The sequence below is a fragment of the Canis lupus genome, chromosome 19 (assembly GCF_003254725.2).
Source record: "Canis lupus dingo isolate Sandy chromosome 19, ASM325472v2, whole genome shotgun sequence".
Taxonomy (NCBI): Eukaryota; Metazoa; Chordata; class Mammalia; order Carnivora; family Canidae; genus Canis; species Canis lupus.
Window position 1 is genome coordinate 22308099 of NC_064261.1, and position 144179 is coordinate 22452277.

The 144179-nt window shown below is 38.2% G+C and overlaps 1 long non-coding RNA gene across 1 annotated transcript; it reads right to left on the minus strand.

Moving 5' to 3' along the window:
- Positions 1 to 8051: 8051 nt before the first annotated feature.
- Positions 8052 to 80180, minus strand: LOC112652442 (uncharacterized). The gene is made up of 4 exons (XR_003131461.3): positions 80102 to 80180; positions 59306 to 59378; positions 17571 to 17880; positions 8052 to 8404 (listed from the first exon to the last, which is right to left on the minus strand). It is a non-coding gene; the product is annotated as an uncharacterized LOC112652442 (long non-coding RNA).
- Between the last annotated feature and the right edge of the window lie 63999 nt (positions 80181 to 144179).

Genomic DNA, 144179 nt, shown 5'->3' on the forward strand with positions numbered 1-144179 from the left:
TGCAGGCTCTCCCACCCACATGCCATGTTGGCATGGCAGCCTTCTGTCACATTCATCAAACTCTGTCCTGACAACTTTGGACATATAATGGGGCAAAGCTTGGCCTGATAAAAGGAACTCTCACCCTGCCTCTAGACACGTCTGGTATCAAACCCAGTTTCAGCCCAAATAAATCATTCTCTATCAATAACATAATCTTTCAAACCTTACTTTCTTTACCAGCTAAATAGGGATAATAAGATGAATGGATAAGGTTATTTTGATTATTAAGTGAAATAATATGTGTTTAATGGGTACAATGCCCAATAAAGTTCAATACCCCTTCTTCTCTCCTCTGAACTAAGTATGGGAGTCAACTCCACTTTGCCTTATAACTCTAACCATTGGTGGCAGCTGTCCTACTGCTTGTTTTTGAAGGATCCTCAGGCTGCATATGGATCCTTCAAGGAAAGAATGCACATTTGTAGGGTCAAGGGCAGATGCAGGATGCCTTTTCTGATATTTACTCAACATTCCTACATAAGACCATTCATTGAAGGCAGAGATCAGGGTTTATTTAACTGTGCACCTTACTACTGAGCAAATTGTAGTGACTTCTATTGGTTGAATCCTTGAGTAAGTGAATAATGTTTCAATGGATGAGTTGATAGACAGATGAGCAGATGATGAATAAATGAATTAATTCTTTTTTTCTATTTCTTTTTTTTAATCAATTAAATTTTTATTGGTGTTCAATTTACCAACATACAGAATAATGCCCAGTGCTCATCCTGTCAAGTGCCTACCTCAGTGCCCTTCACCCATTCACCACATTCCACGCCCTCCTCCCCTTCCACCACCCCTAGTTCATTTCCCAGAGTTAGGAGTCTTTATGTTCTGTCTCCCTTTCTGATATTACCCAAACATTTCTTCTGTCATCCCTTATATTCCCTTTCACTATTATTTATATTCCCCAAATAAATGAGAACATATAATGTTTGTCCTTCTCTGATTGACTTACTTCACTCAGCATAATACCCTCCAGTTCCATCCACGTTGAAGCAAATGGTGGGTATTTGTCGTTTCTAATGGCTGAGTAATATTCCATTGTATACATAGACCACATCTTCTTTATCCATTCATCTTTCGATGGACACCGAGGCTCCTTCCACAGTTTGGCTATTCTGGATATTACTGCTATAAACATCGGGGTGCAGGTGTCCCGGCGTTTCCTTGCATCTGTATCTTTGGGGTAAATCCCCAACAGTGCAATTGCTGGGTCGTAGGACAGGTCTATTTTTAACTCTTTGAGGAACCTCCACACAGTTTTCCAGAGTGGCTGCACCAGTTCATAATCCCACCAACAGTGTAAGAGGGTTCCCTTTTCTCCACATCCTCTCCAACATTTGTGGTTTCCTGCCTTGTTAATTTTCCCCATTCTCACTGGTGTGAGGTGGTATCTCATTGTGGTTTTGATTTATATTTCCCTGATGGCAAGGGATGCGGAGCATTTTCTCATGTGCATGTTGGCCATGTCTATACCTTCCTCTGTGAGGTTTCTCTTCATGTCTTCTGCCCATTTCATGATTGGATTGTTTGTTTCTTTGGTGTTGAGTTTAATAAGTTCATTATAGATCTTGGAAACTAGCCCTTTATATGATGCGTCATTTGCAAATATCTTCTCCCATTCTGTAGGTTGTCTTTTAGTTTTGTTGACTGTATCCTTTGCTGTGCAAAAGCTTCTTATATTGATGAAGTCCCAGTAGTTCATTTTTGCTTTTGTTTCTTTTGCCTTCGTGGATGTATCTTGCAAGAAGTTACTATGGCTGAGTTCAAAAAGGGCGTTGCCTGTGTTTTCCTCTAGGATTTTGATGGAATCTTGTCTCACATTGAGATCTTTCATCCATTTTGAGTTTATCTTTGTGTCTGGTGCAAGAGAGTGGTCTAGTTTCATTCTTCTGCATGTGGATGTCCAATTTTTGCCAGCACCATCTACTGAAGAGCCTCTCTTTCTTCCAGTGGAGAGTCTTTCCTCCTTTATTGAATATTAGTTGACCATAAAGTTCAGGGTCCACTTCTGCGTTCTCTATTCTGTTCCAGTGATCTATGTGTCTGTTTTTGTGCCAGTACCACACTGTCTTGATGACCACAGCTTTGTAGTACAACCTGAAATCTGGCATTGTGATGCCCCCAGATATGGTTTCTTTGTTAAAATTCCCCTGGCTATTTGGGGTCTTTTCTGATTCCACACAAATCTTAAAACAATTTGTTCTAACTCTCTGAAGAAAGTCCATGGTATTTTGATAGGGATTGCATTAAATGTGTAAATTGCCCTGGATAACATTGACATTTTCACAATATTAATTCTGCCAATCCATGAGCATATAATATTTTTCCATCTCTTTGTGTCTTCTTCAATTTCTTTCAGAAGTGTTCTATAGTTTTTAGGGTATAGATCCTTTACCTCTTTGGGGAGGTTTATTCCTAGGTATCTTATGCTTTTGGGTGCAATTGTAAATGGGATTGACTCCTTAATTTCTCTTTTCAGTCTCATTGTTAGTGTACAGAAATGCCATTGATTTCTGGGCATTGATTTTTTATCCTGCCATGCTACCAAACTGCTGTTTGAGTTCTAGCAATCTTGGGGTGGAGGCTTTCGGATTTTGTATGTAGAGTATCATGTCATCAGTGAAGAGGGAGAGTTTGACTTCTTCTTTGCCAATTTGAATGCCTTTAATGTCTTTTTGTTGTCTGATTGCTGAGGCTAGGACTTCCAGTATTATGTTGAATAGCAGTGGGGAGTGGACATCCCTGTCTTGTTTGTGATCTTAGAGGAAAGACTCCCAGTGCTTCCCCATTGAGAATGATATTTGCTGTGGGCTTTTCGTAGATGGCTTTCAGATGTTGAGGAAAGTTCCCTCTATCCCTACACTCTGAAGAGTTTTGATCAGGAATGGATGCTGTATTTTGTCAAATGCTTTCTCTGCATCTAATGAGAGGATCATATGGTCCTTGGTTTTTCTCTTGCTGATATGATGAATCACACTGATTGTTTTACGAGTGTCGAACCAGCCTTGCATCCCGGGGATAAATCCTACTTGGTCATGGTGAATAATTTTCTTAATGTATTGTTGGATCCTATTGGCTAGTATCTTGTTGAGAAGTTGAGCATCCATGTTCATCAGGGATATTGGTCTGCAATTCTCCTTTTTGGTGGGGTTTGTCTGGTTTTGGAATTAAGGTGATGCTGGCCTCATGGAACGAATTTGGAAGTACTCCATCTCTTTCTATCTTTCAGAACAGCTTTAGTAGAATAGGTATGATTTCTTCTTTAAACGTTTGATAGAATTCCCCTGGGAAGCCATCTGGCCCTGGACTCTTGTGTCTTGGGAGGTTTTTGATGACTGCTTCAATTTCCTCCCTGGTTATTGGCCTGTTCAGGTTTTCTATTTCTTCCTGTTCCAGTTTTGGTAGTTTGTGGCTTTCCAGGAATGCGTCCATTTCTTCTAGATTGCCTAATTTATTGGTGTATAGCTGTTCATAATATGTTTTTAAAATCGTTTGTATTTCCTTGGTGTTGGTAGTGATCTCTCCTTTCTCATTCATGATTTCACTAATTTGAGTCTTCTCTCTCTTCTTTATAATAAGGCTGGCTAATGGTTTATCTATCTTATTAATTCTTTCAAGGAACCAACTCCTGGTTCTGTTGATCTGTTCCACATTTCTTCTGGTCTCGTTTTCGTTAAGTTCTGCTCGAATCTTTATTAACTCTCTTCTTCTGCTGGGTGTAGGATCTATTTGCTGTTTTTTCTCTAGCTCCTTTATGTGTAAGGTTAGCTTTTGTATTTGAGTTCTTTCCAGTTTTTGATTTGATGTTTGTATTGTGATGTATTTCCCCCTTAGGACTGCTTTTCCTTTATCCCAAAGATTTTGAATGGTTGTATCTTCATTCTCATTAATTCCCATGAAACTTTTAAATTCTTCCTTAATTTCCTGGTTGACCCTTTCATCTTTTAGCTGGATGGTCCTTAACCTCCACGCGTTTGAGGGCCTTCCAAACTTCTTGTTGTGATTTAGTTCTAATTTCAAGGCATTATGGTTTGAGAATATGCAGGGGACAATCCCAACCTTTTGGTATCGGTTCAGACCTGATTTGTAACCCAGTATGTGGCCTATTCTGGAGAAAGTTCCACGTGCATTTGAGAAGAATGTTTATTTAGTTGTGTTTGGATGTAAATTTCTGTAGATATCTGTGAAATCCATCTGGTCCAGTATATCATTTAAAGCTCTCGTTTCTTTGGAGATGTTGTGCTTAGATCTATCGAGTATAGAAAGAGCTAGATTGAAGTCACCAAGTATAAGTGTATTATTATCTAAGTATTTCTTCACTTTGGTTATTAATTGATTTATATATTTGGCAGCTCCCATATTCAGGACATATATATTGAGGATTGTTAAGTCCTCTTCTTGGATAGATCCTTTAAGTATGATATAGTGTCCCTGTTCATCTCTCACTACAGTCTTCGGGGTAAATTTTAGTTTATCTGATATAAGGATGGCTACCCCTGCTTTCTTTTGAGGACAATTTGAATGGTAAATGGTTTTCCAACCTTTTATTTTCAGGCTGTAGGTGTCCTTCTGTCTAAAATGAGTCTCTTGTAGACAGCAAATAGATGGGACCTGCTTTTTTATCCAGTTGAAAACCCTGCGCCTTTTGATGGGGTCATTAAACCCGTTCACGTTCAGAGTTAGTATTTAAAGGTATGAGTTTAGTGTCATCAGGATATCTATTCAGTCCCTGGTTTTGTGGATTGTTCCACTGAACTTCTTCTTAAAGGGGAATTTTAAGAGTCCCCCTTAAAATTTCTTCAGAGCTGGTTTGGAGGCCAGTTCCTGCCTGTCTTGGAACTTGTTTATCTCTCCTTCCATTTTGAATTAGAGCCTTGCTGGATAAAGTATTGTTGGTTGCATGTTCTTCTCATTAGGACCCTGAATATATCCTGCCAGCCCTTTCTGGCCCGCCAGGTCTCTGTGGAGAGGTCTGCTACCCTAATTCTCCTCCCCATAAAAGTCAGGGATTTCTTGTCTCTTGCTGCTTTAAGGATCTTCTCTTTATCTTTGGAATTTGGAAGCTTAACTATTAAATGTTGAGGTGTTGAACGGTTTTTATTGATTTTAGGGGGGGAATCTCTCTATCTCCTGGATCTGAATGCCTTTTTCCCTTCTCAGATTAGGAAAGTTTTCAGCTATGATTTGGTCAAATACATATTCTGGCCCTCTGTCCCTTTCGGTGCCCTTGGGAACCCCAATGAAACGTAGGTTTTTCTTCCTCAGGCTGTCGTTTATTTCCCTTAATCTATCTTCATGGTCTTTTAATTGTTTGTCTCTTTTTTCCTCAGTTTCCCTCTTTGCCATCAACTTGTCTTCTATCTCACTCACTCGTTCTTCCACCTCCTTAACCCTCGTCGTTAGGACTTCTAGATTGGATTGCATCTCATTCAATTGATTTTTAATTTATGCCTGATTGGATCTAAATTCTGCAGTCATGAAGTCTCTTGTTTCCTTTATGCTTTTTTCTAGAGCCAGCAGTAGCTGTATAATATTGCTTCTGAATTGGCTTTCTGACATTGAATTGTAATCCAAATTTTGTAACTCTGTGGGAGAGAGGACTGTTTCTGATTCTTTCTTTTGAGGTGAGGTTTTCCTTCTAGTCATTTTGCTCAGTGCAGAGTGGCCAGAAAGAAGTTCTATTGGGAAAAGGAGAAAAAGAGAGGAGAGAAAGAAGGAAAGAAAAGAGAAAAAGAAAAAAGGAAGAAAAAAAGGAAAAAAGAAAAGAAAAAGGGAAAGAAATAGAAAGAAAGGAAAAAAGGGGGGAAGCAAATAAATCAAAAAGCAAAAACAAAACAAAACAAAACAAAAACCACGGGGGAGTATCTTCTGATTCTGTATACTTAAGTCCCTTGACTTCCTTTTGGAACTTGTCCATCTAGTTGGTCTTCTGGGGGAAGGGCCTGTTGTGCTGATTTTCAGGTGTTAGCACTTGGGGGAGCTGCTCTGCCCCTGCCTGGTCCAGGGCTCAATGAGTGATGTTTATCCTGTTTATCTGGTGAGGCCACTGTGAGGCTCAGTGGGGGTTGTTTACCCCGTGAGGCCCCAGGAGGAACAACCGCAGTGGCGGGGCCAGCTCTGAAGCCCTGGAGTCAGCTCCCGCAGTAACCACGGAGCTCTCCGTCTGCAGGGCCTGGAGGCTCCGGGGTGGGGCCGCTGATCTGCTCAGCTCGGGGCAGGAGCGTCCTCGCTGATCTGGGCCCTCCCGGCCTCTGCCTGTCCCGGGGGAGGCCGGATCCTGGACTGTGTCCCCGCGCCCTGTGCTCCGGCGCCTGAGCTGTTGGATTCGCTCCCGCCCCGCAGCCCCCTCCGCGGAGCCGCCCCCGAGCCCCCCCAAGCTGCTCCCGCCCCGCAGCCCCCTCCGCGGAGCCGCCCCCGAGCCCCCCGAGCTGCTCCGGGTCCCCCGTGCGCGCTGCAGCCCTTAGGGAGCTCGGCGCACTCTCCCGGGGCGCAGGTGCCTGTTAGTGTCCCCGGGAGCCCGAGGGCATCCCCGCCCTCCTGGGTCCTGCTCCACCTCCCTGGAGCCCCTTTTCCCCCCGGGAAGTTCGGTGCAGCTCCTGCTTCTCCGGGACGGGTATCTCCTGTCCTGGGGACACTCGCCCCGGCCTCAGCCCGGCTCCTCGCGGGCCCCTCCCCCTTGGAGGCCTTTTGTTTCTTTATTTCTTTTTCCCCGTCTTCCTACCTTGATAGAAGCGCAAACTCTTCTCACTGTAGCATTCCAGGTGTTCTCTCTTTAAATCTCAGGCCGAATTTGTAGATTTTCAGGATGATTTGCAGGTTTTCTAGGTAATTTGGTGGGGACAGGTGTTTTGGAGACCCTACTCTTCTGCCATCTTGCCCCTCCTCCCTAAATGAATTAATTCTAATGCATGCTGTTATTTCTTCCTGCCTATCTCTGACACTTGGAATTTTTTGCTCTATTATGATCCAGATTCTCCTAAAGAAACTCTTCACTGGCACCCTGGGTTCTGTCTGTCCAGGCAATGACAGCTCAGGGCCTTATTTCTAGGGCCAATGGACACTCATCAAAGATGGCATTTGGACAGAATAATCCTGATATTGATGATGACTAGTGGAATTATTTCTTCAACTCTATCATGTTCCTGCTTCATGTAGACTTTTTACCTCAGTGATCTGCATGTAAGAGGAAAATGATCAAATACTTCATTATTAGAGTTATTTGTCTACCCTAGCTGGACCAGCACAAGAATGTGAATTTGACTTAAATAACATTGGCTCCATGGCTTCTAACTCTAATCTCAGCCAGTTTGGTGGTTATCAGATGTACGTGTGAGGCTTGTGAAAAGGAAGTTTTCCTTGCCCCCATCTATGACGATTTTGATTCTCAGAATCTTTTTTTCAATAAACTCCCGAGTGACTGATGACCAGCACCAGGACCTGCTCTATTTGTATCTACCAGTACCAAAACACTAATTCCAGGATATGAGAAGCTTCCTCCATATACATGGGGGCCTAATTGGAAGTCCACAAGCAAATATCTTAGGATAGCATGAAGGGGCAGGACAATTCCTGGGTTTGGCCATTCTTGGCAAGCATATTCCACTAGCTAGCAATTCCTACACTCTTACCCCTCAAGTCGGTTTAAGCCTGGTTGCTTTACTGTGCCTTACTCTGGTCCTCACCTGTGGCATTTAGCCTGTGTTAGGGGGATAAATTGCTCATACCTGAGACTCTGTATCTATATGCTAATTTTCTCCTACACAAGAGAACCAGTTTCCTGCATTTTCCTTCAATATGGATATATATCTTTTGATGAATTTTTCCCTTGGGACTTACTATCTTTTCTGCCTGCACACACCTTAGAGACCTACAATGGCAGAAACACACCCACAGAGAGAATATTTTTACAAGCCCTGGGGCAGTAGCCATAATAAATTACTTTGTCTTCTATCATAGTTCAATATGAGCACTATTCTCAGGACTGTAATTTTATCTTCCTTTATTTGGCTAGACAGTAATAGGGCCCCATTTGGTATGTGCCTGGGGTGAAGCACATTTAATACCCCAAAGGAGATAGCAATGTGTCCAGGCAAAGATCACCAGGTCCCAGGGTTTGGAGATGCAAACAAGCTACTAACTTTGATAAGTGACATGGGCCAGAGCTAGGTCAGAAAATGGGTACAGTACATGGAAACTTGCAAATTAGTAGAAACTAGGAAAAACATAGCTACAGAGATCTTGGCTGCATGATTGGAGAGGGAGTGAACTTCATATGATGAATGCAGATGAAGCCCTGGCATGGAGATCCATTGTGAATTGGTGATGGTGGCAAGATCAAAGTAGGGGCCTGGAGGTTCTAGAATGGGATAAAACATCAAGGTGAGTTATGTCAGCTACAGGCTGGAGTATTTTAAACTGTTGTGGACCTACACAAATCATGGTAGGGGCAACTTCAGCAAAGCTTGAAAAGTGTACACCTAAGGGTAGGCAAGCAGGACAAGGGGAGTATGGGATGATCTAAGTCTTCAGGACGACTTTCTTGGACAAGTTTCTTGAAGCATGAAACTGGGCCTGGAGTGCTGGGCAGCATTCCACCAAAGAAGCAGGATGAAGAATATTAATACAAAACCCAGAGTGAGCCATTCCTGATTTATTCCTTTTGGTATCAGCATATCATATCTTTGCTTATATATTTCTTTTGACTTATTCCTGTCAGCTATAAGTAGCATGTAGTTGAGTCTTAATTCCAATACCCACTTCTGCCTTTTAATTGGGGTACATGGACACCCCCATTTAATGTGATTGCTGATTTGTTTAGCTTTAAATCTAGCATGCTGCATTGTTTTTATTTTTGCCACATCTATTTTTATTTTCTATTTTTGTTTTTGACTCACTTTTCCTTCTTTTTCTGCTTTCTTTTGGATTTAATATTTTTGTGATTCCATATTATCTTGCTTTTTGGCTCATCAGCTATATATAATTCCTTATTCTGTTCTTTAACAGTTGTTTTAGGGATTATAGTATAAATCTTCACTCCATCATGGTCTACCATTAAGTAATATTGTAACATTTCATGTGTGGTAACCAAGAGTGCATCTTGATTCCTCTCACCTGGACTTTGTGCTACTTTTGTGATGCATTTTACTTTTACATATATCGCTTACCCCAAAATGCATGGATATTATTTTTATTTTAACAGTTATCTTTTAAAGAGATTTAAAAAGCAGGAAAAGAATCTCATACTTTTACTCATGTAGTTACTACTTCCAGTGTTCTTAATCTTTGTGTAGAGAGTTATGCGCTTTTCTAGTATGTTTCCCTTCTACCCGAAAGGCTTATCTGAACATTTCCTATGTAGTAGCTACTGCTAATGGATACTTTTTGGCTGCATGTATCTGAAAAAGTTTTTATTTTATGTTAATTTTTACAAGATATCTTTGCTAAGCACTTAATTATTTAAAGATACATCTTCTTTTAGAACAAACAATCCTAAAACTTATATGGGACCACAAAAGACCCCGAAGTGTCAAAGCAATCTTGAAAAAGAAAAGTAAAGCTAGACTTCAAGTTATATCACAAAGCTGTAGTGAACGAGATCATATGGTACTGACACAGTAACAGACACACAGAACAATGGAACAGAAGACTCAGAAATGAATCCATAACTATATGGTCAACTAATCTTTGATAAAGCAGGAGACAATATCCATTGAGGGAAAAAAGACATTTTCTTCAACAAATGGTGTTGGAAATGCTGGAAAACAACGTTCAAGAGAATGAACTTGGACCACTTTTTTATACCATATATAAAAATAAATTAAAAATGGATGAAAGACCAAAATGTGAAATAGGAAATCATCAAAATCCTAGAGAAGAACAAGCCAGTAACCTCTTTGACATCAGCCATAGCAACTTCTTACTAGATACGTCTCCTGGGGCAAGGGAAACAAAAGAAAAAAACAAACTATTGGAACTACATCAAGAAAAAAAGCTTCTGTACAGAGAAGGAAAAAATACACTAAAAGGCAACCTATGGAGTGGGAGGAGATATTTGCAAATGACATGTCTCACAAAGAGTATCCAAAATCTATACAAAACTTAACAAACTCAACACCCAAAACCCACAAATAATCCAGTTAAAAAATAAGCAGAATACATGAATAGACATCATTCTTCCAAAGAATAAATACATATGGCTAACAGACACATAGAAATCATTGATAAGGGAAATACAAATCAAATTGAAACTATAATGAGATATCATCTCACACCAATCAGAATTGCTAAAATTAACAACACAGGAATCAACAGGTGTTGGCAAGAATGCAGAGAAAGGAGGATCCTCTCATACTCTTGGTGGTAATGCAAACTGGTGCAGCCACTCTGGAAAATAGTATGGAGATTTCCTCAAAAAGTTAAAAATAGAACTACTCCATGATTCAGAAATTATATTACTAGTTCTTTACACAAAAAATATTAAAACACTGATTTGAAGGAATACATGCATTATCAACAATAGTCAAACTATGAAAAGAGCCTAAATGTTCACTGTCTGATAAACAGATAAATGGATAAAGAAGATGTGATATATAAATAAAATGGATTATTACTCTGTCTTTAAAAAGAATGAAATCTTGCCACTGGCAAAGAGATAGATGGAGTTACTAAGTGAAATAAGTCACAGAAAGACAAATATCATGATTTCACTCATGTGGAATTTAATAAAGCAGATGAGTGTGGGGGGAAGATAAAGGCAAAGCAGAAAATAGATTAATAACTATAGAGAACAAAGTTAAAGTTTCTGGAGGGGAGATAGGTGGAAGATGGGTTAAATAGGAGATGCGAATTAAGGAGGACATTTGTGACGAGCACTGGGTGTTGTATGTAAGTCATAAATCACTATATTGTACATCTAAAACTAATATTACTGTACATTAACTAACTGGAGTTTAAATAAAAACATGAAAAAGAAAAAAGATAAAGACCTGTCTTCTTGATTGCATAACTCTCAATGAGGAATCTACTGCTAACCTTAGTATTTTTTTTCTCTGCTGATAAGGTGTCTTTCCCCACCCCCCACCACCAGTTGCTGTTTTTCATTGCTGGTTATAAGGAATCAAATTATGATGTGCCTTCGTGCAGTTTAGTTTTCATGTTCTTGGGGTTTATTGATCTTGGATATAAGGGTTGAAATAGTTTATCGAATTTGGAAAAATTTCAACCATTCTCCCTTTAAATATGTATCCCTTCCTTTTTCCAATCACACATTACATACCTTTTCTCTTTCAGTGACTTCAATTCCACATATATTAGGGAGCTTGAAGCTGTCTCCCAGATTACTGACATCTTTTATATTCTTTTTTTTTAGATTTATTTATTTTTATTTTTTTCAAGATCTATTTTATTTTTATTTTTTTAATAAATTTATTTTTTATTGGTGTTCAATTTACCAACATACAGAATAACACACGGTGCTCATCTTTTATATTCTTAAATTTTGTTTCAATTTGCAGTTTCTAGTATTATTTCTCCATGTTCAACAATCTTTTTTTCTTTCATATTTAATGCTATTAATCTCATTCAGTCAATTTTTCATTTTAAACACTGTAGTTTTTTTTTATTTATTTTTTACTGGTGTTCAATTTACTAGCATACAGAATAACCCCCAATGCCCGTCACCCATTCACTCCCACCCCCCGCCCTCCTCCCCTTCTACCACCCCTCGTTCGTTTCCCAGAGTTAGCAGTCTTTACGTCCTGTCTCCCTTTCTGATATTTCCCACACATTTCTTCTCCCTTCCCTTATATTCCCTTTCACTATTATTTATATTCCCCAAATGAATGAGAACATATAATGTTTGTCCTTCTCCGACTGACTTACTTCACTCAGCATAATACCCTCCAGTTGCATCCACGTTGAAGCAAATGGTGGGTATTTGTCATTTCTAATAGCTGAGTAATATTCCATTGTATACATAAACCACATCTTCTGTATCCATTCATCTTTCGTTGGACATCGAGGCTCCTTCCACAGTTTGGGTATCGTGGCCATTGCTGCTATAAACATCGGGGTGCAGGTGTCCCGGCGTTTCATTGCATTTGTATCTTTAGGGTAAATCCCCAGCAGTGCAATTGCTGGGTCATAGGGTAGGCATATTTTTAACTGTAGTTTTTAAACTAGAAATTTCTAGAAATTTAATTTAGGTATTTGTAATATCTTCCATATCTATACTTAACCTTCTTACCATATGAAATACAATTATGATAACTGCTTGGTAAACTTGTCTGTTAATTCTGATATCTGTATTAGTTCTAGGTCAGTTTTGCTTCATTAATTTTTTTGTCACTATTATAGGTTTGTATTTACTTGATTGTTTATATACTGGGAAATTTTTTATTGGATACCAGATATTACAGATTTAACTTTTTTGGATTCTAAAAACGTGAAAATTATTAGTGTTCCTGTCACTGTTGCTGTTCGTGTGTGTGTGTGTAAGTTACTTGAAAACAGTTTGATCTTTTCTACTCTGTTTTTTTTTATAAATTTATTTTTTATTGGTGTTCAATTTGCTAACATATAGACTAACACCCAGTGCTCATCCCATCAAGTGCCCCCCTCAGTGCCCATCTACTCTGTTTTTAAGAGTTGTCAGAACTGGAGCAGTGCTGTCTAGGGCTAAGACACCACCTTTTTGAGTGCTTACTCACTGACCGATGAATTATGATTTCTAATTTGGCCAGTGGGAACATACATTACTCCTTAGGTGGTTGCTGGTACTATGTCCTCTCATCTTTGTGTTTCTTTCACTGTTCTTGACTAGTTTCCTCACATGAAAATGTGGATCAGCATCCTTCTGAATAATCAAGCAATCAGGAACACATACCTATCGTTATATCTTTCTATGACACACTGCCCCATGAACTCCAGCTGCTTGGTCCCCCTGGACTCACAGAAATATCACCTCATCTTAGGGAGATTTCTCCACTCCATCTCCCTTCCTCCTTTCTCCCCCACACCTGGAAACTCTTTCAAGGCAATAAACTAGAACGATTGTAGGGCTTATCTCATTTGTTTTGCATTTGCCATGGATTCCTGTCCTCTTTTGCTTAGTGTCTTAGGTCTTGAACATTACTTTGTATATTTGGTCCATTTGTTGCTGTTGTTTTTCATGGAAGGATAAAACTGGCCCCTGTTACTCTTCTTGGCTTGAGGCAGAAGTCCCAAAGTGCCACTTCTACATTGCAATTTGTATATGTTTATGTGCCAATAGAACATAACTTCAGCTAACCTCCCATATGAAGTTTATGTTCTTTTTTTTTTTAAGTTTATGTTCTATATCCAAGTAACAGCGGGAATTATCATTCATTTGGCATCTACTGTGTGATAGGCACTGGTGTATTATTTCTAATTCTTATGGTTGACTCTGTGATGTAAATGTTGTCCTCACTTAAGAAAACAGATCCTAACAAGTTGAATAGTGTCTTTGTTTTAGGAGTTGAGAGGTGGTTTACCTCAGGTATGTAAGCTTGAAACCAGGTCTTCTTTCCTATCTTAGTTTGCCTAAGTTGTGAGGAAACAGTTTTCTAGATACTCTGCACCCTGTGACATACTGCATCAAATTTAAATCAAATTTCCATAGTCTCCAAGTGAATGCCAAGACAGAGTCCAGGGTCATCAAGGAAGACATGGCTGCACATATCCTCTATATGGACTGGAGCATTCTTCTCCCCTCTAGCCTGAAACAACAGGAGCTACACAGGTGAGGAGGAGAAACACAGGTGCTTCTCTACACAGGGATGCTCAGTAAGGTCTTTGATGCAGATACTAGCCTCCATGGTCCCCTGATGGGTCTGGCTCTGTCAGACAAAAGTCAGCTGCCCTCAATGGCCAGTGCATGCCACACTCCATGGGCTGAGCTAGCAAGGACCAATTAACTTCTACCATAGAATGGGGCATGGAAACTTAACAGGCCTCTGGGATGACTATATTCAGGGAAAATCTCTTCCCCTCATCTTGGTTTTTCTGTGAGTTGATTGCCTACAAGGACACTGACAGATGTTCCAGACAATTTCTGATGACTGCAGACAGCCCCACCTCAATAGAAGAGCCATAGGACCTGGGTAGAGAGGGCTCACCTTCTGGGGCAGAATTTCCCATCTGCATGTAATGAGATAAGAGTGCCTTTCCTGCTCAATGGTCATGAAGTTTAATGCAGTGTTTACCCCACTCTTTCATTTTTTTCTACAAATAGTGAGTCTTACGGCTTTTTTTAAGCCCTGTGAACACAGAGGAAAAAATAAGGCTGTGTCTCTGATCTGTGGAAGCTCACAGCTGAATGAGGTAGGTAATCAAGAAATCTACTAAATACTGCAATGTAGTCTGAGCTACATTGTGTGTGGTGGGTTTCAAGCAGCATATAATGAACAAAGGAGCCCAAAGAAGAGTATAGTCATTCAGGGATAACTGTCGGAGGCTGCCACCAGGATGTGACACTTGAGCTGACCATGGAAGGAGTTGGAATTAGCATGATGAAAAAACTGAGGCAGAAGTATTAGGGTAATGTAAAGCCCAGAGGTCCCCCAAAGCTGTGGCATGTGCATGTATAGGAGCCTCTTTTCCCTCCTTTCCTTCCTTCCTTCCTTCCTTCCTTCCTTCCTTCCTTCCTTCCTTCCTTCCTTCCTTCCACCATCATCATCATCATCATCATCATCTTAGCAGTAGTAGCATCTTCATCTTCCTCTCTTGATGTAGGACAAAGCTGCAGATTCCTCAACTGAGAGCAATATAGTTAATTCAAAATAGAACACACAATCTGCCATAGCTATTGTATCACCAGAGCTTGCTTACCAGCTGTTCCTATGGAGTTCCAGCCACTATTGATTTTATTATGTGCCTTTCATTATAAGATTTTTGTTCTTTTGACTCACAATTAAGATATTTATAGGCAGAGGGGCCTGATAAATCATCTCTTTCCCCTTCCTCTTTGCAGCAAGCTATCCCATAACATCCTTGCCAGACTGTCACACAGTCTCAGCTTGAGTCCCTCCCCAGCAAAGATGGGACTTGCTGTTTCATTGAACCATCTCTTGGTGAAAAAAATTGCCTTGAGGAACTACAATTCATTTGTCCTAGTTCTGTCTGTTGGGATCATAAAGGATATTTTGCTTTTTTTTTTCTGTATGACAATCTGGGAGACATCAACAGGACTTTGTCCAACAGCAATTTATCAAATGTCAACAACTCTCCAGGTGCTCTGCTGGGTGTGACAGGCATCCCCATAGAAAGCACTGAGTAGTAAGTGGAAGGCTGATCTTAATTATTTAGGGATTGCTAACTTTTCTGTTAAATCACTAGGCAGACACTGTGGTATCCCGGTCACACGCCTCAGAGCCTCATTGAATTCAGACACAGCTGTAGTAAATGGCTCCCTGGGAGCTCAAACTCACTTCCTGAATTATACTGCCTTCACTTTGTATCCAGAGTCTTCTCAAGATTTAGGGGCTCTCTGGAAGGGTGAGAAGTGAGTCCAAAGGAGGGGGCTACTAACACTGAGGGTTACATTCACTCAATGGGAACCAGGCCAGTGGTTTTAGTGCTTTTTGTCTTGGCTTCCAAAGTGGTGGATTCCAGAAAGCATTCTGTATGCTTCTCAGGGCTTCCAATAAAATCATTCCTGCAGCCCTTAGCAGCCACCTCACTAATAGCCTCATATCCTCTCTCCTCATGCATTCTCTCTTCCTGAGGCCACCTTCCAAACCAAGCCTAACCAAATCTTTGGCTCTACTTCCAGGGAACCTATCAAATTAAATAAGGCAGGGGATATAGAACCACAGAATTTCCACACTCTACCCCCATCAAGCCCTATCTCCATATGCACCTGCCTTCAGGCCAGCTCAGATCAGCCCTCATCATGAGTATCTTCTGGATTCCAAAGTACATAGTGTTTTCTCTTCCCCTCAGAATCCAGAAGCACTTATGGTCAACAACCTTACTGAAAGTATCTCATATAGGGTCTCATCACCAGTAGTTGTCACATCCTTCAATATTATTCTTGTGCTAGTTATGATTTTTATACATCTATACTTTGCACACACTTGAAAAAAATATTTATCAACAATGTTGCCATAAGGGACTTCAGTGCCTTCATCTGGAAATAAGGTGGTAAAAATTACCTGCTAGGACTGTTACATGAGCCACACACATCTATAGCTGCTTAATATGCTCAGCTCAATGTCTGGCAATCCTTAGCAGTCCTTTCCCACCTATTTACTTCCTCTTTTCATATTTGAGGCTTTGAATTATGTCTGCCAGTATATTGCCAAGAGTATTCCTCAGCGAAGTGTATAATTACAGCAACTTCTTCATCATTTTCAGAAGCTAAAAGAAGAGCTATGGAAAAGGAGGAAACAAGGATATAAAAGTGTTTGAAGTTGGAGGCTGCCTATCAAAAGTCCTCTGGGGTTCTCAAATCTTTGCCAGATTATCTTAAATTTTAAATTCAATTTAAATTTAAATTAGCCAACATATAGTACATCATTAGTTTCAGATGTAGTGTTCAATAATTTATCAGTTACCTATAACACTCAATGCTCATCACATCACATGGCCTCCTTAATACCTATCACCCAATTACCTCATCCCCCTACGAACATCCCCTCCACCAACCCTCAGTTTGTTTTCTGTAGTTAAGAAGGGAAGGGAGAAGAAATGGGTAGGAAATATCAAAAAGGGAGACAGAACATAAAGACTCCTAACTCTGGGAAACGAACTAGGGGTGGTGGAAGGGGAGGAGCGCGGGGGGTGGGGGTGACTGGGTGAGGGGCACTGAGGGGGCACTTGACGGGATGAGCACTGGGTGTTATTCTGTATATTGGCAAATTGAACACCAGTAAAAAATAAATTTATTATTAAAAAATAATGAAAATAAATTAAAAAGCTTAAAAAATAAAATAAATAAAATAATAAAATAAATAAAATAAAATAATAAAATAAAATAAAATAAAATAAAATAAAATAAAATAAAATAAAGAGTTCATGGTTTTTCTCCCTCTCTGATGACTTCCCATTCAGTTTTCCCTTCTGATCCTTTGTGCTGTTTCTTATATTCCCTTCTGATCCTCTGGGCTGTTTCTTATATTCCACATATGAGTGAAACCATAAAATAATTGTCTTTCTCTGACTTATTTCACTCAGCATAAGACCCTCCAGTTCTAGGTACTTTCAAATTAAAAGCAGAACATTTCTGTTTTCATCTGTTAAGTAGTAATAAAAATAAGTATTATTAAATATTAAAAATTTCACAATGTCCATGAAGATGACAGTTTCTACACTTTATAAATGAAGAATTGAGGCTCAGAGAGGCTAAGTCACTTGCTCACGCCAACAGTCTCTTGGTCTACTTGTTTTTAAAGCCTGTCTTTCCTCCATGCTGCATGTCTCTTGGGAGATCACTAAGATCCAGAACTGGCCTTTTCACCTTGTGTATTTATTGCAGACCATGGCATCATGGAATCGACACTTACCAGAGAACTTCTGGCACTCCTTTTTTCCATGCCAAGTGTAGTAGCATTTGGTTTGGCTAATTTGGGAAGCTGACCATCTATGTTCCAGCGTTATGGACTGCATCACTGATGGGTGCCTCTGAGCTGGGTTCTCAGCTCAGCTTCGTGGGCTCTACTCCATAAAAGGAGGCCCTAGCAGATCTGTGCTTTCATTTGAAGTGTGGGATGAAGCACTCTGGAAGTGATTGCAGTGGGCTGGCTTTTGATGCAGAAGTTCTCCCTGGCAGGTTATTTATAGAGTGGGTGGAGTGGAGACATGACAAATGTAAACCTAAAATAAAAATAGTTTCAGATTCACATAAATGAAGTAGTTAATCAAAGCAGAGAGTGACAACATGTCCACAAGTTTCCTCTGCCTCATGGTGTATATATGTGAGTGTGATTGGGGGGTTGGTATTCACTTTCCTGGTAAAACAGGAGAGGATCTGATAGCACTACAGGCTGCACATCCGTTGTGAAATGCAGCTATGTGATTTAACTTCTTTGTGATCTTAGAAGAGCTGGGACTAACAAGCAGGGACTATGCTTCACTCTGGCATGGAGACCTTTCTGCACTTGTTCCTTGTTCTCATCACTAGCTACTTCAATACAGTTCACTTCCGCTCCTCCCCCCCCCCCAAAAAAAGAAAACATTTTGAGCAATTATTATAGGCTAATCTGACAAATAAGAAAAGTTTCTCTCCACGTGGATATTAGAGGAGCAAGGGGTGGGGAGTGGTAAAAAGACCACTGACCACCGCAAATAAGAGCTTTCAGAGAACTTCAGTTCACCTGGGCATCGCAGGTTTCACAGGAGAGCTGGCATGGAGAGTATGCTCGGAAGGATGGGTGTGATTTCAAGTCAAAGACAATGAAAAAAAATAGACATTTCACTCTGTGTTCTGGATTAAGGTTACAGCAAATGTTTAGAGATATAAAGGTTTAAGGCATTCAGCAACAGGGATGGTTTAGGTATGACTACAAGCTAAGTCCAGATTCACCAATTTTAGTAAGAATCATCTAAGATGCTGCTGTCATTACAGGGCTCAGGCTCCTTTACCATATATTCTGATCCAGACCAGGAGTCAGTCATAAATCTGTATTTCTAAAAAAAATCCCCAGTGGGCAGTACATGGTGAAAGGAATTGCACTTTAAAAAGAGTGAAAAATGAAGTAAGATGAAGGCGAATGGAGGGTGGGGCCAGGTTGTGAACCTTAGTGAACATCAGGAGGTGTTTTGACTCTATTAACTATGTAATTGGAAAATCACTGATTTTTTTAGAACTAGATAGAATTGTCTTAGATAGAAGGTAAGAAGAACCCTAAACTGAGCTTGGCTATCGAGGTGGGGGAGGGGAAGGAAGGTAAGAATGCTGGGAAAAGAACCAAGGTTGAAATAAAAATACTTTAGCTCTGGACTCCCAAGATCTCAGGTCAAGTCTACCAGTAACCATGTAGCTTTGAGCTGGTATGCAGCTCCTGATTCCCAAGAACCTCAGCAGTTAAGTGAATATTGTACAGACAGATATGTGTCATTTCCTATATTCCTCTCTATAGTGCAGAGAATTTCAAATGTGTGGCTCTTGGCTGATGGCAGAAACAGATATATCCCCAGCCTATCCTCTAGAAACTGAGTGTGGGTATGTGACCCAGGCTTGGCTCTGCCAGTGCTCTCACCTGGGTCTTTGAAGGTTGCAGGAATGATGCAAGTTTGGAAGAGCCAAAACATTCCTCATGGCAACCATGATGTGAAGAATCTATCAGAGCCTGTGGCATGGACATCAGAGTATCACTGGAGGTTTGCAAAATTCACCAGTGTTGGCATCAAATGTCCAGGCAGGCTTCTATTCAGAGTTGTAACCTAAGTTTGTTCACTGTTTTCTAGCCCACCTAATTTTCTGCTTCTTTTGGAAGCCTGGTTCTCCATCTTTCCCGGTGACTTTGTGAGGAGCTATCTAACAGCCTTTCTTTTCTTCTTAATCTGTACAGACATTTACTGTTGCTTGTTACAACTAATTTCTACTAATGCAGAATATGAATGAGACAAATGTATTATTCATGAAGTTATTTTATAAACTCTGGACTATTTTCTGTAGGCTAAAGAAATATTAAGCTTCTGAATCTGAACATTCAGAATAATAGTGATTTATTTTTAAAAGGAAGTTTGGAAGAATTTCTGGAGAGTTTGACAAAATTTGTTTCAGAAGGTTGGGAGTAGGAAGTACCACTGGGACAACCATTCAGACAGACGGAAAAATTGGCGTATTAATCAGGGTTGAGTAAATTTGCTGTAATAACAAATAAACTTCAATGTCATGGTGCAACAAAATTTAATTTCTTTCCCATAGTAACAGGGGAAAATAAAGCATGGAAAATACTGGACTGTGTGCCTTCAAGGACGTGAAGAATAATGCTCCACTCCTTTACATGGACTGCACATACTGACCTACTCCCAAAGGGTACAGCATGGAAATGAAGGGAAAATGATGGAAACCTGAGAGACACCACCTCAACCAGGTGACCAAGGCCAACATCAACAGTTATGAGCGATGCTAATAGCAAGTATTCTTGTTATGGTGTGATGAAAATGCCATCCTATCCGCTTCCCCAGACATAGTATACTACTCCATCATGAGAAAATCATCAGATAAATCCTAATTGAGGTACTCTTTACAAAATATGTAACTTGTACCTCTCAAACTATCAAGATTATTGAAAACTAAAGGAAAGTCTGAGAAACTGTCAGAGCCACAGGAATCTGAGGAAACATGACTAAATCTAACATTTTATCCTGGATGAATTCCTGAAGCAGAAAAAAGGACATTAGGTAAAAACTAAGAAAATCTGAATAAACTACGGGCTTTACTTAATAATAATGTGTCAATATTGATTTATTAACTGTGACAAAGGTACCATACTAATGAATGATGTTAAGAATAGGGGAAACTAGATATGAAGTATACGGGAACTCTCCGTACTAGTTTCACAAATGTTTATAAATCTAAAACTATTTAATTTTTAAAGTTTATTTTTTAAAATTTGGATTTTAAATACTTTGGCCCAATAGTGAACTCTGTCACTTTTGCTCACATTACTTTGCCCAGAACTAGTCACATGGTTCCATCTAACCACTACAGGGCTGGAAGTGTCTCTCTGTGAACTCAGGAGGGAGTGAAGACTGGGGAAGGGATGAGCACTGCAGGTAGGTGAGGAATAGTTCAATGTAGAAGAGCTACCTACAAAAAGGCAATGGTGTGTTGGTGTTCTCTCCAAGGAGAGAGTATGGAGGTGCATAAATGAGAATGTAGGAGCAATCTTTGGGGGATGATTGCTGAAGATCAGCCAGTGGAGGGATGTGCAAAGAGGTGAGTCAAGAAGGTAAAGAAGAAATGAGGACCCATTTACATGGAATGAAAGTAAGTAGGTTAAGGACAGAGGAGAGGACATGACACATATTAACAAACAGGAACTGGAGGGTATCATGCTGAGTGAAGTAAGTCAATTGGAGAAGGACAATCATCATATGATTTCACTCATATGGGGAATATAAGAGATAGTGAAAGGGATTATGAGGGAAAGGAGGGAAAATTGGTGAGAAAAATTAGAGAGGGTGACAAAACATGAGAGACTTCTAACTCTGGGAAAGATACAAAGTAGTGGAAGGGGCAGTGGGCAGGGGGATGGGGTAACTGTGTGTCAGGCAATAAGGAGGGCACTTGACAGGATGAGTACTGGGTGTTATACTATACTATATGTTGGCAAATTGAACTTCAAAAAAAAAATAAAAAAAAAAATAAAAAAAAAAAACAGAAAGCCAGAGTCCCCTTTGGGAAGTATTTCAGTGAGTAGGAGTGTATATGGGAGGAAAAGGAGTGGAGTATGTAAGTATAGATAGACATTTCAACAAATAGTAATAAGGGGAAAGAAGAATGAAAATACAGTAGCCAAAGGTGAAAAGACATCAAAATAAGAGTATCTTGTGCCTAAAATTTTTAAAAAGGAAACTTAGCAAAAAACAAAAACAAACAAAAAAAAAAACACGATTTTTTTTCGATTTAGAATGACATTTGCATTCTTGATCTTGCCTCTACTAACTTCCTTCTAAATGATAGTTCAAGAACAGGAATGATACAGAAACTACAACACTATTAAGCTGGGTGGCTCAGAGGCTTAGCGCCACCTTCAGTCCCGGGTGTGGTCTTGGAGACCCGGGATTGAGTCCCACGTCAAGCTCCCTGCGTGAAATGGAGCCTGCTTCTCCCTCTGCCTGTGTCTGTGCGCCCCCCACCTCTATCTGTGTCTCTCATGAATAAATAAATAAAGTAAAATAAATAAAATAAAATAAAAACTACAACACTGAAAATCAGTCCTTTCTTTCACCTCATCCCCAGTGAGAGTCTTTTTTTTAATAATAAACTTATTTTTTATTGGTGTTCAATTTGCCAACATACAGAATAACACCCAGTGCTCATCCCGTCAAGTGCCCCCCTCAGAACCTGTCACCCATTCACCCCCACCCCCGCCCTCCTCCCATTCCACCACCCCTAGTTCGTTTCCCAGAGTTAGGAGTCTTCATGTTCTGTCTCCCTTTCTGATATTTCCCACACATTTCTTCTCCCTTCCCTTCTATTCCCTTTCACTATTATTTATATTCCCCAAATGAATGAATCTATTAGGGACTCTAGATGTGGACTATAGACTTGGGCAAGGGTGGGACTCTGGGGCATTGCATCCTAGGAGGTAGAGTCTCTATATCTGGGGCCGGGAGGAGGGGCAAGAGGGCGGAAGAGTAGGGTCCCCAAGTCACCTGTCCCCACCAAATTACCTAGATAACCTTCAAATCATCCTGAAAACCTACGAATTCGGCCAGAGATTTAAAGAGAGACCAGCTGGAATGCTACAGTGAGAAGAGTTCGCGCTTCTATCGAGGTAGGAAGACGGGGAAAAAGAAATAAAGAAACAAAAGGCCTCCAAGGGGGAGGGGCCCCGCGAGGAGCCAGGCTGAGGCCGGGGCGAGTGTCCCCAGGACAGGAGAGCCCCGTCCCGGAGGAGCAGGAGCTGCACCAACCTTCCCGGGCGGAAAGGGGCTCCAGGGAGGTGGAGCAGGACCCAGGAGGGCGGGGATGCCCTCGGGCTCCCGGGGACACTAACAGGCACCTGCGCCCCGGGAGAGTGCGCCGAGCTCCCTAAGGGCTGCAGCGTGCCCGGCGGACCCGGAGCAGCTCGGAGGGGCTCGGGGACGGCTCCGCGGAGGGGGCTGCGGGGCGGGAGCAGCTCGGGGGGCTCGGGGGCGGCTCCGCGGAGGGGGCTGCGGGGCGGGAGCAGCTCGGGGGGCTCGGGGGCGGCTCCGCGGAGGGGGCTGCGGGGCAGGAGCGAATCCAACAGCGCAGGCCCCGGAGCACAGGGCACCGGGACACAGCCCAGGATCCGGCCTCCCCCGGGACAGGCAGAGGCCGGGAGGGCCCAGGACCGCAAGGACGCTCCTGCCCCGGAGCTGAGCAGATCAGCGGCCCCGCCCCGGCGCCTCCAGGCCCTGCAGACGGAGAGCTCCGGAGCTACTGCGGGAGCTGACTCCAGGGCTCCAGAGCTGGCCCCGCCACTGCGGTTGTTCCTCCTGGGGCCTCATGGGGTGAACAACCCCCACTGAGCCCTGCACCAGGCAGGGGCAGAGCAGCTCCCCCAAGTGCTAACACCTGAAAACCAGCACAACAGGCCCCTCCCCCAGAAGACCAGCAGGACGGACAAGTTCCAGGGGAAGTCAAGGGACTTAAATTATACAGAATCAGAGGATACTCCCCCGTGTTTGTTTGTTTGTTTTTTGCTTTTTGGTTTCTGTTTGCTTCCCCCACCTTTTTTTTTCTTTTGTTTCTTTTTCTTTCTCTTTTTCTTTTCTTTTTTTTCTTTTTTCTTCCTTTTTTCTTTTTTCTTTTTCTCTTTTCTTTCCTTCTTTCTCTCCTCTCTTTTTCTCCTTTTCCCAATACAACTTCTTTCTGGCCACTCTGCACTGAGCAAAATGACTAGAAGGAAAACCTCACCTCAAAAGAAAGAATAAGAAACAGTCCTCTCTCCCACAGAGTTAGAAAATTTGGATTACAATTCAATCTCAGAAAGCCAATTCAGAAGCACTATTATACAGCTACTGGTGGCTCTAGAAAAAATCATAAAGGACTCCAGAGACTTCATATCTGGGGGCCATAGGTTTGGCTATAAGCAGTGCAAATATTTTACATTTTCCGTGAGTTTAGGGAAGCAACACATAGAAATAAGGAAAGGTTGCATTTACATCTAGAAGAAAGGCTCCATATGACTGTCTTCTGGAAACTAGAAATCATACTGATAATCGTGTGCATAAATTTTCCTCCACCCCCAGCTCTGAGAAACTGAGTACTAGCAACAAAGAAAGGAGAGCAGGTACTTTCTGAGTTTAACACTACAATATTTAAAGTGGAAAATAGATTGGATGAGATTAACAGCATTAAATATGGCACACACACACAAAGATTATTGAAAATGAAGAGTTAGTACTATAAATTGCAAAATGAAACAGAAACAAAATAAAAAAAGTCAGTGAACTAAGGAACAGTTTCAAGCAACCTAATATACAGAGCATTGGAGCCAACAAAAGAGAGAAGGTGTGTGTTGTGTGATGTCTGATATGTGATGGGACGAAGGGAAGAAAAAAATATTTGGAGGGATAATGGCTCAAAAACTTCCAAATTTAATGAAATCTATAAACTCACAGATCCAAGATCAATAAACCTGAAGAGCATGAAAAATAAGCTATATGAAGGTATATCCTAAAATGAGTCACTCTGAGAAATAGAAAGTTTAGACACTATCATTTGGTGTCCTCAACAGAGTGCAAGCAAATAGCTTCTTTAAAAATGTAGCCAGAAGATAAGTAGCCAGGAGAAGCTGAATAGGAAAGGAAAGAAGAGGGGATCCCTGGGTGGCTCAGTGGTCTAGCGCCTGCCTTCGGCCCAGGGTGTGATCCTGGAGTCCCGAGATCGAGTCCCATGTCAGGCTCCCTGCATGGAGCCTGCTTCTCCCTCTGCTTGTGTCTCTACTTATCTCTCTCTCTCTGTCTGTCTCTCATGAATAAATAAATAAATAAAATATTTTAAAAAAAGAAAGGAAAGAAGAGAGTTATCTGGAAGAATTCAAGGAAGTTAAGCATTGAATAGTAGAATTAAAAGATGCATTGGGGGCAGAAAAGTGCATAATTGACATTATGAAAAATTAAAATAAGTCAAGAACAAAGATGAAAGTAATTTCCGGAAATAGAGGAAGAGACAGATTAAAGATGCCACAGATGCCAGAAGCTGAGGACTAAAAAAGGAGACTTAGCCTTAGAAATGTGTAGTTCATAGAAATAACAGAAGGTATAAACAGGGACATGACTCATTAAAATGTCTTTTCTAGCTTAAAAAAATTTCTAGTTAAATGGCCCGTATTCAATAAAGAGGGGTAGCAATGAGGATGAAGATGCTGGGCAGAGGTCTCCAAATTGTGGCATTGGAGTTTGGACCAGGCCTGGCAAAGGTTGAGATGGGGTTGAGATCTTGGGGTCGAGATGGGGTTGAGATCTTGGGGTTGAGATGGGGCTGAGATCTTGGGGTTGAGATGTCTAAGCAGAGGGGACAGGTAGTGCTGCACTATATGGTGGCAAAAAGCCAGCAGAACAAACTAATTCTTATGTTGACATAAGTCAGAGAAAGTGAGTTGTCAGGGAGGGCAGGAAAGGAAGTCAGAAAAGCCATCAGAAGCCAAAGTGCATGGCATCCTACCAGATGCAGAGAGGAATATGGATTCGATTCTAAATGCCATGGGAATAATCGCAAGTTTATAAATAGGTAACAAAGTAATTTATATTTTAATGAGACCCACTTGTCTAATATTCAAGAATGAGCTGTAGGGGAGCCAGAGCAGACAAATCAAATGAGATGCATTTTTGAATTGCAATTATGAGGGTAAAAAATTTTATGAGCATCCAGAGATTAACAGTCACAACTACATTCAAATTCAATCAGCCTTAGGCCTCTTCTCTGAAACATAAAATGCAGGTGAAAACAGAGAAACTCAAGAGTAGTTTTGGGGCCACAACTTTATAGAAGCTGGCCGTTCAGTATCCTCTCTCTCCCCTTCCAGCTGCAGTGCCCAGCTTCCAGGCCACTTGTTCTGTACTATGATGGGATCTTGTATGTTTTGTGCTCTATTTGTATCTGGCTCATCTTCCCAAACAGAATGGAGATGGACACTACGTCCCCACCATGTTCTCTCACTCAGAGCTCCTAATAAAGCACTCTGCAATTATTGGGACAATCAGGCTTTTTATGAGGGTTCCATTTTGTGACTGATTGAGATAATGAGGGATCACAGGATCTGGGAAGACATGCTGCAGGAAGTGGAATAAAGGTTGGATTTTGCTATTGAAATAATAATAATAATTAATAATAATAATTCATCAATGGATATCATTAATTCAGCCCCTGCTCTATGTTTGTCTCTTAAACTATGGTATCAAGAGATATTCGAGGTATTGAAATCCCCATATTTACAAAAGAGAAACTGGGAATTAAAAAGGCAAACTAACTTCTCCCAAGAATTGAGAATGCAGGTTGACCATAGTTTATCTGATTCCAAAGCCTCTTTTGCAGATGGTCTGAAGGGAGAGGAGGAGGGCTATGGTGTGTGGAAGCACCATTGGCTGATGTGTGGCATCAAGAGAGCAAAGGATGAAGGGGAACTTTTCAATTTGTGAGTTGTGAATTCTATGCTAGACTTAAGAGCTCACTTTGGAAAAGTATGGTTTGAAGCAGCCTGATGAGTATTTCACTATTAGCACTGCCCAGACCACTTAGGTTGAGGCTGCAAGAGGCCATCAACAATTAACTGCATGCATAAATTTACTCTAATTTACTAGTATTAGAAATGAAAAATTTCCTTTTTTTTCTGCTTATATACATCTTTTTTTCAAAGTAAATAAATGTAACTTTTTCTCTCTGCTAAATAACATTTGTAATGGTTTGCTTCTCTCAACATTGCACAGAGGCTTCTGTTCCCTACAAATTTATACTTTTCCCACTGAGATGATCAACCCCTGACCAATCAGATAATAGCCCCAGGCAAGCAAGCTGCTCTTATCATCAGAGGGAAGAATGATACAAATAAACTGTCAATGCCCTTGTATGCAAAGCTATGATTCTGAACTTGAAATAGCACAAAGATGTGTGGGAGAGAATCCCCATTGACCTTTGGGGAGAAACAGAAAAAAAGCCTTTGTTTTTGTTTAAATCCTGCTCTAGGGGCACCTGTGTGGGTCAGTGGTTGAGCATCTGCCTTTGTCTCAGGTAGTGATCCCAGAGATCCCGGATTGAGTCCCACATCAGGGTCCCAGTGAGGAGCCTGCTTCTCCCTCTGCCTATAAATAAATAAATAAAATCTTAAAAAAAATCCTGCCCTAGACTTGTCTGTGCTATATCCTGCCCTTGCAGAAGCAGCTCTTGGTCCATACCCCAAGGAGATCTCCCCTGGCCAGCTCCATTCCACAGGATCACATGGAGGTCCTGTTAAGAAGAGTGATTATATTTGTGTGCATTCCCATGTTACTTACCTACTCTAACAGAGCTCTCTTCATGGAGTTAGCTATGAAATATACTGGCACCCAGAAGCACACAGGCTTGAAGCAAATTTTGAGGCAGAAATGGAGATGGGGAGACCAAAGTGCTTGCATGGGAAAATCCAGTGATTCTCAGCAGATATATCACAAGAAGTACAGTCTTTATCCAGGGAGAGAAACTCTAAAATAGTGGGATGTCAAGGTAGGGGTTTTCTGAATGTAATCTAAATTAAAATCTTTTAGAGTGTCAGATTTTCAATAAGTAGAAGCTTTTCCTCTTCTTTGGAGATTCTGCTGGCAGCAATGGTACATTTCCAGATGTTAAAGAAGTCATTAACTAAGGAATTTGGCATAATGCAAAAAAAAAAAAGTATAAATTGTGCCCTCTAGTTTTGTGCATTTCATAACTCATGCAATTTTATCCAGTGGCCTGGAAGATTCATAACAAGACTTGGATTTGCCTCAGGAAATGACACAAAGGAAGAACATCAGGTTGTACAACTTGAGGATATGTTAATTGTCAATAAATGCAGTAATATTTTTACATAAATTAACAAAATGCAAAATAAAACTTAGTATGTCCAAATATTAATATTAATAATGAATAGTACTTCAAAATTTTTACACACATCTATGCAGAATCAAGACAGGAAAATATAAATCAAATGAAACCAGGAGTACCTGGAAAATAGAGTTCCTAATATTTAATTTTCTTCCTTATACTTTTTCAGTATTTTCCAATGTTTACAAGTACCAGACCTCCTTTTAATAATCACAATAATAAATGTAATCAGTAAATAGTCTATCAACTGGTTAAAAAAGACAGACAAAGCAAATTAGTAAATCTTATATTGAAAAATATAGTTATTAAAATATTAATGGATAAAATAGCATCTAATTTGGACACGTTAAATAAATTATGGGAGATTCATTAGAACACTTGTGAGAAAGATAAGAAAATTAAAGAACATGAAGGATATATCAAGATCTTCCAGTATATACCTAATAGGAATATCAGAAATGGGACAATGTAGAAAGGTAAAGCAACAATATTCAAAGCTGAATAAAACATGACTCCTTGGACAAGAAATTTGTGATTAACTCTTAAAATATTGATAAAAATTATAATATTATAGACAGATCAGAGTAAAAGTCATCACATAAAGTTGAAAGAGAAAAAAATAGCAGAAGAGAAAGGGAGGGTGTGGTTCAAGATAGCAGTGCAGGAAGATATTGAACTCATTCCCTCCCATGAACATATTTACAAATTTAAAGCTTCATCTGGAAAAATTCCTACTAAAAATAAATAAAAACTAGCCAAACAGCTTTCTCTATAATAAGAGATTGAAGGACCATTTTGAGATGGGTAGGAGAGGCAGAGATGAGGTCTTACCAAAAACCCACACTATTGTGCTGTCATACAACATATAGGAACTTCATAGGCCCCTTAGGCTCTCCCTTAAGAGTGAAGGTTTTGTGCCCATGTGAGGCACTCCAACCTTTGGGATAGGCAAAAGAGAGTAATGGCCTTCAAAATATCTGGCTTTAGAAACCAATGCAGTTTACATCCAGGAGACCCAGGGACTGTGGGGATCTAAGATACTCCTTTTAAGACACCTGTGAATGAACAAAATTAGTAAAATTAAATATAAGTACAATAATTATTTAAGGGATACACAAACTAAAATGAGGTAAATATGACAAAAAGTAATATACAGGGAGGAGAGTAAAAGTGTAGTTTTTAGGATGTATTCAAATTTAAGTTGTGACTAACTTAAAGTAATTTGATATATAGAAAGACTGTTTTATGTGGGCTTCATGGAAAAACAAAGTAAAAGCCTAGGATAGATACACGAAAGATAATGAGAAAGGAATCTACACATAACAAATAAAAAATATTAAACCACAAGGAAGAGAGCAAGAGAAGAGAATAATAAAGAGGAACTACAAAAACATTCGGAAAACAATGAACAAAATGTCAATATATTTATGCTTACCAAAAATTACTTTAAGTGTAAATGAGCTAAATTCTATAATAAAAAAATAGCTAAACAGATAAAAAAAACACACAAAAAAAATAAGACTCATCTATATGTTGCCTACAAGAGACTCACTTCACTTTCAAAAATACAGACTGAATGTGATGGGATGGGAAAAGATTTTCCATGCAAATGAAAATGAAAAGAAAGCTGAGGTAGCTATATTCATATCAGGCAAAATAGACTTTATCACAAAGACTGTTATAAAAGATAGACACACATAATTATAAATGAGTAATCCAAGAAAAGAATATACCATTTATAAATATTTACACACTTGGGAAGCCTGGGTGGCTCTGGAGTTGAGTGTCTGCCTTCCGCTTAGGGTATGATCCCAGGATCCAAGATTGAGTCTGCATCAGGCTCCTTGTGGGGAGCCTGCTTCTCCCCCTGCCTATGTTTCTGCCTCTTTCTCTCTGTGTCTCTCATGAATAAATACAAAAATATTTTTAAAAGAATATTTACACACTCAACAAAGGAGCACCTAAATATATAAAGTAAATATTAACAGACCTAGAGACAGAAATTAACAGCAATACAATAATAGTAGGGGACTCTAACATCTCACTTACATCAATTGATAGATTATTCAGACAGAAAATTAATAGAGAAATAGCGGTCTTGACACATTAGATCAGGTGGACTTAATAGATATATTCAGAACATTCCATCCAAAAGCATCAGAATACACATTCTTTTCAAGTGGGCATGGAGCATTCACCTGGATAGATGATATGTTAGGCCACAAAAAAAAGTCTCAGTAAATTTAAGAAGATTGAAATTATATCAAGCATTTTTTCCAACCATCATGGCATGAAATTAGAAATCAATTATAGGAAGAAAGTGAAAAAACCACAAATATATGGAGATTAAACAGCATGCTACCAAACAAGTAGGTCAATGAAGAAATCAAAGGGAAAATCAAAAAAATAGCTTGAGACAAAAGAAAATGGAAATACCAAAATCTATGGAATACAGCAAAATCAATTATAAGAAGGAAGTTCATGGCAATACAAGCCTACCTCAGAAAAAAAGGAAAATCTCAAATAAACAACCAAACTTTACACCTAGGAGAACTATAAAAGAACAAATAGCCCAAAATTAATAGAAGGAAGAAAATAATAAAAATCTTAGTGGAAATAAATGAAAAATAGACTAAAAAGAAAATATCAAATTAAACTAAGAGCTTGTTGCTTGAAAGGATAACAATATTGATAAACATTTAGTGAGACTAAAAAGGAAAAAAGAAGACTCAAGTAAAATAAGAACATACAACTGATACTACATAAATACAAAAGATAACAGATTATTATGAAAAGTAAAACACCTACAAAGTAGACAAAAAAAGAATAGATAAATTCCTAAAACATACAACCGCCCATGACTGAGTTAGGGATAAATAGAAAAACTGAGTAGAGCATTACTAGTAAGAAAATTGAATCAGTAATCAAAACTATCCCAATAGGGCAGCATGGGTGGCTCAGCAGTTTGTCACCACCGTCAGCCCAGGGCCTGCTCCTGGAGAACCGGGACCAAGTCCTGCATCGGGCTTCCTGCATGGAGCCTGCTTCTTCCGCTGCCTGTGTCTCTGCCTCTCTCTCGCTCTCTCTCTCCCCCAATCTGTGTCCCTCTTGAATAAATAAATAAATAAATAAATAAATAAATAAATAAATAAAATCTTTTTAAAAAATCTCAATAAATAAAACTCTAGGACTAAATGGCTTAACTTGTTTACTGGTGCATTCTACCCAACATTCAAAGACGATTTGAGAATTCGGCCTGAGATTTAAAGAGAGAACAGCTGGAATGCTGCAGTGAGAAGAGTTCGCACTTTTATCAAGGTAGGAAGACGGGGAAAAAGAAATAAAGAAACAAAAGACATCCAAGGGGGAGGGGCCTGCGAGGAGCTGGGCTGAGGCCGGGGCGAGCGTCCCCAGGACAGAGAAGCAGGAGCTGCACCAACCTTCCCAGGCGGAAAGGCCTCGCAGGGAGTTAGAGCAGGACCCACGAGGGCGGGGGTGCCCTCGGGCTCCCGGGGACACTAACAGACACCTGCGCCCCCGGGGGAGTGCGCCGAGCTCCCTAAGGGCTGCAGTGCGGGCAGCTGGACCAGGAGCAGCTCCGGGGCTCGGTTGGCAGCTCCGGAGGGGGCTGCGGGGCGGGAGCGCAAATCCAACAGCGCAGGCCCCGGACCAATGGGCGCCGCGACACAGCCCAGGATCCGGCCTCCCCCTGGGACAGGCAGAGGCTGGGAGGGCCCAGGACAGCAAGGACGCTCCTGCCCCAAGCTGAGCAGATCAGCCACCCCGCCCTGAAGCCTCCAGGCCCTGCAGAGAGAGAGCTCTGTAGTTACTGCGGGAGCTGACTCCAGAGCTCCAGAGCTGGCCGCAGCCACTGCGGTTGTTCCTCCTGGGGCCGGCCTCACAGGGTAAACAACCCCCACTGAGCCTCACAGTGGCCTCACAAGATAAACAGGGTAAACATCACTCACTGAGCCCTGCACCAGGCAGGGGGCAGAGCAGCTCCCCCAAGTGCTAACACCTGAAAATCAGCACAACAGGCCCCTCCCCCAGAAGACCAGCTACACGGACACGGGAAAAACAAATTATTGACCAAGCATCACAGGAAAGTTCCAGGGGAAGTCAAGGGACTTACAGTATACAGAAAGAGAGGATACTCCCCCTGTTATTTTATTTTTTTTATTTTTTATTTTTTATTTTTTGCATTTTGATTTGTTTGCTTCCCCCACCCCTTTTTTTCCTTTCTTTCTTTTTCTTCTCATTTCTTCTCCTTTTTTTCTTTTTTTCCTTCTCTCTTTTTTCTTTTTCTCTTTTCTTTCCTTCTTTCTCTCCTCTCTTTTTCTCCTTTTTCCAGTGCAACTTGTTTTTGGCCACTCTGCACTGAGCAAAATGACTAGAAGGAAAACCTCACTTCAAAAGAATCAGGAACAGTCCTCTCTCCCACACAGTTACAAAATCTGGATTACAATTCAATGTCAGAAAGCCAATTCAGAAGCACAATTATACAGCTACTGGTGGATCTAGAAAAAAGCATAAAGGACTCAAGAGACTTCATAACTGCAGAATTTAGATCTAATCAGGCAGAAATTAAAAATCAATTGAATGAGATGCAATCCAAACTAGAAGTCCTAACGACGAGGGTTAACGAGGTGGAAGAACGAGTGAGTGACATAGAAGACAAGTTGATGGCAAAGAGGGAAACTGAGGGAAAAAGAGACAAACAATTAAAAAACCATGAGGATAGATTAAGGGAAATAAAAGACTGGATGAGAAAGAAAAACCTACATTTAATTGGGGTTCCCGAGGGCACCGAAAGGGACAGAGGGCCAGAATATGTATTTGAACAAATCATAGCAAAAACTTTCCTAATCTGGGAAGTGAAACAGGCATTCAGATCCAGGAAATAGAGAGATTCCCCCCTAAAATCAATAAAAACCGTTCAATATTTCAACATTTAATAGTGAAACTTTCAAATTGCAAAGATAAAGAGAAAATCCTTAAAGCAGCAAGGGACAAGAAATCCCTGAGTTTTATGGGGAGAAGTATTAGGGTAACAGCAGACCTCTCCACAGAGACCTGACAGGCCAGAATGGGTTGGCAGGATATATTCAGGGTCTTAAATGAGAAAAACATGCAACCAAGAATACTTTATCCAGCAAGGCTCTCATTCAGAATGGAAGGAGAGATAAAGAGCTTCCAAGACAAGCAGGAACTGAAAGAATAAGTGACCTACAAACCAGCTCTGCAAGAAATTTTAAGGGGGACTCCTAAAATTCTCCTTTAAGAAGTCCAATGGAACAATCCACAAAACCAGGGACTGAATAGATATCATGATGACACTAAACTCATATCTTTCTATAGTAACTCTGAACGTGAATGGGCTTAATGTCCCCATCAAAAGGCGCAGGGTGTCACACTGGATAAAAAAGCAGGACCCATCTATTTGCTGTCTACAAGAGACTCATTTTAGACGGAAGGACACCAAGAGCCTGAAAATAAAAGTTTGGAGAACCATTTACCATTCAAATGGCCCTGAAAGAAAGCAGGGGTAGCAATCCTTATATCAGATAAACTAAAATTTACCCTGAAGACTGTAGTGAGAGATGAAGAGGGGCCCTATATCATACTTAAAGGATTTATCCAAGAAGAGACTTAACAGTCTTCAATATATATGCCCCGAATGTGGGAGCTGCCAAATATGTCAATTAATAACCAAAGTTAAGCCATACTTAGATAATAATACACTTATACTTGGTGACTTCAATCTAGCACTTTCTACACGTGATAGGTCTTCTAAGCACAACATCTCCAAAGAAACAAGAGCTTTAAATGATAAACTGGACCAGATGGATTTCACAGATATCTACAGAACTTTATATCCAAACTCAACTGAATACACATTCTTATCAAGTGCACATGAACTTTCTCCAGAATAGACCACATACTGGGTCACAAATCGGGTCTGAACTGATACCAAAAGATTGGGATCGTCCCCTGCATATTCTCAGACCATAATGCCTTGAAATTAGAACTAAATCACAATAAGAAGCATGGAAGGATTTCAAACACGTGGAGGTTAATGACCATCCTGCTAAAAGATGAAAGGGTCAACCAGGAAATTAAGGAAGAATTAAAATATTCATGGAAACTAATGAGAATGAAGATACAACCATACAGAATCTTTGGGATACAGCAAAAGCAGTCCTGAGGGGGAAATCCATCGCAATACAAGCATCCATCCAAAAACTGGAAAGAACTCAAATACGAAAGCTAACCTTACACATAAAGGAGCTAGAGAAAAAACAGCAAATAGATCCTACACCCAGCAGAAGAAGAGTTAATAAAGATTCGAGCAGAGCTCAATGGAATTGAGACCAGAAGAACTGTGGAACAGATCAACAAACCAGGAGTTTGTTCTTTGAAAAAATTAATAAGATAGATAAGCCAGCCTTATTAAAAAGAAGATAGAGAAGACTCAAATTAGTAAAATCATGAATGAGAAAGGAGAGATCACTACCAACACCAAGGATATACAAACTATTTTAAAAACATATTATGAACAGCTATACCCCAATAAATTAGGCAATCTAGAAGAAATGGACGCATTTCTGGAAAGCCACAAATTACTAAAACTAGATCAGGAAAAAATAGAAAACCTGAACAGGCCAATAACCAGGGAGGAAATTGAAGCAGTCATCAAAAACCTCCCAAGACACAAAAATCCAGGGCCAGATGGCTTCCCTGGGGAATTCTATCAAATATTTAAAGAAGAAACCATACCTATTCTATTAAAGCTGTTTGGAAAGACAGAAAGATATTGAGTACTTCCAAATTCCTTCTATGAGGCCAGCATCACCTTAATTCCAAAACCAGACAAAGACCCCACCAAAAAGGAGAATTATAGATCAATATCCCTGATCAAAATGGATGCAAAAATTCTCAACAAGATAATAGCCAATAGGATCGAACAGTACATTAAAAAAATTATTCACCATGACCAAGTAAGATTTATCCCCGGGACACAAGGCTGGTTCAACACTTGTAAAACAATCAGTGTGATTCACCATATCAGCATCTCAAGAACCATATGATCCTCTCATTAGATGCAGAGAAAGCATTTGACAAAATACAGCATCCATTCCTTTTTTGTTTTTAATTTTTATTTATTTATTTATGATAGTCACAAAGAGAGAGAGGCAGAGACACAGGCAGAGGGAGAAGCAGACTCCATGCACTGGGAGCCCGATGTGGGATTTGATCCCGGGTCTCCAGGATCGCGCCCTGGGCCAAAGGCAGGCGCTAAACCGCTGCGCCACCCAGGGATCCCTACAGCATCCATTCCTGATCAAAACTCTTCAGAGTGTAAGGATAGAGGGAACATTCCTCAACATCTTAAAAGCCATCTACGAAAAACCCACAGCAAATATCATTATCAATGGGGAAGCACTGGGAGCCTTTCCCTTAAGATCAGGAACAAGACAGGGATGTCCACTCTCACCACTGCCATTCAACATAATACTAGAATTCCTCGCCTCAGCAATCAGACAACAAAAAGACATTAAAGGCATTCAAATTGGCAAAGAAGAAGTGAGACTCGCCCTCTTCACCGATGACATGATACTCTACATACAAAATCCAAAAGACTCCACCCCAAGATTGCTAGAACTCATACAGCAATGTGGAAGTGTGGCAGGATACAAAATCAATGCCCAGAAATCAGTGGCATTCTATAAACTCACAATGAAATTGAAGAAAGAGAAATTAAGGAGTCAATCCCATTTACAATTGCACCCCAAAGCATAAGATACCTAGGAATGAACCTAACTAAAGAGGTAAATGATCTATACCCTAAAAACTATAGAACACTTCTGAAAGAAATTGAGGAAGACACAAAGAGATGAAAAAATATTCCATGCTCATGGATTGGCAGAATTAATATTGTGAAAATGTCAATGCTACCCAGGGCAATTTACACATTCAAAGCAATACCTATCAATATACCACGGACTTTCTTCAGAGAGTTAGAACAAATTCTTTTAAGATTTGTGTGGAATCAGAAAAGACCTCGAATAGTCAGGGGAATTTTAAAAAAGAAAACGATAGCTGGGGGTATCACAATGCCAGATTTCAGGTTGTACTACAAAGCTGTGGTCATCAAGTACCACCAGTGTGGTACTGGCACAAAAACAGACACATAGATCAATAGAAGAGAATAGAGAATCCAGAAGTGGACCCTCAACTTTATGGTCAAATAATAATCGATAAAGGAGGAAAGACTATCCACTGGAAGAAAGACAGTCTCTTCAGTAAATGGTGCTGGAAAAATTGGACATCCACATGTAGAAGAATGAAACTGGACCACTCTCTTGCACAAAGATACACAAAGATAAACTCAAAATGGATGAAAGATCTAAATGTGAGACAAGATTCCACCAAAATCCTAGAGGAGAACCCAGGCAACACCCTTTTTGAACTCGGCCACAGTAACTTCTTGCAAGATACATCCACGAAGGCAAAAGAAACAAACGCAAAAATGAACTATTGGGACTTCATCAAGATAAGAAGCTTTTGCGCAGCAAAGGATACAGTCAACAGAACTAAAAGACAACCTACAGAATGGGAGAAGATATTTGCAAATGACGTATCAGATAAAGGCTAGTTTCCAAGATCTATAAAGAACTTCTTAAACTCAACAGCAAAGAAACAAACAATCCAATCATGAAATGGTTAAAAGACATGAAGAGAAATCTCACAGAGGAAGACATAGACATGGCCAACATGCACATGAGGAAATGCTCTGCATCACCTGCAACCAGGGAAATACAAATCAAAACCACAATGAGATACCACCTCACACCAGTGAGAATGGGGAAAATTAACAAGGCAGGAAACCACAAATGTTTGAGACGATGAGGAGAAAGGGGAACCCTCCTGCACTGTTGGTGGGAATGTGAACTGGTGCAGCCACTCTGGAAACTGTGTGGAGGTTCCTCAAACAGTTAAAAATAGACCTGCCCTATGACCCAGCAATTGCACTGTTGGGGATTTACTCCAATGATGCAGATACAATGAAACGCAGGGATACCTGCACCCGATGTTTCTAGCAGCAATGTCCACAGTAGCCAAACTGTGGAAGGAGCCTCAGTGTCCATCGAAAGATGAATGGATAAAGAAGTTGTGGTCTATGTATACAATGGAATATTACTCAGCCATTAGAAATGACAAATACCCACCATTTGCTTAGATGTGGATGGAACTGGAGGGTATTATGCTGAATGAAATGAGTCAATCGGAGAAGGACAAACGTTATATGGTCTCATTTATTTAGGGAATATATATAATGAGAGCGAATAGAAGGGAAGGGAGAAGAAATGGGTAAGAAATATCAGAAAGGGAGACAGAACATGAAGACTCCTAACTCTCGAAACGAACTAGTGGTGGTTGAAGGAGAGGAGGGCAGGGGGTGAGGGTGAATGTGTGATGGGCACTGAGGGGGGCATTTGACGGGATGAGCACTGGGTGTTATTCTGTATATTTGCAAATTGAACACCAATAAAATATAAATTTATTATAAAAAAAGACGATTTGATACTGATCTCTCTCAAATTCTTAAAAAAAAAAAAAAAGAAACTCATGGGCCAAGATTTCTGACAAACATCCAACGTTCAAAAAGGATTTAATACTGATATCTTTCAAATTAATTCAAAAAAAGAAACTCACAGGCCAATATTTGTGATAAACATACATGCAAACTCTTCTACAAAATATTTGGAAACCAAATTTAACAATGCTTTAAAAGGATCCTTTATAATGATCATGTAGGACTTATTCCAGAGATGCAAGGATGGCTCAGTATCTGCAATTCAATCCTATGATTCACATCAATAAAACTAACAGAATTAACATTTTTGGAAAATCTCTAAAATCTAATTATCTTATTATCACTGAGATAACAGAAGATACCTTATCTCTAAAATCTAATCTGAAATTAATAGAAACCAGGGATTATTTAATGAATTAAAGGGCAACATAGAGCATAGTGGCACTTTTGCCCACCTATCATCCCCCATTCTTTCGTTCTAGTTACTGTGAGGATTGTGCAACACATCCCTACTGTGAATCACTAGTTCCAGGGAGCTAAAATGGACCATGTTTTTAAAATACTATGGTTGTGCACTTTGAATTGTCTTTTACTTTTCTGATGGAGTGGCACAGAGTGTGGCCTTCATTTTGCCCACTGCCCTTAGGATAGAGTGAATTTCTAGGTACTGTTTTTTGAATGGTTTAAATATACACACACTATGTCTCCCTGGGACATAGGATGGTGGATAGCATGAGCAGCATACAAACCCAAAAGGACTTGAACAAGGAAGCCAATGAGAAGGTTTACTGGGAGAATAAAGATTCACAAGGCCTATCACACAAACAAAGAGTGCAATGCCTATGCACAGGACTAGACACATGCTTGGAAAAGATATTAAAGACCTCATGCTTACACTTGGCAGATCTATTGACTCCATGTGAGTGGGAATCAATAGCTCATGAAAATTCATTGGAGGCTTGGCTTATGATTAAAGTAGTACCCAGCTCATATCCAAGCTTTAAAGACTGAGGGAATATTGTTTGTTTGTTTGTTTGTTTGTTTGTTTTTTCTATTGTTGACTTCAGCCATTTAAGGAGACCATTGTTATGTCATTGGCTGATCACTGAGATAACAGAAGATACCTTATTGACCGGATGGGATATGGCCAATATAAAGAATATATTCTTTGGAAAAATCACTGAACAGATGGATAATTGTAGCAATAAAAAAAACACCACAATAGCAAACTCTGGGAAAGGGGAAGAATTTAATTTCCAGAATTGGCACATTATATTCAACAATACCAACAACAACAAATTTATGAGAAATACAAAGAATCAGAGTATGGACCATTTACATAAAAAAAAACTTTGAGGAAGTCCAGAAACTGGACCTATTAGATTCAGACTCTAAATCACATAAAAATAAAACAATTACATAAAAATTCTGGAGCCCCTCAAAAAGAACGAAAAAAATAAATGAAGTGAAAATTTGACTAGAGTAGTTCAATAGTAGATTTGAGCTGGCAGAATAACCAGCAAACTTGAAGATAAGACTATTGAAATTATGAAATCTTAGAAGATAGAAAAATAATCAAAAGCAAGTAGAGCCTGAGGACCTATGGAAAACCGTCAAATATACTAATACAAAAATTATAGGAATTACAAATGGAGAGAAGAGAGAGAAAGAGGAAGAAAGAATCCTTGAAAAAATAATGTGTAAATATTTTCAAAGATCCATGAAAACATAAATCTATAAATCAAATATCTCAACAAACTCTAAGATGCTCTTAAATAGATTCACACCAGGATTCTCGGCAAGATAGCGAAAGAGTAGGGTCCCCAAGTCACCTGTCCCTACCAACTTACCTAAGTAACTTTCAAATAATCCTGAAAACCTACGAATTCAGCCTGAGACTTAAAGAGAGAACAGCTGGAATGCTACAGTGAGAAGAGTTTGCGCTTCTATCAAGGTAGGAAGATGGCAGGATCCCTGGGTGGCGCAGCGGTTTGGCGCCTGCCTTTGGCCCAGGGCGTGATCCTGGAGACCCGGGATCGAATCCCACATCGGGCTCCTGGTGCATGGAGCCTGCTTCTCCCTCTGCCTGTGTCTCTGCCTCTCTCTCTCTCTCTCTGTGTGTGTGACTATCATAAATAAATAAAAATTTTAAAAAAAGGTAGGAAGATGGGAAAAAATAATAAAGAAATAAAAAAGCATCCAAGGGGGAGGGTCCCCACGAGGAGCAGGCAAAGGTGGGGCGAGTGCCTCCAGGACAGGAAAGCCCAGTCCTGGAGAAGCAGGAGCTTCACCAGTCTTCCCGAAGGGAAAGGCGCTTGCTCTCAGGGAGTTGGAGCAGGATCCCAGGAGGGCCAGGGATGCCCTCAGGCTCCCAGGGACACTAACAGAGCACCTGTGCCTCAGGGAAGAGCATGCCACATATGAGGGGGCCAAGCTCCCTAAAGGCCTGGAGCGTGCACGGCTGGCAGGGCCCCAGGAGCAGCTCAGCAGTGGCTCCACGTGGGGGGGTGGGGAGGCAGGGGCTGCACGCCATAGGAGTGGGATTCCAGCGGTGCAGGCCCCTGAGCCCCGGGTGCCAGGGGACAGCCCAAGATCCGGCGCTCCCCACGGGACAGATAGAGGCCGGGAGGATACAGAACAGCAAGGACGCTCCTGCCGCCAGTGGGCCCCGAGCTGAGCAGATAAGCAGGCCCCTCCCCCGGAGCATCCAGGCCCCTGGGGAATGAGAGCTCTGGTAGTTACTGCAGGGGCTGACTCTAAGGCTGGATAGCTGGCCGGGGCCACTTTTGTTGTTCCTCCTGGTGTCACCTTGTACCTGGGACTGAGCAGGGGCCTCACAGGATAAACAAATCCCACTGAGCCATCACTTGGCAGGGGGCTGGGCAGCTCCCCCAGGTGCACACAATAGAGAATCAGCACAGCAGGCCCCTCCCCCAGAAGACCAGCTAGAAGGATGGGGAAAAGCAAGTTATTGGCCAAACAGCACTGGAAAGTTTCAGGGGAAGTCGAGGGATTTACAGTATATAGAATCAGAAGATACTCCTCCTTGTTTTTTGTTTTCTGTTTACTTCCCACCCTCGTTCTTTCTTTTTTTTTCTTTTTTTTTTTTTTTTTTTACTTTTTTTCTCTCTTTTTCTCCTTTTTCCAGTACAACTTGTTATTGGCCATTCTGCACTGAGCAAAATGACTAGAAGGAAAAACTCATCTTAAAAGAATCAGAAAGAGTCCTTACTCCCACAGAGTTACAAAATTTGTATTACAATCCAATTTCAGAGAGCCAACTCAGAAGCACAAATATAAAGCTACTGGTGGCTCTAGAACAAAACATAAAGGATTCAAGAGACTTCATAACTGCAGAATTTAGATCTAATCAGGCCGAAATTAAAAAATAAATTGAATGAGATGCAATCCAAACAGGAGATCCTAATGATGAGGGTTAATGAGGTAGAAGAACGGGTGAGTGACATAGAAGACAAGTTGATGGCAAGGAGGGAAACTGAGGAAAAAAGAACAATTAAAAGATCATGAGGATAGATAAAGGGAAATAAGTGACAGCCTCAGAAGGAAAAATCTATCTTTAATTGGGGTTCCTGTGGGCACTGAAAGGGACAGAGGTCCAGAATATGTATTGAACAAATCCCAGCTGAAAACTCTCCTAATGTGGGAAGGGAAACAGGCATTCAGATCCAGGAGATAGAGAGATTTCCCCCTAAAATCAATAAAAACTTCTCAACACCTCGACATTTAATAGTGAAGCTTGCAAATTCCAAAGATAAAGAGAAAATCCTTAGAGCAGCAAGAGACAAGAAATCTCTAACTTTATGGGGAGAAATATCAGATTAACAGCAGACCCCTCCACAGAGACCTGGCAGGCAAGAAAGGGTTGGCAGGATATATTCAAGGCCCTAAATGAGAAGAACATGCAGCCAAGAAAACTTCATCCAGCAAGGCTCTCATTCAGAATAGAAGGAGAGATAGAGAGCTTCCAAGATAGGCAGAAACTGAAAGAATATGTGACCACCAAGCCAGCTCTGCAAGAAATACTAAGGGGGACTCTGTAAAAGAAAGAGGAAGTCCAAGGAAAAAATCCGCAAAAACAGGGACTGAATAGGTAGTATGTTGACACTAAATTCATATCTTTCAATAGTAACTCTGAACGTGAATGGGCTTAATGACCCCATCAAAAGGCGCAGGGTTTCAGGTTGGATAATAAAGCAGGACCCATCTATTTGCTGTCTACAACAGACTCATTTTGGACATAAGGACACCTAGAGCCTGAAAATAAAAGGTTGGAGAACCATGTACCATTCAAATGGTCCTCAAAAGAAAGCAGGGGTAGCCATACTTATATCAGATAAATTAAAGTTTATCCCAAAGACTGTAGTAAGAGATGAAGAGGGACACTATATCATACTTAAAGGATCTATCCAACAAGAGGACTTAACAATCATCAATATCTATGCCCCCAATGTGGGAGCTGCCAAATATATCAATCAATTAATAATCAAAGTTAAGACATACTTAGATAATACACTTATACTTGGTGACTTGAATGTAGTGCTTTCTACAATCAATAGGTCTTCTAAGCACCACATCTCCAAAGAAACAAGAACTGTAAATGATACACTGGACCAGATGGATTTCACAGATATTTACAGAACTTTACATCCAAACGCAACTGAATACACATTCTCCTCAGGTGCACTTGGAAGTTTCTCCAGAATACACCATATACTGGGTCACAAATCAGGTCTAAACTGATACCAAAAGATTGGGATTATCCCCTGCATATTCTCAGACCATAATGCTTTGAAATTAGAACTAAATCACAAGAAGAAGTTTGGAAGGATTTTCAAACACGTGGAGGTTAATGACCATCCTGCTAAAGGATGAAAGGGTCAACCAGCAAATTAAAAGATTCATGGAAACTAATGAGAATGAAGATACAACCCTTCAAAATCTTTGGGATGCAGCAAAAGCAGTCCTGAGGGGGAAATACATAGCAATATAAGCTTCCCTCAAAAAACTGGAAAGAACTCAAATACAAAAGCTCACCTTAAACCTAAAGGAGCTGGAGAAAAAAACTGCAAATAGAACCTACACCCAGCAGAAGAAGAGAGTTAATAAAGATTCGAGCAGAACTCAATGAAATAGAGACCAGAAGAATTGTGGAACAGATTAACAAAACCAGGAGTTGTGTCTTGAAAAGAATTAATAAGATAGATAAACTATTATCTAGCTTTATTAAAAAGAAGAGAGACAAGATTCAAATTAATAAAATCATGAATGAGAAAGGAGAGATCACCACCACTACCAAGGAAATAGAAATGATTTTAAAAACTTATAATGAGCAGCTTTATGCCAATAAATTAGGCAATTTAGAAGAAATGGACACATTTCTGGAAAACCAAAAATTACCAAAACTAGAACAGGAAGAAATAGAAAACCTGAACAGGCTGATAACCAGGGATGAAATTGAAGCAGTGATCAAAAACCTCCCAAGACACAAAATTCCAGGGCCAGATGGCTTCCCAGGGGAATTCTTTCAAACGTTTAAGGAAGAAACCGTACCTATTATGCTAAAGCTGTTCATAAAGATCGAAAGAGATGGAGTACATCGAAACTCGTTCTATAAAGTCAGCATCACCTTAATTCCAAAACCAGACAAAGACCCCACCAGAAAGGAGATTTATAGACTAATATACCTGATGAACAACAAGATACTAGCCAAAAGGATCCAACAATACATTAAGAAGATTATTCACCATGACCAAGTGGGATTTATCCCTGGGATATAAGGCTGGTTCAACACTCAAAAGCAATCAATGTTACTGATCATATCAGCAAGAGAAAACCCAAGAACCATATGATTTTCTCAATAGATGCAGAGAAAGCATTTGACAAAATACAGCATCCATTCCTGATCAAAACTCTTCAGAGTGTAGGGATAGATGGAATATTCCTCAACACCTTAAAAGCCATCTACGAAAAACCCACAGCAAATGTCATTCTCAGTGGGGAAACACTGGGAGCCTTTCCCCTAAGATCAGGAATAGGATAGGGTTGTCCACTCTCACCACTGGTATTCAAGATAGTACTAGAAGTCCTAGCCTCAGCAATCAGGCAACAAAAAGAAATAAAATGCATTCACATTGGCAAAGAAGTCAAACTCTCCCTCTTACCAGATGACATGATACTGTACTTAGAAAACCCAAAAGACTCCACCCCAAGATTGCTAGAACTCATACAGCAATTCAGCAATGTGACAGAATAAAAAACACCCAGAAATCAGTGGCATTTCTATACAATAACTGTGAGACTGACGAAAGAGAAAAGAGTCAACCCCATTTACTATTGCACCCAAAAGCATAAGATACTTAGGAATAAACCTAACCAAAGAGGTAAAGGATCTATACCCTAAAAACTACAGAACACTTCTGAAAGAAATTGAGGAAGACACAAAGAGATGGAAAAATAGTCCATGCTCATGGATTGCAAGAATTAATATTGTGAAAATGTCAATGCTATTCAGGGCAATTTACATGTTCAGTGCAATCCCTATCAAAATACCATGGACTTTCTTCAGAGAGTTGGAACAAATCATCATAAGATTTCTGTGGGATCCGAAAAGACCCCGAATAGCCAGGGGAATATTAAAAAAGGAAACCATAGCTGGGGGCATCACAATGCCAGATTTCTGGTTGTAATACAAAGCTGTAGTCATCAAGACAGTGTGGTACTGGCACAAAAACAGACGCATAGATCAGTAGAACAGAACTGATTATCCAGAAGTGGACCCTCAACTTTATGGTCAACTAATATTCAACAAAGCAGGAAAGACAATCCACTGGAAAAAAGACAGTCTCTTCAAAAATAGTGCTGGGAAAATTGGACATCCACATGCAGAAGAATTAATCTAGACCATTCTCCTACACCATACACAAAGATAAACTCAAAAGGGATGAAAGATCTTAATGTGAGACAAGATTCCATCAAAATCCTAGAGGAGAACACAGGCAACACCCCTTTTGAACTTGGCCACGGTAACTTCTTGCAAGATACATCATTGAAGGGAAGAGAAACAAAAGCAAAAATGAATTATTGGGACTTCATCAAGATAAGAAACTTCTGCATAGCAAAAGAAACAGTCAACAAAACTAAAAGACAACCTACAGATTGGGAGAACATATTTGCCAATGACCTATCAGATAAAGGACTAGTATCCATGATCTTGATCTATAAACAACTTATTAAACAAAACAGCAAAGAAACAAACAATCCAATCATGAAATGGAGAAAACAGGTGAACAGAAATCTCACAGTGGAAGTCATAGCACAACATAGCCAACCAGCACATGAGAAAATGCTCTGCATCACTGGCCATCAGGGAAATACAAATCAAAACCACAATGAGATACTACCTCCACCAGTGAGATCGGGGAAAATTAACAAGGTAGGAAATAACAAATGTTGGAGAGGATGTGGAGAAAGGGGAACCCTCTTGCACTGTTGGTGGGAATGTGAACTGGTGCAGCCACTCTGGAAAACTGTGTGGAGGTTCCTCAAAGAGTTAAAAATAGACCTGCCCTACGATCCAGCAATTGCACTGCTGGGGATTTACCCCAAACATACAGATGCAGTGAAATTCTGGGACACCTGTACCCTGGTGTTTATAGCAGCAATGTCCACAATAGCCAAACTGTGGAAGGAGCCTCGGTGTCCATCGAAAGATGAATGGATAAAGAAGATGTAAACAATGGAATATTACTCAGCCATTAGAAATGACAAATACCCACCATTTGCTTCGACGTGGGTGGAACTGGAGGTTATTATGCTGATTGAAATAAGTCAATCGGAGAAGGACAAACATTATATGGTCTCATTCATTTGGGGAATATAAAATATAGTGAAAGGGAATAATGGGGAAAGGAGAGAAAATGAGTGGGAAATATCAGAGAGGGAGACAGAAAATGAGAGATTTCTAACTCTGGGAAACTAACAAGGGTTGTGGAAAGGGAGGTTGGTGGCGGTGGCGGTGACTGGGTGACAGGCACTGAGCGGAGCACATGGCGGGATGAGCACTGGGTGTTATGCTATATGTTGGCAAATTGAACTCCAATAAAAATAAATTTTAAAAAATAGATTCACACCAAAAGCATTATAATCAAACTGTCAGATAACAGGGACAAGAAAACAGCAGGAGAAAAGCAACTTTTTGTGTACAACGTATCCGTAAAAAGATTCACAGCTGATTTCTCAATAAAACCAATGAAGCTAGAAGCAAATCAGGTGATATGTTTAAAATGCTGAGGTCGATGCAAGGGAAGATTGTGGTGTAGGAGGACTCTGAGCTCACTCCATCCCATGATTATAACTAGATATCATCTGCATCCAAGTAAATAGAGAACAATCCAAAGACTGGCAGAACACTCTACAGCGAAATATAGAGAAGAAGCTGCATCTCAAAGTTAAAGGGTGTCTAAAGGTATGAATAAAAAAACAGTAAAAAGCAGTGAAAGAACTCACAAAATTAAAGGATAATTAATATGACAACATGTATCTAAAACATGGGAGGAGAGGAGTAAAGAATGAGTTCAAATTTAAATAACCATCATCTCAATATGGATGACTATGGAGAAGAGGTCATATACAAACCTAATGGTAACCATATTTCAAAAACCACTAAAAAAAACATGAAAATAATAAAGAGAAAAAATAATCTATCACTAAAGAAAATCAGTAAATGATGAAAGAGAGAATGACAAGAAAGGATCAGAGAAAATCATCAGAACAATCAATACAAACAATAAAATGACAATAAATATATATGTGAATAATTACCTTGAATATAAATGGAAAGCTCAAATCAAAAGACATAGGGCATCAGAATGGAAAACAAACAAGCCCCGTGTATGTGCAGCCTACACGAGATTCATTTAGGACCTAAAGACACATGCAGATTAAAAGTTAGGGGATGGAGAAAGATCTATCAATCACATAAATAGATGTCAAAACAAAGGTAGGGTAACAATACTTATATAAGACAACATAGAATTTAAAATAAAGACTACAACAAGAGATGAAGGATTCTATATCATAATAAAAGGGACAATTCAACAAGACGATATAACAATTGCAAATATAGGAGCATTCAAATACATAAAACAGTTAATAACAAACATAAAGGAACTAATAAATAATAATACAATAATAGTAAGGAACTTTGACACCCTATGTACATCAATGGAGAGATCATCCGAACAGAAAATCAACATGGAAACAATGGCTCTAAATAACACAGTGGAACAGATGGATTTAACAGATATTTTCAAAATATTTCATCCTAAAACAGCAGAATACATATTCTTTTCATGTTCACATGGAATATTCTCCAGAATATATCACATTTTAGCCCAAAAAACAAGCCTCAATAAATTCAAGAAGATCAAAGTCATACCATGCATCTTTTTTAGCCACAATGCTATGAAATTACAATTCAACCACAAGAAAAAATCCACAAATACATGAAAATCAAATAGCATTCAAGTAAAAAAAGAATGGTTCAACCAGAAAATAAAAGAAGTAAGCAATAATGGAAACAAATGAAATGAAAACACAAAGGTCCAAAACGTTTGGGATGCAGCAGAAGGGGTTCTAAGATGGAAATTTACAGTAATACTTTGAGAAGAAAAAAATAACCTCAAATAGACAACCTAGCTTTATACCTAAAGGAACCAGGTAAAGAACAATAGAGAAGCCTAAAACCAGAAGAAAGAAGGAAATAATGAAAATCGGTACAGGAATAAATGATATGGAAACTAAAAAGACAACAGAACACATCAGTAAAACCAGGATCCAGTTCTTTGAAATAATCTATAAAATTGATAAGCCTGTAGCCAGACATCAAGAAAGAGAAAGGACTCATAAATAATAAATCACAAAAATAGAGGGAAAATAATAACCAACACCATAGAAATACAAACAATTATAAGAGAATATTTTAAAAACTATATATCAAAAAACTGGACAACCTAGAAGGAATGGATAAAGTCCTAGAAACTACCAAAACTAAAATAGGAAGAAATAGAAAATGTGAACAAACTGATAACCAGAAAAGGAATTGACTCAATAATAAACAAAGAAATAAACAAAATAGTTCCCCAACAAACAATAGTCCAGGGCCAGATGGCTTCACAGGTGAATTCTGCCAAAATTTTATTTTTTTTAATTTTATTTATTGGAACACCTGGGTGGCTCAGTGGTCGAGTGTCTGCCTTCGTCTCAGCACGTGATCCTGGAGTCCTGGAATTGAGTCCTACTTTGGGCTCCCTGCATGGTGTCTGCTTCTCCCTTTGCCTATTTCTCTGCCTCTCTCCCCTCTCTCTCATGAATAAATAAATAAAGCATTTTTTTAAAAAATATTATTTTTATTTATTTATTTAGAGAGTTCAAGTTGAAGTGGGGCACAGAGGGAGAGAGAATCCCAAGTAAACTCTGTGATGAGCATGGAGCCCAGTGCAGGGCTCAATCTCAGGACACCAAGATCATGACCTGAGCCAAAATCAAGAGTCGGATGCTTGACTGACTGAGCCACTCAGATACCCCTCTATCAAAAATTTAAAGAAGGGTTAATATACAGTCTTCACAAACTATTTCAAAAAATAGGAAAGGAAGAAAATTTTTCAAATTTATTCTGAGGCCAGAATTATTTAATACCAAAGCAGATAAAGACACCACAGAAGAAAAGAGAACTACAGACAAATATTCTTGTTGAACATAGATTCAAAAATCTTGAACAAAATACCAGCAAACAGAACTCAACAATACATTAAAAAAAAATCATACACTTCGATCAAGTGGGATTTATTCTCTGGTTTCGAGGGTGGTTCAGTATTTCCAAATCAATCAAGATGATATATCACATCAATAAGGGAAAGAACCATATGATAATTTCAATAGACACAAAAAAAGCATTTAACAAAGCACAACATCTATTCATGATAAAAGCCTTTGACAATGTAGGCTTAAAAGGAGCATAATTCAATAGTAAAGATCATAAATGAAAAATAGCAAATACCATCCTCAATGGGGAAAAACTGATAGCTTTCCCCTTAGGTCAGGGACAAAACAAGGAAACTCACTCTCATAACTTTTATTGAACACAGTATTGGAAATCCTAGCCACAGTAATAAGAGAACAAAAGGAAATGAAGGCACCCAAACCAGTAAGGAAGAAGCAAAACTTTCAATATCCACAGATGACATGATACTATGTATAGAAAACCCTAAAAATACCACTAAAAAACTGCTAGTACTAATAAAGGAATTCAGTAATGTCACAGGATACAAAATCAATGTACCAAAATATGTTGCATTTATATGCACTAAAAGTGAAGCAACAGAAAGAGAAATTAAGAAAATAACCCATTTACAATTACCTCAAAAAAACAAAAAACCATAAGATATCTAGGAATAAACCTATCCAAAGAGGCAAAGGACTTGTAGTTTGAAAACTATAAAAGAAACTAATAGAAGAAATTGAAGAGGAAACAAAGGAATGGGAAAATATTCCATGCTAATGGATTGGAAGAACAAATGTTAAAATGTCTATACTACCCATAGCAATCTACACATTCAATGCAATCCCTGTCCAAATACCATCAGCATTTTTCACAGAAATAGAACAAATAATTCCAAAATATGTATGGAACCACAAAAGACCTTGAATAGCCAAAGCAATATTGAAAAAGAAAAATAAAGCTGGAAGCACCATAATTCTGGCCTTCAGATTATATTACAAAACCACAGTGATCAAAACAGTATGAGACTGGAACAAAAATAGACACATAGATCAATAGAAAAGAACAGAAAACCCAGGGCAGCCTGGGTGGCTCAGCAGTTTAGCACTGCCTTTGGCCCAGGGCCTGATCCTGGAGATCCAGGATCGAGTCCCACGTCAGGCTCCCTGCATGGAGCCTGCTTCTCCCTCTGCCTGTGTCTGCCTCTCTCTCTCTCTCTCTCTCTCTCTCTCAAATAAATAAATGGAATCTTTGAAAAAAAAAAAAAGAATAGAAAACCCAGAAATGAAGCCACAACTAGATGGTCAATTAATCTTCAACAAAGCAGTAATAAATATCCAATGGGAAAAGGAAAGTCTCTTTAACAAACAGTATTGGGGAAAATAGATAGCAATGTGCTAAAAAGTATGAAATTGAACCACTTTACTACACCATACACAAAAATAAATTCAACATGGTCTAAATACCTAAATATGAGACCTGAAACCACCAAAATCATAGAAAAGAACATAGACTGTATCTTCTTCAACAATGGCCAGAGCAATTTTTTTTCTAGATCTGTCTCCTGAGGCAAGGGAAATAAAAGCAAAAATAAACTATTGGGATTACATCAAAATAAAAATATTCTGCACAGCAAAGGAAACAATCAGCAAAACTAAAAGGCAACATACTGAATGGGAGAAGATATTAGCAAATGACATATTTAGTAAAGGGTAGGTATCCAAAATATATGAAAAACTTACACAACTCAGCATCCAAAAAACAAAAATAAAATAATAACACAACTAAAAATGAGCAGAAGAAATGAACAAGCACTTCTCCAAAGAAGAATACAGATGGCCAGCAGACATAAGAAAAGATGCTCAACATCATTCATCATCAGGGAAATGCAAACCAAAACTACAATGAGATATCACCTCACACCTGTCAAAAAGCCTATAACCAGGGATCCCTGGGTGGCGCAGCGGTTTAGCGCCTGCCTTTGGCCCAGGGCGCGATCCTGGAGACCCGGGATCGAATCCCACGTCAGGCTCCCGGTGCATGGAGCCTGCTTCTCCCTCTGCCTGTGTCTCTGCCTCTCTCTCTCTCTCTCTCTGTGTGTGTGTGACTATCGTAAATAAATAAAAATTTAAAAAAAAAAGCCTATAACCAACAACACAAGAAACAACAGGTGTTGGTTAGGATGTGGAGAAAAAGGAACTTTCATGTACTGTTGGTAAGAATGCAAACTGGTGCAGCCATTGTGGGAAACAGTATAGAAGTTCCTCAAAAAGTTAAAAATAGAGCTACCCTATCATCCAACAATTGTACTCATGGGTAGTTTTGCAAAGAATATAAAAACAGTAATTCAGAGGGATATTTGAATCTCTATGTTTATAGCAGCATTATTTATAATTGCCAAGATATGGAAGTAGCCCAAGTGTCCATCAACTGATGAATGGATAAAGAAGCAGTATGAATGTATATACATGTGTGTGTGTGTATATATATATATATATATATACACACACACACATATATATATATAATGCATGAATGATATATATATTTACATACCCCAATATTCCAGTATATATACTCCTAACTCTGGGAAATGAACAAGGGGTAGTGGAAGGGGAGGTGGGCAGGGGGGTGGGGTGACTGGGTGATGGGCACTGAGGAGGGCACTTGATGGGATGAGCACTGGGTGTCATACTATATGTTGGCAAATCAAACTTCAATAAAAAATCCATTAATAAAAAACATGGATGAAGCTAAAGAGTATAATGCTAAGCAAAATAAGTCAGTCAATAAAATATAAATACAACAGGATTCACTTATATGTGGAATTTAAGAAACAAAACAGGCAAAAAAAAAAAAGAGAGAGAGAGAGAGAGACCAAGAAACAGACTCTTAACCATGCTGATGGTTAACAGAGCAGAGGTGGGTGGGAGATGAGTTAACTAGGTGATGGGGATTAAGGAGTGCAGTTGTGATTAGTGCCTGGTGTTGTATGGAAATGTTCAGTCATTATATACACTTGAAACTAATATTACACTGTATATTAACTATCTGGAATATACACAAAAATAAAAAAATAAAAGCCTTGTGAAATATGCCCAGAATATTCTCCATAATGAAGGCCTGATATGCAGGGGAAATGGCATTGCCAGAGCATTATCCCCAAAGCTGGGGAAGGAGCTTTGCTTTTATTTTGGTTCCTTCTAGCCTCCTGTTTTCACCTCAGAGGATAGAAATAAGCTGAAGAAAACTGAACATATGTAGCCAAGAGACATAAGCCCAATAATCATTATAGGATTCTTCCCCTCCTTCATATGTTTCTACCACACCAATTGGACTCCAATATAATAGCAAAGAGTTACAGCTGAAAGAACTGACAGATGCAGATTTCCATGAAGAGGAAATATTTAGAAAAGTCCAAAGTCAAAATAGTATACCATTAAAAAACAGAGAGAGAGAAAAGGACTTTGCAGCTTTTGGCACTTATAGCTGTATTAAAGACAAAACACAGCCTGACTCATAGTCAGATTAACATCAGTCCTCACATTAAAGTCCTTTTTACCTCAGTTTCTAGTACCTGATGCAACATGTCCAGCTTTCAACATAACATTATAAGGCATGCCATGAGGAAAAAAAAAATATATACACAATCTGAAGACACAAAGCAAGCATCAGAACTGGACTCAGCTATGATACCTTTGTTGGAATTATCAAATAGGGAATTGAAAATATGTATAATTGATAAAAACTCCAGTGGAAAAATTAGACAATGTGAAATAAAGGATGAGTAATGCAAGTGAAAAGTGAAAATACAAAAAATAATTAAAAGGAAATGTTCTAAATAAAAAACACTGCCAAATAAATAAAGAATGCCTTTGATGGGCTTATCACTAAGCCCAAGAAAAGAGTCAGTGAGCTAAAAGATAGAGCAAAAGACATTGGCCAGAATAAAATACAAAGAGAGAGAGAGAAAAGAACCAAAACAAAGCAAAACAAATAAATAGAAGAGGATATCCAAGAACTGTGTGACATTTCAAAGTGTGGAACATAGGTATAATTGGAATGTCAGAAGTAGAGACAACAAAACATTAAAAATATTCAAAACAAAAAGGGCCAAGAATTTCCAAAATTAATGGCATCCAGACTGATAACCAGGAACCTCAGAGAAGTACCAGGAAGAGTAAATTCCGAAGAGGAGCTACATCTAAGTAGTTAGAGAGGCCAGGGGAGGGGGCTGACACCTCACAGAGGAATAAGGAAAACAACTATAGTACAGTTCTTGTCAGAAGCCATTCAAACAAAAAGAGAGTAGAGTAAAAAATGCCACGCTGCTGACTTTGAAGATGTAAGAAAGGCCACAAACCAGGTGACAAAGGTGGCCTCTAGATGCTGGAAAAGCCATGAATGTCAATATGGGTGTCAGAACAGCAGCTGCACTTCTGGATCAGTTTTATGAGTAAAGGAGACTCCTCATTGTGTCCACACCCACAGCCCGGAACCTTCTTTACAGGCTGCAGTTGGGGATGCTGCAGTTACCATCACTGTTCCAGATGTGACCTCCTAGCACATGGTTGAAGGCGCCACATCCCCAAGACACTTGCCAGGGGCTGACTCATCGGGCTAGAATTTTCTTTTTTCCTCTCTTTGTAAATGGAATATCATTGACACCTGGGTGGCTCAGTCAGTTAAGCATCTGACTCTTGGTTTCAGCTCAGGTCATGATCTCAGGGTCCTGGGATCAAGCCCCTTGTTGGGCTCCACACTCAGTGCAGAATCTGTTTGAGATTCTCTCCCTCTTCTTCTACTCTACCCCCACTCACTTGCTTGTTCTCTCTCATATAAATTAATTTAATTAATAAATAAAAATTTTAAAATAAATTTAAAAAGTGAGGTTATCATTGACTTGTAACATTAGTTTTAGTAGTACAACATCATAAGTCAATATTTATATGTATTACAGAAGATCATCACAATATTCCAGTGAGCATCTGTCACCAAACCTAGATATACATTTTTTTATAAGCACTTTTAAAATCCACTCTCCTAGCTACTTTCAAATAGGCAATAGAGTCTCATTAACTATAGTCACCATGCTGTACATTACATACTTGAGACTTTTTATAACTTGAAACTTGCACCTTTTGGCCCTCTTCACCCACTTTGCCCATCTTCCCACCCCTGCCTCATGAAGACATGTCTATTTGCTATATCCATGAGATTAAAAAAAAAAAAAAAAAGCTCCATGACTCCCCCAGACCTGAGGCTGTCGCGGCCACCACTGGTCCCACTCCTGAAAAACAACTTCCTCACCAATAATTCTTTATTCAGCAAAATTACCCTTCAAAAGTGAAAGGGAAATAAATACTTTCACAGACAAATCTAATTTAATTTATTGCCAGCAGACATGTTCTTCAGGAAGTATTAATCATTCTTCAAGCACCTAATACCTACATAACAAAAAGAGTAGTGTCTGAGAAAGAATAAATACAATTGAAATAAAATCTTTATTTTTTCTTATTTTTAATTGATCTAAAAGATAACTGCCTTAGGTAATAATAGTAATTGTACATTAGGTATTTATAGCTATAAATAAGTGGAAAGAATGGCAACAGTATCCTAAGGATGGAACAGAGCAATCAGTTTTAGGTAACTGTACACATGTGAATGATACTTTGTTATTTTAAAGGAATTTTGGATTCTTAAAAATCTGGAGCAACTACTCATTTTTTAAAAAGTGTAATTGGTATGCTAAACAGGGAGGTAAAACGGGATCATATAAAACAGTCAATTAAAAAGCAAGGTAAAAAAGGGGAACATAAAAACATAAAGAACAAACAACAAATAGAAAACAAAGTTGTTAATAATGAGTAGATATTAATCCATTTCTACCAATAATCACTTAGAGTGGATTAAAAAATGACATAACTATGTGTGTTGACAAGAAACCCACATTAAATATAACAACTCAAATAGGTTACAATAAAGGAATGGAGAAAGATATACCATGCCATGACTTATCAAAAGAACCAGAGGAACTGGGGATCCCTGGGTGGCGCAGTGGTTTGGCGCCTGCCTTTGGCCCAGGGCGTGATCATGGACACCCGGGATCGAGTCCCGCATCAGGCTCCCGGTGCATGGAGCCTGCTTCTCCCTCTGCCTGTGTCTCTGCCTCTCCCTCTCTCTTTCTCTCTCTCTCTCTCTCTCTCTGTGTCTATCATAAATAAATAAATATTTTTTTAAAAAAGAAATTTAAAATGTATTGTGAACTAATGAAAATGAAAATACAATTTATCAAAATTTGTAGTATTGAAACAAATGCAGTGCTTATATGGAAATTATAGCATTGGCTGCATCCTAAGATCATCTTAGGAAACTATAGAAATTTATGCATAAGGCAAAAGGAGAAAAGAAAAAAATTAAAGCATAAATCAATGAACTTGAAAACATAAAGGAAAATTAATGAAGTCAAAAGCTGGTTCTTTGAGAGGATCAATTAACTTAATTAACCAATAAACACACTAACCAAGAAAAACAGAGTAAGATGCAAATTATCATTATGAAAAATGAATGCCAGATCACCACCACACATCCCATGGAAGGTAAACTGTTAATAAAGGAAAACTACAAGAAGCACTACACCTACAAGTTTGAAAAATTAGATTAAATGTACCAGTTACTTAAAATCACTCTGGGAGAAATAGATAATTGGTATTGGTAAAGACCCATCTCTATTAAAGAAATTTCATCAATAGCTAATAAAATTTTCAAAAAGGAAGTACTGGGACCAGATAGAGTCACTGTTGAATTCTGCCAAATATTTAAGGAAGAATTAACTCCAGTTTTACCAAATATCTTTCGCAAAATGTAAGTGGAAAGAATATCCTTTAACTCATTTGATGATGCCACTATGACCCTAATACCAAAACAAGAGAAAGACATTTTAAGAAAAGAAAGGACAGACTAATGTATTTTGTAAACATACATTCTTCACAAAATGTTAGCTAACAATATCAAAAAAGTGTAAAAATACATATACAACATGACTAAGTGGGATCTATTCCAGGTATGCAAGGATATTTTACTATCTGAAAAATCAACTTAATCTACCTTATCAACAGACTAGAGAATAAAAATCATATGAACAAATCAAGTATTGCAGAAAGACATTTGATACAAGCCTAAAACCATTCATGATAAAAACTCTCATAAACTAGGAATAGAAGGGAACTTTATCAGTTTGATTAGGAATATCTATAAAAAAAAGTAGTCCCCCCCAAAACAAACTGAAACCCATAAAGTTAACCTCATATTTGTTGGTAAGGAAATGGAAGCTTTCCCACTAAGATCATGAGTAAAATAGAGATATCCTCATAACCTCTCACTACTTCTACTCAACGTCATATTTAAAATCACTGTATATTACTTTATGGGCTAAAAAAAAAAATAGACCACAGAAAACACCACAGGCTGAGTGGCTTAAACAATGGACATTCAAGGGCACCTGAGTGGCTCAGTTGGCTAAGCATCTGCCTTGAGCTCAGGTCATGATCCCAGGTTTCTGGAATCAATCCTCGTGTTAGGCTCCCTGCTCAGGAGAACCTGCTTTTCCCTCTCCCTCTGCACCTCCCCCTGCTTGTTCTCCCTCTGTGTGTGTGTGTCAAGTAAATAAATAAAATCTTAAAAAATCAATAGACATTTATTTTCATAGTTCTGGAAGCTCAAAGTCCAAGATCAGAGTGCCAGTGTAGTGAAATTCTGGTGAGAGCCCTCTTCCTGGCTTGCAGATGGCAGCTTATCACTGTGTCCTCCCATAGCAGAGAAAGAGCAAACTAGGAAGTTTTCTGGTGTTCATTCTTATAAGAATATGTAATCCTATTGATTAGGGCCCCTACTAACCTTAATTGTATAGCCTTAGTTATTTCCATAGGAGCCCTATTTGTAAACAAAGCCACACTGGGTCAGGGCTTCAATCTATGAATTACAAGGGGGTATACAAACATTCAGGATGTAACACCTAGCTAGTGGAATAAAGCAAAAACAGCAAATAAAAAGTACATATATTGGAAAATCCAGGTTTTTTTCTTGGAAAATGGTATTAAAAACAAAGATTTGAGCACCAGATGTGCTCTCTGCTACTGGTATGTGATTCCTTCTAGTCTCCTTTAAGTAAAAGAGCCAGGAAATACATGTGAATCTACTGACCTGTTTATATGCATATATTTATATATAATTCTCTATGTAACCATTTGTATCTGTATTAAGCTGAACATGAGTTTATATTGTCTTCAACTCTAATCATATAGGTCTTTATAGCATCCTTTCATTGTTTACTTGTAAATTCTCAATCAGCAGTGACATGCCTGGTTCTTATCATCCACCAACCATTTACTTAAATTTTGTTAATTTTTAAATATTTCATTTTTATGGTAACTGCATATGTATCATTACATAATGTAGGGCTGAGAGTGGGAATTCTAGCTCCATTTAGATTTTCTTTTATATAAAACATTTTATTTTGCTTAATAGAAAAGGCAATTGCACTTCCTTCAACAAATCATGTGAGTTAATTTGTAATATCTTCTTTTCCTTTAAATATTTTACTTTGTGTTAGCTTAATCCTTTGATTTGGCACATGAAAAATGGTAAGGAGTCACTGAGTTTTCAGCCAAATACTGCTCATTGTCATCTAAAAAGCCTGCAAGAATGACTCTCTCTCTCTCTCTCTCTCTCTCTCTCTCTCAGTACCCTGATCTTGTGTGCTATGCCTGGAACACTCTACATTTATTACAAGAAATTATTCAGTACATCAAATGAATGAAATTGGAAGAAGAATGAGTAGAAGAAACCACAAAATTTGATTTTAGCACCTTCCCACTTCCACTTTCTATATCTCTCTGTCCAATTCTAATGAAATACCACTGTCTCATCTATTACCAGTTTCTTTTTCCTGAACTCACAAATCCTGTAACTATCCAGAAAGGAAGCTATTTGCACATCCTCATTTTGGCAGATAGGGTTAGATAATGTCTTCTAATGACTTCACTAAAAGGAGCCCTACAGAGTAGTTAGTAATTAGGATAAAATATACAATGTTACAGTAACAAACCAGCCCCTAAGTCTCGGTGGCTTAATAGTATAAGTTTATACTATTATACAGTTTATATCTCATTCAAGCCAGTCTTAATGTAGGATGTCCTCCTCTATTTTGAAGCCATTCCACATGAAACATGGCCCAAGACCACTACAGTAAGAATATAAAGAGCTGAGGATCATGGAAGATCTTTTTAAGAACTAGGCTTAGACGGGACTTATATCACTTCAATCCAGCTAAATAATTCTAGCATAATTACAGTGAGGCTGGGAAATGAATACATCCTGTGTCTGAAAGACAATAGCATATGTTGAACCCATTGTATTGGCCACAGTTGCCATGAGCCCAGAGTTTGAGTTTCTTACGATCAACCTCCTATGCTGCTACTGGTAAGTCATGGAACATTCAGAACTCTAATTTTGAAATTTACTTACTTATTGAATCATTTGACCAATTTACAATTACCATGCATATAATGCAGGTTGAAAACTCTGCAAGGATATAGACTATACAGGTAGATAGAACATGGCCTTTATTTTGCAGGAGTTGACGGATAGAAAAATTTCAAGTGAAGTAAATTTTACAACAGAAATAAGTTCAATAGATGTTGGGATTGCAGAGGAAGGTGCAACCAGCATCCACTGTGGAAAGCAGGACTAACTTCACAGGAGAGACTTTGACATTGTCTTCAAAGATAATTGAGCATCTTTTAGAAGGATTGGGCCACCTTTGGCATTTCATATACATAGAGGAGTATGTACAAAGGGTTAGATCTTAAAAGTGTGGTATGTATAGAAATCAGGAAATAATCCATCCTGGTGTGGATTGGAATGTTCAAGGCCTCTCATGTGTGATGATGATGTTTGTGTATGTGCATGTGTGCACATGTGGGCATAAATTAAAGATATGACACTTCTTCCCTAAATACTTCATTAGGCATTTCCTGAAAATAAAAGTATTCTCTTATTATAGCCAAATACCAGTATCATACCTAAAAAAATCATTATCTAATATAAGCTAAAACTTCCTCTTTTTCCAAATTTCCTCAATTTTTCAAATACAGATTTTTATAGTAGTCTACTTTCAAACCAAGATCCAGTTAAGGTTTCTGCATTGTCTTTGTGGTCATGTCTCTCTAATCTCATTTAATCTGCAATAATTATCTCACAATCTTTTTATTCACAGCCTTGTCTTTTTAATAAAATCAACGTATGTATATATAATATTCTGCTTATCTATCCATCCATTAGTGGACTTCTGGGATGTTTTCATGATTGTGAATAATTCTGCCATTAGCACAGATGTACAAATATCTCTGTAAAACCCTGTTTTCAACTCTTTTGCATATATATCAATGAGTAGAATTATTGGGTCACATGGTAATTCTATATTTAGTTTTTTGAGGAACTGTCATAATATTTTCCATAGCAGCTGTACCATTTTACATTCCCACTAACGGTGCATATGGGCTCCAATTTCTCCAAATCTAGTATTAAACAAATATAGTAAAATATTATTATAATCTGCTCTATCTCTTGCATTGATTAGTATAGTCCAAGACAGAGTAAACATACTATATTAAAAGCAATTGACTGACCCAGTTGGGGTAAAGAATAAGGGAAATGGGATGTAAGCAATTATAAAAAAAAAAAAAAAAAGAGGAAGGAAGAGGGGAGTTGACGAGTAGTACAGGAAAAGGAAGATAGAGGAGGACATTTGGGAATTCACCGACAGTGTCAATGTATTACTTTATGTACTTAGGAAAAGGCCTAATTGAGGGGATCCCTGGGTGGCGCAGCGGTTTAGCGCCTGCCTTTGGCCCAGGGCGCGATCCTGGAGACCCGTGCATGGAGCCTGCTTCTCCCTCTGCCTGTGTCTCTGCCTCTCTCTCTCTCACTGTGTGCCTATCATAAATAAATAAAAATTAAAAAAAAAATAAAGTCCTGGTTGACCTGTGTTTTCTGCCTAATGAATCCACTAGAATGAAAAGGAAGCCTCATGGCATATTCTTTATATGTAACTACAGGTATAAAACAAGATTTCTTTTACCTTAGATGAAATGGAGGTGCTCCAGAACATCCATAACTCCTTACTGGGAACTAGCTGGGTACTTAATCTTGAGCTGGGATGATGAAAAAGAAACAGAAAAAAGTCTTTCTACTGATCTTTTAAGATCTTTGCCTCTTCTTAAGAATGTTGATGGGGGCCATAAGAGGGAGATTATCACTTTTATATCATCACTTGCTCAATTTTCCAAGGACTTGGTATGAAATAAGATGCCTCTCTATCCATTCCTTGTTTCTCAGTCCCAATATGATTGATACAAAATATTTTATGCATTGATTGTGTAATCTCTAGTAGAGGAGTCCATGGCTTTCCAATGTGCCCTACTCTTTAAGATCAAGAAGCAATAAAGCCATGAAAAATATAAACAGCAAAGTTATACTCCACACTAAATGTCTAAAAAATTAGACAGATACAGGAAGTGAGCACTTGCAGAATTATAAAACTGGCAGGATAGAACTCACCCTTCCCACATCACTGAAGAGACTAATACATTAAAAAAATATGCTAGTTTGTAGATATTTACTCAAAGAATACAAAAAAAAAATACAAAAAAAACCCACTAATTCAAATGTTCACTCCTGTGTTTATAGCAACATTGTTTACAATACCCAACATCTGGAAGCAGCCCAAATATCCATCAATTGATGAATAGATAAAGAAAATGTGGTATATATAAAAATGGAATATTACTCCAGCATAAAAAAGAATGAAATTTTGCTATTTGCACTGACATGAATGGAGCTACAGAATATAATGCTAAGAGAAATAAGTCAGAGAAAGATGAATGCCATGTTATTTCACTCATATGTGGAATTTAATAACAAAAAAACAAAGGGAGAATATATATATAGAGGGAGTCAAAGAAAGAAAAATATTCTTAATTATAGAGAACAATCTGATGGTTACTAGATGGAAGGTGAGTGAGGGGATGCGTGAAAAAGGTGACAGGGATTAGGAGTGCACTTATGATGAACACTGGATGATGTATGGAATTGTTGCATCAATATATCAATATATTATACACCTGAAACTAACATAACACTATATGTTAACTAACTGGAATTAAAACAAAAACAAATTTTTAAAAAGTTGCAAGTGTTTGTAAAGTAATATGTGGAAGCATATGGAAATTTCCATATGCTTAACTCATTGAAATGACACTGTATGATCCCATTTAAGTAACATCTTCTTTCATTAAAATATAAGTGTTTGTAAACATGTGTAGAAGCACATGGGACTATCCTTATGCTCATTAAAACTACATTAAATATAAAAACACAAATAAAATTTTAAAATAACATTTTAATAATATATATTAGTGTAAAAGCTAGTATTTTTGGAACTACACATTTTATTTTCTACTTTATTTAAGAGATCAGTGCATTTAGTAAATTATTAGTTTATGCTTAGGGAAACACAATTTATGTAATTTTGTGACATCAACAACTAAAGGGATTGAATAGAGCTGTTAAAAGAGCAGAGCTTTTTTATGTTATTGAAGTCAATCTGCTAAAAATTCAAAATAGAATGCTATAACTTTAGAATGTTAAATATAAGCCCCATGGTAACTACATAGAAGATAACTAAATAATATATGCAAAAATAAATGAGAATAGTTTGTTTCATTTAAAAAAGAAAATCAACTAAACACAAAAAAAGACAGTTATGCAAAACGTGAGGGAGAAAAAGCTATAAGAAATATAGAAAGCAAATAGCAAAATGACAGAAGTCCCTCCTTATCAGTAATCAGTTTAACCTTAAATTAATTAAGCTATCCAATAAAAAGACAGAAACTGCAGAACAAATAAACACTTGATCCAACTGCTGTATAAAATATGCCATCTAAAAAAGACTAACTTTAAATCCAGAGAAAATTTGGGTGACTGTTAAAGAAAGAAAAAGATATTTCATGCAAATATAACCAAAACAGCACGGTGGCTATACTAATATCAGATAACATAGACTTTAAATTAAAAAATAAATGAGAGAAAGTAAGGTATAAACAAGTTTCAATAGAGCAAGATGATGCACCATTTATAAACATTTACACAGTTAATAATATAAAATAAAAATATTTGAAGCAAGATTTTCAGGTCAAAAAGAGAAATTCTATAGAGAGGTTCTACAAAAATAGTGCAGACTGAGTCAGTGATGAAAAGTTTCCTAACAAAAAGTTTTGGAAACAATGGCTTCACTGTAAATTCTACCAAACATGTAAAGAGCTAACACATTGGGCTAACACAAATGCATTTGAAAACTTTTTCCTTAAAGAAGTATAGGAGAGAACGCTCTGACTCATTCAGAGGCCAGTATTACACTGATATTGAAACCAGGAAGACACAACAGGAAACAGAAACTAGAGAACAATATTCCTCATAAACATTAATTCACAAGTCCTCAAAAAAAATTCTGAATTCAGCAAACTGAATTCAGCAGCATATTAAAAAGATTATACATCTTAAGAAAGTGGGATTAATTTCTGCAATTCAGAGATGTCACAACATGGGAAAATTGATCACTGTAAAACATAATATACACAAATTGAAGTTTAAAAATACATGATCACCTCAATTGATGCAGAAAAAGCCTTTAACAAAATTCAACACCCTTTCATAATCGAAACACTCAACAAACTAGGAGTAGAAGTAAACTAAAATCCATATATGAAAACTCCACAGTGAACATCATCCTCAACAGTGAAAGACTGAAAACTTTTCTTCTAAAAAAAAAAATCAAATATGCTCAAATTCACCTTTTTTATTTAATATCATACTGGAAGTCCTAGCCATAGACAGCAGGTAAGAAAAGTAATAGAAAGGCATCCAAATAGGAAAGGAAGAACTAACATTATTTCTGTTCACAGATAATATAATTTATAATAGAAAACCATAAAATTATCACACAAAAACCTTTATAACTGATAAGTTAGTTCATCAATGTAGCTTAATACAAAATCAACACGTGACACTTGACGGGATGAGCACTGGGTGTTATTCTGTATGTTGGCAAATTGAACACCAATAAAAAAATAAATTTATTATTAAAAAAAATCAACACGTGAAAATCTGTTTAATTTCTTCACACTAACAATGAACAATCTCAAAGTGAAATTAATAAAACAATTTCATTTATAATAGCCACAAAATGAGTAAGATACTTAAGGACTTAGCCAAGGAGATGAAAGTCTTGCACAATGAAAACTAGAAAACACTGTAGGAAGAAATTAAAGAAGACATAAATAAATGGGAAAACATCTCATGTTCACAGATTGAAAGACTTAATATTAATATCTCAATATACACAAAATGATCTACAGATTTAATGCAATAATTATTAATTTATCAACGATTTGATTTACAGAAATAGGAAAACTCATCTTAAAATTCATGGGGAATATCATCATTCCAAATAGTCAAAACAATCTTGAAAAAGAAAACCTAAAGAATTCATACTTCCTTTTTTCAAAACTTATTGCAAAGCTACTGTAATAAAAATAGTGTGGACTAGCATAAAGACAGACATATAGATAATGGAATTGAATAGAGAGTGCAGAAATAAACACCTGTCTGTATGGTCAAGTGATTTTTGACAAGGTCACCAAGACAATTCAATTAAAAGGACAGGCTTCTCAACAAACGGTGCTGAGAATCTATATCCACGTGTAAAAGAATGATACTGGACTACTACCTAATGTTACATAAGAAATTAAATAAAAATATGTCAAGATCTTAAATGTTAGACTTAAAACCAGAAAACTGTTAGGAGATAACAAAAATCAAAATCTTCATGATAAGGGCAGCCCCAGTGGTGCAGCGGTTTAGCGCCACCTGCAGCCTGGGGTTTGATCCTGGGGACCCTGGATAGAGTCCCACGTCAGGCTTCCTGCATGGAGCCTGCTTCTCCTTCTGCCTGTGCCTCTGCCCCTCTCTCTCTCTGTGTCTCTATGAATAAATAAATAAAATCTTTTTAAAAAATCTTCATGATATTAGATTTGGCAATAATTTACTGATAATGATATGCACAGACAACAAAAGATAACAAAAGATAAAATGGACACATTGGACTTTATGTAAGTTTTAAAATATTTGCATCAAAAATCCCTATCAACAGAGTAAAAAGATGATGCATAGGATGGGAGAAAATATTCATAAACCATATATCTGATAAGAGATCAAAATTCAGAATACATGAAGAAGTCTTAAAAGTCAACTACAAAATATTTTAAACATTTAAATTCAAAAATAGATGGACTTGCATAGAAATTTCTCCAAAGAAGATATACAAATAGTCAATAACCACGTGAAAAGATGCTCCATATGATTAATTATTAGTGAAATACAAATCAAAATTGCAATATAATTTACTTCATACTGTTAGGATGGTTAATATGAAAACAATTACAGCAAAAAAACACTTCTTGATGAAGATGTGAGGAAATTGGAACATGTGCACTGTTGGTGGGAGTGTAAAATGGTACAGCTGCTATAGAAAACAGTATGGTTCTCAAAAAATTAAAAATGGAATTACCATATAGTTTGTCCTTTTCCAATTGACTTATTTCACTCAGCATAATAACCTCCAGTTCCATCCGCGTCGAAGCAAATGGTGGGTATTTGCCGTTTCTAATGGCTGAGTAATATTCCATTGTATACATAAACCACATCTTCTTTATCCACTCATCTTTCGATGGACACCGAGGCTCCTTCCACAGTTTGGCTATTGTGGCCATTGCTGCTAGAAACATCGGGGTGCAGGTGTCCCGGCGTTTCACTGCATCTGAATCTTTGGGGTAAATCCCCAACAGTGCAATTGCTGGGTCGTAGGGCAGGTCTATTTTTAACTCTTTGAGGAACCTCCACACAGTTTTCCAGAGTGGCTGCACCAGTTCACATTCCCACCAACAGTGCAATATAAAAATTAGTGAAAGGGAATAAAGGGAAAGGAGAGAAAATGAGTGAAAATATCAATGAGGGTGACAAAACATGAGAAACACCTAACTCTGGGAAATGAACAAGGGGTAGTGGAAGGGGAGGTGGGTGGGGGGTTGGGGTGACTGGGTGATGGGCAATGGGGGGACATTTGGCAGGATGAGCCCTGGGTGTTATGCTACATATTGGCAAATTGTACTCCAATAAAGATTTTTTAAAAAAATGGAATTACCATGTGATATGGATATATGGGTACATATTCGTGGATATGTATTCAAAAAAACTGAAAACGGGGTCTTAATGAGATATTGGTACCTCCCTGTTCACAGCAGCATTATTCATAATACTTAAAATGTGGAAGCAGCCCAAGAATTTGTTTAGGGATGAATAGGATGTATCATTGCCAAAATTGCAGCATCAGAGGTCACAGCCTCCATCCTCTGACAAAGATTAGCAATAAGACAACTATCCATGAATATTCAGCTTGTAAATATTCAGGAGTCCACTTCACAAATTTTAGCAACACAGTGAAAGAAACAAAAAAAATCTGAGAATAACTGCACACACAAAAAAGGGAATGACAACCTCATTTTGTCTGCATTACTCCCTATTCCAGGCCAACTTTGCTCAGTATGAAGAGGGAATCCCCAATTAGAAAGAGTTCTTCTCACCAGAAAAGGGAATTGGGTGAGCAACTAGTTTCCTCATCCTTTTGGGGCACCACATAAAGGTATTGCTTTGGTTTCATCTCACCTAAACACCCAAAGCTGAGGTGTATAGAGAGCAAAGAACAATAAAAGAGCAGAAGCTATCATTTTCAGCTGCACAGTGGGAGTAACTACAGTTACCAGGGAACTACTCTGCAGAGAAGCCTACTGAAGGAACCAAAGTTCAATACAGCCATCCCAGACCCACTGCAGATTTCACTGATTTTATTATGTATCTTAGAGAAGTTTGAAATTTTAGGCATTCAATTAGCTTCTTCAACATGTATCTCCAAATCTCTTCCCAACATTTTGGGAAGTTCTCGGCCATTATTTGATTTAATACACATTTTGCCCTTCTTTCTCTCTACTTCTAGGATTCTACTTATGGCAGTTGTTGGGACTTTAAACATCAGTCTGTACTTCTGTGGCTGCATGATATCACCACAGTCATATACACAGCTTTAAACACCATCAAAGGAAGTAAGGTGGAAAATGTTCAGGTGCAGAGTTAGAAAGACTATTTGTAAGAGAGCTCATCAATGCATACTAATAATAGAAGATAAGGCCAGATCTAGGCCCACAAGTAGGTCTGAGAACCTTGGCTTTCAGCATGCACTTTCCTAGCTTTAGGATCTCATTATGGGCATGCACGAAGCAGGTAGAGATTGGTAGCATGAAGATATATAGATGCAGGGGTGCACTTGCAGTGATGGAGGTCAGCTGCAAGGGTCTAATCTTGTTTTTTGCACAAACATGGCCACAGTGGCATGGGCTGCATACTGATGATGGTCCCAAGATCTAGTGGGCACTGGGGAGAAAGAGGAGGGAGAGAGTCAGGTATCTGTAAGAAAAACTATGGGGTGAAAACTCCATAGGGATATCAGTTTATTTTTCAGCAGAAACTGTGTAAGCCAGAAGATAGCAGCATTACCAACATGCTGAAAAGAAAGATCCTACAACCAATATTATACCCAGCAAAGTTAATCATTCAAAATTGAATGAGATATAGCTTACCAGAAAAATAAAAAAATAATAATAAAGGTGTTAATCATTACTAAATTGACCTTACAAGAAATGTTAAAGGAACTTCTTTAAGCTGAAAAGAAAAGGTCATAACTAGAAGTAAGAAAATTATGAAAGAACAAATCTCATCAGTAAAAGTAAACTGTAATATAGTAGACCAGTCACTTATTAAGCTAGTATGAAGGTTAAAGATGAAAGTGGTAAAATCAATCATATCTATAATAATTAGCTAAGAAACTAATAAAATGAGAAGATGTAACTATAATAAATAATGTGAATGGGAGACTAAAAATTTAGGAATTTTAAAATGTGTTCAAATTTGAATGGCTAGCAACTTAATATAGACTGCTATATGCATAGTGTATTATAAATTAACCTCATGGGAAGCACAAAATAAAACATACAATAGGTACACAAAAAATATAGAGAAAAATATCCAAACATAATACTAAAGAAAACCATCAGAATAAAAGGATAGAGAGAGAGAGAAGAAGAAAGGAACAGAGATTTTAAAAATAATCAGGAAACAATTAATGAAACGGCAATAATTACATACCTGTAAATAATTACTTTAATATAAATGGACTAAATTTTCCAATCAAAAGACATAAGGTGACTGGATGTAGAAAACAAACAAACAAAACAAACAAACAATCTAAAGACACACATTGACTGAATGTGAAAGATTAAAACAAAATCCATGAAAATTAAAGTGAAAACTGGGTAGCAATATTTACATGATACAAAATGCACTTTAAAACAAAGAGTATAGTAAGAGATAAAGATTACATAATGATAAAGAGATCAATCCCTAACAAAGTATATAACAATTATAAATATCTATGCACCCAACACAGGAGCATCTAGCGACATAAAGCATTTATTATCAGATATAAAAGGAGAAACTGACAATTATACAATAACAATAGGGGATGTTAACACACCATTTACATCAATGAATGGATCACCAAAACAGAAAATACATAACAAAAGAGTGGCCTTTATTCCATGGATGCAGGGATTGTTTAATATCCATAAATCAACAAATGTGATATAACACATTACAAAATGAGAATACAAGTTATGATCATCTTAATAGATACAGAAAAATAATTTGATAAAATTCAATATACATTCATAATAAAATCTCAGCAATGTGAGGAAAGAGGGACATAACCTCAACATAATAAAGTTCATATATGACAAACTCACATCTAACAGCATACTGAAAGGTGAAAGGCCAAAACTTTTCCTTTAAGATCAATAACAAGTCAATAACACTCTCACCACTTGTATTAACATAGTATTGGAAGTTGTAGACATACTAATCAGACAAGAAAAATTAAATGTCACCTAAATTGGTAAGAAATAAGGAAAACTTTCACTATTTTCAGATAATATGATATATAAATAATCCTAAATAATCTATCAAAAAATTAGAACTAATATGTATTTCAGTAAAATTATAGGATACAAAATTAATATAAGGAAATCCATGTATTTCTACACTAACAACAAAATACCACAAGGAGAAATTTTTTAAAATCTTATTTAAAATTCCATTAAAACAAATAAAATCCCTAGGAATAGATTTAACCAAGTAAGGTAAATATCTATACTCTAGAAACTATTTTCATTGTTGAAAGAAATTGAAGATGGTACAAATATGTGAAAAGATATGCTTAGGGATTGAAACAAATAAAAGTGTTAAAATGTCCATGTTATCCAAAACAGATTAAATTCAATCACTACTAAGTTGCTAATAGCATTTTTCACATAACTAGAACAAATATTTCTAAAATTTTTATGGAAATAGAAAAGATCCAGAATAACCAAATTAACTTGTGAAATAGAGCAAAGCTGGAGGTATCAGGCTCCCAGATTTCATACCATATTACAGTGCTATAATAATCAAAACAATGTGCTACTGCTACAAAAAGAGATGTATAGACCAATGGAAAAAAATGGAGAACTCAGAAATAAACCCAATTTTATATGGTTAATGAATGTACAACAAAAGAAGCAAGAATATACAATGCAGTCCTTTCAATAAACGGTGCCAGGAAAACTTGACAGCAACACTAAGAAACAATGAAAGTGGATGACTTCACTACACCATATACAAAAATAAACTCAAAATGTATTAACAATCTCAATGTAGGACTTAAAACCCTAAACTCCTAAAAGAAAAAAAAAAAAAAAAAAGAGGCAGTGAACTCTTTGACATCAGGCTTACCAGTATTTTTTTTCAAGTATTTCTCCTTAGGTGAGGGAAAAACAAACTATTGGAACTACATCAAAATAAAAAGTTTTTTCGCAACTAAGAAAGCCATCAGAAAAATGAAAAGGCAACATACTGAATGGGAGAAGATTGCAATGATATATTTGATAAAGGGTTAATATCCTAAATATATAAAAAAATTCATACAATTCCAGAAAAAAACCAATCTGATTAAAAAATGGTCAGAGAACCTGAATAGACAATTTTTCAATGAAGACATACAAATGGCCAACAGAACACAAAAAGATACTCAGTATCACTAATCCTCATGGAAATGCAAATCAAAACCACAATAAGACATCAATTCACATTTGACAGAATGGAAAGAAAGAAAGAAGGAAGGAAGGAAGGAAGGAAGGAAGGAAGGAAGGAAGGAAGGAAGAGAAAGAAAAGAAAGAAAAGAAAGAAAGAAGAAAGAAAGAAAGAAAGAAAGAAAGAAAGAAAGAAAGAAAGAAAGAAAGAAAAAGAGTTGGTGAGATTGTAAAAGGGAACCATTGTGCACTGTTGGTGGGAATGTAAATTGGTACAACCACTATGAAAAATGTTATGGAGGTTCCTCAGAAATTTAAAAATAGACCTACCATATGATCCAACACTTTCATTTCTGGGTGTGTATACATATATATATATATATAAGTTTTTATTCATTCATTCATGAGAGACACACAGAGAGAGGCAGCAGAGACATAGGCAGAGGACGAAGCAGACTCCCCACAAGGAGCCTGATGAAAGACTCAACCCCAGACCCCAGGATTGTGCCCTGAGCAAAAAGCACAGCATATGCAGCACACATTGGAAACACTTCTGGAAGTGAAAACTGTAATGTATGTAATATTGAATACTACCTTCCATAAAGATTTCTTCACATATATACATTAGTGAAGTTCTATTATTTTCTTGACATAGGCTCTTTACATTTTATTAAAAATATTTTAAGTTAAAACACAGAAACTAACCAACAAAACAAAGAAATAAACCAGAAAATTATGATTAAGTCTCGGAAAAAAATAATTAATGAATATTAGCCCCACAATGCATGAATGCTACTGATGTCTCAGTAGGCATAAGGAAAATTTAGAAATTAACCAAATGATAATCCCCAAACTGAATAATATAGAGTATGCCAAAAAAATCATTGTGGATTTAACTGCAGAATGTAGATAATAGGTGAACCCCCCCCAAAAAAAAAGCTTGAAAATAGAATAATGAAATGACATAATGTAAAAAAGAGATTTTAAAATATTTTCAAAATAGGGGAGTTGGAAGATGGTGGCAGAGTAGAAAGACCCTTGGCTTGCCTCATCCCAGGACTACAATTAGATAACTATCAAATAATCATAAATACCACAGAAATTGACCTGAAGACTGGCAGAACCAACTCCACTACTAAAGACAGAGGAGAGGCCACATCAAAGAGGGTAGGAAGTACAGAGACGTGGTTTAGGGAAGAAACAGATTGTGGCTGCTGCAGCTAGGAAAGAGTTGAAATTACTGAGAAAAGGAAGAAACAGACTAACACACAAGGGAGCACAGGAACACAAATCCCCATAGCAATTAGCGTGTAAAACAAGAGAGGTGGAGTTTCCTGACTTGTGGCAACCACAGAAACTTAAGGTCTGAAATTTTACAGTTCAGAGGGCTTTGCTGGGATAGATCCCAGAGGACACTGGGCTGCTCTTAGAGAGAAGGCAGGCAAACAATCTAAGGACACACCACATGGAAACAGGAATCTGAAGAGCAACTGGGGCATACAGTATGAGGTTAGCTGCTTATCTCTGAGCACATCCCAGAGAGACAGCACTCATGGAGAAGGAACTGGCTAGCACTATTTCCCTCCTTCACCCCTCAGCATAAACGAAGGACAGCTGTGGGAACCAGCATAGCTCAGACAGTTGCTACTTGACTTGCTTACACCAATTCCCACCTTCCCCATGCTCTGCTGGAACTACCCCTTCCAGTAACCCTTGCCTGAGTCCCAGTATGGCAAGCCCCCTTCCTAAGAAGCTTGGCCCAAACCCCTGTTCACACTGGGTTTCCCAACATAGGAGTTTTGCAGAATCTTGGTTCTAGCAGCAGTTGTGATAGGTCTCATTTCACAAACACACCAGAGCACATCTAGATAAAATGCACTGCATTTAGGCCGAGACCAAACACTGCTCACAGTAGAGAAAGACAGTCTCTGTAGATGACTGGTCTGAAGGATAAGTAGGCCAGGAAAAAACAGCACAGCATATGCAGCACACATTGGAAACACTTCCGGAAGTGCAGGCTCTGGGAGACAGGGAACACCACACAAGAAGGCACTACAGGACATCTTTTTCCTAAAGCCCTGACCCTCAAAAAAAAATAAGATGTAGCTGACTTTTCTAACACAGAAAAACAGGCAAGAGATTTACACAAATGAGAAGACAGAGAAATTTATCCCAAAACAAAGAATAAGGACAAGTTCATAGCCATAAATTTAAGCAAAATAGATATAAATAACATGACTAAACAGAATGTTATGTAGTAATCATAAGAATAATCACTGGACTTGAGAAGAAGGAAGATATGATTGAGAGCCCTAAAACAGAGATAAGAAATTACATAGCAGAGATAAAGGATACAATAAATGAAATGAGAAACACACATGGTGAAGTGAACAGCAGGCTGGAAGAAGCAGAGGAATGAATTAATGACCTATAAGACAGAGTAATGAAGAGTAATTAAGCTGAACAAAAGAGAGAGAAAAGAATTACACAAATGAGAATGGATATAAGAAGCTCAATAACTCCACAAATGTAATAGCATTCATATGATAGGAGTCCCAAAAGAAGACAGAGAAAAGGGAGTAGAAAATTTATCTGAAGATACAATAGCTGAAAACTTCCCTAATCTGGGGAAGTTAAGAGATATCTAGATCCAGGAGGCACAGAGAACTCCCATCAAAATAAAAAAGCAGATACACACAGAGATATTGTAATTAAATAGGTAAAATATAGTGATAAAGAAAAAAAGTTAAAAGCAGCAAGAAAAAAAGAGATATGTAACTTACAGGGGGAAACCCATAAGGCTAGCAGGAGACTTTTAAGTGAAAATTTTCCAAGTCAAAAGGGATTGACATGATATACCTAAAGTGCTGAATGGGAAAAAATCTGAAGCCAAGAATATTCTATCCAGCAAAGCTAACATTCAGAATAGAAGGAGAGATAAAGAATTTCCAGACAAGCAAAAACTAAAGGAGTTTACCACCCCTAAACCATCTCTGCAAGAAATTTTAAAAGGGACTCTTCTGAGTGGAAAGGAGAGAACAAAAGTGACAGTTTAAAATTAGGAAACACAAAAGCAGTAGAAATGGATATTTCCACAAAATATCAATCAATTAATTCACAAAATAAAAGAATGCAAAATATAATAACATATATCTAAAATGTGGGAAGGAGAGGTGTAAAGAATGGGTTCAAACTTAAACAACCACCAACTTGATATAGACTGCTTTATGCAGAAGATGTTACCTAAAAACCTAATGGTAACTATATATAAAAAACCACCAGAAAACATGAAAAGAATGAAAAGAAAGAAATCCAAATGTATCACTAAAGAAGATCAGCAAAACATGAAAGAATGACAAGAAAGGATCAGAGAAAATCTTCAGAAACAACTATAAAACAAATAATAAAATGCAACATAGATTTATCAATAATTACTTTGAATGTAAATGAACTAAATATTGAAATCAAAAGACATAGGGTGACTGAATGTATAAAAAAAATAAGATCCATCAATATGCTGCCTATAGGAGACTTATTTCAGACCTAAAGACACCTGTAGATTAAAAGTGAAGGAGTGGTGAAACATCTATCATGCAAATGAATGTCAAAAGAAAGGTGAAGTAGCAATGCTTATATTGAACAAAATTAGACTTTAAAACAAAGAGTGTAATAAGAGACAAAGAAGAACACTAGGTAATAATAAAGGGGACTATCCAACCAGAAGATATAACAATTGTAAATATGTATGCATCCAACATAGAAGCACCCAAATATATAAAATAGTTAATATCAAACTTAAGGGAACTAAATGATACAAACACAATAATAATAGGGAGGGAACTTTAACACCCCACTTGTATCAGTGAACAGATAGATCATTTAAACAGAAAATCAACAAGGAAAGAATGGCTTTAAATGATGCACTGAACCAATGGACTTAACAAATATATTTCAGAACATTTCATCCTAAAGCAGTTCACACATTATTTTAAAGTGTTCATGGGACATCTCTAGAATAGTTCACATATTAGCCCACAAAACAAGCTTCAGCAAAATCAAGATCAAAGTTATGCCATGCATATATTCTGACCACATTGTTACTAAACTAGAAGTCAACCACAAAAGAAAATATGTGAAGAACACAAATACATGGATGTTAAATAATATGCCACTAAACAATGAATGGATCAACCAGGAAATAAAAGAAGAAATAAAAATACATGGAAAGAGGGGGAAAGCTAAAATGGTGGCATAGTAGGTTTACTTAATCACTCATACACAGCTAGTTAACTATCAAGTCATTCTGAATACGCAACAAATCAATCTGAGGACTGATAGAACAAACTGCACAACTGCAGGGAGAGAAGAAACCACATTGAGGAAGGTAGAGATTGTGGAGACATGGTTTTGGGGAGAAATGGATCATGGGTGCTGTGAAGGCAGGGAGCCCTGGTCAAGAAGGGCAAGAGAGAGTGGAGTGCACAGGGATACACACCAAGAGAACACTTCCCTAAAGCCATTGGCTGGGGAAACAAGAGGAGCTGATTTTTATCAGTGTTTGCAATCAGTGGTGTTGAAAGAATAGAATTTTAGAGGTTGGTGGGCTTGGCTGGGATAGAGCTCTGAGGTCATTGCCTTACTCCTGGAGACAAGATGGGCCAGCAATCCCAGGGCAGATGATACCATCTTATGATCACCTAAGGTGCACAGGGCACCATTATTCACTCTTCCTGGAGTTCATCTATGTGAGGTGTCACTTGCAGAGAGGTCTCTCTTGGGACAAAAGAGCCAACGAGCTCCATTTCCCTTACCTGCCCTTTAGCATAGGTTCAGAGACATCTACTGAGGGGCAGCTAATTCAGACCCTGGTTGTTAGCATGTTTTGTCCAAATACCACATCTCTGAGCCCTTCTCAGTCAAACCTGCATCAACCTCAGGATGGCAAGACTCTCTCCCAAAAGATCAGTGCAGATTCCCACCACACCAGGTCCCTACAGTTTGGAGCTGAAATAGAGTCCAAACTTCCCTGTGCTGCTCCTAGAAGGCAAGCAAAGTCCCACATTGGGCCCTGAGGGGAGCCTGCTTCTCCCTCTGTCTGTGTCTCTGCCTCTGTGTGTGTGTGTGTGTGTGTGTCTCATGAATAAATAAATAAAATATTTTAAAAAAAGAAGTGATATATATATAAGAAGTGATATATATATATATATATATAAAAGAAGTGATATATATATATCAGAATATTACTCAGCCATAAAAAAGAATGAAATCTTGCCATTTGCAATGACATAGATGGAGCCAGAGAGTATTGTATTAAGTGAGATAAGTCAGAGAAAGATAAACACAATATGCTCTCACTTATATGTATAAATTAAGAAATGTAACAAATGAACATAATGGGGATTGAAAGGGAGAGGCAAACCAGGAAACAGACTCTAAACTAAGGGTTATCAGAAGGGAGGTGGGTGGGGATATGGGTTAACTAGGTGATGGGGATTAGGATGAGCACTGGGTGTTGTATCGAAGTGTTGAATCACTAAATTGTACACCTGAAACTAATACTACACTATATGTTAACTAATTGGAGTTTAAATAAAAACTTTAAGAGAATGCATGGAAATAAATGAAAATGGAAACACAATGATCCATATCCTCTGGAATGTACCAAATGGGGTTCTAAGAGGAAAATTTATAGGAATATAGGCCCAACTCAAGAAGCAAGAAAAATCTCAAATAACCCAACTTTACACCTAAAACACCTAGAAAAAAGAACAGTAAAGCAAGCCTAAAACCATGAAAAGGGAGGAAACAAGAAAGATTAGAGCAGAAATAAATAATACAGAAACTGAAAAAACAAACAGACATGAAACTAGGAACTGGTTCTTTGAAAAAATAAATAAAATTAATAAACCTCTAGCCATATATATCAAGGAAAAAAAAGAGAAAGGACACAAATAAATAAAACCATAAATAAATGAGAAATAACAACTGACACCATAGGAAAACAAACAATTTTAAGTGAAAATTATAAAAAAAAACTATATGCCAACAACCTGAACAATGTAGGAGAAATGGATAAATTCTCAGAAACATATAAACCACCAAAACTGGGGCACCTGGGTGGCTCAGTGGTTGAGCATCTGCTTTTGGCTCAGGTCATGATCTGGGGGTCCTGGGATCAAGTCCCACATCAGGCTCCTCACAGAGAGTCTGCTACTCCCTCTGTCTATGTCTCTGCCTCTCTCTCCATGTCTCTCATGAATAAATAAATAAAACTTAAAAAAATAAATAAACCACCAAAACTGAAACAGGAAGAAATAAAAAATTGGAACAGACTGATAATCAGTAAAGCAATTGAATCAATAAAAAAAAAAAAAAAAAAACTCCCAAGAATCAATAGTCCAGGACCAGATAGCTTTATAGGTGAATTCTACAAAACATTTAATGAAGAATTCATGCCTATTCTCAAACTATTTCAAAAAATAGGAAAGGAAGAAAAATTTCCAAATCCATTCTGAGCCCAGAATTACCCTGATTCCAAAATCAGACAAAGCTTCCACTCAAAAAGAGAACTACAGTACAATATCCCTGATGAACATAGATGCAAAAATCCTCAATAAAATTCTAACAGACTCAGTTCAACAGTATGTTAAAAAAGTAACGTACCATCTTATTCCCAATCTCTCAGGACACTGATCTTTGTTACACTCAAAGGAAGAGAAAAAAAAGATAGTGGAGTTAATAGGAACTGAAGCACAAAATGGGTATAGAATTCACAGAAGCCAGTAGAGAGTAAGGCCAAGCAATGATAAGGCAAAATTAGCTGTTCTCCAATCAAAATAAAATAAAATAAAATAAAATAAAATAAAATAAAATACTGATTTCTAAGGTAGGAGTCCTTGGCTTAGTTTGCAAATTAGACATACCTAGTGAGCTAAAAAAACCCCACCACCACCAAAAACAAAACAACATAAAACAAAAATACCCAAACAAAAAAACACCCTGATGCTTATGCTCTACTTATAAAGGACAAAGATTCAGTTGATCTGGCTTGTGGCTCAGTGACGGATATTTTTGCAAAGCTGTGGCAGTAATGCTTATGTACAGTCAGGGCTGAGAAATCCTGTTTTAAGTGTTTTCTGTACCTTGGGCTTTTCAAATGGATTTGGAATAAACTAACTATAGATGAGGATCAATGCAGGAAATCTGGAGAAGACATGGTTGACTAGAAAGAAGGGAGATAAAATTGGAAAGAGCAGGGCAGGAAAATGGTAGCCAACAGAAAAAAGGATCAAGCCACAGCTGGGCCTGCTCTGTGGACACACACTAATGTTCCAGGCCAATATAAACAGCAGAAATAGACACCAACCTTGTCTCCTGAAAGTTCTCCTTTTCTGGTTCCACCTCTCCTCTCAGGACTCTCTCACTCTGGTTTGTGTCTTGTTCCTGGCCACTCAGGATAACCCTGATTCGAGCTTAACTCCATACCTGATCTTAACATGCTTCTCATATCGACCAGACATGAGGGGTTCATTTCCCCACCGCATCCCCACCTACAGGAGCAAATTAGGCACTGGGTATAGTTTGCATAATGCATTTGTGGGGGGAAAACTGTGTGCTTTTGGTGGGTGCAAAATATTAAGAAAAAGTATTAAGGGACGCCTGGGTGGCTCAGCAGTTGAGTGTTTGCCTCTGGCTCAGGGCATGATCCAGGAGTCCTGGGATTGAATCCCACATCAGGCTCCCTGCAGTGAGCCTGTTTCTCCCTCTGCCTGTGTCTCTGCCTCTCTCTTTGTGTCTCTCATGAGTAAATAAATAAAATCTTTTTTAAAAAAAACTTAAAATGAGTGAAGCTGCCAGTTCTTTCTCTTACCCACCTGATATGGCTAGGGAAGGCAAAAAGTCAATATAGGATCAGCTTCTGAATCTCATAACAACTAAAGGGCACATATGCAATCATTTTCACTCATTTACTCCCTTGCCCCAGGAGTGTTCAAGGAACTACTGTGTTCCAGGCACATCACTACACGCTGATGACTCAGTGCCAGTGGACCAGACTCACATGGAACTTGTACTGGAGAAGCTGAGAGACATGTGATTCCTAGTTCTGTGAAGAACTGGAGGCTGAGAAAGTACAGAATATTATGGAGAAAAGTCTCCAAAACACAACTATCAGGCAATTTAATATTTATCAGGAATCAGACAGACCCTAAGACCATTCAATAAAAAGAAATCTTCATAGGGGCACCTGGATGGTTCAGTGGTTGAGTGTCTGCCTTTGGCTCAGGGCGTGATCCCAGGGTCCTCAGATCTAGTCCTACACCGAGCTTCCCGCAGGAAGCCTTCTCCCTCTGCCTATGTCTCTGCCTTTCTCTGTGTGTCTCTCATGAATAAATAAATAAAGTCTTTTTAAAAAAGAAATATTAATAAATTATCATATATATACATATATATGTATATTTTATATATAAGAAAATTCTATTCAGAGAGAATGTGGCCCAAGGTATCCCAAAAAGTTAGGAAGTTTTAAACCCATCATGCTTCCACTCTATCAAAAGATTTCTCTTGTGGTTCAGCTTCTGGGATCATTCCACTCAGTAGTTCTTAATCTGCCCCTGTTCTCCAGACACCATTCCATTTCAGCAGGTGGGAAGTACAGCAAAGCAGCGTTTGTGAGGTCAACTTCCTGATTTTATCCAGTTTGTACTAAGTTTTTTTTTTTTTTTTTTTTTTAATGATAGTCACAGAGAGAGAGAGAGAGAGGCAGAGGCACAGGCAGAGGGAGAAGCAGGCTCCATGCACCAGGAGCCCGACGTGGGACTCGATCCCGGGTGTCCAGGATCGCGCCCTGGGCCAAAGGCAGGCGCTAAACCACTGCGCCACCCAGGGATCCCCTGTACTAAGTTTTATAGCTTCACCTATACCACAGCTCATCATGGGTACCACCAGACAGGACAGGGTGTCTGGAATTTTATAACCATTATTAGAAAAGAGTTCTGAGTTCATTCACCCTTGAAGAGATTGAGTGAATGGAGGCTGTGAAAATGTGAGGGCAAGCAAGTGTCAAATCTCCATGACCTTTGATAGATCTGGACAGGAACAGAAGTGACGGGCAGCACTTTGGGTAGTGCCTGCATACAAGGAACATTCACCCTAGATCTTGAAGTCTTCACTGCAGAGCTCACAAATACCCACCCACCAACCAGTTTTATAACCAAGTCAACCAGCTTCACACAGACATTAAAGGTCTGGAAACAAATTTAGGGCAGTCTAATTCCAAAAGGCCTGCTCTTCCACTAGCCAGCCCATTTCATTTATATTGAAATATTAGGAACTTTATATGAAATTCCCCCAAATAGCTTGCATATTAAAAAATAAAATCTGGAGAAGGCAATGCTTAGCTTAAATTTTTGAATTCCTGACTTTGTTGAAATTATATGCTGTTTATTATTATTCTAGACATTTATTTTTCTGTCATTGGAAGACAGATTCCTAAACATTACCATTATCTATCTATCTATCTATCTATCTATCTATCTATCTATAAACTACAAGATAATCATCATTCAACACAGACTCCTCCAATTATTCATGCCTTGGTTAGACCATAAAGGATTGTTTGGCCTGATCAGCTATTCACAGCCTCCAGTCAATTAGCTGAGTAATCTCTGCTTGTCTTACTCTGTTAGTGTTCTACACAGAGCCAGAGGAAAGTACTCCAGGAAAGACACTCTGGCTACTTTTGCATTCATATGGCAGCCAGCAGAGCTTTGTTAATAAAATTTGCAGCATTCTAACTCCCCTAACCTTTCAAAGTTCATCTGTGATAGATCTATGCTATCTATGCTCTTGCTCAACTCAAGCCAGGGGGACAATTTGGTCTGCATTTCATTTTTCTAAAAATTAACACTTCATTAGAGCAAGGAAAGCTTCTTTCTATATTGCTGTGGAAAATGAGAGTTCAAGGAAATTACTAACAGGTCACAAAATCACTGGAGTATTATGAGTCCTGGATTGCAGTCCATGCAGTGTCTGATGTATCCAATCTCCCACAAGTTCCTCCAAGAAATGATAATGACATTATTTTAGATAAAGATGTTAGATGTTCAGAGTCCCACACAAAATTATTTCATGTCTAAAGAAAAATGAAGAATTAGAAAATATTCATTGTAGAATTCATTTTCCTTTCTAATCCCAAACCTACTTGTTAGTTTAAGGCAGTTGTGTAGGAAAAACTCACTGCTTTCCTTTGCTCACCTGTAACACTTCTGACACTATTAGTGTCAGTTTGTTTCTACATCAACCAATTCTCTGACACAAAGTGGATATCCTACAATTCAATTCAGTTATTATACTATCTACCCTGCATTAGCATTATATTTCACAAATTAAAGGCTTAGTTCCATCCTATTTCAGATGGCAATCACAAATCCCAACTAGCCTTAGTACTTCTGACAGACCAACTGTAAATCAAGTTTCCCATGATATTATATAGGATACAGATAAACAGCCTGATAAAGAGATACACAGGACAAGGTATGGGAAAGGGCTACAGAACTTCTATGCCCCCTTTGGGCATGCCAATCTTGCAGCACATCCATGTGTTCAGCAACTCAGAAGCTCCATGAACTCTGTATTTTTGAATTTGTATGGAAGTTTCATCACACAGGTATAATCAATCATTAACTCAATCTTCTGTTCCTCTCTCCTTCATAGAGGATGAGGAGGTGGGGTTGAAGTTTCTAAACTTCTACCCATGGCTTGATCTTTCTGGTAACTGAAGCTATTCAGGAATCTACCTCATTAAAAAAAATCACCTCATTTTAAAAAGAGAAAAGAATGAAGAAGTGAAGAAAAAGAAAGAAGAAGAAGAAGAAGAAGAAGAAGAAGAAGAAGAAGAAGAAGAAGAAGAAGAAGAAGAAGAAGAAGAAGAAGAAGAAGAAGAAGAAGAAGAAGAAGAAGAAGAAGAAGAAGGAGGAGGAGGAGGAGGAGGAGGAGGAGGAGAGGAGGAGAGGGAAAGAGGAGAAGGAGAAGGAGGAGGAGGAAGAGGGAGGAGAAAGTGATGATGACAAAACTGCTATCACTCAGGAAATTCCAAGAGATCCAAGATCTCTGTCAGAAATTAGAATTACAGAACAAGTGTTAGAACAAAAGATGTGCTTGGAACTCTAATCATTTAGAAAATCCCAAAGATTTCAGAAACTCTGCCAGGAACTGGGAGCAGACCTACATACGTATACACACATGTACTGTATAATTATACAGTGGTGTTTCTCAAAGTATGATTGCTGACTTTGTAATCTAATTATTTACTCTAGTTTTAAGAGTCTTGTAGGAAATAATGAGGATAATGACATACATATATATTATTATATATATTAACATACATGACCATATTTATGTGTATATAAATATATGTTAATTATAACAAAGTTTATAACACTTAAATATACAAAAATAGAGAAATGTTTTAAAATAGAAGCTTAAGGACCTTGAAAAATTTGCCCTTCTATAAAAGCAATGAAAAAGATGGAAAAAACTGATTAAAAGAAACATTTTCAAGAGTTCTGGAAAGTCAACCAAAGACTTACAGCAACCCAAGTAGGATAAGAAAAGAAGTTGCATCTTGCTAGCATTTTAAAGTACACCATTCCTATTACACATTCCGAGCTCTGTGGTAACCTTGGAAATTACAACCTTTATTCCTAGTACAACAAGGAGCAGAAGGAACTTTATTTTCACAGAATTCTTTTTCTTTTCTTTTCTTGTCTTGTCTTGTCTTTTCTTGTCTTTTCCTTTCTTGTTTCCTTCTGTCTTGCTTTTTGATCTGTCTAGTGGTTTTCTGGAAGATCTGACTTGAAAAGCTTTATTTTTGTTTGTCATCCAATGTTAAAAGCATTTTCCTGAGGGACAGTGACATTTGTTGAAATATTCACTGTCAAAAGTTTTAGGTATGGCTAAATGAAATAATGGCTAATAGTCAAGGTAAACAATTGACTAAACAAAAATCCAACCAACAAAGAAAAGCTAAGGTCTGAGATGTATGTAAGGCATTGAAAAACTCCAACAAATGCCTGGAAGTGTAGAATGCACATGTAGACTCATACATATGTCCAAGAACATGAAAATTCCTTAATTTCTCACCTCTGGATGATCTTGAAGCTCTGCATATATAGGATGTAAAAGTTAAGACAAGATTTAGACGTGCAGATGTTAAAAGTATACCCCCCAAAACACACTGAGTGTCCTGGAAAAGACACAGAGATATACTGGCTTTAGTCGTGTAAGGATATTTCTGTCCAATCTAACCAAGTAGACACTTTAGTGACTACACACACACACAAATACAGACTATACAGAATTAGTTAAGGAAATCATTAGATAAATACCAATAACTATAACAAGCAGCAACACAACAAACTCTGGGAAGGGAAGAGAATATTATTATTATTTTTAAAGATTTTATTTATTTATTCATGAGAGACACAGATAGAGAGAGAGGCAGAGACACAGGCAGAGGGAGAAGCAGGCTCCATGCAGGGAGCCTGACATGGGACTCGATCCTAGGTCTCCAGAATCACACCCTGGGCTGAAGGCAGCACTAAATCGCTGAGCCACCCAGGCTGCCCGAGAATATTATTTCCAAAGTTGTCATGTTATATTATTTGAAATTTCACTCTTAAATAACAACAAAATTTCAGGACATGAAAAGAAATTTAAAAGTATAACAAAAATCAATCAACTGAGACAATCCCTGAAGAAAATCAAATATTGGATTTACTGCACAAATAGTTTAAATAATCTACTGAAAATATGTTCAGATAACTCAATGAAACCATGTCTAAAGAAATAAAGAAAATAATTAGAATAAGATTTCACTAAGCAATAAAGAGAATTATGAAAGGGAACCGAATTCTGGATTTGAAAATGACAATACATGAAGTGAAAAATTTAGTTGAGGGGTCCAACAACATATTAAAACAGATAGAAGAAAGAAGCAGCAAATTTGAGTAAAGGTGAATTGAGATTATCCAGTCTAATTAATAGAAAATACATACATATGTACACACATACATACATACATACAAACCCAAAGAGATATGTGGGACACCATCAAGCATACCAACATATGATAGAATCAAGCAACTAGAGGAGGGGAAAAGAGAAAACACTATCTAGGTAAATTATGTTTAGAGTTACCTAAAGTTCATAAAAAGAATTAATCTCCACAACCAAGAAGCTTAATGAACTCTAAGTATAATAAATTCAGATTCATACCTGGATGATTATAATCAAACAATAGAAATCCAAAGATAGAGTCTCTTGGAAGTAGTAAGAGAGAAAGAATTTAGGTACAAGAAGTCCTCAGTAAGATTCATAGCTGACATACTACCAGAAAGCATGGAGACAAAAAGAGAGTGAAATAGTATATTTAAAGTATTGAAAAAAAAAATAAAACCTGTCAACCAGGAATTCTATATACAGCAAAACTATTCTAAAAAGTGTTAAAAATTAAGACATTTCCATAAATACAAAAACTGAGTTTTTTCTAGCAGACCTGCCCTATAAGAAATACTAATGGGAGTTTTTCAGGATGAAATGAAAGAAGACTAAATAGTAGCTCATATAAGGGAATGAAGAGGATTGGCAAAGGTAACCACATTAAAAAAAAAAACTATAAACTTTGTTGTTGCTGACAACACTATTTTTCCCATATGATTTAAAGATTAACCACATAAATAATAATTACAAATCTAAGTTGATGGATACAAAATGTATAGTTATAATTTGCAACAATAATGGAAAAGAATGGGAGAAGGAAACTGTACAGAAGAAGCACTTTTGTATATTATTGACATCTAACTGGTAATGACTTGAACTAGACTATTAGAAATTAATATAATAATTACAATACCCAGGGCAACTAAGAAAGTAAAAATAAATTGTAAAATAAATGACAAGGGAATTAAATGATATACTAGAAAATATCTATTTAAGTTATAAGAAGGCAGTAATAGAGGTAAAAACAGACCTCAGGTATATAGAAAGCAAAAACCAAATGCAGACTTGAATGCCAGTTTATCAACAGCGGTATTAAATGTAAATGACTAAGTTGTCCGATTTTTAATTTTTAAAAAACATATTACAGTTGTATATGTAACATACATATATGCTATCTATAAGAAATTGACTTTATTTTTTAAAAAAAGTTGGTTGCAAGTAAAATGGTGAAAAAATATAAACCAGGCAAGCAACAGTCAAAACAAGTTGGAGTCTCTCTACTACTGTTAGACAAAAATGACTTTAGGAAAAAATGTGAATGTCAACAGAGAAGGAGATCTTATAATCATAAAAGTGTTAATTCATCATGGAGACATAATAATTTTCTTAGGAGAAGAATGGGGCAGGAGAATACGGAGAGAGAGAAAGTCTTAAGCAGGCTCCACACTCTGCATTGGGCTCCATCTCCTAACCCTGAGACCATGACCTGAGCTGAAATCAAGTCAGATGCTTAATCAAGTGAGTTCCCCACCCCAGGTGCCTATGAAGACATAATAACTTTTAACATATGTGCTTCTATAAACAGAGCACCAAAATTAGATTGTGGTAATGGTTGTATAATACCAAGAATATACTAAAAAAATGAGTTATACATTTAAATGGATAATTGTATGTTGTAAATTGAATCTCAATAAACCTCTTTTTAAAAATGTGCCTGGACATCAAAAAGAGAAAATAAAAGATAATTTTCATCAATGTCTTTACTGTTTGGGATATAACTTGATAGGTAGCAGGATTAAACACTGGATTGCACAAAGACAGCTGAAGGCAAAAGCTCAACCACTGAGCCACCCAAGAGTACCCACTTTAAACCTCATTTTAATGATAAAAGCTAAGGAAAAAAAAAAAAAAAGCCTATCCATTTAAAGCCACAAAAGCACCCAGGGTGTGAATAATCAATATCCAAGAGAAGGGAAACACATCAACACCTCAAATTTACCCCTATTTTACTCTAGGTCATTTGCAAATTTTCAGCCAAACAGAAAGCAATTTGCTATGTCTTTCCACAGTCTGACTGGGATAGAGAGCCATGAATTGGAGTTCAGAGCTACCAACATAGCCAGGATGTCAGGGCCCTAGCAAATCTGATCTAAGTACCCATTTCAATAATTTCAAAAACCAAAAGAAAAAGAAAAAAGCAAATAAAATGGGAGAAAGAAAATAATAAAGATGAGAGAAGAAATTTATGAAAAGGAAAACAAGTAAAAAACCAACAAACAAAAAGACCAAAAAAGCATAAAGGTACTTCTAAAAAAAAGAAAAAAAAAAACTAATAAAGCTGCTAAATTTATTTTTTTTTAAGATTTTATTTATTTATTTGAGAGAGAACTAGAACATGAGCAGAGAGGATGGGCAGAGGGAGAGGGAGAAGCAGACTCCCTGACGAGCATGAAGCCTGATATGGAACTTGATCCCAGGACCATGACCTGAGCCAAGGGCAAATTCTTAACCACCCCGATGCCCCAAGGTAAATTTCTAAAGACAGAAAGACAGACAGGGAAGTGAAAGAGAAATAACGAAGAAAGAGTGACCAAAATTAGGAATTAATAATGACAACATCATTAGAGATTCTGTAGACACAAAAAACAGTTAGAAGGCATTATGAAAAAATTTGCACCAAAGCTTTAAAACTTCAGATGAAGTGGATAAATGCATTAAAAATAGGCTTACCAATGGTGGCCAAGAAGAAATAGAAAATGTGAATATTTCTGTATGCATTAAATAAATTAAATCAATAATTTAAAAAAATTCTATAAAGAAAATTTAAGCACAGATGGCTAAATGGTAAATTCTTCTGAATACTTAAGGAAAAGATATCAGTTTTACACAAACTCTATGGGAAAAGGGAAAAGGATGAACTACTTTGTGAGGTGATTTTTGAAGCCAAACTCAATTTATACAGTCATCAAAACCTAAATATCAAAGTCTGACAAAGACATTAGAAAGACAAATTATAGATTAACTTCTCACTAACATATATGAGCAGAGATGCAAAAATATTAGAATATGCACAAGCTGAATCTAATAACATAAAAATATATAATATATATTATAATATATATAATTCACATTTCTTCACATTCACATTTCTTAACATTAAGAAAATAGTTAATGTAGCTCACCACATTTATAGAAAAAAAGGAGAAAAAAATATGATCATTTTAAAGACTACAGAAAAGAATCTTATAAAATTCAACACCCATTTATAATTAACAAGAACAATAATAAACCTAATACAGAAATTATACTTATGGATGAAATATTAAAAAATTTACCCCTGATATAAGGCACAAGACAATGTCCATTTCTATTCAACAACTGTATTGTCCTAGGCAGTATAATAATGGAAGACAAATAAAAGGTGCAAGAATTGGAAAGGAAAATAAATATCATTATTTGAATATGATACAGTTGTGTAGACAGAGAATCCAAAAAGATATGTATGTAGATTACTTGAATTAATAAGCAAATTTAGCACCTGTATAAATTAGGCATATTTAGCAAATATTTGCTTCTTCTGCATACCTCATTGGGAGAGCGTGATTCACTGATGTTGAACATAGTTATAACTTACTTTGGATAATGGAACATGGGCAGAAGTGAGATTATGCTTAGGCTTTCAGGGTTTCACATGTTTCTATTCAGCCTTCTAAGAGTTTTCCTCTTCCTCCTTAAGGAAAAAAAACACAAAACACATAATAGGTTGTGTCTCCCCATCCAAGCATGGAGACACAAGTGTGCCCCACAATAAGACAGAGGAGAGCTGTTCCAAACAATTTACAGATTCTTATCCAAAAAGCAGATAAGATTGGTCTTATCCAAGACCAATCTCAGCTAATTGTAAATCACACAACTCCATGCAGAACTTTGCCAATTTATCTGTTGCCAATGAACTTTGGGGTGATTTTTAATGCAGTATTCTTCTGGAGTAGCAGATTATTACAAAATGATGTTGGATACAATGTCAATATGTAACATTCCATTGCAATTCTATATGCTAACAGAGAACAATTCAAAAAGGACAACTTAAAAGATGATACCATTTATAAAAGCATAGAACTCAAATTCTTAGGAATAAATTTAATGAAAGATGTGTGAGATCTCTACAAAGAAAACTAAAAACACTGAGAGAAAAAGGTAAAGAAGAGCTAAATACATGGGTAATAAGCAATGTTCATATATTAGAAAACTCAACATTAAAAAATGTAAGTTTTCATTCATACTATTTTATAGACTTGTCAATGAAATGCCAAACTGTCATCTGATTCAAAATTTATATGAAATTACAAAAATGAAAATACTGATAAAAAAGAGACAGTTTTCAGGAAGAACAAAATGAGAGGCCTTACACTGCATTATCCCAAGGCTTTTAGTAATCTACAGTAATAAAAGCAATGCAGTATTAGTGCAATGACAACACATAGATGAGCAGAGCAAACCTACACATACAGAAAGAGTACAAAAACAGATGTAGTCACACATAATCACCCCAATTAATGACAAAGGTAGTAATGCAAGACAGTGGGGAATTATGATCCTTTCAGATGGATCCATTAAATATTCAAATGGAAAATAACAAATGTTTACCTACTTTACATCAAGAACAAAAGTTAATTGCTGATGGGTCACATACCTGTATATGACAGGTAAATCCATAAAGATTATATAAGGAAATATGGGAAAATATTTAAGGAACAAGAAAAATTTTCTTAAACAGGACAAAATAAATCCCTAACCACAAAGGAAAAGATTGATAAATAATACATTAAAATAAAGGACTTTTTTTTTTTTAGAATTTACATGGTAGAAATGTATTTTATATACAGATTGTTTTCCTGTTTCTAACAAAGATTATCTTTAGCTTTAATATAAAAAGGTCAGTCTTGAATCAAATATATATTAAATTTACTAAATATTCTCTAGAAAGCTTTGGTGTTTCTCTGCATATAGAAGAAAATATAAACATTTAAATTTTTACTCTGCTCTTCTATTGATATTTAGTTATTAGTTGTCAACAATTCAGAAATTTGGTGACATTTTCTTTTTAAAAGAAAAGTGTAAAGATGATCTTTGTGTTTATTGTATTTTAATATCAAGATGTAAATAATAACTGGGAAATTTTAAAAGTTACATTTATCTTGCTTACATATATTATAGATAAACACATATACATATAACAAAAATTGTCATTAAAGAAACAGAAAGGCTAGATTTTTCTCTGATAAATCAGAACAAATCTTGAGGTCTCACATCCGAGCCCTAAAGATGAATACTGCTGCATCTCTGTAGCGATAATCCAGGTGACAGATGACCATGTACTGTGCAACTGTGTCTATGAGCAGACATAGTTGCAAATATACTGAGCTATCAAAAATGATTTTGAAAATATAGTATTTTACTTAGAGTTTTCTTTTACAGTGCAATTTAAGCATACTGAAATCAAATACATGATTTTAAAGGATAACTTTTTTTTCCTTTGTATATTTTTTTTATTGGAGTTCAATTTGCCAACATACAGCATGACACCAGTGCTCATCCCATCAAGTGTCCCCCTCAGTGCCCGGCACCCAGTCACCCCATCCCCTTGCCCATCTCCCCTTCCATTATCCCTTAATTATTTCCCAGAGTTAGGTTGTCTTTTATGTTTTGTCAACCTCTCTGATATTTCGCACTCATTTTCTCTCCTTTCCCCTTTATTCTCTTTCAATATTTTTTATATTCCCCGAATGAATGAGACCATATAATGACTATGTTTCTCCAATTGACTTACTTCACTCATCATAATACCATCCAGTTCTATCCATGTTGAAGCAAATGGTGGGTATTCTAATGGCTGAGTAATATTCCATTGTATATATAGACCACATTTTCTTTATCCATTCATCTTTCGATGGACACCGAGGCTCCTTCCACAGTTTGGCTATTGTGGACATTGCTGCTAGAAACATCGGGGTGCAGGTGTCCCAGCGTTTCATTGCATTTGTATCTTTGGGGTAAATCCCCAGCAGTGCAATTGCTGGATCATAGGGCAGGTCTATTTTTAACTCTGAGGAACCTCCACACATTTTTCCAGAGTGGCTGCACCAGTTCACATTCCCACCAACAGTGCAGGAGGGTTCCTCTTTCTCCACATTCTCTCCAACATTTGTGGTTTCCTGTCTAGTTAATTTTCCCCATTCTCACTGGTGCGAGGTGGTATCTCATTGTGGTTTTGATTTGTATTTCCCTGATGGCCAGTGATGCGGAGCATTTTCTCATGTGCATGTTGGCCATGTCTATGTCTTCCTCTGTGAGATTTCTGTTCATGTCTTTTGCCCATTTCATGATTGGATTGTTTGTTTCTTTGGTGTTGAGTTTAATAAGGTCTTTGTAGATCTTCGATACTAGGCCTTTATCTGACAGGTCACTTGCAAATATCTTCTCCCATTCTGTAGGTTGTCTTTTAGTTTTGTTGACTGTTTGTTTTCATGTGCAGAAGTTTTTTATCTTGATTAATGTCCCAATAGTTCATTTTTGCTTTTGTTTCCCTTGCCGTCATGGATGAATCTTGCAAGAAGTTGCTGTGGCCAAGTTCAAAATGGGTGTTGCCTGTGTTCTCCTCTAGGATTTTGATAGAATCTTGTCTCACATTTAGATCTTTCATCCATTTTGAGTTTATCTTTGTGTATGGTGCAAGAGAATGGTCTAGTTTCATTCTTCTGCATGTGGATGTCCAATTTTCCCAGCACCATTTATTGAAGAGACTGTCCTTTTTCCAATGGATAGTCTTTCCTGCTTTGTCGAATATTAGTTGACCATAAAGTTGAGGGCCCATTTTTGGGTTCTCTATTCTGTTCCATTGATCTATGTGTCTGCTTTTGTGGCAGTACGATACTGTCTTGATAATCACAGCTTTGTAGTACAACTTGAAATCTGGCATTGTGATGCCCCCAGCTCTGGTTTTCTTTTTCAATATTCCCCTGACTATTCAGGTCTTTTCTTTTCTTTTTTATAAATTTATTTTTCTTGGTGTTCAATTTGCCAACATATAGAATAACACCCAGTGCTCATCCTGTCAAGTGCCCCCCTCAGTGCCCCTCACTGAGTCACCCCACCCCCCGCCCACCTCCCTTTGCACCACCCTTTGTTCGTTGCCCAGGGTTAGGAGTCTCTCATGTTCTGTCTCCCTCTCTGATATTTCCCACTCATTTTTCTACTTTCCTATTTATTCCCTTTCACTATTTTTTATATTGCCCAAATGAATGAGACCATATAATGTTTGTCCTTCTCCGACTGACTTACTTCACTCATCATAATACCCTCCAGTTCGATCCACGTTGAAGCAAATGGTGGGTATTTGTCATTTCTAATGGCTGAGGAATATTCCATTGTATACATAAACCACATCTTCTTTATCCATTCATCTTTGGATTGACACCGAGGTTCCTTCCACAGTTTGGCTATTGTGGACATTGCTGCTAGAAACATTGGGAGGTGGGGCAAGATGGTGGAAAAGTGGGGTCCCCAAGTCACCTGTCCCCACCAAATTACCTAGATAACCTTCAAATCATCCTGAAAATCTACGAATTCGGCCTGAGATTTAAAGAGAGAACAGCTGGAATGCTACAGTGAGAAGAGTTCACGCTTCTATTAAGGTAGGAGGACTGGGGAAAAAAAGAAATAGAGAAACAAAAGGCATCCAAAGGGGAGGGTGACTGGGTGACTGGCACTGAGGGGGCACTTGATGGGATGAGCACTGGGTTTTATGCTATATGTTGGCAAATTGAACTCCAGTTAAAAAAAATAAGTAAAAAAAAAAAGAAATATCCTGAAAACAACAACACCACCACCACCAACAACAACTTTGGGTCCCACCTCTGGATCTCCAGAGGATAGAAGAACTAGAGGTTGAATCAAGCACCCAGGGCCAATGATTTAATCAATTGTCCCTATGTAATGAACCTTCTGGCCTGTAGAGAGTAAGCAAGCTCCCGCCCTTTCCCCGGTCTTCCATCTGGCTGTTCCTGAGTTATGTCTTTTTATAATAAATCAGTAATTTTTTGGAAAAAAATTCTCCCATCAATTTTCTTTTCTACTGAGTAGTCAATGTCATTTTATTTTATTTTTATTTTTTTAAAGATTTATTTATTTATTCATTCAGGGAGAGAGAGAGAGAGAGAGAGTTACAGGCAAAGAAAGTGGGCTCCATGCAGGAAGCCCAACGCAGAACTGGATCCGGGGTCTCCAGGATCACACCCTGGGCTGCAGGTGGCGCTAAACCGCTGCGCCATGGGGGCTGCCCATTTTATTTTATTTTTTAAATGGAAGTTTTGGTGCACCTGGGCAACTCAGCTGGTTAAGTATTCTCCTGATTTTGGCTCAGGTCATGATCTCAAGGTTGTGAGATCAAATTCTGTATTGGGGTCTATGATAGGCATGCTGTCTGCTTAAGAGTCTCTATCTCCCTCTTTCTCTATGCCTCCTCCCATCTCTCTCTCTTTCTACCCCCCCCCCCCCCCAAAAATGGAAGCTTTAACACCCTTGGTACTAAGATATTTGTTTTAGTGGGAACAAAGATTTAGTAAGCACCAGTTTGTACAAAGATCTATGTCATTGAATCCATCAGATAAAAGGTCAAGATGAAGAGATAAGTAATATGTGAGAGGTCACAGAACGTTTAAAGAGCAAAGCAAAGGGTTACATTAAGCCCTGAATGATTTCAAAGCCCATACTCTTTTTGTTTCTTCATCTCCACTTAAAGAAGAAAATAAGGCCCCTTATTTGAAGTTTCCAGAGATTGTTTCTCCTGCCAGACCTTTGATCTAGCAGGAACATAGAGGTTAAATAAAATCCAGAACTGTTCTCCTCTTTTTGTTATGTGTTTTAGGACAGTCTGAAAGAGGTGAGGCAGGGATGCCTGGGTGGTTCAGTGGTTGAGAGTCTGCCTTCAGCTCATGGTGTGATCCTAGGTATGGGTATCAAGTCTCACACTGGTTCCCCACAGAGAGCCTGCTTCTCCCTCTGCCTATGTCTCTGTCTCTCTCTTTCATGAATAAATAAATATAATCTTAAAAAAAAAGAGGTGAGGCAGACTCACACAAGCTGTCCCAGTGAGCTCTCTGTTCCCACAACCTAGGGAAGTACATCATTTGTCAAGCCAAATGACATTGAAAGAAAGAAAAATGTCTGCTCAGCTATATTAGAATGACTGCCTGGAATCCTTCAACTTACAGTGTAGGTTGGAAACCATACGTTAAGACTGACTTTCTCCTACATTGCTTGTGTGGCCTTGTACAAGGCACCCAAATTTCTGGGCTTCAGTTTCTTCATCTCTAACCCGAAAAGTCAAACTAATTGGTGTTCTTCGTTTCCCTAGGTGACACTTTCATATGGAAAGAGAGTAAAATATTCTCCCACCCACTCTCATCTCCTAGGGACAGAGATGAGGTCGTCATTCAGAAAGGATAGAATCTCTTGGTGAGGAAATGGTCAAGTATCTTCCCTTCGCTAAATGAAGCTCAGCACCCAGAATTTTTCCAGAGAGGAGACCAAGCCAGAGGTGCCCAATTAGGATCTAGTTTGTCTGAAAATTGAAGTTCCCTTTGAGGTGGAGTGAGGAAGTATGCAAGTGGCAGGAATTTGCTATCTACTAGCTGGCTTCATGGATTTTTTTTTTTTTCCTGAAGTATGATGACATGGTTGTTCAGAGGGAGGTTTTAGAATCAGACCCGAGTTCAGGTCATGGATCCAGCATACCTGCTTCATGTAACTTCTGCTAGTCTCAACTGTCAGAGAATTGGATAAGTCTCACAGTGTTGATTGGGATAATGAACTAAAGCCTCTGCTTAGTATCTGTTACATGTTCTGCCTCCAGTGCATGCTGCATTCTCTGCTCCTGAAGACTTTCCCTGGGTTTACTGCCTTCTGGTTTATGCACCCATTGCTGCCTCTCTGGTTTTGCACTGTTTCTGTTTGGACACGTGTTGGAATGAATACTTTCTCCTATCATATAAAGTAGATGTTCTCAACCCAGACTGCATCTTAGAACCACCAGAGGATCTGTTAATAAGTACAGAAACCTGGGCTCTACCTCCAGAAGTTCTGATTTAATTGGTCTAGCACTGGGGCCCTGCTATGTCTGAAGGTTTGTGTTCCCCAGAACTAATGTTGAAGCCCTAACTCCCAATGTGATGGTATTAGGAAGTGGGGCCGTTGGGAGGTAATTAGATTAAGATGAGGTCATGAGGGTAGAGCCATCACAATGAAACTAGTATCCTTATAAGAAGAGGAAAATACCTTAGGGTTCTCTCTCTCTCTCTCTCTCTCTCTCTCTCTCTCCCTCTCTCTCTTTCTCTCTCCTTTCTCTGCTCTGTAAAGACACAGCAAGCAGACAGACCTGAAATGAAAGCAGGCTCTCCCTGGATACTGGATTTGCCACACCTTGATCTTGGACCTCCCAAACTCCAGAACTGTGAAAAAGAAATGTTTGTTGTTTAAGTTACCCAGTCTGTGGTATTCTCTCAAAGCAACCTGAACTGATTAGGAAAGGCCCTGATGATTTCATTGTGCAGCCACACTGCAATAGGAACCAACTTTAAGCCTTCTAAGGTTCCTTCTGGGAAGGTAAATGACTGAATCTGTGCAGCCTCAGTGTTTACCTGTGTGACATGAATTTGCTTAATTGATCTTAGTGATTTTGTGTCACTGCTAGAGGACTGGCAATAGGGAGCCATACTGAATGGGGCCAGAAAAAGAGGTGACATACATAGAATTTATCAGCTTGTAGGAAAGGACAATGAATTTCACCCTGCTCAGGGCAAAAAGCACCAGTAGCAATTATATAACTTTCTTTTCTAATTTAACTCATTGGTTATCTTGGACCTACAAAGAAGCCACTGCACTGGCTTTGCAGTAAACATCTACATTTTTTGTGCTTTTTTGTTTGTTTTTGTTTTGTTTTGTTTTTGTTTTTTTTCCTAATCTTTGCAAGCATTAGCCTAGAAGGTAGACATTTAAATCCCTGTGCATGGGCAGCTTGGGTGGCTCAGCAGTTTAGCGCCACCTTCAGCCCAGGGCCTGATCCTGGAGTCTCGGGATCCAGTCCCATGTCGGGCTCCCTGCATGGAGCCTGCTTCTCCTTCTGCCGGTGTCTCTGCCTCTCTCTCTCTATCTGTGTGTGTGTGTGTGTGTGTGTGTGTGTCTCATGAATAAATAAATAAAATCTTTAAATAAAATAAAATAAGTCCCTGTTCAGAAAGATGAATTAAATTGTTGAAGATTCTTTGGGTAGAAGTTCTGAAGTAAGTGTTCAAAAACAGGTCTGTTTAGTTTCAAAATTGTATGATGTTCTAATCACAGAAGAGGAAAACCAAATCTTTGAGACTTGGTATATTATATAAAGAAATACAAACATTATCTGAAAGTAGTAATACCAGAGGCTTGGAGTCACATTTTCAATTTTCTCTGCAAGTGTGAGAGCACTTACAAAACGCTCATATTCAGGATTTACAAAGTTTTCTTTGCTTTTGGTACGAATAACTACAAATTGTTTCTGCATATTTAAACATATGCCTAGGATTTCACTCATCCTGAATGTGGTATGTTTCAAGATCTATTTCATGTCCTACTTTCTGAAAGAAGTCTCTGTTTATCCTTTCACTAATTTATGTTCTTTCATTAATTTATAGATTTTAGTGATGGCAGACTGCATACACCGACGGACAATAGCCAGACCATATTTGAAAATAGAACTCTAATACACAACCTCTGCAGTAAGTAGTTCAGAGCACTCAGAACTTGATTAGTAACTTACAATTTCCCTATTTTTTTGGCCCCGCCTCAAGCTCAGGACCAACCAATCCCATAGGATGCCCTGCTTCTGGTTAGCCCACCTGATCTTCCTCATGGCAGCAGTCTCTAGTCAGAGGACATTTGAAGCCTTCCCTCTTTCTGCTATAAAGTGTCATTGAGTTTCTTCCAGTTGCAAGTGGTGGAAGCTGACTCCCTTGCTTTGTTACAAGCTCTGAATAAATATTCAGTTCCCTTGTGAGTGGTCTTCTTCACTTTCAACAATGGTTTCAAAGAACCACAGCAACAATGTTAATAATACAGGAGATCTTAGTACACTCTAGAACTTGTATTTTCTCATCTTGATTCTTAGCATCCTCTTGAGTGGCCAGAAGCCTGACTGGACAAGGAGAAGGGTTAGGAAATACAGCCTACTGTATCTGGAAGCTTCTGTGGCAACCCAATGTTATTGTCTGAAAAATTGATGGAAAGAGAGTGAGTTAAACTTGAATAGCCAGCTAGCACTGATACTCACTAATTGTGAACTTACACTTCTGAGCATCCATCTACCCACCTATTCAACAGGGAAAAGAATGGCTTACTCCATAGGTCTGTTGGGAAGAATCAACACAGTCAAAAAATCAGGTGGCCATCAGCATGCTTGCTACAGTAGGTGCTTAAACAACACTATTCCTCCATAGTTTTCCTTCCCTTCCTAGATATATCTATGTAAACAGCCACCTGATAAGAGCTTGCTTTGTTATCATTTATTAATTTCAAATTGAAGAGTGACTTGCTATTCATGTGGCTCTTGTAATGTAATATAAGGCTATTATACTCTATATTATACATTATACTGTAATGTAATGTAATGTAATGTAATGTAATACTAAAGGGTATTAATGTTTATTAACACAATTTATTTACCCAAGACTTTTTTTTCTACAAGACAATTGGTTAGATGTTCAAGAAGCACTGTGATATCTAAACCATGCTCCTTGTTTGTTCATGTAAGCGAGAAAAACTTTTCCCTTCTTTGCTTCTAGCTTCTTTGGCTGGTCTAATAATTAAATTGACATAAGACCAATTGACAAGAGAAAAAAAAGCAAATAAAATTTTCTATGCTCCAAAGATCTGAGGCTCTCAGGCAATCAAACAGTTGAGGCTTATCTGCCACTCTGAGCTGAGGAGAAGGGAGAAAGGTGTGGGGTTCTTGGCCATCAAAGGGGAGGACCACAGTTCACTGGAAAATGAGGAGAGCAAATGTCTGGTAAACAAATGTTTGCCCTGCTATGCAGAGAAATTGCTCTGATGTAAAAAAAATACCTCTGATAATAAATCTTTTCCTGATACAGTCTCACTATAAAATTATTTTAGCTAGTTAAGGGGAAGGTAAGGGAATCACACACAAAACACACACACACACACACACACACACACACACACACACAAATAAAAACCTATTCCTGAGTCTCTTGGGACTTGACTATCTTCAGTTCAAAATAATCCATATGCCCTAGTGGCACATTTTGGGTCTGCATATTCTGCTCTCCTTCACTCACAACTTTCTTGGGGAGAAGAGTCATCAACCAAACAAATAAAGTAGATGATATCATAGGTAGGCTCAGCTCATGACAAAGGTAATGAGTGTTACTGTGGTTCACAGGAAGAGACACACATTTGTGTTGTGACCTAACACTGATGTGTGGCCAGGATGGAGCTTCTTCTGGATGTTAAAGCACACACAGACTTGGCTAAAAACTACAAGTCATTGTGAAAATAATGCATGGTTGCTATATATATCCAATGAAATTTTGGAAGACACAAAAAGTGAACAAAAATCATCCATAATCCACATTTTAGAGAAAATCACTGATAATATTTTAATGTATTTACTCTTAGTCTTTATTTGCTATATATAACTTAAAAATTATGTGTTAAACACTTAGAATTTTTTAAATGCAAACATAAATTTTAAGAATGCATGGTATATACAAAATAAACACAAATTTTATGAATAAATACACATATATGTGATTTCAGTATGATTTTTTCAAATAATTTATGATAGGCATTTCTTTATAGTATCAGAAACTTTTATACTTAGAAATTGAACAGATGTGCAATATTCTTCAAAGTGTATGAAATCTTCTGTTATTGATGACATCAAGTTATTAAGTCATATGCGTCTTTTTCTATTATTTATTCTATTTCCATGTTTTCAATATTTTGAATAAGGCTGGTAAATAAGGTAACAATGTGGATCTTTGCACAAAAACTATTCCTCTTGGGAAACTGGGTGGCTCAGTCCATTGAGCATCAAACTCTTGGTTTCAACTCAGGTGATGATCTCAGAATTGTGAGATCAAGCCCTGTGTCAGGCTCCATTCTCAGCAGAGTCTGCTCGAGATTATTTTTCCCTCTCCCTCTGCCCATCCTCCTGGTCATGTGCTCTCTATCTCTTGTGTATGCATGAGATTAAATAATAAATGAATGAATAAATAAATAAATAAATAAACTAACTTTTTAAGAAAACACTATTTCTCTGAAGTTTGAATGACATCTTTAGATTACCCAAATGTGGGATCCCTTGCTGAAAGGGCAAAAGCATCTTCAAAGTGCTCCGTATATATTGGGAAATGTTTTCCACAGGGTCAGGCACACCCTGTCTCACTGCAGAGTTTCAAGAGAAGGGTACCACAAAAGAGAGGGGAGGCCACCCTGATGCAGAAACACCATAAGTGAGTGAATGAGTTTCTCAGGGAGAGGAGGTGGGGTCACCAGCAAGACCTAACATATATAGGCAACTGATGAATTATTGAAAACTACATCTGAAACTAATGATGAACTATATGTTGGGTAACTGAATTTAAATAAAAACAAAAACAAAATAAAACAAACAAACAAAAGACCTAACACAGTTCTTGGGAGTGAGCATTGGACTGATAATTATTTGATGAATACATGAAAGTTGCAAAGCTGAAGAACTGTTGATATGTTGGGAAAGGTAGAATGGACTATTCTTTTGGAAGTCTTTGAACAATATTGTTGGAGGAGTTTGTAGTAAATTGTAATATGTCTTGCATACCAGAGTGAGGGTTTGGAATTTAAATCCATGAACCAAAGAGAGCCACGAAAGAATTTTGCAAGGGAACGATATGACAAGTGTAATGAATTTTGAAAATAACCCTCAGGGAAGCTGTGAGAGGGTTCAAAAAGGCCAACAGCAAGCCAACAAACCTCTGGTTTGAGCTTGTATGACTCAAGATTCTTCCTTAGGCTACTTCAGTGACCTAAATATAAAGTCAGAATATCTGTGATGGGGATGGAAAAGAGGTTGTGAAGAAATAAACCTGGAATTGATAACTTATTGGACATGGGAGGAAGAATGGAAGGAGCCTCAGCAACCTCTACTGGAGAAGAGGATTCTTCCTGGAGGAATGGGGAGCCTCAGAAGCAAGTTGGTTTGGAATACAGTGAGTGTGATATATTGATGTTAGTGGACAGTTGTTGGCATCTGTATTTCAATAGAGACTGGAAACAGACCCAAGGATTTGGGGATCATCTATGGAAGAGCAATAGGTGAGTATCCAGAAAATTACAAACTGCTTGATAATGGATGCAGTAGAGTTGAAGTCTAATTAAATTTGGGGAATTTTTTTTTCAGGTCAAAGGGAAACAAAAAGAAGTATAAAATCATAGGAAGTTTGCACAACTGATTATCATGAGGATAGTGACTTTGAACAGGAGACTTATATTTGCTGCTCATACGGGTTAAAGATATCCATCATAAAAGGAAAGAGTAATGAACCTAAAAACAGACAAAAAGTCTTTCTCTTACTGCAGCATCCCAAATTATAAGCCACACATTCCATTATGGTTTTTCAATCAGCACCCACAGCTGCCAGGCCAAACAGGCTGGAGGACGGGAAGGGAAGCTTCCTCCAGGATCACTAATGATCTGCGGAGCCTAGGAGAATCCATCTAATCAGCAAATAGTCTGTAAATCTGAGAGGGAAACAGAGACCAAAGGACTAAAGCACCAAGAAATCAGAAGGGCTCAGAGGAAAAATAGAAATATGGGTCCTTGCCAGGGTGTTTAGCAACCATGCCAGACTGTTGCAGCAATTAAGCACCTGTAAGACCTTACTGTGGGTGTCATTGTGATGATTCTTCAGAGGAGCATAGAGCACCACCTCCTGTGGATGGTGTGGAGACAACCTTGGTACCACACGAATATTGCTGCAACTACATCTGTGCACATACTCTCAGCTTCCTAATCTGGCCTCAGGAGGCCTGTTCAGCTCCCTTGGGTGGTCACCACCTTAACAGATGCTCTGACAGTGGATGAATACAGGGAACTGCAGAACACCCATGTCCAATCCAGGTGAATACAGTGTGTCCTCATAATAAAAAAGGCAATTACAAAAAAACACACATGGCCGAAAAAAACATGAATGTGCTGATGGCAGGGAGGGCCTTTCAGGGAGTCTAGGGCAAGTCAGAGCAGGGACAATAGTAGGCAATGTACTAAGACTTGCTTGGACCCAGGCCCCCCACCAGCCACTTCACATATATCACCTCAATTGCTTATCACAACAGCTTCACTCTCCCCTTGAAGGTGGAGATCCTGAAATATTAAATAGATGGCCAGAGTGTGGGACCTGAGAGTCCAGAACATCGACCCTCAGCACTCTTCTGGCCATTGCCTGTGGCTCTTTCTCTGTGTCCCAGGCTGTGGTACAGCCTGGCATAGAACTCAATCTCTAGTAATATTCGAATTTATGGTTTAAAGTTAACATAAAGTGTCAGGAGACTTGGCCTTAGCTGAGACATTACCCCTTACTCACTCTGTGGTCTTGGAATGAATGTTCACTGTGCCCCTCATGACACTGGGGGCAGGAGAAGGAATCCTAGTGGGAGGAAAGAGCTTGACATCTGGTTCAAAGATGTATAACATGGTTGAGCCTCCACTCCTGTGCCCTCCACTCCTGTGGCCTGACCCCCTAGGTCTGGCACTGCTTCAGTCTGGACATGGAATTAGAATGCCCACCTTCTGGAGCAGTGATAGGGATGAAATGTGAAATATACACACAAGTGCTTTACTAACTCTCAAGGACTACCCAAGGGTGAGGTGATTATGTTTCAGAACGGGTAATATGTTTCTCATACATCTCATCTTGAGCATGTGTACATGCATGGGCTCCATCCAAAGATGGTACTGTGGGGGAGCTGAACACTCATTCTAATGACAGTCTGTCCTTGGGCCTTCCTGAAGTGTATAGGCCAACCAGGAAGTGAGGCCTCTGAGCTCAGCTAAATTCCCAAAGGGTAAAAAGCCAGAGGCATAACAGTGGAAGACATGAAAGCACTGTAAGCTGGAGGGAGAAGGAATAAGAAAATATCAGAAAGGGAGCTAGAACATGAGAGACTCCTAACCCTGGGAAACGAACAAGGGGTGGTAGAAAGGGAGGAGGGCAGGGGGTGGGGGTGACTGGATGACAGGCACTGAGGGGGGCACTTGATGGGATGAGCACTGGGTGTTATTCTATATGTTGGCAAATTGAACACCAATAAAAAAAAAAACTCAGCAAAGAGATATTAATCTATTTGAATGTATAATCAAGATTCTTGATGTTTGAAAATGAAAATTTTGTCTTTTGAAACAATTTTTAGCAGCCCTTCCCTTATGGGCAGATATAAGCAAGATTCACAGATACTCATCAAAAGTTTTGGTTTGGGTTTTCCCTAAAAGATTTTTGAAAAACTGCAATCACTCGTCTTTATCAATTGAGAAGGGGAATTTTTTTTTTACTCTATGTTTAAATAATTGCAACAGATATAATTCCATATGCATTGCAAATATTGTCATTTTATTTTATTTATTTATTTATTTATTTTTTTATTTTTTTATTTTTTTAATATTTTTTTTAAATTTTATTTATTTATTTACGATAGTCACAGAGAGAGAGAGAGAGGCAGAGACACAGACAGAGAGAGAAGCGGGCTCCATGCACCGGGAGCCCGACGTGGGATTCGATCCCGGGTCTCCAGGATCATGCCCTGAGCCAAAGGCAGGTGCCAAACTGCTGCGCCACCCAGGGATCCAAATATTGTCATTTTAAAATAAAATTGTTATGTCACACTTGAAGAAGAAGAAGAAGAAGAAGAAGAAGAAGAAGAAGAAGAAGAAGAAGAAGAAGAAGAAGAAGAAGAAGAAGGTGGAGGAGGAAGAGGAGGAGGAGGAGGAGGAGGAGGAGGAGGAGGAGGAGCCAGGCTCTGGAGATAGCTATGCTGACACAGATCTCTGCCACCTCCTTGACCATGCCCAACAAATGACCAAGTGACCTAAACTCTGGGCAGTCTTTCTTCACTGGCACATGGGGTGACAGTATCTTTATTGCAGGCTCACATCAAAATTATTTTGGATAATATCTCTAAATTCCTGACACAACATGGAGCCACATAATAAACCATGGGTGATAATACCAGGAAGAATGTTCTGAGGCTTTCAATCTTCCCACCAAAGTCCCTTTCAGACAGTAGTCAGCCCCTACTGACCCCTAGGGACTCTACCTCATCTTTTCCTATGTCAGACTTGCCCTTGGGTTAGAGTTCAAAAGGGAAGAAAGATGGTAACAGGTAGGTTACTGACCAACAGGTAGGTTTATTCCTTCAGGATACCCTCAAAGCCAAATTAAAACACACTGAAGGAAATATGTTTCATTCCTAGATAACTACACCTCCTATTTGACCAAATATCACAGTGTACAGTTTAGGCAGTTACTCAGTGACCAGACCTGGGCTGTTGAGAGAATGATGTGAAATTATGTAATTGAAAGCATTTCTTACCAGTGCTCAATGACTTTATTCAAATTTGAACAACAATGAGCTCTTTACAGATGAATTGACTAATGAGAAGGTTACATGAAGGAAGCAGTGACTAACGTACTGTGTAATTTTTTTGTTTTTATTAATATATTTATTCATTAACTGTGCATTCATTCATAGGGTTTTCAGATTAAATTTCTATAAATGATTAACCCTTTTTACAAATTTAAATTCCCTCATATATTTGTACTATATTTACAAATTGAGTATGTCATCAGAGAGACACAAAAGTCTCCTCAAGGATACATAACAAATTTGGAATGAATCAGAACATGGACATTAGTACATGCCAACCTTAGAAAGCAACTTCTTCCATTTTTTTTAATTGCACATGAGATAATGGAAACTCAGAGTAATTTGCCCAAGGTGACATAACCAACAAATGACAGGGCCAGAATTCAAACTCAGATGGTGTCAAGCATTGAGTACTCTGCCTCTGAGTCAAGGCTGCCTGGAGGGTAAGTGTACTCATCAGTCTATTCCTTACTGGAATGTGGATAGCTTTAAAAGCCTGTGGAAAATGGGACGCCTGGGTGGTTAAGCGGTTGAGCATCAGACGTCGGCTCAGGTTGTGATCCTGGAGTTCCGGGATCGAGTCCCACATTGGGGTCCCTGAATGGAGCCTGCTTCTCCCTCTGCCTATATCTGCCTATATCTGCCTCTCTGTCTCTGTCTCTCTCTCTCCCCATCTCTCATGAATAAATAAATAAAATCTTAAAAAAAAACCTGTGGAAACTTAAAATTCTCTCTCTCTCCCTCCCTCCCTCCCTACTCTATCTATCTATCTATCTATATCTATCTATCTATCTAACTATCTAAGCTATAAATAAAGATGCAAGATCTTGGTATACATTCAGATCTTTGACTGACTTGTAAGCTTTCAGCTGGCTGCTTAGGAAGGTATGTGTGTGTGTGTGTGTGTGTGTGTGTACTCATCTTACCAGCTATATCAATGTCACTAGATACCAATGGTGATTATTCTCAAAAATAAATTATCTGAAAAAGAAGGAAATAGCAAATGACTGACAAATGAAATATAACTCATTTTGTATGTATTAAAATAAATATAATCTGTTCTGTCTTCAACTGAGTATCATCAATTGAACTATGTGCTCTTTTGGAACATTTTATCTGGAATAAAAATAAATAAGGAAATTGGCATAGCAAACATTTTTTTTTCAGACAGGGTTTTGAAGATTTGCTTCTTTGAAGAATAAGTGCAACAATAATTTTTGTTTTTTCTTTGCCAACTTGACACTTCTATCATGGAGACTCATAAGAGCAGAGAATGAACCACAGCCCTCCAAGGACAAAGCTACAACTGTTCTGTCTTGTGAGTACCTGGCAGCCTAACTGATACTTTTCCCACACCTGCAGAGAATAGGGATGCAAAAGAATCATGGTTAGATGCTGACAAGAGAACTTGGATGACAGACCTCAGCCGGAGCTCATCTCTAAGCCCTCATTGGCAGATGTGAATATCTGGCAATACTCACTGAATGTTAATACAGAAGAAGCTGTGCTGGGTGCTGGGTGTGCAGAAGCTGGGAATACAGGAAGCCCATGGCTGCTTGAGGGGGCTCAGGGTTTACCCACATCTTTGCCAGATATCATGTGATTGTTCCTGCTACTCAACCCCCAGCCCTGGCGCTCCCTCTAATTTGCCTGGGGATTTATATCTAGCTGCCCTTTAAGCCCTAGTGGAAGTACAGCCTTCCCTAGGGAATCATACCTGCCCCAGCTTGATCTCAATACCTTTCCTCAGCTTCCCTGTGGAGACCTACAACATGGATGTTGTATTTTCACCTCTGTATTCCACACTAGATCTAACTCATCCCTGTACCTCCAGGGCTGGTGCTTGCTGATCAGCCAGGGTGGCCACCGAGACCAGACCCCTGAGGCCAACTGTGTCTAGAATCAGAGTCTATCCTATGCCTTGCTTAACCCAATTCCACTCTCCTCTCACCCTGCCCTGACCTCTAACCCACTGCCTTCCATTTGAATTTGTCTAATAACTATGTTATACAGTACTTTACAGTTCACAAAACACTTGTGTTTTTATCATTTGGTTTCATACTAGATAATCTTGTGATTTCATTTGTCCTAAGGGAAAGCTCAGGCTTAAAGAGACACTGTCACTCTATGGAGCTCAGATCTGGGTGCCCATTTCACCATTCCTCCCACAGGAGTGCCCAACTGCCTCCCCAACCTGAAAGCCTTATGTTCCCACCCTTGTCTGGCTCCCCAGGCCCAACATCCAACAGGACCCTTTTTTTTTTATCACCCCTGGAACCCACATGATAACATTCCTCTCTTCCACTAGAATCTTCCTTCCATGGTGATACCTACTACTGTAATGGTGGCCTTTGAGACAGATGTCAATCTCCAAACACACTCACATGCACATACACACATACACAGGCACACATATACAGATATCATGCATACCCACATTCATCTTAGATATAGACATATATACATGCCCACACTTAACGTGTATATGCCCACACATACAGGTGTATACATATTTACACTAATATGCACATACATATATGCAACTAAACATACACACACATGTCCATACACATATATATACTCATACACCAACACACACATATACACACATACACACATAAATACACACACACACACACACACTCACACATCCTAGTTCTTGATTTTGAGGTATTTGTTTCCTGCTCTCATAATACATCAAGAACCTACTATGAAGCCAGCCATATGGTAGGTGCAAAGTGACTATTGAGTCCATTACGTTTAATTTCCAAAGCAGCCACATTTCCAGGCAGAGCATCCTGCTTGGTGGCCCACTCAGTGCCCACACAGACACCTGCACAGATTCATCTCCAAGACATGCTCATTCCTGTCATGAGCATCCTTCTGAGAAATACCCCTGAAATTTCCTTTTGCAGCACTGCCTTTAAGCAGAAAACCAGAAGCAGAGTCAACAGAAAGGTGTTAATGTGTCTCTAAGGAGAAAAACTTCAATCCACTTTTTTTATTTCCCATTGAGCCTCTCATTTTAAAAATAATTGAAGCCATGCTGGATACATTTGTCCAAATCAATAGAATGTACAACACCAAGAGTGAACTGTAATATAAACTATGGACTGTCAGTGATAATGATGTGTTCATGTAGGTCATCAATTGTAACAGATGTCTCACTGTGGTGAAATGCATTGATAACAGGAAGACTCTGCATGTATAGGGGGAAGAGGTATATGGGACATCTCTGTACCTTCCACTTAATTTTGAGGTAAAATGAAAACTGCTTTAAGACATAGTCCATTAAAAATGGACTATGATTAAAACCAAGCCTGGAAGGGTGCATAAATTGTTCAACTAGTACTAAAATTCATGTCAGCTGACTCCATTGTTTATAAAGAAAGAACTGTGCATGGAGGATAAACCCTTACGTGAAGCTAGGCACAGCAAAGCTAAGGAGGCAGATTGCCCTTGTGACATGAAGATGTTTGGACCCAGTAAACTGGGAAGCCATTGTATCTGTTAGGGAAATGTCTTCATAGAGGCTCAGAGTGGCATGTGCAAGGATGTTCACTTCAGTATCCTACAAACAACCTAAATTATCTTCAATACTGGACAGTAGTTTATGAAATATGATCATTCCATACTGGTAATACCACACAACCATTATAAAGATGTGTCTTAGAGTGATTTCCAACTGATTCTTGATTGAAATAAGAAATAGGTAAAACAATACGTGAAGAACAACCCTATTTATAAATCACACACACATATTGCATTTATGTAATTAATGCCAATCTAGACACATTTAGGGTAAATTCATACTGGAGTAGTGGAGAAGGAAACATACACTTTGGTGTATGTTTTGAACTTCTGAAATGATAATGCATTTCTAATTTCCTTCTGCAAATCATGAAAAAGAAATAATTTACTCTAGATAAAAACTTCACAAAATCATAAATCAACTTTTCTAGTTACCAATTATTGAATATCAACTGCATGTAAGGAATTGAATATGTTACTGCCAATTTTCATACACAAACAAGGTAAGAATTGCCATCCTATTTCTCATGTGAGGAATCTAAGGCTCACAGGGTTAAAGGACTTTACCTGAGGTCATGAGACTAGGATCAAATCCCAGGCTCCTGGCTCTGTGGCCTGGGCTTTTTACATATGCTGCCATTTCTCAACCATATATATCTCTGAGGTGTGGATATTGTCCTAAGCATCAAACCCCGATGCTCGCAGTCAAGTATAAGGCTTCGGGATGGATGTTAACCAGTGTGAAGACAAGACATCACCCAACATGAATCCTGGAGTCTTCCCATTTTTATTTTAGAAGCTCTACTATACTCTTCTTAAGCTCTGGGTTCCTCCAGGATCTTATTTTATACCCTTATCCAGAAAGTTAAATGAATGGTCTAAGTCACTGACCAGGTTTAAAGAAATCAATGTCTTACACCACGCACAAAAACAAATTCAAAGTGGGTTAAACACCGAATGTGAGAATTGAAATCTCAGAAATCCTAGAAAACAACATAGGCAGTAATTTCTGTTACATCAGCTGTAGGAACTTCTTTCTAAATACATCTCCTGAGACAAGGGAAACAAAAGCAAAAATAAGCTATTGGGACTACATCAAAATAAATAGCTTCTTCTGTACAGCAAAAGAAATGATCAACACAACTAAAAGGCAATCTATGGAATGGGAGAATATATTTGCAAAGAATATATCTGATAAAGGGCTGGTATTCGAAATACATAAAGAACTTATAAAAACAATTTAAAATAATAATAAAAAAGAACTTATAAAATTCAAACCCCCTAAAGTGAATAATCCAATTAAAACTGGCAGAAGACATGAATAGACATATTTCAAAGAGGGCATAGAAGACAGATGGCCAACAGCAGAGGAAAAGATGCTCAACATCATTTACCATTAGGGATATACAAATCAAAACTACAATGACATATTACCTCACGCCCATTAGAATGTCTAAACTCAACAATACAAGAAACAACAGTTGTTGTCAAGGCTGTAGAGAAATGGGAACCCTCTTGCCCTGTTGGTGGGAATGCAAATTGGTACAGCCACTATGGAAAATAGTATGGAGTTTCCTCAAAAAGTTAAAAATAGAACTTCCCTATAATTCATCCATTGCATTACTAGGTACTTACCCAAACACAAAAATACTAATTCAAAGAGATACATGCATTCCGATGTTCACAGCAACATTACCTACAATAGCCAAGTTATAGAAAAAGCCTAAATGTCCATTGACTGATGAATGGATAAAGAAGAAGTGATTGTGTGTACACACACACAAACACACACAGACACACACACAATGGAATATTACTCAGCCAGGGGAAAAAAAATCTTGATATTTGCAACAATGTGTATGGCGTTAGAGAATATTATGCTAAGCAAAATAAGCCAGTCAGAGACAAATACTTTATGATTTCACTCCCATGTGGAATTTTTTAAAAGATTTTATTTATTTATTCGTGACAGATACAGAGAGAGGGAGAGCAAGGCAGAGACGCAGGCAGAGGGAGAAGCAGGCTCCATGCAGGGGGCCTGACGTGGGACTCGATCCTGGGTCCCCAGGATCACACCCTGGGCTGAAGGTGGCACCAAACCGCTGAGCTACCGGGGCTGCCCCATGTGGGATTTAAGAAACAAAACAGATGATCAGAGGGGGACAAAAAAAGAGGGAGGAGAGAGACAAATCAAGAAACAGATTCTTAACTATAGAGAACAAACTAATAGTTACCAAAGGGGTAGAGGGGTGGGGAGATGGGTTAAACAGGTGTTGGGGATTGAGGAGTGCACTTGTCATGATGAGCACTGAGTGTTGCATGGAAGTGTTGAATCACTAAATTGTACACCTGAAACTAATATTAGTTTATTAGTTATTAATATTAGTTTATTAGTTATTAATATTGCTGTATGTTAACTAGCTGGAGTTTAAATAAAAACTTAAAAAACAGAAGGCCTAATGCAGAAAATAAACTTATGCAGTATTTGTCAGTATTTGCAGTACTTATGCAGTATTTCTCCTCCCTCCACTCAGCCAATATTTACTAAATCCTTATATGTGGGTCATCATTATGCTAGGTAATGGGCCAAATATAAAGGAAGCTTCAAGGAGCTTAATGTGCATTGGGAGACATTTTAAGTTTCATTAATTTATAAATGTATTCATTCATGTATATACAAATACAAATATGTTTAGATGATATGCTAGGAACAAAAGAGAAGGGACATCCCTACCCTTTAGGAACTTAGGATAAATCAAGAAGTAATTGAGCCTCTATAGCATTAGATACTTTATTATTTAGTGTTTCAGCAACTGAAGAGTACTTACTCTGTGACAGATGCTTTGCTCAATTACTGAGAAACCGACATGCAATGCACAGTCTTTCCTTCCAAGTGACCACAGTCCAGGGGGCAGGAATGCCCACTGGCAAGGGCAGCAGTGATATTCTTACTTAGACCTCAGGTACACACTTCAGCTTCTACTGGAGTTGAGCCCACGTGTGGGGCAGGTTGCACTATGAGGAGAGGCAGGAGTTTCCAATGAACTGTATACTACAGGCCACATTCACCTCAAATCAGCACCCATTGGAGCTAGCCTTCATTCTCCTTTTCCTCTTCTCAGGACTTATCCTGAACATCTTCCCCAATGCTCTGAAGATGGACCTCACCCAGCCTGGTGCTCTTGGTGTTCAAAGATCTACATCCTGTCCAGGGGCTTGCCTTGCCTTCCTCTGGTGCAGGATCCAACATTCCTAGGTATGAACTTAACTACCCTTCTTAATTACAGTTTGGAGTCTTTCTTCAAATGTACCCTCTAGTTTAGGCTGAATAAACAAACCTACTTCCTGGTCTGGTAGACCTCAAGACATATTAGGTTTTTCCAGCCCTGAGAACAAAATCCACTATCAAATTTTTGCCATGGTAGAATTTCCTGTCAACTTCATCTCCTCTTGGCATCCCTATCAGTTCACTGCACACCTCTTCTTCTGGATCCTCATATTTATCTGCCTGATCTATTATCATGATAGAATGTGATTCTGTACAGAGACTGAACACCCAGTATGAGGGAGGCCACTATGGATGTTTAATGGAATGCTTACCCCCTTTTTAATGAAGCCAGCTTCATAATGTTTAATAAGATTACTATCTAGCTGTACAGAAGTCTTGTCAACATGGAAAAATAGTCTTTGCTAACAGCATGAAATGTCTCAGATAACCAACATGAAGAATGCCATGTAACAAAGGCACAAAATAACAAAATAATCAGTTTTTCCACTCAGATGCTTTCTAATATGGTTAACACTTTTATAAGAGCAGCAACATCCATAATAAATAATGCAGAGGCTTGGTATGCCCTGATCTCTCTGTTACCAGCCAGGACTGAATTGTGGAGTAAAAGTATTTCATTTGGGATACTCTGTACACAGCCATATATTTGTAAATGTTTTTATAACTCTAGGGACTCCACAAATATAAGAAGTCCTCTGTCCTCTTACAGACTGAGGACATCAAAGTATATGTAAAAAGATAGACTTGACGATGCTTTCATTCACTTTATTGCAGGGGCAACATTTGTGCCACTATAGTTAAAGGTCTGCTGGCAGTTTTATTAGGTATCACTGCTGCAGGAGTTTATAAGTTGGCTATAAAAAAAGTTCTTTTGGAATGAAACTTGTGCTTAGATACATATTTTTAAATTGGATGTCTTGATGTAGTTATTTGAAAAGTGATGGCATTTTGTGATACCTAAAATGTATTTGGTTCATTAGATTACACCGTTTCACTGTTCTAAGCCATCTTCTCCTTTGCCCCAAATGAGGAATAAAATAGGAAAAACAATCCTCCTATTACCTCCTATAGATATTCTAAGCCACTCTCAGGAAAAAAAAAAAAAAAAAAAACCTGAATCTTAGCACTGAGACAGAACATAAAATGTTCCTTTCATTCATTTCTTTGCTCTTGGTTGGATAAAAATATTACTTAGTCAAATGAGGTGAAAATCTAGTTTTAAATCCTTTACAGAGAGGAAATAACCTTTACCCATATCCTGTGACAAGTTCTAAATAGTCTCATATTTATCTCAAGAAATAATTCATCTCCTACTTAAGCTTTTCCCATATCATGGTCTTCTGGGCCCCATTTCATCATCTAGCTAAGCAGGAGGCTCCCAGAAGTGACTCTGAAACATCTAGTGCTCACTTTCAGCTGATACTGCCAGCCTTCCACATGTGGATGTGGATGGATGGCTGGCTGGCTGGATGGATAAATGGTAGATGGACAGATGACAGATGACAGATGAATGATGGATGGATGAATGAATGCAATGTTCAGAAACAGAGACTTTGGAGTAAGACAGATGACTTTGGGCAAGACAACTTTTACCTCTGTGTGCTTAACACACAGCCTCCACCAGGAGACCTAGCTTATAATTCCTATATCACAGACTAGCTGCACCAATTCAACAAGATAATGCATGCATGGGAAACACTAACAATGAGCCTGGCTCATTCCAGGCACTTGGGGCATGTGGGCTACGGTTGGTTGATGACCATCATTACCACTACTAAGATGAATATGTTACATTCTTACTTTTCTCTGGCCAACAATCCTTCCTAGATTTCAATACGTCTATGCAAAACATATTGGTATTTTTGTTCTATAAAACCATGATCATTTCTGGTGATCTCACCTACTTTTCAAAACTTATTCCTAAACTCTCTTTCTTTATTTTCTTTTAAAGAGTTTATTTATTTATTCATAAGAGACATAGGTAGAGACGTAGGCAGAGGGAGAAGCAGGCTCCATGCAGGGAGCCCAAGGTGGGACTCAATCCCAGGACTCCAGGATCAGGCCCCGAGCCAAAGGCAGACACTCAACCAGCCACCCAGGTGTCCCTCTATACTCTTTAAATACCCATGTTCTGCATCTCTCTCCTCCCTTGGGCAGATCAGTCATCACTGCATCATGCCTCAGGTCCCCAGCAGGTCCCCAGCAGGCGAGGACCCCGTGGGGTGCTAAGTCATAGTTTTCCTGGCAAAATCCATGAGTCAGCATCAAATTAGACTTTCCCTTAACTGTGCATTTGTTGGGTACAAAGCCTGAGCTGCAGTCTAGACTGTCAGGCCTGTTTAGATTTCCTATGGCCAGCCCAGAAATTAAGGATGAAGCAAAGGCCACATTTGGCCACATTTGGCCTTTAGAAGTCAGGTTGAAAAAACAGAGAAGACATTATTTTTCTAGATGGGTTTTCCTGGTCATGATTATTACCACACTTGGCTTGGAAAGGTGGTACTCCTTCAAACAATACCCCTGCCTCCTAGATTACTTACTATAGTGTAAGGCCTTTATCTATTTCAGCCTTTATTTAGAACATGTCTGTAGGATAGATTCCAAATATATCAGAAGGGGAGTTTTAGGATGTATCTCCACCAAGAAAGTGAGACTTTAAAAAATTTGATCAAATGTGGACAGACTTCCAAATTATTCAATGTAAGAGAAGGGCCATAGCTAATTTGACTTTAAAAGCCATTCTTGTGTGGTTCCAAGCACATAGTACCTAATTAAACATTTTGATGAGTGAGCCAGAGAATAAATTGCAAACTCTTTCTGTCTCAGTTCTATGAAATAAATTTCAAGTCCAACATTATTCATTTCATTAGCTTCATACTTATCTTATCTTGTACCAACTCAAGGCACCTGATTCTAGCTCCTTGGCATTTCTGTACTCCTCTATATCTGTGTCTACTGTGAAGCCAAGACTAAAAGTCTCATTTTCTAGCAAAGCAGATTAAAAGGCAGTAGCACTCTAATGACCATCTTGAACATGGCCAGGAGTTGAGGCCACCTGGGACCATTAGACTGAGGGTCTGGCCTCATTTGTGCCTAGCTCCTGCAAGGGCAAGCTGGAGCTCTTCCCGTCTCTGAAATCAATCCGGGGCGGGGGGGTGGGGAGGAAGACAAACCTGCCAATTTACTCTACTCCAACTTCTATGAGTCTGAAAAAGTTTTCTATGGGGTCCAAGTTTATTTAGCTGGTCCCAGCACACAGGATAATTCTTGTGCCTTAGGAAGGGCCTTCAACTACCAAAATGCAACTTTTGCATTTCTACTTGATGCTTAGTCATCCTGTAATGGGACACATAACTACACTTGACAAAACAATGAAGACCAGACCTGTGGAATTCATGCAAAAGTAAAATAGACTACTCTGCCACAAGAGATTTTGAGTTATCTTCTCCACTTAAAAACAGTGTTATATAGATGCATTAGCTGTGACAAATGTACCATGGAATTTGGGTGAGATACATGGAAAGTGTAGTATCTTTGCACATTTTTCTGAATCTAAAACTATTCTAAAATGTTCTTGAAAGTTTATTTTAAAAAATAATCTTAATCTATTTTCTCTCAGGGTTTTTAATATATAGTTTTTAACTTATCAAAATTTGAATAATGTTGCATATATAATTTTGAGTCCCATACTAAATTTAGCATTTTCATGTTGTTATAAACTATTTGCAAACATTATTATTAATGGCTTGCTCATGATAATTAAACAGATGTATAGTTTAATTATATATTTCCCTATGTTCAACACTTAAAAAGAAAAACACTAGCAATAATTCCTGGGAGAGCTTTGGTTATACAGAAAGCCACACTGTGCCAGAATCTTCCATTTCCTTTCTTGCTACAACTTTGAAGTGCATGATTTCCCTGGGTTGCATTGCTGACTAAATTTGTCCTGGTTTTTACTGTTGAAGTTAATTTCTTTATAATGTTTGGGTGAGATTTTATGATATGGCTTCTCTCTAATAATAGTACTCAGAATTTGTTGTTTATCACGTAAACCAGGCATTTTTTACGATTCCAGTATTATCTCAATTAAGCCCAGACACAGTCTCAGATACTGCATTATCTTCTAACACAGTGGATCTTGACACCAACCTTCTACAGGCAGGTGAGAAAGGAAATTAGTGACCCAGGCTCTTCTGAAAGATAAGCATGACCCCAAAGACTGTGACCAAGTTATCTGTATATGGCTCTTATGAATGGCTCTTGCATGCAAGACTGCCACTCACTGAGGTTTGGCTATGGCCCACTGTAATCACAGGATAAAACCAGTCTTCCAGTCCCTAGCAAATGAGGCAAAAGGTAAAAGTAGCCACAGGGCTGCTGCCACTGGTTGTTGACTGCCATCAAGAAAAGCTATGGCATGTCACAAGGAATACAGGTATTATGTATCAGCCAGGCAATAGAAAGTTCCAGGAATATGACACCATCCCTCCTGCTAAGATACCTCCACAAAATTATTTCGTTGTTTGCTTGGTGGTGAAAATCCCTTTCCCCCTTTCAAGATAAGGGTACTATCCTGACTACTTAAAATTACTAGTGCCAATTTTGCTTTTCTAACAGGCCTGGCAACTGCTATGCTCCAGTGTTAGGTGAAATTTTTGTGTAACAAAAATTACAATGCCAAATTCCTCTTAAAAGCTCATTTTGGGGGCACCTGGGTAGCTCAGTGATTGAGCGTCTGCCTTGGGCACACGTTGTGATCCTGGGGTCCTGGGATCCAGCCCGGCAACAGGCTCCCTAGAGGGAGCCTGCTTCTCCCTCTACCTATTTCTCTGCCTCTTTCTGTATGTCTCTCATGAATAAATAAATACAAGCTTTTTTTAAAAAGCCCATTTTGTGTTCTGCTGACGGGTGACTCAACAGAGTCATGTTATTTGCCTCCTTAGTTAGCTGCTCCCCTGTTCATATCCACCTTTATTTCATGGGTGCAATACCAGTGAGCTTTATTTCCTGATGCTCATTTCTTCCCCTGGCTACTCCAAATGTGTACAGAATAGAGATTGTTTCCCATTCCGACTTATAACCTACTGTAACTGTTACCTGACGAGAGTCTTTTAAATGGAATTGCTCTTGTTACTGCTATAATAAAATCCAGCAAGAAGATGAAAAGCCAGCCATTACAGGCTCATAATTTTACAGCGCATTAACATTGTTAATGTTATCCCAGTTTTGCAATTTCAGTAGCCAGGAGAGACCTGAAACCCTGGATGGAGACTCCCAAAGCTGAGCTGCTCACCATGCCAGGTCCCCTATCTCCCAGGCAGGCAGCAGTGTGGTAGCCCTGCAGGATCATCTTTGCTTTCTTCAGTGTTTTGTAGGCTACCCTGAACCCCTATTAGGAACCATGGCTAACAGTGGCTTCCAGTACAACACATTTTAACAGTGTGCAGGTATAATCCATCTCCCCCCCCCTCCCAGGGATACTTTGAGGATTAAATGAGTGCAGATTTCTCAAGCACCAGGATATACAGGTGCTATATAAAGTATAGTTCCCTAAGCCATATATTTCTTATAACAGACTTATAAGTAGTTTTCCTATTTGTTTTTGTATTTTTTCTTTCCTGTCTAAGCCAGTGGTTCTGAAACTGTAATGTACCTGCTGAGCTTACGAAAAACGTAGATTCATAGTTTTCACCTAGAGATGTCTTGATTGTTTAGGTATGACCTGGAGCCCAGGAACATGCTATTTTAATAAGTGATGCAGGTGATCAGAAAGCATTGTCAGGGAAGGACCACCCTCAGAGAGGCCACAGTGGGGCTAGACAGGGCCATAGTTGTACCAAGCATGGCTGGAGGTGCAGGTGGGGCTGAAGCCCAAGTAAGGGATTCCATGAGTGAAGGGATCAAAGGTCACAATCAAGGCTCACAGCAAGCCCCAAGGTTAGGACAGAGCAGGACAAGTGGCTGTACAGCCTATACTGGAGGGAAGCTACAGGAGCCAAGGCTCTTGCTGAGTGAGCTGGCACCTGGCCTATGGCAGGGTGCCTGCCCCAAAGCTGAGACTAGTCTAAAGCAGATGAGCCAGGCAATTTCCCCAGCACACAGCACTCTGCCTAACACAGCACAGCTGCTCAAAATGTATTTGTTGGTGGGAGGAAGAGAGGAAAGAAGGAAGGAAATAAAATTGTCAGTGTCCCAATTTAGGCATTGGATATTGCAAATTATTTTATAATTACTGTCTTCTTCAAAGTGACTTAGCTCACGTGGCTCCCCAGTTTGGAGTCCTTCTCAGCCATAGCCCAGCAGGATGGTAGGGAGAAGGCAGCTCAAGTGGTCAGCCAGGCTGAAGAGTCAGATGAGGCAAGGGAAAGAAGGGCCCAGGTATGAGAGCCCAGTCCATGCCCGGCCACCACCCTGGAGGCCCTCAAACAAGGAATGAAATGAACTATGAATGTGAAAGCATTTTCAAAACAACAATATCCTGTATGATGAAGCATTCTATATTTGTGATGAAGCATTCTATATTTGATGGTCAGAATATTTTTTAAAAAATAAAGTAATACTTCAAAAACATTAAAAAACCATTTGGTAAAATGCTTAAACTGGCAAGGATTATAATTGAGTAACTAAACATGACCATTGCCCCAAAGATATTCCCTAATTGCCTCCAAAAGACAGCTGAAAAGTGTCTCTTTAGCAAGCTGGTGTGCCTGTACTGTAAATAATATTGTATGTAAAATGAGGACAGAAAGACTAAAATGATATTATAATAAAGCTACCTAATTAAACCAGGATTTGGGAAAATTAGTATTCGCTGGTAACATAGCTTCACTCATAACAACATAATTTTCCTTCACAAAAACATTACTGAAATAGGTACTAGTTAAACCATGAAATTAACGTGTCTTTTTCAATATCAAACATGTTTTATTATGAGAAAAGTCATCCTGTTTCTACAGTTCATATACTTAAATTTATAACATCATCAGTAAAGTTCCACATTGTGTCACCCAGGGATTTGTTAAAATATAACAAATGTCTTTGCTACTAAAATGTAAAAGTAAAAACTAAACACTGACTGGGATGAGCTTGGTTAGGTGTGTGCCAATCAGGAGAGAGGAAATATTAAGGCACTAGAGAGAGTTGAAAATCAGAGCAGGGCTGCCTTTAGGAACCCAGGGGGGCTCCCAGAGGGCACCAGGCTGACTTAAATTAATGGCTTTGCAAATGCGTCCTGAAATGTAATGTCACCAATGTTGCTCTTGCACATGAAGGGCACTCTGATTTTCTTCACATATCCATCTATTCAGGTGGTGAGAAGGCAAAGAGGAATGGTCATTGCAAGTCAACAGGGGGTGTTAAAGGTAGGCATTGGGGTACATTTCTAAGCATCAACCCAAGAGCCCTTTGTTTTCACTCCCTCTCCTTTCCCTTCCCTTTCTCTTCTTTTCCCCTCTCCCTTCCTTTTCTTTCTAACAGCTTCATTGATCTGTAATTTACATACTATACAATGCACCTAGATAAATGTACACTTCAGTGGTGTTTAGTGCATCTACAGAGGTGTGCAACCTCACCACAGTTTATTTCCATCATTCCAAAAAGAAATCCATTGGTAGTCACTTCCAAATTTCCCTATCCCTAGGCAAAAAGCAGTGTACTTTCTGGCTCTATAGACTGGCCTATTTTGAACATCTCATGTCTATAAAATCATATAGTATGTAGTACTTTGTGACTGGCTTCATCCACTGAACATAATGTTCTCAAGGTTCATCCGTATTTATCTGGGTGTCAGAGCTTCATTAATCCATTGTAGGGATATAGCATTTTTATTTATCTATCAGTTGATGGACATTTGGGTTGTTTTGACATTCTGGCTGTTATGAATAATGGTGCCATGAAAAGCCATGCAAGAGTTTTGTGTGTGTGTGTGTGTGTGTGTGTGTGTGTGTGTGAGTGTTTGTGTGTGTATGAACAAAGGTTTTTATATCTCTTGAATATATTGGGAAATTGTTGATCCCATGGTAATTTTATTTACCTTCTTGGAGAACTGCCGAATTGTTTTCCACAGTAACTGCATCATTTTGTATCCCCACTAGGAATGTCTAAAGCCACCTGATTTTCCACATCCTTTACCAACACTTGTTATTTTCCATTTATTTTAAATTATAGCCATAATGATGGATGTGGAGTATCTTATTGTGGTTTTGATTTGCATTTTTTAAAGATTTCATTTATTTACTTGAAAGCAAGAGAGATGACAGAGGAGGAGGGAGAAGCAGACTCACTGCTGAGCAGAGAGTCCTATGTGGGGCTCAATTCCAGAACCCTGAGATCATGACTCAAGCCAGAAGCAGCCACTCAACAGACTGAGACAAATAGTACTTTCTTAATGCCAAAGATGTTGAATGTCATTTCATGTGCTTGCTGGTCATTTGTATATCTTTTATGGAGAAATGTCTGTTCAAGCCCACTTTTAAATTGAGTTGTTTTCATCTATTGTTGAGTTATAAGAGTTTGTTATATATTCTGGATGTTAAATTTTTATCAAATACTCACATTCTGTAGATTGTCTTTTCACTTTACTTCTGTCCTTTAATATCCAAAAAGTTTTAATTTTGATGAAGTACAATTTATCTATTTTTTCCCTTTTTCTTCCTGCTTTTGATATCCAGACTAAAGATACATTGCCTAAACCAAGGTGACAAATATCTATTCATGATTTCTTTAAGAATTTTATTGTTAGCTCCTACATTTAGTTCCATGAGCTAACTTTTTTGTTTTGTTTTTTTAATTTTTTTTAATGGAGTTCAATTTGCCAACATATAGCATAATACCCAGTGCTCATCCCGCCAAGTGCCCCCCTCATTGCCCATCACCCAGTCACCCCAACCCCCCACCCACTTCCCTTCCACTACCCCTTGTTCATTTCCCAGAGTTAGGTGATTTTTAAGTAAGGTGTGAAGAAGGGCTCCAACTATATTCCTTTGAATTCACAATTAGGTACCCAATTGCCTCAGTACCATTTGTAGAAAAGACTATCATTTTCCCCATTGAATTGTTGGTGCTCTTTGTCAAAAATCTATTGACCATAAATGTAAGGATTTATTCATGTAATTTGTCAATCTTTATGTTTTTTCTTATGTCACACCAGACTATCATCATTACTCTAGTTTTGTAGTAAATTCTGAAGTTAGGAGGTGTGTGTTCTTGTGTTCTTTTTTGAAATTTTTTCTTATTCTGTGCCCCTCACAGTTATGTATGAATTTTAGAAACACTTTGTCAATTTCTGTTAAAAAAATCGGGCAGAGATTTTGTTAGGAAATGAGTAGAATCCATAGATTAATTCAGGGAGTACTGCCATCTAAATAATATTAAATGTTGTGATCCAGGAACATGGGATGTTTTTCATTTAATTTATTTGGATCTTCTTTAATTTTTTTCAACAGCATTTTGGAGTTTTCAACATGCAAGTCTTTTTTTTAAAGACTTTATTTATTCATTCATGAGAGACACAGAGAGAGAGAGAGGCAGAGACACAGGCAGAGGAAGAAGCAGGCTACACACGGGGAGCCTGATGTGGGACTCCATACCATGACTCTAGGATCATGCCCTGGGCCGAAGACAGGTGCTAAACCACTGAGCCACCCAGGGATCCCCAACATGCAAGTCTTGTAATACTTTCATTTCATTTATCCCTAAATACCCTTTCTGATGCAGTGATAAATAAGATTATATTCTTAATCTCATTTTTGGATTATTCATTGCTAACATATAGAAATACAACTGATTTTGGTATGTTGATCTTGTATCATGCAAGTGTTCTGAATTTGTTTATTGGTCTTATGAAATTTTTAGTGGCATTCATTAGAATTTTCTATATATAAAATCATGCTATATGCAAGTAAAGATAATTTTACTTCTCCCTTTCCAAACTGGATGGACTTTTTTTTTTTTTTTACCCACCCATATCACCAACTCTCAGTGTACACTAGAAACTGCTGGAGAACGTCTTCCTCTAGCAATGTTCTACCAGCACCGTCTACTAAAAAGCTTAATGTTGATTTATTCACTGTGGAGGAGAAATGCTTAGTGAAACTCCATGTTTATCACAGAGTATATATTGAGTTAAGAGGCAAATACACCACCGCTACAAGTAAAATTCCTCTAGGTGGTGGGAGAGTAAAAGGAATTTAATATTTGAAGAACAAATATAATCATCTTATGAGTTAAAATTTTTAATTTCAGAACTCTGAAAAGATAAGCAAATATACCCCCATTTTGTGCTTGTATAAATGGAAGCACAGAAATATTACAATTATTATTCCAAAGGCATACACATCCAACAAGGGTCATATCTCCTATCACCTCCAGCCTCACTAAGTTCTAAGTGTGTGCTCTTGCCATTGTATCACTCTCTATTTTTTAAAAATATTTTATTTATTTATTCATGAGAGACACACACAGAGAGGCAGAGATATAGGCAGAGGGAGAAGCAGGATCCCTGTGGGGAGCCTGGGGCAGGACTCAATTACAGGACCGTCCAGGATCAGGACCTGAGTCAAAGGCAGATGTTCAACCACTGAGTTACCCAGGTGCCCCAGCACTCTCTCTTTAGTCAATATTTATTAATAAAACTAAATATTTCTGGAGAGTTCCAGTCTAGTAAAGGAAAGAGGTAGAAATGGCTCCCCCAATTCTTATGGCAAAGGGATAAGAACAACTAATGTTTTCAATGTCAACATCAAACAAGAAATCCAGTGACCAATGTGACAAATAAAAACAAATCATTGAGTGCACTGAGAGTCATTGTGTTTTAGTGTTAGAATTGGTGGAATATAACTTAGATGATTTTCTATGTGTCATACTGAATTTCTCATTTTGGACCAAATTTATTAGAGCTACTAACAAAAAACAGATGGAAAGCTCTACACTATTTCATGCTACAGTGAGAAAATATGAAAGTATGACAACACATAAAATAATGGATGCTCAACCTAATGGAAAAGTATAACCTGCTCAAATTAAAGCACAACTGTATAGGTATCTCTTCTTTGAATTTTCCAATTTATAGTGCCATAGCAATTGCACAAAGGCTTGCTCTTCTGCACCAGGCTCCTGGAGGAGAATTTCAGAGATGTAGCCCTAACACTGTCAGTGTCATATGTCAGGTTGCAGTGAGTCGGAACTGAAATAATAGCTCTACCCACTTACAGATTTCCTTCACCTCATCAAATTAACAGTTTCATCTATCTGACAAATATTCACTGAGTGGGTAACATGCAATGTATATTGGGAGAAACACTAAGGGACTCTGAAATGAATCAGAAATCCTAAGCCCAAGGGCATAAATTAAAATCTCCTACAAAGGAGGCAAATGATAAATGATTTATGCAAGCTTGAGTAAGGAAAGATTTGATCATGGGGATACTTCCATTTAGGCACTACCAAAGAGAAACGTAACTCAGAACTAAAAATGCCACGATAGAAAGGGTATTATAACCCATGTCCTGTGCAGCTGCCAAGAAACTGAAAGAAGCTAGTGAAATTAATAAACTCAGTGCATGGTCAGGGACCGACAAATATCTATTTCCTCCCCCTCCCACACACAAGCCACAATTGGAAAATCTCAGAACAGTCCAGCTTCATTTGAAAGTTTAAACATGTTTATTATAAACACAAAAGGTCATGCCACCTCGGCTCTCCCAGGGTCATTGTCCAGCACATCAGCTGCTGTGATAGCCACCTTGGTGCATAGTGCTAACAGACTCACTGAGAGGACCCCAATCCCAGGCATATGAAGACCAGGGCTCAACCCCAACTTGTATTTCCATACTTGGGTGCCAATCACTATTCTTAAATGGGTACTACAAAAAATAATTGAAATGATTTGGAGAAATTCTTAATCACATGTATGCACTTAATGACAAGGGTAATTAAAGTAGCACTAAGGTAACATGCAATAATATCTCATGATTGTATTCTCAGGCAAAAACAGGAGGCTGTTACTAATTGTGAGCCCCCTAAAGCCCCAGGTACTTAGTAATGTGTTTTAGAGAAATTATCTCATCTAATTTAATCTTCACAACAACCTACAATGACATATTATTATCTCCTTTTTCTGACTAACAGAGGGACTCCATTAGTGGCAGGTTATAAGCTTTTAAGTAGCAAAGCTGAGACTAAAACCAGCTCTTACTGATTACAGAGTCTGTCTCCTCTATTTTTGCTGCTGACCTCTGTCAAATGCAACATTATACCTTCTGACAGGAACCTGACAGGCATCTTTGTGTCCTTCATAACTCAGCCATAACCCAATTAAGGATTCCTTACCATAATTACACCAAATAGATCATCTTACATACTAAGCCTCTAGGCTTGCTGTACCTGCTCCTTGAATACAATCTGTAGCCTCAGCAAGGAGCCTCTCTGCAGGCAGGAAGGAGAATGGGCTAGAAGGATAGAGCCTGGGCCCTGGGGGACTCTGCCACTTACTGGAGCTTCCTACAACCCCATCAGCTTCTCAAAGCTCCACAAATATGCCAGCCTCTCACCTCACAAGACCTCTGGAAGGATTTGTGCAGCATTCACACTTTGAAAAGAGAAAAATCTCTTAAACCAAGTGCTCCTCAGGGGAAGCAGAGAGGAACATTTGAGTCTGATTACGTAACTACAGTCTTAACACATAGTAGGTGCTCAATAAATTGAGCTAAAGAGCTACTAAATTGAACTAAAGTGCTAACAGATTAGGGATCTTTTTAAATTAACACACACTAAAACATACTTTTATTGCTGTAAATTTTGTGAAGTTTAACACATGTATAGATTTTTTTAATAAACATGATAATCAGGATGCAGAACAGTTCCAGCACCCCAGAGAACTTGTTTGTGCTATGTCTTTGAAGTCACACCTTCTTCCTCTCCCTAACCACAGGTCTGTTCTCTGTCACTACAGTTTGTCTCTTTGAGGGATAGTGGAAGGGGAGGTGGGCGGGGAGATGGTGTGACTGGGTGGCAGGCACTGAGGGGAGCACTTGACAGGATGAGCATTGGGTGTTATACTATATGTTGGCAAATCGAACTCCAATAAAAAATATATATATAATATAAAAAAGAGAATGTCACATAAAAAAACTATACAGTGTGTAACGTTTTAAAAACTTATCATGATGTCTCTGTGACTTAATCAAGTTATTTTGTGTATTAAGAGTTTCTTTCTTATTGCTCTAGTCTCCAGCTGGAGGGCATTTGTGTTTTTTCCAGTTGTTATTATGCGTAGAGCTACTATAAACATTTATGTACAGATATTTGTGTGAATTGTTAGACAATTGTTAGTTCACTTGCGTAGATAGCTAGGAGTTTGATTGTTGGATCATTTGACAAGTGTATGTTTAACTTCATGAGAAACTGCCAACCTATCTTCCAGAGTGGCTATGTTATTTTACATTTCCACCAACAGTCTATCAGTAATCTGTTTGCTACATATCCTCATCAGCACTCAAGATGATCAATTTTTTAAAAATTCATTCTGATAGGTGTGTACATGTAGTTTATTGTGGTTTCATTTTGCATTTCTGTAATGGGCCAAGATATTTGGTTCAGCATCTTGTCTTGTACTTATTTGCCCTCTGTATCTACTCTTTGATAAAGTTTTAAAAGTTTAGATCTGTTGCCCACTTTTTATTTGGGTCATTTTCTTATTCTTGAGTTTTAAGAGGCTTTTTGTACTCTGTTTTTTTCTGGATACAAGCCCTTTGTTGTACATGTGATTTGCAAATATTTTCTCCTAATCTATTATCTATCTTTTCATGCTCTTAATGGTGTATTTTGCAGGATAAAACTTTTCTTTTATAAATTATGCTTTTAGTGTTTCTTGACCCGAGGTCAGGAAGATTTAGTCCTAAATTCTAAAATTAAAAGTAAAATTCTACTTTTAAGTTATATATTTCGATCTAAAATGAATTTTTGTTAAAGTTTTATAAGGTAAAATCAAACTTCCTGGTTTTTTGCATAAGTATATACAATTGATCAAACATCATTTGTTGAAAAAAAGTCTTCATTTTGTTTCTGTATTGTCAAAATAAATTTATTGGGTCTATGTTAACTTTCTACTGTGTTCCTTCAACTTGTGTGTTTTTCCATTGGAAATGCTACACTGAATACATTGTATAGCTTTAGAGTAAGTCTGAGAATCAGGTAATGTGATTTCTCAAATTTTTCTCTTTTTTTTTTTTCAAACTTATCTTGCCTATTCTAGTCTTTGATTTTTCATATTTTTTTAATCAAATCATCTATAACTATAAAATTCCTGCCAGGATTTTGATTGGGATTGTACTTAATCCATAAGTCAATTTGGGGAAAATTGGCATATTTATATTGTTGGGTGTAATCTATAAATATGGTATAACTCTCCATTTATTGAGGTCTAAACAATACTTATGTCATGTCTCCTTTTTATTTATTAGTCTTTCTATACATATCAATTTTATTGCTTTTTCTAAAACCAACTTTTGGATTTATTAATATTTTTTTCAGTTTTCAATTTCATTGACTTCTGGCTACTAATTTCTTTTTTCTGGATTTATTTGTGTTTTAATTTTCCTGTTTTATTGAAGTGGCAGGTTAAAATTTTCATATGAGAATTTTTGATTGAGATATAATTGACATATATATTATGTTAGTTTTATAGTGATTCAATAGTATATTTTGCTAAATGATCACCACATTAAGTCTACTTATTATCAGCCACCTTACGCAGTTACAAAAGTATTTTTATTTGTGATGAGAGCTTTTAAGAACTAAGGAATTTTCAAATATGCAATACAGTATTAACTATAGTCACCATGCTATACATTACATGCCCCTTAGTTATTTATTTTATAACTGGAAAGCTTTACTGTCAGACCACTTCACTCATTTCACTCATTCCCCCACCCTGCCTCTGACCACCACCAAACTGTTCTCTTTATTTATGAAAAGGTTTTTGTTTTGTTTTGCTTTTTGTTGTTGTTATTTTTAGACTTCATATATGAGTTGGAACATATAGTATTTGTCTTTGACTTATTTCACTTAGTACAATGCCCTCAAGATCCATCTGTGTTGTTGCAATGGTAAGATTAGATTTCATTCCTTTTTATGGCTGGATAATATTCCTTCTCTCTCTCTCTCTCTCTCTCTCTCTCTCTCTATATATATATATATATATATATATATATATATATATACCATATTTTCTTTACCCATTCATCCACCATTGGATATTGGTTATTTCCATATCTTGGTTATTGTGAATAATGTTGCGGTTAGCATGCAAAGCCATCTATCTTTTTTCAGGTTAGTGTTTGTTTTCTCAGGATAAATACCCAAAAGTGGAATTTCTGGATCATATAGTTGTTCTATTTTTGATTTTTTGAAAAAACTCCATACTGTTTTCTACAGTGGCTGCACCTACTTTCATTCCTACTAACAATACACAAGAACTCCCTTTTCTCTACAACCTCACCATACTTATTATTTCTTGTCTTTATGAAATAGTCATTGTAACAAATGTAAGGTGATATTTGATTGTGTTTTTTCTTTCAATAATTTATTGATTAAGAGACAGAGACAGAGAGAGAGAGAGAGAGAGCATGAGCAGGGGGAGGAATAGAGGGAGAGGGATATAAGTAGACTACTCACTGAGCAGGGAGCCCCATGTGCAGCTCTATCTCAGGGCCCTGAGATCATGACCTGATCCCAAATCAAGAGTCAGACACTTAACCAACAGGGCCATCCAAGCACCATTTTCCTTATGGTTTTGATTTGCATTTATCTGATGATTAGTGATATTGAGGACCTTTTCAAGTACATGTTGGCCATTTGTATGGACATTAGAAAGTGTCTAGCTCCTCTGCCTTTGTTTTAATCAGATTGTTTCTTTTATTCTTGAGTTCTATGAGTTTTTTATATATTTTATATATTAATCTCTTATTGGATATATTGTTGGCAAACATTTTTTTCCCATTTGGTAGATTGCCTTTTCATTTTGTTGATGATTTCCTTTGCTGTGAAGAAGCTTTTTAGTTTGATGTAGCTCCACTTGTTTATTTTTGCTTTTTTTTACCTTTGCTTTTGGTATCAAATCCAAGAAACTATTGCCACAACCTATGCCAAGGAGTTTACTGCTTATATTTTCTTCTAGAAGTTTCATGGTTTCCGGGCTTACATTTAAATCTAATCCATTTGAGTTATTTTTTGTGTATGGTGTACGATGGTTGTCTGGTTTCCTTCTTTTTCTTGTTGCTGTCCAGTTTTTCAACACCATTTATTGAAAAGACTATCATTTCCCTGTGGTATATTCTTGGCTCCTTGGTCATAAATTAATTGACCATTTATTGCATGGGTTTATTTCTAGGTTCCGCATTTTGTTCTATTGATCTATGTGTCTGTTTTAATGCCAATCCATAGTTTTGATTACTATAGTTTCATCTGAAATCAGAGAGCATGATTCTTCCCACTCTGATCTTCTTTAAGATTTTTTTTTGGCTATTCAAGGTCTTTATCATTTCCTTCTTCCCAAAGAGCTTATTTTAGTATCTCTTGTAGGGTATATATGCTGGTGATGAAGCCCTTCATTTTCTGTAATGCCTTCTGGCATGGCATATGATTTTTTAATTAAAAGCTGGACATGAACAAAATAAATGAAAGCTGGATATGGTATATCTAATAACAAGAACTCAGGTACATAGACCTTTAGTGTGAGGGTTTATGTTGATCTGACTAGCAGTTCTGGTATGTTTAATGTTTGCTATAACTTATAGGTGCTATAAACTTCAAATTCTTGTAGTGTTCTCTCTTTTTTTTTTTCCTCTACTGTTAACTTCGTGCTTTCCCAAAAACTTCCCCCAACAGAGAGTTTGCATCAGGTAGGCTCTTTGAGCTATAATCCTCTCTTATTATACTGGAGTTCTGTTGGTGTGATGGAAAGGTGTGGGAGAGGAAGTGTTCTATAATCTTATGATTAAATCCTGGTCTTCTAGTGAATTTGTGTCTCTGGGATGACATCTATCAAAGTATTAGCTTTTTCACTTTTTGCACCCTTGGGAAGAATAGGAGAGGATGAAGAGGAAAAAAATTCCCTTTCCCTAGTCAGAATGAAGCTGTGGTAAATTCTTTTTCCCTGGAGAAGAATGTTCTAGGCATATTTCACAAAGATTACTCTTACCCTCCCACTGCCAGAGCCACAGGGTTTCCTTCTCAGATCTCCCTGAAAACATGATGGGTTCTAGAGTGAAAAACCACAAAAGCTCAAAGCTGCATGATGGGTTCTAGAGTTAAAAACCACAAAAGCTGCTTAAGACTAAAGGCTTCTCTGTGCCCTCTCTTTAAATTGTTTAAAAATTGTTTGTTTATTGATAGATAAATACATTCATCTTGTTAAATAAATCAAATAGTGTAAAAGTATACTTTGGAAAGGCTCTTCTTAGCTCTCTAGTTCTCATGATCACTTACAAGTAACCAGTTATTTCTTATATATACTTCTTCATACTTTGTGTACACACAAGCATATTAATAGTATTTCTTAGTACCTCCCCCATTTAATTAAATATGGTACAGCGTGCAATCCATTCTGACACTCTCTCCTTTCATCTGATCACTATCTCTTGGAAATCTTTTCATATCATTTCATGGAAAGCTATCCCATTTCTTTTGTAGCTGTAGAGATTCCATCATATAAATACACAGTCTCATACTGATGAATATTTGGGTTGTTTTTCATCTTTTGCTACAATAAACTGTTTCTATTAATAACCATGTTACTATGTTCTTTTAGGCACACACATGCATTACTTGTAGAATAAAGTTTTAGGAGTTGTACTGCAGAGTCAATGACATCTCCACCTTTACCTTTGCCTAAATATTGCTCTCCATAAGGTGGCACCATTTTTTATTGCCGCTGCTATTGTATAAAAGTTAGTACTTTTTTCCCATAGCTTTCCCATAGAGGTTGCATTTTTCAGGGAGCTACCCCCTCACACACATAGTGAGATGGGTTAGATGAAGTGTTCTACTTGTCTATCTTCAGCTCATCAACTTAGCTATCATTTACCAATTTTCTTCTGCAACTACCAAAGGTGCATGATAGATTCTTGCAAATGTCCCTAGCACTACTGTGTCTAGAAGGAGCAAAAGGCCAGCCACACTTGGGGAAGTCTGGTACTATTACAGTTCTATTTTTTCCTGAGTCCAGATAAAAGTCAGTTCCATGTCATTCTTACCTCCCAACTCTGCAAGAGTGTCTAGACCTCCTTCTCTAGATTTTGATGAGATCTAACCCTTTATCAGTCACAGAGATGCCTTCACTAAGTATTACCAGCTGCTTCTAACCTGTCATGGTGGAGACAGACCCATCAGACACTGTTGTGCTTTGCCTTTTTGCCTTCTCAACTTTGTGTCCTCTAAAAATAGGAACAACTTTTAATTAAGAAATCACAGTGCACCAAGGGCTATGTATACAACTCCAGGATGATGATGTGTGTGTATGGTGGTAGGAGTATACTCTTATTTGACAAACATTAATACAACATAGAGACTTAAATGGCTGAAGGTCTTACTGCTCCCCAACTTTAGACCTGGAAATCTAACCTTTCATTACACAATATGGATTACCAGACACAGCCACGGTACACTGTTTCCAGTGTGTCCAACCTGAAATCCACCATCTTCAATGCCCAAGAGTCCTGAGATTTATATGTGTTTGACCCCAAAGTGTCTGCTTTTAATTCACTACTATCTTCCCTGCAAAAAGGCAATACTATGTCTTAAACAGTAGGCTTGACTTCTGAAATAGACAAAAGAATGATAATGACTGACTGGAGTGGAAGGTTAAATATACAAGTCAATGAATGAGTTTTATGCTGCTTTAGAGTAAATAATTAATTTCCAATATCCATTTATTGTGCAGACTGGCTCTTTTGAGAAGTATAATATCCTCCTTGGAGATAAGCTTGAGGAATGGTAAAGGAGGGCTTATGACAAATGATTCAGAACTCCTATGACCATAACACAGGTGTTTGATGCCTCTCTCATTGACTGCTGCTTCACAGAGTCAGACAGGTTACATGACAGGAAGGAATTATACCATGTACAGCTTGGATGTCACCAAAAATCATTGACCAGCTCTATCCAGGCACACTAGTGGACACAGGTTCACCTCCAAGTTTCAGTAAGTTGTTTTTCTAATGAAATGACTATGTGCATGTCTGGTCCTGTTTCTGCCTCTTCCCCCTCACTACAAGCACTACTGATATGTCGGCAGATAAAAGTGAAATGGCAATTCTCAAAAAAAAATGTCATGGTGCACATCAATTTTAGGGAAGCAATGTGGAAGAGGTCGAACAACCTGGCCTATTTTATACTCACAAAATTTCATAAATCTCTTATATTCAGTCTAGTACAAATCTGCATTATGCCTATTAATTACACATATATTATATGTGTAATATATTATTACACTATATTAATGTTTATGAAGCTGGAAGAAACCTTTTAGATTTATTGTTAGCCACATCTGCAAACCAGTCCTGAGGAATAAAACTTAATTTATTCAGGCTGGCTTCTTTTGTTCTGTTGTGTTTAGGGGTTACACTTATGCATGTGTTTTAACAAAAATAGGACAGGTGCATTGATTCTAACCCAATAAGGAAAAAGAGAGTCCACTTTGCACCTTTTCTTTCTTGTCTGTCAATGCTAAGTATTCTTTGCATGTTTTTTCCTCTTTTCAGCCATATACACATGTACATGGAAGTGAACTGATCTCAGGAGTCATTTCTTCCAGCCTCCTGGACTCTTCTTGGTAGGTGCAGAATATCAGGTGAATGACACCTCAGACACTTGCACTGTCAATATTTTAACAAGTATTCCCATTTGCATTTCATGCAAAACTCAGTTTAGGAGAAAGAAGGCTAGACTTACAAGACTCAGCCCTATCAGATCTATCTCTGTATTACTGACCATAATCCTACCTAGAATAATAAAACTACTTTCCTTCCTTGAATCAGGAATGAATCATGAAAAAGCACTGTGTTTCAGTCAGGCATCTTCAAGTAATGGGATGCATCTGGTTCTAGGAGCTCTGACAGACCCTGAACTCAAAATTAGGCCTCTTAATTACCCATTCCTCAAACCTAGGCAAAGGGCTGCCATCCCTGGAGACTGTTGTTCTCTCCTCTGAACTCAGAAGAATGGTGCCTGCCAGGGGTTACTATGATGATTTTTTAAAATATTTTATTTATTTATTCATGAGAGACACAGAGAGAGGCAGAGATATAAGCAGAGGGAGAAGCAGGCTCTCTGCAGGGAGCTTGATGCGGAACTTGATCTCAGGACCCCAGGATCACAACCTAAGCCAAAGGCAGATGCTCAACCATTGAGCCACCCAGATGCTCCTATTACTAGAATTTCTGTTGTTGGATAGTCAGTGCAAAGTGAATTTGTTCAGTGGGGATTCCCACTTATTAACGTGAACAGAAAACTATGCATTGACCAATTGTTGGCAGACCTACTGCAGCTAAATGAAAGGCTTATAGACAGACCTGTTCATTTTTCCCCACTTGGCTCACAATCTAGACTTGGAGAGTCAATTTCACTATCCTGTAGTAGCAAAATGCTACTCATAAGAACCAGTAGCAAAGACTACCAAGTATAAAATGTCACCTGTAGGGCACTAATACTTCTCAATGAACGAACAACAAGGGGCATCAGTGTTTGTAGAACTAAAACAGAATTAAGAATTATAATTCCTAATATACGTATATGTTATAATTATAGGATACTTATAATTATAATTATCATAATTGCATGTAATTATTATATACCTTTTACATGCATATATATTATATATTATATAGTTGAGCCAGTTTGTACTGGATCATGAAACCTGACTGCAAAAATCTCTTTCCAAATCCACATTCAGTGAGATTGTGTTGAGAGCTTGAAATCAATTATTTTTTTTATTTTTTTTATGGGAGTTCAATTTGCCAACATATAGCATAACACCCAGTGCTCATCCTGCCAAGTGCCCCCCTCAGTGCCCGTCACTCAGTCCCCAAAACCCCCCGCCCACCTACCCTTCCACTACCCCTTGTTCATTTCCCAGAGTTAGGTGTCACTCATGTTTTATCATCCGCACTGATATTTTCCATTCATTTTCTCTCCTTTCCCCTTTAATCCCTTTCACTAATTTTTATATTCCCCAAATGAATGAGACCATATAATGGTTGTGCTTTTCAGATTGACTTATTTCACTCAGCATAATACCCTCCAGGACCATCCACGTCGAAGCAAATGGTGGGTATTTGTCATTTCTCATGGCTGAGTAATATTCCATTGTACACATATACCACATCTTCTTTATCCATTCATCTTTTGATGGACACCGAGGCTCCTTCCTCAGTTTGGCTATTGTGGACATTGCTGCTAGAAACATCGGGGTGCAGGTGTGCCAGCGTTTCACTGCATCTGTATCTTTGGGGAAAACCCCCAACAGTGCAATTGCTGGGTGGTAGGGCAGATCTATTTTTAACTCTTTGAGGAACCTCCATACATTTTTCCAGAGTGGCTGCACCAGTTGACATTCCCACCAACAGTGCAAGAGGGTTCCCCTTTCTCCACATCCTCTCCAACATTTGTTGTTTACTGTCCTGTTAATTTTCTCCATTCTCACTGCTGTGATGTGGCATCTCATTGTGGTTTTGATTTGTGTTTCCCTGATGGTCAGTGATGCAGAGCATTTTCTCATGTGTTTGTTGGCCATGTCTATGTCTTCCTCTGTGAAATTTCCGTTCATGTCTTTTGCCCATTTCATGTTTGGATTGTTTGTTTCTTTGCTGTTGAGTTTAATAAGTTCTTTGTAGATCTTCGATATTGGACCTTTATCTGATATGTCTTTTGAAAATATCTTCTCTCATTCTGTAGGTTGTCTTTTAGTTTTGTTGACTGTTTCTTTTGCTGTGCACAAGCTTTTTATCTAGATGAAATCCCAGTAGTTCATTTTTGCTTTTGTTTTCCTTGCCTTTATAGATGCATCCTGCAAGAAGTTGCTGTGACCAAGTTCAAAAAGGGTGTTGCCTGTGTTTTCCTCTAGGATTTTAATGGATTCTTGTCTCACATTTAAATCTTTCATCCATTTTGAGTTTACCTTTGTGTATGGTGTAAGAGAATGGTCTAGTTTCATTCTTCTGCATATGGATGTCCAATTTTCCCAGCACCATTTATTGTAGAGACTGTCTTTTTTCCAGTGGATAGTCTTTCCTGCTTTGTCGAATATTAGTTGACCATAGAGTTGAGGGCCCATTTCTGGATTCTCTATTCTGTTCCAGTGATCTATGTGTCTGTTTTTGTGCCAGTACCACACTGTCTTGATGACCACAGCTTTGTAGTACAATCTGAAATCTGGCCAATAACCAGGGAAGAAATTGAAGCAGTCATCAAAAACCTCCCAAGACACAAAAGTCCAGGGCCAGATGGTTTTCCAAGGGAATTCTATCAAACGTTTAAAGAAGAAACCATACGTATTCTACTGAAGCCGTTTGTAAAGATAGAAAGAGATGGAGTACTTCCAAATTCGTTCTATGAGGCCAGCATCACCTTAATTCCAGAACCAGACAAAGACCCCACCAAAAAGGAGAATTATAGACCAACATCTCTGATGAACATGGATGCAGAAATTCTCAGCAAGATACTAGCCAATAGGATCCAACAATACATTAAGATTATTCACCATGACTAAGTGGGATTTATCCCCAGGATGCAAGGCTGGTTCAACACTCATAAAGCAATCAATGTGATTCATCATATCAGCAATAGAAAAAAATAAGAACCATATGATCCTCTCAATAGATGCAGAGAAAGCATTTGACAAAATACAGCATCCATTCCTGATCAAAACTCTTCAGAATGTAGGGATAAAGGCAACATTCCTCAGCATCTTAAAAGCCATTGATGAAAAGCCCACAGCAAATATTCTCAATGGGGAAGCACTGGGAGCCTTTCCCCTAAGATCAGGAATGAGACAGGGATGTCCACTCTTACCACTACTACTCAGCATAGTACTAGAAGTCCTAGCCTCAGAAATCAGGTAATAAAAAGAAATAAAAGTCATTCAAATTGGCAAAGAAGAAGTCAAACTCTCCCTCTTTGCAGATGACATGATACTGTACATAGAAAACCCAAAGGACTCCATCCCAAGATTGCTACAACTCATACAGAAATTTGGCAGTTTGGCAGGATACAAAATCAATGCCTACAAATCAGTGGCATTTCTATTCACTAACAATGAGACTGAAGAAAGAGATATTAAGGAATCAATCCCATTTACATTTGTACCCAAAGCAAAGGATACCTAGGAATAAACCTAACCAAAATGATAAAAGATCTATACCCTAAAATCTACAGAACACTTCTGAAAGAAATTGAGGAAGACACCAAAAGATGGAAAAATATTCCATGCTCATGGATTGCAAGAATTAATATTGTGAAAATGTCAATGTTACCCAGGGCAATTTACACAGTTAATGCAATCTCAATCAAAATACCATGGACTTTCTTCAGAGAGTTGGAAGAAATCATCTTAAGATTTGTGTGGAATCAGAAAAGACCCCTAATAGCCAGGGGAATATTAAAAAAGAAAACCAGAGCTGGGTGTATCACAATGTGAGGATTAATGTGATAATATGAGTATGGCACCTAGCACAGATAGGGTTCTATAAATAGCACATACCTCCAATGCAGGGAACTGGGAGAGGTAGCGTAAAAACTAGGGTGGACATTCTTGAGCTCACAATCTCTCCCACCTGCTGGTCTTCAATTGAAGTCTTCACAGGGTAATTGCTCTTACTCACCAGGCCAGAAAGAAAAGATGCATTTCATTTTTCTAAGGTTGAAAATAAGGTTTTTAAATCCATGTTCTAGCTCAGCAGAAAAGTCTGCTGTGGTTGATTAGTGATGTCTGGCCTGATCAAGTGATGAGTGGATTGGGCATATGTGGTACATTTTGCCTATCTTTGATTGACATGGTAATTTCCTCAAACTAGTGCATGTATTAATAATCCTGGTTTCTTTAGTTTCCACCACAAGGCCTGTATAGAAATATTCCTATTTATTGGTGTGTGGGACCATCTTGAGCTTAGAGTAAGATTCCAACAAGTAGTCTGACATGGCACTCTAGACCTGCTGTAAGTGGGTGTGCTCAGAGCCAGGCAAAGACTGAAAATCAGGGAGTCATTCCCTGGTGTGTGATGAAAAAAATAGCTGAAATGAGGGTAAAATCTTTTGTCGGTGAGAGCCAAGTAAGGTGAAATTAGAGTAGAGAAGGGCAAATTAATTCAATGTCCCAACTGAGATCTGGTCTATAAAAACAAATGGGCACAGGCCTGAGAGGACTGGGTAGGTGAGGGCTGGTTACCAACCAGACAGTGCTAAGAAGTATTTAGTCCAGAGTTCTAAAAAAAGGGTCAAATGCCCCTGCTGTGTGCTGAAGTGCCCATGTGTCCATCTACCTCAGTGCTCACCAGGGTATACTGAAGTCTTCTGGTTATGCCTCAGACACCTCCTTGTCTGGACAGAAAGCCTCTTGAGAAAAGGATCTCCCTTTTTTTCCATGTCTATTCTCAGGCCAGGTACAGGTGGCACATGCAGGTGTCCAAGGAATACTCTGTAGATAGATAGATGGATGGATGGATGGATGGATGGATGGATGGATTGGTGGATATTACAGACAAAGAGTATTATTTCTTATTTGGCCTCAAGACACATGATGGCCTTGCCCATGGACCTTGGGACTGCAGAGAGAGGCTTAAAAGACTTCATTCTTACAGGATCTTGGTAGGGACTCAGGCTGAATGGAATCCTCACTCTCCAGTGGACACTCAGAATGGAGATTGGCCATTTGTACCATGCTAATTAAGGTCACTGGATGCTGTAGTCATTTAATTCTAACTCCTGCTGGGACTCCGGGCAGGGCTGAAGAGATACTGGCCCATCTCCCATTTACCAGACCAAGGGAAGAGAGAGAGCACCCTTAAGCACATGGAAGTCATCATACTATGACTAGTTATTACAATGGGTACTAGATTTTGTATAGTTAGAATTCCTTGAATGCAGTTAGGACTGGATCAAGGAATGAAAGTTTGCAACTCCATATTTCATGGTAGCCTCTCACCCTGGGTATGTTCTCCAAAGCTCAGTGCCTTCCTACCTGTCATCCTTATTCCAGCCTCACCTGGTCAGGGAAGCAAAACTGTGATACACAGCTCAGAGTGGTCATAGTTTGAAGCTTAGTTTTACCCTCAATAAATCACAGCTTTAACTGTATTTGAGTTTTCTGTCTCGATTTCTTTCATCTGCAAACCATGGATAACATCATCCAGCTCAGCATAAAGACTGAAAGAAATTGCATACACTAAACAACTGGAATGCAGTAGGTTCTCAATACATGGCACTTATTTTTAATATTATTTCATGCCACCAAACAAATCATTAGATTTACGAAAGCCTCAATTTCCTTTTCTACAAAAGAAGTTCCAAACTCCATTTTTACCATTATCATAGGATTCTTAAGAGTAAGTGGAAAGTAAGTGAAGATAACGCAGTGTCCAATCTTTCAGATGACATAGTGACCTTCCACAATTGTCTGGGTTACTTTAGGCCTTGTACCTATCTGAAATGACGAAGAAACTGAAACACAAAGAAGCAAATAACCTACCTGAATAATAATTTAAAAATCATATAACTTAGGACTGAAAGATGTCTTAGAGATCAACCATTTTACACTTCTTTATGCATAATACACCTGGTGAATAAGTGCTAAACAAATTTACAAACCCATTGATAATAAGATTTGTGATAGTTAATAAACTGCATATGTCTTTTCATTTTTATTTTTGTAAAATTAGACACTATAAAACCTAAGATTCAAGAGTAAGCCTTCTGCTAGACTATCATTTCCAAATCATAAGAAAACAACAATTATGGAAGCCTGGGTGGCTCAGAGATTTAGCGCCGCCTTCAGCCTAGGGCGTGATCCTGGAGACCTGGGATCCAGTCCCATGTTGGGCTCCCTGCCTGGATCATGCTTCTCCCTCTGCCTGTGTCTCTGTCTCTCTCTCTACATCTCATGAATAAATAATAAATAAATGAAATCTTAAAAAAAATTAAATAAAACCGGTGAGATGGAAGAAATCACCCCTCACCCATCACATCATTTAATCCTCCATTATAGTAAAGCAGCATTTCTTTCTTTTTTTTTAAGATTTTATTTATTTATTCATAGACACAGAGAGAGAGGCAGAAACACAGAGGGAGAAGCAGGCTCCATGCAGGGAGCCCGACGTGGGACTCGATCCTGGTCTCCAGGACCACACCCCAGGCTGCAGGCGGCGCCAAACCGCTAGCAGCATTTATTTTTAATTTTCAGAGGGGGGCACTAAGGGCCTTTGTCTAAAATGCCACGTGTTAAGTTGCAAACTAGACTTTTGTGTCTGGATATTGGATTTTCTCCATTAGATTTCAATGCTTCCAACTCAAGATGCTATTAATTTAATTCATCGTCTGAATGCTTGCTTCCATGTTAATTTTGGCATGAGTGATGCTAGCCTCGTGATTATTTTGGTAAGAAAGAAAACAAGCAGTAACTATTTCTGCATCCCCTCTGAGGAGGTTATTGGTGAAATATTGCTGCTCAGGCTCTTTTACTTTTGGTTTCTATTTAGGCTCACCAGTGGAAGGTTCTCAGAGGAACTGAGAAAGAGGTGGCATTTTTCCCCTGGCTCCATCCCTTCCACACTCTTGGTGGACATATGTTCCTCTCTCTCATCCATAGATCCATATGGGTGATTCAACTTCCAGAGCCATCAAGGTTGGCAACCAAACTTCCACCCTTGCCCTTTCTGGAGGGCCCATTTTTGATGATCCTCAGATCTCCTGTAGCCTTGGTTTATTCCCATAACCCTCTGCACACCCAAAAAGTAAGCCTTTAATTAGCTCTCAGATAACCTTTGAGGTATAGCTTCTATTTCTGGCCAGGACTCCTTCTTGTTCAGGGGGAAGAGAAAGAAAGAAAGAAAGAAAGAAAAGGAAGAGAGAAAAAGGAAGAAAGAAAGAAGAAAAAAAGAAAGAAAGAAAGAAAGAAAGAAAGAAAGAAAGAAAGAAAGAAAGAAAGAAAGAAAAGAGAGAAAAAGGAAGAAAGAAAGAAAGAAAGAAAGAAAGAAAGAAAGAAAGAAAGAAAGAAAGAAAGAAAGAAAACGAAAGAAAAGGAAAAAATAAGAAAAGAATAAAGGAGGCAGGTTTTGGTTATAGATGAGATGAGATTGGCTTCAGATTGATAATGTTGAAGCAGAGACATGAGTACTCATAATAAGATTCTTTCTTTTTTAAATTAATTTGAAAATTTCCATAAAACCAATTTTAAACTAAAGATGGTGCACTGTAATGGGGATGGTCCAGCCTCACCCTTATATCTTCAGTGATCTTGTTTAGCAGTTAAAAAAGAGACAGGGCATCTGAGGACACAACTGTAAGGCTTTGTTATAAAGTAACTACAGGTGACTTGGTAATGGCAAACACACTCTCAGGCAACCCAGGCTGCTTATAAACAAAATACTTCATTCCTAACAAGTTCTACTATTTTCTTTGAAATCAACACACAATTTAAAGAAATTTGAAGATGAAATTCTGTAGGAGATTGCTTTGAATGCCCTGCTATTTCTTTATCAAGAAATGGGAGGAAGTCAGTTGCTGAGAACTTTGTCCTTATTTCCTCAAGCAATCAAGTCTTTTCTTTCTTCCTTCATTTACCTCAAAACAAGTTTAATAATTCACACACGGAAGATAAAGCTCTCAACCAGTTGCTGACTTTTAAAGATGTGCCCCCAAGGCAGGCAGGGAAGGTATCACACAGATGACTGCAGCATTACTTGCGTGTAAATGCAATGCTTTCCTTACTCAGAGGCAGTTGGGAGGAGCCTGTGAATATTTGAAATGTGGTTTAGTCCACTGTCAAATAGCTTTGTCAAAAAGTGAACATAAGGTTTGAATGTGGAAAATGTCTTAAAGTCCATTGATTTTCTTGCTTAAGGGCTGGGGCTATACCTATAGTTGGAATATATTATGTTTCTGAACTCAACTCCCCTGCCCCTAATCCCCACTGTAGCACCAAGTACCATGGTTCCTGCCATGCAAACTACAGATTAGCTTCTCACATCAAGATGGCTGTGATTTTTTTATTCTTTTATTTATTTGAATTAAATTTGCCAACATATAGTATAATACCCACTGCTCATCCTATCAAGTGCAATCCTCAGTGCCTGGGACCCAGCTATCCCAGCCCGCACCCACATCTCCTTCCACAACCCTTAGTTTCCCAGAATTAGGAGTCTTTCATGGTTTGTCTCCCTCTCTAATTTTTCCCAATAAATTCCCCTCCTTTCCCTTATAATCACTTTCACTACTTCTTATATTTCCCATAAGAGTGAAAACATATGATGATTGTCCTTCTCCGATTGACTTGTTTGACTCAGCATAATGCCTTCCAGTTCTATCCACATTGAAGCAAATGGTGGGTATTCGTCCTCTATATTCTATTCTATTCTATATATCGGCCACATCTTCTTTATCCATTCATCTGTTGATGGACACCAAACTCATTTCAAAGTTTGGCTATTGTGGACATTGCTGCTATGAACATCGGGGTGCAGGAGTCCAGGAGTCTCACTGCATCTGTATCTTTGGGGTAAATCCCCAGTAGTGTAATTGCTGGAACATAGAGTAGCTCTATTTTTAACTTCTTGAGGAACCTCCACACTGTGTTCCAGAGTGGCTGCACCAGTTTGCATTCCTACCAACGGTGCAAGAGCGTTCCTCTTTCTCCATGTCCTCTCCAACATTTGTGGTTTCCTTTCTTATTAATTTTGGCCATTCTCATTGGTGAGTTGTAACTCATAGTTTTGATTTGTGTTTCCCTGATGGCAAGTGATTCAGAGCATTTTCGCATGTGCTTGTTGGCCATGTGTATGTCTTCTTTGGAGAAATTTCTTTTCATATCTTCTGCCCATTTCATTACTGAATTTTTTGTTTCTTGAGTGTTGAGTTTGAGAAATTCTTTACAGATCTTGGATATTAGCCCATTATCTAATTATATCATTGAAAATATCTTCTCCCATTCTGTAGGTTGTCCCTTAGATTTGTCAACTGTTTTTATCGCTGAGCAGAAGCTTTTTATCATGATTAAGTCCCAATAGTTTACTATTGCTTTTGTTTCCTTTGTCTTCATAGCTGTATCCTGCAAGAAGTTGCTGTGGCCAAGTTCAAAAAGGGTGTTGCCTGTGTTCTTCTCTAGGATTCTGATGGATTCTTGTCTCACATTTAGACCTTTCATCCATTTTGAGTTTATTTTTGTGTATGGTATAAGAGAATGATCCAGTTTCATTCTTCTCAATGTGGCTGTCCAATTTTCCCAACACATTTATTGAATAGACTGTACTTTTTTCATATTTTATTTATTCATGAGAGAGACACATACACACACACAGAGGCAGAGACACAGGCAGAGGGATAAGCAGGCCCGATGCAGGGAGCCTGACGTGGGACTCTATCCTGGGCCTCCAGGATCACAACCTGGGCCAAAGGCGGCGCTAAACCTCCGAGCCACCTGGGCTGCCCTAGACTGTCCTTTTTCCAGTGGATATTCTTTCCTGCTTTGCCTAATATTAGTTGACCATAGAGTTGAGGGCCCATTTCTAGGTACTCTATTCTATTCCATGGATCTAAGTGTCTGGTTTTTGCCAGTACTACACTGTGTTGATGATCACAGCTTTGTAATACAGCTTGAAATCTGGCATTGTGATGCCCCCAGCATTGGTTTTCATTTTCAATATGCCTCTGGCTATTTGGGATCTTTTCTGATTCCATAAAAATCTTAAGATGATTTGTTCCAATTCTATGAAGAAAGTCCATGGTATTTTGATAGGGATTCCATTGAACGTATAATTGCCCTGGGTAGCATAGACATTTTCACAATATTAATTCTTCCAATCCATGAGCATGGAATGTTTTTTTCCAACTCTTTACATCTTCCTCGATTTCTTTCATAAGTGTTCTATAGTTTTTAGAGTGCAGATCCTTTACCTCTTTGGTTAGATTTATTCTTAGGTATCTTACGCTTTTGGGTGCAATTTTAAATGGGATTGACTCCTTAATTCCTCTTTCTTCAGTCTCAATGCTAGTGTATAGAAATGCCACTGATTTCTGGGCATTGATTTTTTTATCCTGCCACATTGCCGAATTGCTGTATGAGTTCTAGCAATCTTGGGCTGGAGTCTTTGGGTTTTCTATATACAGTATCATATCATCTGTGAAGAGGGACAGTTTGACGTTTTCCTTGCCAATTTGAATGCCTTTTATTTCTTTTTTGTTGCCTGATTACTGATTCTAGGACTTGACTAACCTTGGTGAGAGTGGACATCCCTATTGTGTTCCTGATGTTAGGGGAAAGACTCTCAGTTTTTCCCCATTGAGTATAATATTCACTGTGGGCTTTTCTACATGGCTTTTATGATATTGAGGAATGTTCCCTCTGTCCCCACACTTTGAAGGGTTTTAATAAGGAATGGATGCTGTATTTTGTCAAATGCTTTCTCTGCATCTATTGTAAGGATCCCATGGTTCTTGTTTTTTCTCTTATCGATGTAATCACTTTTTTTTTTTTTTTAACCAATGTTGAACCAGCCTTGCATCCTGGGAATAAATCCCACTTGGTCATGGTGAATAATTTTCTTAATGGATCCTATTGGCTAGTGTCGTGCTGAGAATTTTTACATCTGTGTTCATCAGGGATATTGGTTTATAATTCTCCTTTCTGGTGTGGTCTTTGTCTGGTTTTGGGGTCAAGGCAATGCTGGCCTCATAAAACGAGTTTGGAAGTATTCCGTCCTTTTCTACCCTTCAAAACAGCTTTCATAGAATAGGTATTATTTCTTCTTTAAACATTTGATTGAATTTCCCTCGGAAGCCATCTGGTCCTGGACTTTTGTGTCATGGGAGGTTTTTGATGACTGCTCAATTTGTTCTCTGGTTATTGTCCTGTTCAGGTTTCCTATTTCTTCTTATTCCAGATTTGATAATTTGTGGTTTTCCAGAAATGCATCCATTTTTTCTAGATTGCCTAATTTTTTGGTGTTTAGTTCTCATGATATGTTTTAAAACCATTTCTATTTCTTTGGATTTTGTGTTTGTTTGTTTTTTGTTTTGTTTTGTTTTGATTTGGTTTTAGGGATTTTTGTATATTTTTTATTGGAGTTCGATTTTCCAACATATAGCATAACACCCAGTGCTCATCCCTTCAAGTGCTCCCCTCAGTGCCCATCACCCAGTCACCCCAACCTCCCACCCACCTCCAGTTCCACTACCCCTTGTTCATTTCCCAGAGTCAGGAGTCTCTCATGTTCTGTGACCCTCACTGATGTTTCCCACCCATTTTCTCTCATTTCCCTTTATTCCCTTCCACTATTTATTATATTCCCCAAATGAATGAGACCATATGTTAGTCCTTCTCCAATTGACTTACTTCACTCAGCATAAGACTCTCCAGTTCTATCCACACTGAAACAAATGGTGGGCATTTGTCATTTCTAATGGCTGAGTAATATTCCATTGTATACATAGACCACATCTTCTTTATCCATTCATCTTTCGATGGACACTGAGGCTCCTCCCACAGTTTGGCTATTGTGGAAATTGCTACTATAAACATTGGGGTGCTGGTGTCCTGCCATTTCACTGCATCTGTATCTTTGGGGTAAATCCCCAGTAGTGTAATTAGTGGGTCGTAGGGTATTTCTATTTTTAACTCTTTGAGGAACCATATCTTCTTGTCTCTATTTCATTGAGTTCTGCTTGAGTCTTTATTAATTATCTTCTTCTGATTGGTGTAGGTTTTATTTGATGTTCTTTCTCCAGTTCCTTTAGGTGTGAGGTTAGCTTGTGTATTTGAGTTTTTTCCAATTTTTTGATGGATGCTTGTATTGTGATATGTATTTCCCTCTTATGACTGCTTTTGCTATATCCCAAAGATTTTGAACAGTTGTATCTTCATTTTCATTAGTTTCCATGAATAATTTTAATTCTTCTCTAATTTCATGGTTGACCCTTTCATCTTTTAGCAAAATGTTCTTTAATTTTCATGTGTTTGACTTTCTTCCAAATTTCTTCTTGTGATTGAGTTCAAGATTCAAAGAATTATGGTCTGAAAATATGCAGGGTACAATCCCAATGCTTTTGTATCAGTTGAGACTGATTTGTAACCCAGTATGTGGTCTATTCTGGAGAAAGTTCCATGTGCACTTGAGAAGATTGTGTATGTAGTTGCATTTGGATGTAAAATTCTGTAAATATCTGTGAAATCCATCAGGTCCAGTGTATCATTTAAAGCTCTTGCTTCTTTGAAGATGTTGTGCTTAGAATATCTGTCATCTGCAGAATGCGAGATGTTGAAGTCTCCCAGTATTAGTGTATTATTATCTAAGTATGTCTTCACTTTGGTTATTAATTGATTGATATACTTGGCAGCTCCCACATTTGGGGCATAAATATTCATGATTGTTAGTCCTCTTGTTGGGTTGATCCTTTAATTGTGATAAAGTGTCCCTCTTCATCTCTTACCACATTCTTTGGGATAAACTTTAATTTATCTAATATGAGGATTGCTACCCTTGCTTTCTTTTGAGGACCATTTGAATGGTAAATGGTTCTCCAAACATTCATTTTGAGGCTCTAGGTGTCCTTATGTCTAAAATGATTCTCGTGTAGATGGCAAATAGATGGGTATTACTTTTTTATCCAGTCTGAAAATCTGCATCTTTTGATGGGATCATTATGCCAATTCATGTGCAGAGTTACTATTGAAAGATATGAATTTAGTGTCAACATGATACCTCTTCAGTCCCTGTTTTTGTGGATTGTTTCTTTGCACATCCTATTTCTTTTACAGAGTCCCCCTTAATATTTCTTGCAGAGCTGTTTTGGTGGTCACATATTCTTTCAGTTTCTGCCTATCATGGAAGCTCTTTCTCTCTCCTTCTATTCTGAATGAGAGCCTTGCTGGATAAAGTATTCTTGGCTGCATGTTCTTCTCATTTGGGCCCTGAATATATCCTGCCAGCCCTTTCTGGCCTGCCAGGCCTGTGTGGAGAGGTCTGCCATTAATCTAATATTTCTCCCCATATAAGTTAGGAATCTCTTGTCTCTTACTGTTTTGAGGATTTTCTCTTTATCTTTGAAATTTGCAAGTTTTAATATTAAATGTCGAGGTGTTAAATGGTTTTTATTGATGTTAGGGGGATCTCTCTATCTCCTGGATCTGAATGCCTGTTTCCCTCTCCAAATTAGGGAAGTTCTCAGCTATGATTTGTTAAATATGCTTTCTGGATTAGATTTTTCCTTCTGGGGCTATCATTTATTTCCCTTAACATTTCCTCAGGGTCTTTTAATTGTTTTTCTTTTTTTTCCTCAGCTTCCTTCCTTGCCATCAACTTGTCTTCTATGTTACCCACTCTTTCTTCTACCTCATTAACCCTCGTCATGAGGACCTCCAGTTTGGATTGCATTTCATTTAATAGATTTTTAATTTCAGCCTGATTAGATCTAAATTCTGCAGTCACGAAGTCTCTTGATTCCTTTATGCTTTTTTCCAGAGCCACGAGTAGCTTTATAATTGTGCTTCTGAATTGGCTTTCTGACATCGAATTGTAATCCAAATTCTGGAACTCTTTGGGAGTGAGTACTGTTTCTGATTCTTTCTTTTGTGGTGAGTTCTTCTCAAAACAAAAAAACTCAAACCAAACCAAACCAAACCAAACACAAAAACAAGGAGGGGTATCCTCTGGTTCTATATACTGTAAATCCTTCAACTTCCCCTGGAGCTTTCCAGTGCTTCTCGGCCAAGAGCTTGCTCTTTCCCTGTCTTTCCAGCTGGTCTTCTGCAGGAGGCACCTGTTGTGCTGATTCTTAGGTGTGTGTAGGGCTCATGGGAGGTGTTTATCTTGTGAGGCCCCTGTTCCCTGGTGGCCCCACTCCATCCCAGGTGCAGGGTGACACCAGGAATACAACACCACTGGCAGCGGCCAGCCTTCAAGATATGGAGTCAGTTCCTGCAGTAAATACTGCAGTCTCCAATCCACATTGACCTGGATGCTCCCGGGGGTCAGGGGCACTGATCTGCACAGCTTGGGGTTGCCCAGCAGCAAGAGAGTCCTCGCTGTCCTGTGCCCTCCCTGCCTCCACCTGTCCTGGGGGAAACACCAGATCCTGGGCTGTGTCTGCTTGGCGCCCTGGGATCTGGGGTCTGTGCTCTTGGAATCATGCTCCCAGGTCTGCCGCTTCCAAAGGCAGCAGGGTGTAGACCCCTCTGTCCGGAGCCGCTGCCTGAGCTTCTCCCAAGGCCCTGCCGGTGCACACTCCAGCCCTTTACAGATCTTGGTCCACAGTCTGTGGTGCACTCTTCCCAGGGGTGCACTTTCTCTGTTAGTGACCCTGGGAACCTGGAGACTCCACTGCCCCTCCTGCAGTTCAGCCCAGTTTCCCTGCTAAGCGCCTTTCCGTCCAGGAAGAATCCGGTGTGGATTTTTAAAGTTCCTGCTTCTCTAGGACTGTGATTTCCTGTCCTCGAGGCTTTTGCCAGTGGGCCTTAGCCTGGCTCCTCGCGGGGTCCCTCCCCCACTTGATTCTTTTTTTTTTTCCCTGCCTTCCTACCTTGTTAGAAGTGCACACTCTTCTCTCTGTAGCATTCCAGCTGTTCTCTCTTTAAATCTCAGGTCAAATTCATAGGTTTTCAGGATGATTTGAAAGTTACCTAGGAGGCTTGAATAGCTTCCCTATGGCATCAGCTTCTCAGGTCTTCTGAATAGGAATTGCAGGTTTTCCTTATGCAGAATTCTTTGGCCATATCATGGATTTGGTTCATACCACTGAAGGGGGGAAGGAAGGTGTAACCAGAACCTGCAGAGATTTTTAGGGGAAAGCTCCCAGACAGGAGCTTGTGTATTCAGTAGGAGAAAAAGTCCAGTTCCAAACCACAAGAGGCAGAAGGTTGGAAAGCCCATGAATCTTATTAATTCTTCTCTAATTTGTTCCAGTGTATAATTCAAGCCCTTTTTTCTTTTTTGATGTTCTGCCTAAAAGATCTATCTTTTGCTGAGAGTGCTATGTTGAAGTCTCCTACTGTTAGTATATTATTATCTATGTATCTCTTTACTTTGGTTATTAATTGATTGATATATTGGGCAGCTCCCACATTAGGGGCATAAATATTCATAATTGTTAGGTCTTCTTGTTGGATAAACTCTTTAAGTATGATATAGTGTCCCTCTTCATCTCTTACTACAGTCTTTGGTTTAATCTTTAATTTATCTGATCTGAGGATTGCTACCCCAGCTTTCTTTTGAGGACCATTTGAATGGTAAATGGTTCTCCACCCCTTTGTTTTCAGTCTGCAGGTGTTCTGAGGTCTAAAATGAGTCTCTTGTAGACAGCATATAGATGGGTCTTGCTTTTTTATCCAGTCTAATATCCTGAGTCTTTTTATGCGATCATTAACCCATTCACATTCAGAGTAACTGTTGAAAGATATGAATTTAGTGTCATCATATTACCTATTCAGTCCCTGTTTTTGTGGATTGTTTCTTTGGGCTCCCTCTTTCTTTCACAGCCCCCCCCCTTTAATATTTCTTGCAGAGCTGGTTTGGTGGTCATATATTCTTTCGGTTTCTGTCTATCCTGGAAGCTCTTTATCTCTCCTTCTATTCTGAATGACAGCCTTGCTGGATAGAGTATTGTTCGCTGCATGTTTTCCTCATTTTGTACCCTGTTAATATCATGTCAGCCCTTTCTGGCCTGCCGGGTCTCTGTATAGAGATCTACTGTTAATCGGATATTTCTCCCCTTGTAAATTAGGAATCTCTTATCTCAAGCTGCTTTAAGAATTTTCTCTTTATGTTTGGAACTTGGAATTTTCACTATTAAATGTTGAATGTTGAATGGTTTTTACTGATTTGGGGGGAAGTGCTCTCTATCTCTTGTATCTGAAAGCCTGTTTCCTTCCCTAGATTAGGGAATTTCTCAGCTATGATTTGTTCAAATATGCTTTGTGGTCCTCACTTTGTCATTCTCCTCTGGAATCCCAATTGGACGTATATTCTTCCTTCTCAAGCTATCATTTATTTCCCCAAGCCTTTCCTCATGGATTCTTAATTGTTTTTCTCTTTTTTACTCAGCTATTTTCCTTCCTTGCCATCAACTTGTCTTCTATGTCACTCACTCTCTCTTCCACCTCATTAACCCTAGCAGTTAGAGCATCCAGTTTGGACTATATCTCAGTTAAAATATTTTTTTAAGATTTTATTTATTTATTCATGAGAGACACAGAAAGAGAGAGAGGCAGAGACACAGGCAGAGGGAGAAGCAGGCTCCATGCATGGAGCCTGACATGGGACTCAATCCTGGGTCTCCAGGATTAGGCCCTGGGCTGAAGGCAGCACTAAACCACTGAGCCACCCGGGCTGCCCAGTTAAAGTATTTTTAATTTGGCCTGAGTAGATCTCAATTCTGCAGTAACAAAGTCTCTAGAGTCCTTTATACTTTTTTTCTAGAGTCACTAGTAACTTTATAATTTACTTCTGAATTGAATTTCTCACATCGTATTTAAATCCACATTCTGTAACTCTGTGGCAGAGTGTATTGCTTCTGGTTCTTTCTTTTGTGGTTAATTCCTTCTATTCATTTTGTCCTGTGAAGAGTGATTGTATGAGCAAGCTGAGTCAGAAATATCAACCACAATCTAAGTAAAATACACCCTAGATGATTCTGAAGAGGTCAGAGGCTAGGAAATAAAAGAAAAAGAACAGAACAAAATAAAACAAAAGGAGAACTAAAGTGAAAAACAAAATTTAAAATTTTAAAATAGTGTAAATAAAAACTCAACAACAACAACAACAACAAAAAAAAAACAAAGAAGAAGAAAAAAAGGGGTGGTGGTGGTGAGCAAGTGGTGGTGGACAGAAAATAATATAGTCTCCCTGAGGGGACTTAGGTGG